Source organism: Pinus tabuliformis, chromosome 4_2 (genome assembly GCF_031772625.1).
Source record: "Pinus tabuliformis cultivar Carrire ecotype Pingquan chromosome 4_2, CPIR1, whole genome shotgun sequence".
Taxonomy (NCBI): Eukaryota; Viridiplantae; Streptophyta; class Pinopsida; order Pinales; family Pinaceae; genus Pinus; species Pinus tabuliformis.
This window is the reverse complement of record NC_142304.1, coordinates 713615053-713739470: the sequence shown is the minus strand read 5'-3', so window position 1 is coordinate 713739470 and position 124418 is coordinate 713615053. Positions and strand designations below refer to the sequence as shown.

The window sequence follows — 124418 nt, the reverse complement described above, 5'->3', positions numbered from 1 at the left end:
AATGTGCAAAAACTGGGAACAGAAGCGCAGGAGCAACAACAGAGATATGATGAGGTTAAAGCGACGACACGCACCATCACCATTACACAAAGATCAATGATGCTACAGGAAGCAAAGGCACTTAAAGAACAAGTGGACACAGCTCAGCACAAGGAGGCAATACTGAAGGCTAGATTGGGGCCTTGGCTAGAGGAAGCTTATGTACTCACTGCCTCCATTGAAGGGAAATTGGCCAGTCTGTAGGCGACAAAACAGAAAATACAAGCAGACAGCGCAAAGGTAGTGACGGAGCAACTGGTAGAGTAGATGAAGCAGGTGGAAACACAATGCACCGTCGAAGTCGCAGTAGTACAGGTGGAGCTGGGATGTCTTCGTGACAATATCTTCGCACCAGCAAAGTGACTCAAGGGCGAGTCACCAGATTTGTGTTGGGGGCCTGTTGGGAACGGGTCCCCTGGGGTCAATTTTGGGGTTAAAAGCCCAAGTTTTAGGGCTAAAGGCCCAAGTTTTGTGTAAAGAATGTAAAGTCTCCGCATTTTGTGGTCGCGGAGCGTGAAGATGTAAACAGTCAAAAAGGGTTTCCACCCTTAGTTTATATAGTTTGTGTCGGCTTGATGAGATCCGCCCTTGGTCCGTGGGCCATGGGAATGTATAAAAAGGAGAGTCTTAGAGATTCTAAGGCAGTTCATAAGTTTTGGTAGAGTTCTAAGTAAGTTTTTGGGTCTGACAGAGCTAAGAGCGAAGAGTCTTAGTGTAGGAAGAGGCTCTGCAACTGAGTGCGCAGAGGCCTAGGGTAGAAGTCCATAGCTGAGTGCGTGGACCCCTGTAGCTGTGTGCACAGGGAAGTCAGAGTCTGTACTGGAAATTTGGATTATCAATAAAGAGAAGTATTCTGGAATTACCTCTGTATTTTAATTTTGTTAATTTCATGTGATTATGTTATGTTGAACACTGGGTTATGTGATTATGTTATGTTTCTCTTTGTTATATGAACGTAAGTAAGAATATCTATTTACGCACAATAATCATAATTACCTATTAAGACTATACGAAACTAAGAGAATTTGAGTAAATACAGAAGTAAGAGTAATTACAGAGGCACATAAATGCTTAATTTATCTATTTAGGGTCCGTGAAGGATGATTGGAGACTTTCGCAGAGGCTTCAAGGATGAATAAGAGAAGTACATTGATAAGCCCTAAAGGGCTTATCAATTTCCACGAAGGAAGAGTGAGGGTATAGAGGGTATAAAAATGACATGACAACCATCTAAGGGTGTAGAAACTTGGTTCCTGCATCCCCCCATACTGCTTCGGGTGAGACTTCAGTTTGCACTACGTAGATTAATGTCGAAAGGGCTAGTAGTGTAGGGATTTTCTTCGCTGCTCACCATTGAACTTGGTTCAAGGCCCATCAAGCCAACAACTGCAAAATTAGAAAGATGAGGGATCAAAATCATAGATAAATATGTTCCTTTGCATGAAGAATAGAAGCCAGAGGAATTATATTAACCAATAACTTCCACATTAGCATCACTTTTAAATAACAAGGAACTAGACACTCCAACAATGACACTTCCATGAAACATCAATAATCACTAGCACATTTTTCTTGTTATTTTGTTCAAAGTTTTGTATGTAATGTTCTAAATCTCTCATTCTTCCAGACAAATAAGGAATTTAGGTTAGGGGAGAAGTTGGAAGGGGTAGTCAACTAGACCCAACAAGTTTTTATAGATTACTCTATAGTTGATATGTAAGTGAGGTCAACCTTCTAGTCTGAATGTCAACCCTCTAGTCGATTTAAACTCCTTATCGAGTCTACCAATGAAGTTAGTTAGATAGTTAAACTAATGTAACTATCAAATTCTAGTATAAATATGCATATATCAGATGAAGAACTAATGTGGACTAATATAAGGGTGTTTTTGTTGGTCTATCATTACTTCTTTTTATCTTTCCTTCTCTTCTCCATAAGTGTTGAATTAATATCTTTATATAGTACATACTTGGTGTATGGATTTCTTACTAAACAACATATATAATTCAATAGATTACAAAAGTCCCCTTATCAGTTTGTTTTCTTCATGTTGTGTTTTGATTTTTCTATTGTTTAAATCTTTCTGAAAGTTATCCCAAGTTGGATCCTCCAAAATGGGGGACCATTTCTCTTTGGTGTATCAGGATTACCATTGTGAGTTTTCTAGATACACATTTAGTATTGGGAGAGCAAGGTATGACCTTTGAGGATCATTTATTCTTTGAATTCCAATTATTGTCAATGTGTAAAAATATTGCCATTTAATAAGTTTTCATAATATATTCAAATCATTCATATTATTTAAAATATAAATATTTTTAAGTTTTAGATAAAATAAAATTAAATGAATACTTGTGTATAAATTAAATTTAAAATGACACTTTGCACCGAGAGAAACTATATTAAAAATGGTTCCCTTACCTGTGCACACATAAGCGGATCAAACCCACCTCCATGTCCTTCTTCAAAATTCATCCCCATGTTGGGTGGGAATTGAGTATGTATCATGAATGAGGGAACCTCGGACAAGTGGTAGACACCACTATTGATTGGAGATTGAGTGGTATTATACATTTATGGCTCTGATGTTATGTCAGATGATAACATGGTGTGGTACTTATATCAAATTGGTTGTCAAATGGTTCAAGCAAACGATGCAAGAACAATATAGTATTTGTTGTGATAACTTTACCAATATGTGCAATGATGTTATGGTTATGGTGGCTCACCATCGACAAAGGAGACATCATGTTGAGAGGAGGCTACTTGGGGTTAAATGTAGAAACTCTAAGTCTTCTTTGTTCTTTTACTCTAGGGAAGTGGGGAAAGTTTCCAAGTGGCGTTGAGCATCACCTAGGAAACTTCCCTTGGCTTGTTAGTTTCATATTATGGCTATTGGACCATAGGAATAGTAATTACTTTGTTATCTTGAAGTTTCCATTTGCAAATGTTGTTCATAGTTACTATTCAACTTCTATGTAGGGTGGTTTTTCTAGGAATAAGAAAAACTTTGGACAATTTGTGTGGTTCAAGCCTTGGGCTACCTCTGAGCTTCCCTTCCCAACTTTCATGGCTCTCTATGGAGGTGGTAATAGGTAGGTGTGGGCTGAACCTTGTTGGTTAACAAAGGTCGGGGGTGGTGGTTTCAGCGCTTGTGTGAAACAAGTTGATTGGCTTGTTTATGGTTTATATCCAATGGCACATTTTTGGCAGAGTAGCTCAAATGCTAGCAAAGGTGGTTGGAAGGGCCATGGATGACACCATTAATCACAAGCACCAACCTCTTGTGTGCAAGTAGCAACAGAGGAGGCCGCTATTAAATTCCTCGCCACTACTTTGTCTGTAATACATGTGGAATTTTCTCTAGTAGAGGATGCCATATTGTTGCAAAGGAGGAGCATGTCATACATTGAATTATTGCTGGAGTTGGGAGATTGGGTGATTGATCCGGGTTGCATCCATATCTGAAAAATTCAATACTTCTAGGCAATGGATGTTTACTGATAGATGAAATCAATTGTGGGTAAGGTCTTGTAAGAGAAAGGTGAAGTGTAGATGAGGACTGAGATCCAACTAGAGGGCATTCAAAGGCAACTCAACCTTCTAGAACAAAAGCTCAAAATCCTTGTTGAACTTGATTCTAATATTGTCTTCATAAAAATGAAGACCACTATTGTTGACCAAGAGCCCATCTAAGTGGAATCATGCAACAACTAAATTTTCTTATGTGGAATCTACTAACTTTTCTTTACGAGTATTACGTTTTTAGTTATGTAAATTTCCTTGTCACACATGGGATAGAAATAAGAAAATAAGAAGACAGTAAGAAGTGTAATCCAATTTTATAATGTAAATTTATTTTGATCAATCAAACATGATTCATCCATGTTGAAAGAAGTGGAATCACCCATCGGCTAATTTTTTTATGTAGAATCTACTTACCTTTCTTTATGAGTACTATGTTTTTAATTATAGCCCAATTTTATATCGTAAATCTATTTTGATCAAATCAAATTTGAAAGAAACCGCTATTGTAATTTTTGAATTTAAGAAGTAATAGAAAACAACTTAACTTTATATATATATATAAAATAATCCTCCAAACCATATTGAAATTTATTGTTATATGAATTGTAATCATTTGTTTTCAACAGGAGGTTCTGCGAAGAAATTTGAATGTGTTAGATACTATTCAATAATTTTCAAATTCTAGAGTCTTTGTGATGTTATTGTAACATTTGCGAAACACTCGAACATAGGCCTTTTATATGACTTAAGGAGAAATTGAATTTACCAAAGGTACGACTTATCAAACTGTCTCTGGAAACAAGGCGTTATGTATGTCTCGTGGACAATATAGTCGGGCAAGAAACCGCATACAGTTATCAGTTAATTATGATGTGTGGTTATATAGGCACGGGTTCGAGGACTGTTATCATGACCAAATTCTTCATTTCATTGGTGGTGACGCTGTAACCGTCTCGGTATTTGTAGCCATGATCGATAGCTCTGGTGATGTCAAAGGCATATTTCTTGGAAGAGATGGGAACATTGCTATATGGTTTGAGAAGCTCCCAATTTAATTCTTTGATTAACTCATTCACCATGCCATGGATATGATTGACAGCCTCTTCCTCTGTTAATCCAGGATTCTCTTTCATATAACATGATATACACGAAGCTGCTTCTCCACGGGCATTTTCCGCCTGCCAATTTCAGAATCATCAATTGTATGATATTTTAATCAACACTAGCTAAAATTCAATCACGCAATGTAACACAAAACCTCTTCCATTTGCGTTCGGATGGATATAGGTCGTACCTTGTAACCACGAGTGTCACTTTTCAGTCGAAGGATGGCAGATGCCAAGCTATTGAACCTCGATGGAAAGTCAATTTCCTGGAGGATGTGGTGAGGAAGGGGAATGTCCAGTGTGAGAGTGGGTTGCAATTGGATTATACGATAACGAATACTAACTTTTCCGTTCTCGTAGTACTCCTCGAATGTTGGAAGATAACCAGTGGAGATCCACTCTGCTTCTTTCATAAATGAATCAAGAAAGGCCTCCCACTGCACATACACAATCAAACAAAATTAACTGATCAGCAATCAGCCCAGCGAAATCCTATCGAAGAATAATACTTGTTTTCATAAATATGCGTATTGTCCATACAGCGTGTCGAGCATAGTTGATCGTGTCTCGGCCTTGAGACTTATCTGCCTCTCGTGCCATTTCATTTACGGTTTCGTAAAGCACCAAATACACTACTTTCATATATTCTGGAAGCCACTCTGTTGCGGATGGATCCCATCTATCATTTACAATAATAACCACAAATTTTGATTAAATCGGTTGGTTGCAGGAGAGGTATAATAAAAGCAAGAAAATATTGCTCTGGAGTTTGTTCACCATACCTCTTAACTGCCGCTGAGAAAAGTTGGAGCTCGTCCATGGTTCCAAAGGTGTCATAGATATCGTCGAGAACCGTGACAAGATGACACATTTTGGCAAAGCCGATTCGAAATGCAGAATGTTGAGGATGAGTGGCAAAGCAAGATGCCAAAGTGTAGAATTCCACGTGACGATGCCGAGCAAATGTCAATTCAGAAACCAGAATCTTTCCACCATCTACTCATGAATTCGTAGCTCTTTACGTTATTTTGAATATTTTGAATACCTCACTTGCATCCAAAACTGTTTCCTAAAAAAAATGTATAATACGATAACAAAATTCATATAACCTGGATATATCTTTCAACTCCCTTTGTTGTATGGATTGAAATATATTGAAGTCCAATTTTTCAAGTTCTAAAAGTTTGTCGGCGTTCATAAATGGCATCCTGAAAACAGAAATTCCAACTAGCGACAATTGAAATACTATCCGGAAACTAAAATATTCAAAAACAGATTTCTAAGGCTAATAACAATGTCCCATTGGGTAAGTGGGAACTAAAATATTCAAAAGCAGATTTCTAAGGCTAATAGCAATGTCCTATTGGGTAAGTGGGAAGCAAAATCACTTCCCAAGAAACCTTTTAAATATAAATATTTACAAAAAATAGTAGTAATTAATATATGGGTATAGGGTAGAAATGGTATATGATATAATTATTAGGAGGGATTCATGTTTTTAAAGTTAATTTAATAATATTTTTTAATTTATTATTTAATATTTATTAAATTTTAATATATTTTTGGGAAGTAAATATTATGAGAACTTAAACATTGTATTTTACAGTTTACAAAATGCTTTATAATAGGGTGATTACTAATTAAACTATTTTTATAACGAATTTTTAATATATTTTTTAAAATAATATATTTCCAAATATAATATAATTTATAAAATTTGAATCTAAAAATATTATATATGACAAATATTTTATCAATTTATGATATATTTAATTGAACTAAATACATATACAAGATGAGCAATAATATTGTGATAGATGTAATGAATCAACATTCCAAGAATTTATTAGATAAATTTGTGTAATACATCATTAATAATAATTTAATATTTAGTATTAGATATTTAATATTTAGTGTCAATTATCTAACATTTGGTAAAACTCTGGCCTATTCATGAAGCCATGGAACCCATCATTCGATCTCTCAACAATAGGGAAAATTTTAAGAACGCCCCCTAAATTTATAAATATAATAAATGGGCGAATCTCCATGGTATAAAGGAAAAATGGAAGGCGATTTTATCAATAATATAATATGTATATATAATTTTTTGGCAAATCTCTCACCAGGCATGGCGAATATTTTACTCAATTATAAAATCTTGTAAGATCTTGGCGAGTCTTTCACTAAATAATAAAACTTTGTAAAGTCCTAGTGAATCTTAGCATAGGCTACATGCTGTTTTAATTCCCCCGTTTAAATAGGCTACATTCCAGGTGAATACCATGGGTCAATACCATGTGCCATTTTGGTGAATACCATGGGTCAATACCATGTGCCATTTTTATTTTTATTAATTCTAATATTAGGATTAATAATGGTTTTTTGCATGGTATTAATAACAATCTAGTCCATGGTATTTGTCCCATAGTATTTTGGCCATAGGTTTCACCTAAATATAACCCATTTTTTTAGTGTTCGTAAATATAAGGTGACTTATGGAGTAAATATAAAAAAATGTTTTATTTGTTTACCATACCTCTCGTTTATTTATATTTTTATTAATTTACCATACCTCTTTTACAAATATGGTATTTGGCCCATAGGATTCACTTAAATAAAACCTCTTTCTTGAGCCTTCAAGAATAGAACGAGGGTTATGGACTAAATATAAAAAGAGGTTTTATTTATTTACGATACGTCTAGTTTATTTATATTTTTATTTATTTACCATACCTTTTGAGTAAGTATAAAAAAAACGTTTTATTTATTTACCATACCTCCACTTTACTTATATTTTTATTTGTTTACACCCTTACATGTATATAAGGTGACTTATGGAGTAAATATAAAAAATGTTTTATTTATTTACCATACCTCTCATTTATTTATATTTTTATTAATTTACCATACCTCTTTTATAAATATGGTATTTGGCCCATAGGATTCACTTAAATAAAACCTATTTTTTAAAATGGGCGAATGGATTCACTTAAATAAAACCTATTCTTGAAAATGGGCGAATGGAAGCTTGTAAGTCCTAATTTCAAGGGCTAAATTTACCTTTCTTACCCTCTCCCTTAAAATAAGGTGGGCTATTTGAGGTGATTTGTAAAAATGTACTATGATACAAAATATTCTCCCACTAAAAATTTAAAACCCCTTAATTTCGCCAAAGGGCGAACATTCGCCCCTAAAATTATCCTTGCTCAACAACAGTCATAACCTCAGCACCAATTTGGGTGAGATTGCCAAACCTACCCTTGCATCTTTAGCATTTCTCCTCGCTAAAAGCCATTGGAAATGCAATTGGGAAATTTTACTGCAGGTGCCCAGAAACAGAGGAATATGTCATAACCAGTGTGGAAATGGACTTCAACACCCCCAGCTGAAATAAACCTAACAAGTAAAGACTATGTGTGGAACCAGAAACTCGATTATAAAAGTGTCCTCTTCAGATGTCAATCATGCTTTGAGACAGACCATCTAGCCAAAAATTGCCATGCTTTGAGACATGCCATCTAGCCAAAAATTGCCCAAAAGTCTCACAGAAAAATTCTGCTAGAAAGAATCACCACAGATCTACATGGTGGGAAGGAGCACAAAAAGAACATTACTCTGTCATCAAGGAAGAATACTCTCCAGAAAACTCTGAATCACAAGAAATTGAGCAAGAAAGAAACAACTCTCAAGAGAAGCAGGGGAAAGCCCCGCCCAATAGCAAAAAGTAAACTCGACAAGCCCTCAAGCATCAACAGTTATGAGGATTCGAATACCACGCAAAATAAATCTTCATTTAATAGCAAAGCAGATCTCCCTAACCAAACTTCTTCTCTTACTATCTTCAAAAGGATGAACACAACAGATCGTGAAGCTAAGACACCAATGTCCCAAGAACTAGAGGAGATGAAGGAGATACAAGATAAAGGAAGTTGGAAGACCGTAGAGAAAAAAAAGAAAGCTACAATCTAGCCAAGAGAGACCGGAAGCTAAACAATTAAGAACTAAGAAAATTATAGGCGTGATAGACCAATTTGGTCTCAGTGGACGTTAACCACCACCACCATCATCATCATCGGAAATTTTATAATTTTATCAATATGTAATAAATTTAAAAATCAATTATTTTTAACAAAAAATTATTAAAAATATATAATATAGTATTTATCAAAAACATATAATAAGTTAATTTGGATTAAAATTTTATCACCCATAAAAATGGAATTGTAAAAAATGAACTAAATAATAAACAATAAGATAGCAATATTTATAAGAAGTAAAAAATTGAATGATTTAAATATTACATTAAAAATATTTTAAAATTTTAAATATTTGTTGATTTATAGTTTGGTATAGAAAAGATGTTGTAATAAAATATTATCTAAATAAAGTATTAAATTAAAAATTAAAAAAATAATAATAAAAAATAAAAACAAATTACCAAATAACAAATATTAAATGAAATAATTAAAAATGTAAAATTAATTATAAAGATAAATAATAAAACTAATAATTTTGTTCAATATTATAATTTCATTTTATTAATAAAATTATAAATAACTTTTTTCAAAAAAATTATAATATCTATATAGAAATCCATAAACCTTTTCGTAAAACCCCCGTGACGAATCAATCAGAAATTTGCTACCGAATTTTGTTCATCTGTTTTACAACTCTTTGCTCACCTCTCGTGAAAGACCTGATATCGGAATCCAGAAACCTTTTCGGAAAACCCCGTGACGAATAGGTGGAGAATCAATCAGAAATTTGCTACCGAATTTTGTTCATCTGTTTTACATGCTCATTATAAACTCTTTGCTCACCTCTCGTGAAAGACTTGATATCGGAATGTTTTGCAGAGATTCTTTTAAATATCTTCTACAGAAGGTTTCAGCGTTTTCCATAATTTTCTCATTTGGAAACGCAACGAGAGATGCCTGAAATAAATTGAAAATACTCCTTATCTCTCCTTCCGTTTGAACGGAAGAAGTGACAAACCGCCCCTTCTCGCCTTCAAAGTGTTCCAACACACCTGGCAGTAATGCATAATGTATTATCAAATCTATGCTATCAAAAAAATAACTTGATAACATGACTTAGGTGCTATCATATGTACTTGAAGACACTGGATATCCGTGTAGCCGAAGAGTTCGAAGCCCCAGTGCAGCTAAGTTGAGATTGTTAAAATTGTAATTTTACGCCGCGTGGTGGTTTTTGAAAACAACCCCGGTCTCCCCGCACCGCCTTTGGCAAAAGGCTGTACCCGCAGAGGAGGACCCAACACAATGAAACTCCGCCACGCGTCCCCAGTACGAACGACGAAACCGCTTTCCCCGGACGCTAAAGGTCGTTTGGTTTGCCCGAGGAGGGTGTGCGAACCATGTCGGATCAGCTGGGCGCGCGATCTCAGTCGTCAATTTTCCGAAGGTGCTGTCCGCCCACGACACATCAAATTTTGTCGTTTTTCCCGTTGACCGCCGTAGGTGATGAATTTATGGTCTTAATGCTTTTACGTAGTTTTTGGTGGCGGCCTTTAATATTGTGATGGGCATACGTCCCATACATTTAATATAGTTATGGGCACGTTTTGATATAAGTTTTTTTTATATGTTTTATATATATTTTTCATACACGTTGTCATATGTTAAAAATATAGTCTACGTGCGACAGTAGTGTGTTGTTGTTCCTTTTGTATTGTGAGTGGTGGCTACGCACATTAGTGCGATTTTTTTTGTAAATGCACAGCAGTGCGATATAGAAATCAGAATGTAGTGTTTTCCTCTTCCCATTGAAGAACAGAGGAACACCATGATGTTTTTGTAATATCCACAGCAGTGGAAAATCTGTGAGAGCAGCAGAGTTTTTTTTGTGATTCCCTCTTTGCACAGAGGAAGAAATATGTAACAGAATGTTTGTTTTAATTAATAGAAATGCTTTGTGACTGTGTTGTCTTCTGAGTCAATTTGTTTTAAAAGCTTCCCTGTGTAAAGATCCTGGACAGAGGAAACAGAGCATTGTCTCTGTGGTGAATATTTTGTTGGTTTTGGTATTTTTTTTCCCATCAAAAATACCCAACAGTGGTATCAGAGCTGGTCGAGGCTCTTTAAAGAAGTTAAAGAAGCTGAAGGGAGAAGGTTGTTGCTGCAGCAAAACTTCTCAGGCAGACAGAAGGCTCAGACAACAAAGGATTCAGGTATTCTTCATAGCTATCTTGTTTGTTATTTAAGAGACAGTCAGTTTTTTTTTAAATACACAGTCAAGGAATGGCTAGCACAAGCACTGGTATGGGTTTGTTTAACACCCAGCTCCCACAGTTTAATGGGAAGAACTATGACTACTGGTCAATAACTATGACAGCCCTGTTTGCCTCCCAAGACTTATGGGAAATAGTTGATGAAGGTTTTGAACAACCAGCAGATGAAACTGAGTTTAATAGATTAACTCCAGCAGAGAGAGATCTGCTGAAGAGCAATAGGAAGAAGGATTCAAAAGCCCGTATGTTGTTGTATCTAGCAGTAGACCAGAGTGTGTTTCCAAGGTTAGCAGCAGCTAAGACATCTAATGAAGCATGGGAAACCCTTAAGACAGCCTATCAAGGCATGGAGAGAGTGAAGACAACAAAACTACAATTGCTGAGAAAGGATTTTGAGAATCTGAGCATGAAGGAGTCAGATAACATTGACTCATTCTTCACTCATGTGATTGGTGTAATCACACAAATGAGAACTCATGGAGAAACCATTAAAGATAGAAGGATTGTGGAGAAAATATTGAGGGTCTTACCCTCAAGGTTTGATGCCATAGTCACCACCATTGAAGAGACAAAGGATCTCTCAAACTATTCAGTTGATGAGCTACATGCATCACTGATAACTCATGAGCAGAGGTTGAGTAGGAATGAAAACTCATCTCTTGAGCAAGCCTTCAAGACCTAGATGTCCTTTGGAAGAGGAAGAGGTCAAGGAAGAGGAAACCGAAGAGGAAGAGGCAGAAGCCAGAACAGAGGTGGAAGGAACAGCCCATCAAATGCACAAGGAAGAGGCAGCAATCCAAATCAGAACCAAGGTCAAGGCAGCAGCCAACAAAGAGAACAGTATCATGCTCAAGGACAAAGGTATGATAAATCTAATGTTCAATGCTATTATTGCAAAAGGTATGGACATTATGCTAGTGATTGTAGAAAGAAACAACATGATATGAACAGCAGACAAAATGCAAATGTTACAAGAGAAAACAACAGTCAAGAAAATGTCATGTTAGCTTGTAACATGGCTGAAACACATAGTGAGGACATATGGTTTTTAGACTCAGGTTGCAGCAACCATATGACAGGGAACATAGCCCTCTTTTCAGCCCTAAATCAGAATTTGAAATCAGAGGTCACACTAGGAACTAATAGTAAAGTGTCTGTTATGGGAAAAGGGGAGGTAAAAATATTTACAAAACAAGGAGAAAGGAAAACCATAGCAGATGTATACTATGTCCCCGGAATGAGATGTAACCTCTTGAGTATTGGACAGCTTGTCCAAAAGGGTTACAATGTTTACTTTGTAAATGATGTGTGCACCATCATGGACATACCACCCAGCAAAAGATGCATTGCTGAAGTGAAGATGACAAGGAACAGGATGTTCCCTCTCCGGATCAGGGCAGACATGAAGAACAAAAGGGAAATGGCAACAGTCACCCAAGAGGCCTTCCAAAGCGTGCCAAAGGATGAGAACTGGTTATGGCACTTGAGATTCGGGCATCTAAATTTTGGAGGTCTAAACTTGTTGAGCAGAAAAGGAATGGTAAGGGGATTACCATTGATAGAGAAACCAGACAGCCTTTGTGAAGGTTGCATATTGGGAAAACAACATAGAGAAAGTTTTCCATCAGGTAAGAGCATAAGGGCAAAGGCACCCTTAGAGATTATCCACTCAGATTTGTGTGGACCAATGCAAGCTCCATCATTAGCAGGCAGCCTATATTTCTTAACATTCATTGATGATTTTACAAGAAAGACTTGGATATATTTCCTTAAAAACAAAAGTGAAGTGTTTGAGAAATTCCGAAATTTCAAAGCACTTGTGGAGAACCAAAGCGAGCTGCACATTAAAGTTTTGAGAACTGATAGAGGAGGTGAGTATATCTCCAATGAATTCCTAAAGTTTTGTAGAGAAAATGGAATTCATAAACAGTTTACAACTCGGTACACCCCACAGCAAAATGGAGTTGCTGAAAGGAAGAACAGGACCATCATGGATATGGCGAGGAGCATGCTAAAGGCAAAGCATTTGCCAAATGAGTATTGGGCTGAAGCTGTACATTGTGCAGTTTATATTTTGAACAGGTGTCCTACAAAAGCAGTCATGAACAAAGTGCTAGAAGAGGCATGGAGTGGGAGAAAGCAAGGAGTCACCCACATGAGAGTTTTTGGATGTGTGGCCTATGCACACATTCCGGATCAGCTAAGGAGGAAGTTGGACAGCAAAGGGGAGAAATGCATCTTCATTGGATACAGTGATGAATCCAAAGCCTACAGGCTGTACATCCCATCTACCAAGAAATTCTTTGTTAGCAGGGATGTTCAATTCATTGAAGAAGAAGCTTGGGATGGAAGCATAGTGAAAACAGTGAATGTAAAAAATTGTTTGCCTCATGATGAAGATGAAGAGGAGGTGGCTGAAATGCATCCCCAAACAACAGCGCCAACACAAGGACAGCAAGGGACACCATTGAGGACAACACAAGGACAGCAAGGTACACCATTGAGGATCAATGAGAGTGCTTCTCCAAGCACACCACAAGGAGGAAATTCAAGTGCATCTTCAAGCACTTGCACACCAAATGAAAGAGGTAAGAAGTTTAGAAATTTAAGTGAGATTTATGAAGAAGGAATGAATTCCTTATTTGCCTTGTTTTGTCATGTTGATGATCCTATTCATTTTGAAGAAGCTATTAAAGATAGAAAATGGATAGAAGCTATGGATGAGGAAATGAATGCCATAGAGAGAAACAAAACATGGGATTTGGTTGAGTTACCAAAAGGCAAAGAAGTCATTGGTGTGAAATGGGTCTACAAGACCAAAAGCAATGTTGAAGGCAAGATTGAAAGACATAAAGCAAGGCTGGTTGTCAAAGGCTACAAGCAACAGTATGGGAGAGATTATGAGGAGACTTTTGCACCGGTTGCAAGAATGGAAACCGTGAGAGCAGTGCTGTCCATAGCAGCTCAAAACAAATGGAAAGTCTACCAAATGGACGTGAAGTCAGCATTCCTAAACGGAGTGTTAAAGGAAGAGGTTTATGTTGAACAGCCTCTCGGCTATGAGAAGAAAGGTGAAGAGCACAAAGTGTGCAAATTGAAGAAAGCTCTTTATGGGCTGAAGCAAGCGCCAAGAGCATGGTACAGCCGGATAGATTCATATCTATTGGATAATGAATTTGACAAATGTGAAGGAGAACCCACAGTCTACATCAAGGAAAAGGATGGTAAAATTTTAATTGTTGTCTTGTATGTAGATGATGTTATTTTCACTGGAAATGATATTTATCTTATTGAGAATTTTAAATCAGTCATGAAGGATGAATTTGAAATGACTGACATGGGTTTGTTGAGATACTTCTTAGGCATAGAAGTAGATCAAAATGAAAAAGGAATTTTTATATCTCAAGCAAGATATGTAAATCAAGTTTTGGGCAGATTTAAGATGGAAGAATGCAAGGCAGCAATCACTCCCACAGTGATGGGATTAAAGCTCAGCAGAGAGGACAACAGCAAGGATTTTGATCCTAGTTTGTATAAAAGCATTGTGGGCAGCCTTATGTATTTAACAGCAACTAGGCCTGATTTAATGTATGCTGTTAGTTTAATTTCCAGGTTCATGGAGAGGCCGAAGGAGGCACATTGGCAGGCAGCAAAGAGAATTTTGAGGTATGTCAAAGGCACCAAAATGTTTGGAATTTTATATCATGCCTCAGAACATTCAGATTTGGTTGGGTACACAGATAGCGATTGGGCTGGAAGTGTAGATGATCGGAAGAGCACTTCCGGTTATGTTTTTAATATGGGTTCAGGAGCCATCTCATGGGCTTCTAAGAAGCAGTCCATAGTAGCATTGTCTACAGCAGAGGCGGAATATGTGGCAGCGACAGCAGCAGCATGTCAGGCAGTTTGGATGAGAAGGATGTTGAGAAGCTTAGGCCAAGTGCAGGCAAAAGCGACAGTGGTCTTTTGTGACAATAGCTCAGCTATTGCTTTGTCAAAGAATTCAGTGTTTCATAAGAGAACAAAACACATCGATACAAGGTTTCACTACATCAGAGAATTGGTGAACAATGGCGAAATTGTCCTAGAACATTGCAGGACCCAGGAACAAGTTGCAGACATCTTGATAAAGCCACTGGTTCAGAAGAGTTTCGAATTTTTGAGAAAGTGTTTGGGAATGACCGAACGCGCGGTAGTTAAAATTAAAGGGGAGTGTTAAAATTGTAATTTTACGCCGCGCGGTGGTTTTTGAAAACAACCCCGGTCTCCCCGCACCACCTTTGGCAAAAGGCTGTACCCACAGAGGAGGACCCGACACAATGAAACTCCGCCACGCGTCCCCAGTACGAACGACGAAACCGCTTTCCCCGGACGCTAAAGGTCGTTTGGTTTGCCCGAGGAGGGTGTGCGAACCACGTCGGATCAGCTGGGCGCGCGATCTCAGCCATCAATTTTCCGAAGGTGCTGTCCGCCCACGACACATCAAATTTTGTCGTTTTTCCCGTTGACCGCCGTAGGTGATGAATTTATGGTCTTAATGCTTTTACGTAGTTTTTGGTGGCGGCCTTTAATATTGTGATGGGCATACGTCCCATACATTTAATATAGTTATGGGCACGTTTTGATATAAGTTTTTTTTATATGTTTTATATATATTTTTCGTACACGTTGTCATATGTTAAAAATATAGTCTACGTGCGACAGTAGTGTGTTGTTGTTCCTTTTGTATTGTGAGTGGTGGCTACACACATTAGTGCGATTTTTTTTGCAAATGCACAGCAGTGCGATATAGAAATCAGAATGTAGTGTTTTCCTCTTCCCATTGAAGAACAGAGGAACACCATGATGTTTTTGTAATATCCAAAGCAGTGGAAAATCTGTGAGAGCAGCAGAGTTTTTTTTGTGATTCCCTCTTTGCACAGAGGAAGAAATATGTAACAGAATGTTTGTTTTAATTAATAGAAATGCTTTGTGACTGTGTTGTCTTCTGAGTCAATTTGTTTTAAAAGCTTCCCTGTGTAAATATCCTAGACAGAGGAAATAGAGCATTGTCTCTGTGTTGAATATTTTGTTGGTTTTGGTATTTTTTTTCCCATCAAAATACCCAACAGAGATCACTAACACCACTTTCTCTGCCACATCCGATGCCTTTCTCGCTCCAGTAACTGTACGTGAAATTAATTAATTAATTTCTCCTATTAATAATCCCATAACACTACTACATGTAATAATCCCATAATACTATTACATGTAGGGGGTTTTAAGACAATATTTGAGTCAATGGTCTTAACTTAAGACAAAAAGAAACTTGTGTATTGTCTTAAATATTGTCTCTAAGCGGGTGTCTCAAAATATAATGTCTCAAAAATTTGTCTCTATAAAGACAATATAGAACACATATTATTATTGTCTGTATAAAGACAAGAATTATTGTCTATTAAGAGACAATTTGATTTGTCTCTCTACTGACAATTTCATTTGTCTCTCTAGAGACAACTTCATTTGTGTCTCTTTAGAGACAATTACATTTTTGTCTTTTTAGAGACAATAGCTGAGATTAAAAACATATTGTCTCTATAGAGACTATATGTCCATAATTCAAACTATTGTCTCTCTAGAGACAATATAAAAAGTTATTTAAAAAAAAAAAAAAAAAATCATAATTCAAACTATTGCCTCTCTAGAGACAATATAAAAAATTATTTAAAAAAAAATAAAATAAAATCATTTTGAATGTTCTTTCAAAGTAGTTTCACGTTCAAAGTTCACAAATAGTACGCATGTATGAGATTCCTGTCTGGTAGAAACCAGTGCATATGGGTTATTAATATTATCTTTGTTTAGCAAGAGGGGATTCAATTCATTACTAAATTTACACCCAAGTTTTACTACTTCAAATGGGGTGCATATGGGTTATTAATATTACCTTTGTTTAGCAAGAGGGGATTCAATTCATTACTAAATTTACACCCAAGTTTTACTACTTCAAATGGGAGTTAGAAGTTTGGATTTAAGATGCTACCTTAGCTTTGATAAGTGTTCCATCTCCCAGTTTTACTATAGTTAAAGAAGAATCTGTAGACTGTTGAATGGAAACGACTTTATGCAGAAATCAATCGAGAGCCCAATTAATGAAATGGCGGTACCTTTATGTGTTCGACAGACAACGTACCCACAAGAATGCCCAGGTAGGCTTGATAGCCATAGTTATCAACTATACAAGATTGTAGGAATTTTGTTGGTGGCAGGTATGGGTTAGTTTTATGGTTCAATCATGTTATCAAAAATATAGCTTCATCGCTCAACTGGATTACGCAGTATTATAGAGTGAGTATGATATCTAGAACTGGATTACACAGTATTATAGAGTGAGTATTCTTTCACTTGAATAGCCTGTAATGGAATGTTTTTATGCCCGCACAGTCATTTTAACTTCTTTTTCAAAATATTTTTGATCATTGTTGAAAATTAATACTCTGAACAGACTCATCACAAATATTCTTTTACTGATCACTTAGCAAAAGCTTGTGAGGTTTCTTATGTATCCCGTGAATTATTTTGATTTTAACCAAGGAAGACTCACTTATTATGTTTGATAACAAAGGCATTAGTAATGGGTTCTACAACAACCCACTTCCCTTTTCTAAGTACTTGCAAACCGCTAACATCGCCTTGCATTAGAACAGTGATACCACTTGCATCTGAATGGCTTCTTAAAGCAAGGGTAACATCTGGGTTTGGGCATGGTGCATAGTAATTTACAAGTAACAGTTGTTTGTGTTCCCCCAAAATATTATTCACGTAATCAGAATGGAATCCTAGAGCTTCAGAAATTGCAGCCAGCAGCCTTAAACACAGTGCCCTCACCTCCATAGCGTACTTGCCTGCAATTTCCCTGTAACAAAAGCTTCAATATTATATTAAGCCAAATGAGTTATGATTGCTAATTTAATGGTTGACATAATGTTTAATGGCTACCTATAGGCTGTAGGTTTTTTAGGCCAAGAGTCGATGACTTCGTGTAATGGAAAACAAGGGTGTCTCAGATAGTCCCTCCAGTTAAGGACTTCATCTTTGTGAATATTGACTTGGATCCTCCGAATAGAGGCATGCACGATCTTCCATCGCCATTTTGAAGAATTCTTTGGCGATTCCCATCATGTTTTTCATCACCGTCTCTAGTTCCCCGTGGTTCACTATCTGATCATATCATGCAGCTTCAACCATATTAATATTGAATTTGAACAGAAATTTTTTTAAGAATTAATGTTCATAATTGAGATTTTGGAAGTTTATTGAGAGATATTATGAGATTCAAAATTCAAATCTTCAAAACAGTTTATATCACAATATCATGAGATTCAAAATTCAAAGCCTCATGAATCTGATGCAGGAGCATACAACACCCTTGTACAAAGGGAGGAATCCAAAGCAAGCGAACGTGGGCCACGGGAGAAAAACAGAGGAAAGTCTATTTTAAAGCAGAAAAACAGATTTAAAGTGGGAAAAGATGGATAAGTCTCTCGAGGAGACTTACTATTGTTGTCTGCCATGCATGCATCATGGAGAGTTCATTGGAGAAAAATAAGGAGAGGATCTGATCGATTTTTCCCTTCTAACGCTTCTTATGTATATAAGACAGAGATCGAGAGGGCGTGAGATATCTGATTTGGGAGGAAATTGTGAGTGAGCAAGATGTAATCGAATTTGAGCTTGTTTCTAAGGCTGAAACGCCTTAGCCTGTAACCGTTTTGTATAATATATGAAAACTGGGTTTAGTATATGTTGTGTACGTTTATGTGTGTTTTATAATTGGGTTAATTTCGTGTCGTGAGCTTGTCAATCAACATTGATCATTTCAGGGTCGATGGCGATCTATATATTGTTTAACTGTTATATGTGATTGTTCTGTGAAGGCGAAGTTTATATGAACAGCCTAGGGAAATTGTAATAGCGTATTGTATAGAGACCGACTGTGTATTATGAATACCATCGTATGGAGTGGCAGAGATTGTTGAATAGCGTTGAGTGTCAATGAAGAGGCGATGTGGATGCTATCTAATGATGGCCTGGGTGCAGGCGATAAGGATAACCTTCCAAATTTGGCAGCAATTTCTTCAATATCAGGCTCAACTCCTCTCTCTCCTTCTTTATGCATATCAGTCATTAAACTGATAGCTTCATGGATTTTCCTCCGACCCTACAACCCTTGTAATTGACAAACAGGCTCTACTCCTATCGGAGCAGTAATTCTAAAAGAATTACTTCATAACACTATCGGCGGCTTTAAGGAGGAATAATACACTATCAGCGGCTTTATGCTTTTCCCTTTCCCTTTTCCCCGATGCGATAATCGGCAATCGCTATCGGCGAATTCTAAAGCGCCAATACTTGTGATGCGATCACCCCCGCGGACCCGACGCCTCTTCACACTCCTTCCTATAGTGATTTCGGGTATAGAATATCGACGGGTTCGTTATCGCTCCGATTTGTGATGTAATGGGTTCTGCGGACCCGATGCCTCATTTATGCTCTTCTTTATAATGTTTTGGCTCCAGGATGTCGGAGCTCGTAGTTAGCAATGCTAAAGGCCCTCTCGAACCCGATGCCCTTTTATGCTGCTCTTTATAATACTTCGGCTCCGGGATGTCGGAGCTCGCTCTTAATAGTTCTAAAGGCTCCCACTTCTCCGATGCAATATTTGGAATATGTTTGAAGACCTTTTCCCTCTGAGTCACATGCTCCTGCATCAGACTCCTGAGGACAAAATTCTTCATGGACTCCTGTCCATGAGCTCGTCTACAGATTTGCCCAGTTTATGTAGGACGTCTTCTGTAACCCAAGTAGCTTCAGCGGTTGGCTGTCCCTTCCATTTTATCTTTATACTTGCCCACTTGAAATTCCACATCACACTGTTCATTGATGCAGGAGCATCCAGCACCCTTGTACAAAGGGAGGAATAGAAAGCAAGCGAACGTGGGCCACGGGAGAAAAACATAGGAAAGTCTGTTTTAAAGCTGAAAAACAGATTTAAAGTGGGAAAAGATGGATAAGTCTCTCGAGGAGACTTACTATTGTTATTTGCCATGCATGCATCATGGAGAGTTCGTTGGAGAAAAATAAGGAGAGGATCTGATCGATTCTTCCTTTCTAACGCTTCTTATGTATATAAGACAGAGATCGAGAGGGCGTGAGATATCTGATTTGGGAGGAAATTGTGAGTGAGCAAGATGTAATCGAATTTGAGCTTGTTTCTAAGGCTGAAACGCCTTAGCCTGTAACCATTTTGTATAACATATGAAACCTGGGTTTAGTGTATGTTGTGTACGTTTATGTGTGTTTTATAATTGGGTTAATTTAGTGTCATGAGCTATCTCATTTTCATCATTTGGTATCAGAGCAGGGAAAGTTTCCTGCGAGGAGAAGGATTCTAAGAGAGAGTGGCAGAACCTGAAGATTCAACAGAGGTTGAATAAAGTTGCAGATGAGTGAAGCCTGAAGGAGCAGTGAAGAAATGCTCAAAGGGTTCCAGCAGAGGACCGATGATTACCAAAAGACCAGATCCGGACGAAGGGATTGGTGAGGTAAGTGGCAGCAGGAGAGTTTGCTGTTGTAGAGGCTTGGTGCAACTCATGGGTGAGAAACTCATGGCGAAGAAGATGACTACTGAAAGTCATAAAGGAGAGAGCAGAGGTTCAGAAAGAAGCCACAACAAAACGAAGGAGAAGGAGGTACAGTTTGTGGTCTTACTGTCGTACAGATAGCGGCAGCAGAAGGTGAGAAGATTTGCAGCAACCTAGAGCAAGGTGTGCTCAATTGGTTCCAGAGAAGAGAACCAGAAGGATGCCAAAAGACTGAGTGAGGAGGGCTTGGTGAGGTATCGTGTAACAGAGGAGACTGTTACTGCAGAGGTTGGTTGCAGCTCACAAAGATCATAAAAGCAGTTCCACTGAAGATATGCAGTGGGTAGAATTGCTAAGGACAAGGAGAAGCATATGACCAGGAGGTCATAAATTTTTGTGCCTCGGGAGTCTGATGCAGGAGCATCCAGCACCCTTGTACAAAGGGAGGAATCTAAAGCAAGAAAACGTGGGCCATGGGAGAAAAACAGAGGAAAGTTTGTTTTAAAGCAGAAAAATAGATTTAAAGTGGGAAAAGATGGATAAGTCTCTCGAGGAGACTTACTATTGTTATCTACCATGCATGCATCATGGAGAGTTCGTTGGAGAAAAATAAGGAGAGGATCTAATCAATTCTTCCTTTCTAACGCTTCTTATGTATATAAGACAAAGATCGAGAGGGCGTGAGATATCTAATTTGTGAGGAAATTGTGAGTGAGCAAGATGTAATCGAATTTGAGCTTGTTTCTAAGGCTGAAACGCCTTAGCCTGTAACCGTTTTGTATAATATATGAAAACTGGGTTTAGTGTATGTTGTGTACGTTTATGTGTGTTTTATAATTGGGTTAATTTCGTGTCGTGAGCTTGTCAATCGACATCGATCATTTCAGGGTTGATGGTGATCTATATATTGTTTAACTGTTATATGTGATTGTTCTGTGAAGGCGAAGTTTATATGAACAACCTAGGGAAATTGTAATAGCGTATTGTATAGAGACCGACTGCGTATTATGAATACCATCGTATGGAGTGGCAAAGATTGTTGAATAGCGTTGAGTGTCAATGAAGAGGCGATGTGGATGCGTGGAGCTGGTAAACGTCCAACGTCGATGAAGGGAAGATCAATTGCGGATTGCAGGTAGATAAAATGTAGTGCACAGGATCCGTTGGATCACTGTGAGAAATGGAGTATATAGAATCAAATCGGAGTAGGAGAGATGGTTACATCACATCGTAATTCAACAAAACCGGATGCGAAGTGTTATCAATAAAATTTGTAAAGAATCGGGTCCGAAGTCAGTATCGGCGCTGTAGAATCGACCATTCAATCCTGTCAAGTTCCGATCTCCAATCAGCCAGATTGGAACTTTGGTATTGTAATATTGTGGTGTTTATTTTAAAAAGCATTCAAACGCTGTTTTATGTATAAAGGGATGGTTCGATATTTAATGAAGATCTATGTTTAAAAGTTTTAGAACGCTTCCGTCGAGACTTGTGGGCCCATAACCCACAGGCCCAGGTTCGAGATTTTTACGTGAAAAGGGATTTTGGCCAATACCCAAGATCTCATTTTCATCAGAATCCAATCCCTTCCACAAAAAAAATCATAACTTGGGACATTGGAGATTGAAGGTTGTACCTGGAAAAAGCCATCCTCCTAACATGCACGTTGGATTTGTTGTATGACAGTGATTCTACTAGGGTCATCTAGGTGTTTTAGAACCACCACTGGAATGCTCTCACAGAAAGATACCTGAGACATGTTGGGTTGCTCCTGGGGAGGCAAAAAATATTTGTTTTGCACCTCAACATTGTTTATTCCATTGCACAGTAGTTTCTCAACACCATTAGCATTGGTCTCAGTGTGAAGATCCATTCTAGAGGACATGCATCTTTCTTTCCTCTTGATGTTATTGTGAATACAATGTTTTTTCCATACGGATGTTGCACAACTTCTAATCGAAGTTAGAAATTGCAAGTTCGCATTGCAGAAATTGCAATCTATAGAGCCTCGAACGGAAACAGAGGCTATACATAGGGTCAACCAATACTTTTTACCACGGAAACATTGACAGTTGCAACAAAAAGTGTCCCGGATGAAAACAATATTGCAAAGGGAGGATTTGGCTCGTATACAAAGTATTAGCGCTTACTTTATAATATCATTTATTCTGATAGTCTAGCAGGTAAACTGTTCATTGTACAAGCTTTATGTAAACCAATTTCAGAGTTAAAATAAATCCTGAGATATAGCTAGAATTTTGAGAGAAAGTTTTAACAAGCCATAATATATTACAAGCAACAATCATCGCGACTAGCATTTCCCCCAACAGTACACAACGAAAGGCACTTGAGCATTCTTGAAATATTTGAAGAGTACAAAAAGTTCTTGTGCAAAATGTGCAAGAGTATATAATGGAAAAAACTATCTTAGCATATAAAAATAGCTCTATAATGGAGTTGAACTAAGATAGCTTAGCCAACTCCACCGATGAAAACATCTGCACAGTACCCAAATCACATATAGAGAGATGAGATAATGTATTCTAAGCCCCAAATACAAATCAGAATTAAATGTCAGAACTCAAGAGCAAACTCCAATGATACAAAACTAATTGAATCCACCAATCCCTAAATATGCAAAAGCATCTTAACAAAGCTATTCAAAAGCATCATCATCGTCATCTGGAAGGGGTTGGGCCGCAACTGCTACAAGTTCTGCCTCATACCTAACAACATAAAATATTGTAAGCCAAAGTTTCAATCTTTTAGAAATGGAACAAATTATTTCAATAAAAGTTATCAAAAAATAATAAGAAAATAGCATTCTACTTACTGCTGCTGGGTTGCAAGGTCTATTTGAACCTCAAGAGTAGCAAGAGCAGGTGACTCCACAAAATGAAGGTTTGGATCCCTATAAAAATAACCCATTATAGAATCAATGCAAATTTTTAAATATAACATTCATATTAAGGAGCATCAGAAACTAGATTAAAAGCTCACCCTGAGAGCTTCCATGCCAAGTACAGGAATGGCTTCTCAAATTTGTAGTTACCTTTTGCAGATATCTCATAGTACTGAAGATTCTTCTTTCTATGAAAAGTAACTTGCTTAGCTTTCACTTGCCTATTCTTCACATCAACCTTGTTTCCACAAAGAAAAATAGGAATGTTCTCACACACCCTGAAATTCACAAAGATATTTAGCTAATCGGTTCAGGCAGTTGTGCCACCACACAATTAAGGAACCTTCATTTCTACTTAGAGATCCAACCCCTCTGCAAAAGAGATACTTGCAAAGATCTCTGTGCCACATTGGGACATTCTTGTAAGTCAATCGTGCAGTAACATCAAACATGATAACTTCACATTGCCCATGAATACTGCAACAAACAAAATCCCAATCAGTAAATAAGAAGGAAACAAATAAATAGAAGTGGAAAAACATGGAACCCTTGCCAATTCAATCAGGAAAATGCCAATAGAAACAGGAAAAGCAAACCAGTATTGATCAAAACAACCAATAACAGAGTCTGTCTATAAATTCAAAATTAAACTAAATTAAAATTCAAATAAATATAAGTGGAAAAATATAGAACCCTCGCCAATTCAACGAGGAAAATGCCAACAGAAGCAGGAAAAGCAAACCAGTATTGATCAAAACAACCAATAACACAGTCTATCTATAAATTCAAAATTAAATTAAATTAAAATTCAAAATAAAGAGACATAAACGAGTAAAACAGAGTGCTGATAAAAAGGAACCAAAAAAGGGCTCATAGTTGCTCCATTGTCATTGATATTGAGGTTAAAAGGTGTTGCTACTGAGCCCACACTACATACATATCAACACGGGAAAATAGAATTGATAAGTCAAAAGTTCTCTTGGGATCGATCCAAGTTTAAATCCATGTAGGACCTTTTTAAACAAAAAGTTGAAAAGGCACCCGAAAAGCTTAAATGTACAGTGCTCCAATCAACAGGTGTCTACTACACCTGTAGAGGATGACAAAAAACACTACTTTTGTAAAGTCCCAAGAGACCTGATTTCAAGTGAAAATCAAAATAAGTTTGGCAAAATACAGAAATGGGAAAATAATCAAACTAATTATAGACGTACCTTAACCACTTTTTGTCATTAAACCTTACCTGACTGAGCTATAAAGTTGGGTCAACATTTCATCCTTGGCTTTCTCAACTTGACAAAGCACCACAACCTGCAAATCCTCAAATCATCAATTCAAGTATCATGGACTGAATAAACACTGAGATTCTATATGGTTGTATTGTGTGCTCATCCACATGGATGTCTTACATTGGGAACATTTGCAGCAAGACTATTCAGAACAGCTTCCACATAACCACAGACTTCTTGAGCCATCATTCTGAGCTCCTCCTCTAGATCTACAGGCCTTCTTACCATGGTTTCCTGGATTATAAACAAGAAAATCAAACTGAGGTTGAATATTAAGTTGGGAAATAATTTTTCTATTCTCATCATTGTATATGGTCATGGTCTCCTAGTCTAGAATGTGTATTGATTCTTAAATTATTTAATAGCAAACATTTTGATTATGTACATGTGCAACTTACGATGGAACTTTATGTGCTTCATTGCCTATATGCAAGTGTTTCAATACAAGCTATAGTTGTTCACGATTATACTTTGGGTTACATAAAGTAGTCTTGGCCTCTGGCTAGCTAAATATTGCCTACCCTCTACCTTATATCTATTTAAGTTTTAACAGTGGAAATAATTTGTCTTGAAGATCGAAGAAAACTCACAGGATGTTAGTCGTAGCTGAAAGCAAAGACTAGCAATCTATTTTCATTTTCTACTAAATAGTTCTCTACCAGAGAAACCAAATTTTTTGGTTACCTGTAATTGTTCATAAGTTGAACAATTGTCCAGCAGCACAATGCCTACTTATCTGCAATATAATTGTCCAATAAAAAATAATGTGACTAGCATGCATTTGAATGTAGTTTACTAATTTTTTAACCTTAAATAGACATGTGAGTACTTGATAGTAAATCAAGACAATTCCATATAACATAATGTAATTTAGTTAATGAAGGCTTCTCACCAGATCATGCCATCATTATGTCAGTGGCTATAATATATACAATGTATAGTTGAGGAGGAACTTCTATTTATGGATATATAACAGTGAACTCAACTCAGCTTGCATTTTATTTGTCTCAAACAACCTATGAAAAGTTTGTTGTAGTATAAAGGGTGCATCTTTATCCAATGCTTTAATTGTCTTTGTAGGTTGACATTGTAATGGGCCAAAGGTTAATGACTCTATCTTCCAGCAAGAATTGGCAAGCAAATGAATTTCACCAATGGCTCCAACATAGAACCAAATTTTAGGAATGGTAGACTAGTTCCTTTCTTGCTGGGAATATACTAAGAATGGTCCCTTCATGTAGGGGATGCCTTAGCGACATCCAATGAGCCGTTCCCACAAAACTGGAGATGCATCAAATGATATTTGTGACATTCTTGTTCTCATCCCCATTCCATAGAAAACAGGTAAAAAACATAGGAGAACAGGGATGCCTCAAATATCAATTAAGAATCAAAGTCTATAGAAGGATGTCTCTAGAGGGGCTCAACACTCTGTTACATTGTTACATTCCAAGGATATGTAATTATTCAGCTTCAGCTTCAGAAGGGTTATTGTAGTGTAACTACCAGTTAATTTGTCAGAATTACGCCCAAGTTTTACTACTTCAAATGGGAGTCAGAAGTTTGGATTTAAGATGCTACCTTAGCTTTGATAAGTGTTTCATCTCCCAGTTTTACTATAGTTAAAGAAGAATATGTAGACTATTGAATGGAAACAACTTTAGCATTGAATCTGATCGTTCCTGGAGCCAATTCTTTTGCAAGGGTATCCAGAAGCATACTCCTTTGCACGCATCGAACTTCATGATTTCCGCTGATAGACATGAAAATTACTTAGTATTACAAAGCATGCAAAAAAAAAAGATGACCAAAATAGTTAATGGGATAGAAAGTACATCATGTCACAAATCATAGCATATCTATTTCATGCCCTGCAAAAACTTGTAAACTCAACCACTGCGATAAAATAATGAAATTAAACAGCATTTTGAACTATTAAAAATAGAAGGAATGAAGGCCAAGTGCTATGTAATCCACACAGTCCACCAAGTGAAAAGGCTAGCTGGCCTTGATCTGCATCTGTGGCTCCAGGAATATCAATCACTATCCTAAGTGAGATCACCAATACAAAAACAAAAATTATTATTTATTCAACTTATTGACCATTATCTTAAAACAACTGTAAATAACCTAGTAGAATCCAACATAGTTCCATTTAATCTAACATAAGAATGTATAAATCTATCTAATCCGTAAGAATATCAGTTCCATTTAATCTAACCTAAAGATAGTATAAATCTATCTAAACCTCGAAAAGATCACACCTCAATGCTTAAAAGTCAGTATTTAAAAAAACTGACAAAAAAATCTCGGTTCAAGAGTTTATCACCTTAGGTAAAAACAACTAAAAAAGTAAAACAATTAAAAAAAGTAAAAAAGTAAAACAAAAAAAATTAACCTCACAAGCTAGAAGAGACTAATCTTAACTAAACCTAAAACCAAAAAAGTTTAGACCTAAAATGATTCATCTTAACTTCATGTTATCTTTAAGATGATGAGAACAAAAAAATTACTAAAACAAAAAATATTAACCTAGTAAACTAGAATACATTAATCTTCATCAAACCTATTAAAAAAGCATCTTAATCTCAAAGAATATATCAACTTAAGAAAAAGACAGGAGAAAATAAATAAATAAACCATCTTAACCTAATACACTATGATAGAATTTTCTTAACCATTAAAGTCCACAAAAATCCATGATGTATTAAAGCCATCCATGATGTATTAAAGCCAGATGAAAATTAGAGTAGATCCAACTGAACTACGATCTATCCATCAACCAGCTGCAAACCTCAAAGAGATACCAAATTATAAGAAAAACTATGAATAAACTCCCATTACCAATACCAACCAGCATTATATCCATCTTTATCAATCTATTTTTAAGCTGGGTGCAAAGTTCACTGAGATACCAAATTTAAAGAACTACCATAAATAATAGATCCATTTTCACCAGATCTATTTTGGCTAACTAGAATAAAATAATAACTATGTGCAAACCTCATATTCAAAAATTTGAATCTATTATTCTCTAGCACCAATTATATGGTATTTTGACAAGACAAAAACTATTATTTTAATGTTTTAAAAGTGAATATATGATTGCTAGGTTTTTGAAAATACTCAAAATATTTATTAAATAATACTTGATTGTCCAAAGACTATTATTTCAAACTAAATATTTATTAGATAGTGTTTCCCAGGCAAAAAAAGAAGAAGATGTCTTAACCTTGAAGATGGATCTATTAAGTTATTAACTCTAGTTGCAGACCTGAATGTTTTAACCTTGAATCTATTAGCTCTTGCTGAAAGGAAACTCTTCATTAGATAATATTGATTTTAACTTTGAATCAACAGACTCAATGAGAAAACAAAATGTTTCTTAGATAGTGTTATAGTCCACAAGCAAACAACCTTGAATCTATTAGGGTTGGCCACAAATATCAATGTTTTACTCTTGAACCTATGAACTCCATGTGCAAACCTGAATATTTATTACATAGTGTTTGACATGCAAAGACATTAAGGTCTTAGCATCCTACTTTACTTTTAATCCTTTCTAGTAGCATAACTTCTTATGCCTATGTTAGTGTTACAACGGTACAACTGTGCATTATACAGCTGGGATGACTAGGACAATGTATTGGCCCATATAAAAATACTAAATAGTATGGTGTGGCCAATATGCAATGAAGTGGTGATAGTACAAATGAAAAAGGAGGAAGAGGAAGTGCTGGGAACTCTATGTGAGGATGGTAATGACTCAGCTTCTATGTATGTGCCATTTTGTGGCAACACTAAGTACATTGAATATGGACAAAGGCAGTGAGTTCATTGAATATGGACAATGGCACAACATGATCTAAACCGGTGCCATTGTTTAGACACCATCAAGTTATAATTGAATGTGAGCACTACCAAATAAAATAAGACCTATCTAGTCTAATATGCACTAGAAACTTTGATAAGATTGCAGAGGCTGTGAAGCTCAAGCATGCATATTAGAATACTAAAACTGAAGATATGAACTCTGCAACCTTGATGTGCATATCAGACCCAGTAATAATAACAAAATATTATTACCATTAGAGTGTCTCTCTTTCAATTTTTTTTAGTGTATTGTTTGTATAAATTGAAGAGAGCAGACGAGTAGGAATTTATTATACCAGTGAAGCCATTCCTGCATGTTTGTATAAATTGAAGAAAGGAGAAGGGAAGGAATTTATTATACCAGTGAACCCATTCCCACATGTTGGGTTCGCTTGGACTAGGAGCATCTGGCTCTATCATTACCTGATCAAATGTAAATGCATGCATTCATAGAAGACCCATAACAAATTTATATGTAAATATTCATTCTATGAAACCAGAGGTGCCATTTTCTTATTACACCATGGGATAGAGTTTTTTAAACTAACTGTTAGGACCAGGTAATCTACATACAACACAAATATAAGCATATAAAATTTATCATAATCAAACAAATAATAAAATTTAGGACCTACAATGGTCTTAGTGATGCCCATAATCTGTAAGTACTCATAAATCCATGAGTACCAAGCACAAGAGGCTACTTTAGCCCAGAAAGGGACTTCTTCAACTTGCACACATGGATATCCCATCCTAACAAAGATATTATATTTGAACCCAAGCTGAAACAAAACCATGAATCATTCTTCCTGCCACCTACATCTCTGGCCCTGTCAAAATCCACTAAAGCATGCAACAGCTCAAAGCACTGTGCTAGTGTGCCCTTCAAGTACCTCGCATACCTCAGACCATGGAGCATATTTGCAGCAACCTCAGCTCAACCGTATATTAGCAGCCAAGCTGGACACTAAATTGGTGTCTGAGCCCCCCTTGTTTATGAGACAAGGGATCTCATGCACATAACAATTTGACTGGTAAATTCTACCAGATATGTTAGGGAACCTATATACTTTTTGTACGCTAACGAATCAACCAAATTTGAATCTTAATCTACTGATAACTTCAAAATATGTATCATAAAAGTAGCCTATGGTTTATTGTCCATTATCCGAAACTTATTCAGAATCTCAATTACTTACTTACCCCTATTCGAGGACCACCTCACCTCAACTCAGCGAAACCTCCAAGACCAAGAAATAACACATGAGGTGTATGTCCTTCATGTCTGTTGGGACTCAGAATTGACCTATTTTTGACCTTATCTTTTGCCGTTTATTATCCTTTTGTAGTCATAAGTTGAAAGCTTTTATTCTATAATGACATAATGACCCCAAGGTATGAAGTAACCTCCCGCATATCTATGTTTAATTGTTTATTTCATATTCATGAATATCTTTATACTTATCCTTGGAAACGCTGACTAAATTGTCAAGTAATTGCCTTAAGCTTGCAGGAATTATAATGTATAGTTGCTGTAACACCAGAAACAGAAACTACGCAGTTGCCGTAACACCAGAAACAACAACTACACAGTTGCTGCAACACCAGAAGCAGCAACTCCGTAGTTGCTACAGTCAGCAACAGCAATCACCTAAAGCAAGCTATTTTGTAACAGTCGCGAATAACAGATGGCAACTATTTAAAGAACCCTGACGTGGCATAATCAAGCGGAGGTCTAAAGCAAGAAGAACACAGTCAGCATGGCCTAAATCAGGAACAACATGGGGAAATGGCAAAGGAATATGAAGATCCTGAGAAGACGGTCAAAGTCAGTTACCCGCTGTGTAACAGCCAGAGCTCAAGAAAGAACGTATTATCATACTGTTGTAACAGCGTTCTGAATTGCTTATTTTTGATAAGATGGGTTAACTGAATGGGCTGTAATACTTTATTGTAATAGATGTCTCCTCTATAAAGAGGAGACATCTACATGAAAAGGGGATTAGTCGGTGTCTATGGTCAGTCTGTAAGAAGAGATTCTGAGAACATCAGCAAGTCTGAACTCTATTGTATTTAAATCTTTTTGGGAGATGAATATAAAACTGTTTTGAGCACTTAATCCAGTCTTCGTTTTCCTGGGGAATCTTGTGAGAGGGACTGGGCCCACCTTCCTCACAAGATTCACCCATTTACTTTCTTGTCAAGTGTGTAAGTGTGCAATAGTTTCTTTCTGGTACTCTGCTTGGATTTGATAGAATTACCTCTAGTATTCTCTGTTTTGCTAGTACTCTGTTTCATTAATCATTTGAGTTTGTTTCTCACCGGTGAATGAGAGTGCAATGTGCATTAGTAATATGATTACAGAGGCAGGTGTTGAACGTCCCCACCTGGAGGATAGGGTCCTGATCCTCTGCCAACAGAGCATCCATCATTTCGTTTTCCAGATTTGTAGTTTTAATTATTTGCTTTTAACAAGTACTGTAATGACATAGCATAAGAATCACGTATACTACAGCTTTTCAATGCTTTTAGATTTTGAGTACATACAGTACGCAGTAGCCTTTGGAATAAAAAGACTTTCCCTGGTTGACAATTAATGTGGTACTTGAATGTTTAATTCATAAACAATTCAAATAGCCAACATTTTGGCGCCGTTGCCAGGGAAGGCAACTAAAGAATTCTAAAAGCATTAATGGTTTCTTTGTGAAAATAACAGGTGTATGAGAGGACGCAAGAAACCTAATTTTACAGGCGGCAAAGGAGGAAGGAAGACTTACATCGACGAAATCATCTCTAAGGCCGAAGCATCACAGAGGACGAGTTCCCGGAGACCTCAAATCCAATACTCCTCACAAACAGACCAACAGACGGAGGAAGTAATAGGACCTGAAAGGAAGCTGGAAGCACCAGAGTACACTGAGGAACCGGTAGAAGAACCTGAAGAAACAGAAGACACAGAAGATAAAGCAAGTGATTCAGGGAAAAGACCAATGGAGGATAACAGAACAGAAGGGAGAGGGGAAAACTCGCTCTCCACCCTGGAATTCCCTATTGGGGAGCTCCCGAGAGGAACAACCCCCATGAAAAATATTCCACTCTCGGCACTACCCAATTTTCATGGGTTATCCTCCGAAGACCCGGACGAATTCCTCTTTGAATTCGACATACTGTGTAGAAGCTATGATTACATAAGTCCTAATCAGAAGCTGAAATTGTTTCCAGCAACACTAAAAGGGAACGCATTGAGGTGGTTTATGAGCTTAGGAGCTCAGGCAATCACCACCTGGGACCAGATGAAAGAGGGATTTCTGGCCAAGTATCAAGACTACTGCCGGACAAGAGAAAGAAAGGAAGAATTGTTTAAAATGGTCCAGAAAGAGGACGAAAATTTGGAAGATTTCGTGGAAAGATTACAGTATAATCTGCAGCGGTCTGATCATCCTAATATGAGCAAAGACATTTTGAAGACCATACTGCTGAAAGGGGTAAGAGATGATTGCCTGGACATGTTGAACATGCTTGGGAAAGGGGACATTTCCAAAGAACCCTTTGATGAAATTATTAAGCTCTGCATGCGGTGTTCAAGGGGAGCGGCAGGCAGATCAAAAAGCAGAGATAATGTGTATTCAAGGGTTCAGAAGTCAGCCAGTGGAGGAGCAACAAGAGCTGAGATAGGTAACTTATTAGAAGAATTTAAAACTGAAATGCTAAGTTCTTTTGCTTCACAAATTGATGCTCTGCAGGTCAAGAAGAAACAGGCAGAAGCAGAAGCTGCTCTGGCAATTTTCTGTTCAAAATGCAGAGAAAAACATCCACTCAGAGAATGCCCACTAGATAGGATACCTATATGCACAATCTGCGAGAAGGATCATGAAACACAGCAATGCCCCTCTCTGCCTGGAATCAAAGCAGCACTGCAGACAACTGAAGAAGAAGCTGAAGCAGTGTACCTAATGACACAGAGGAGGCAATGGCCGCAAAGACAAGGTACGAGCTCTAATACAACATTCAATCATTGGAATAATAATTCTCCTTTTTACCCACCCATGAATCAAATGCAATACCCACCCTTCAACACAATGAACTTTCCACTTATGCAGCAACCAAATATTCCTTTTCCTGACCCTACTATGTGGAATCCTTGGGCTCCCCAGCAACCATATTTTAATCAATGGAACCCAAACTGGGCAGCCCAACAGATACCTTTTCCTCAACAACAACAATCTCTTTCCTTACCATCTAATAATCCTCTGAATAATTAGGCAATGAGACCACAGCTGCCTGTGCAACCTAACCCCAATCCAAATAATAATAAAGCCCTGCAAGTTATTGACATTCAAAATCAGCCTATCTCTCCCCTGCAATGTAATGATATTCACCTTCGCTCCGGGAGAATAGTCGAACCCATTATAGATGATATTACGGACTCTGACAAAGAAGAGGTTAGAAAAGAGAAACCAGCTAACCATAGTGCTGAAACAACAGAATCAGCGCCTAACAATAGTGACCAAACAGTAGATCCACCATTCCCTGAAAGGCTGACTCTCACTAAAACACCTGAACAACCTACCTTCAATCTTTTAGGAGAGCTACAGAACTTGTATGTCAAAATCCCATTATTGCAAGCACTAAGGGATGTTCCTATATATGCTAGAACTATTAGAGACATTTGTGTGAAAAAACCTGGAAGGAAGGCTAAAGACCCCCTCACAGTTCATGTGATGGGGGAATTAACTGCCTTAATGACTGAAAAAGATTATCCTGTGAAGTATGGTGACCCTGGTCACCCTACAGTAACAGTCCAGGTCGGAAAAACCTTTATCTCTAAAGTCTTAGTAGACTTAGGAGCTGCAATAAATATCATGACACTCGAAACAGCTCAATTGCTCCAGCTAAAAAACTTTATCAGGGAAACTCCAACTATCTTAGAATTAGCTGACCGTTCTACGATCAAACCTGAAGGGGTCATTGAAGACCTTATAATCTCTGTAGAATCATGGAATTACCCGATCGACTTTGTGGTATTACAAACTAAAACAAAGTTGGGGGGTCATCCGTTGATTCTAGGGAGACCTTGGTTGGCTACAGCTGATGCTTTCATCAGCTGTAGATCTGGATCAATGACCATCTCCAATGGACAAGAAACTAAACAGCTGACCCTCTATCCTCATGCCACTCCCATGATTAACAGTGACAATTCCATATGGGTAGACTATGAGGATGAGGAAACCCAACCGATATTAACTATTGGGCAAGCTTTGACTTTTAAAGACTCCACCGAAGATGAACTAATTAGCAGTTTTATTTCTGAACCCTCTTCGGTTAATCCAGAAACATTTAACCACTTCACTGCAATCCTAGAACCTGAATCCCAGCAGAATATGAAAGATGAAAACTTATGCCAGACAGCATTAGGCAACCCTTCCAAGAGCACAACAGTTGAAATTGAACCTGGTAAAACGCTGAATATAAATCCTGATTTGACTGATGATGAAAAACATAAATTAATAAAGTTACTCCAAGCAAACAAAGAGGCATTTGCATGGGACTACACAGACATGAAAGGGATCTCCCCTGAATTATGTACTCACCGTATATATATTAAGGAGGGATCCCGGCCAGTCTGTCAACCCCAACAAAGAATGAACCCTAACCTTAGAGAAATTGTGAAGGAGGAACTCCAAAAACTTTTAAATGCAGGATTCATATATCCAATATCTGACAGTGAGTGGGTTTCTCCACTCGTAATTGTACTAAAGAAGAATGGGAAATGGCGAGTATGTGTAGACTATAGATCATTAAATAAAGCAACCCAGAAAGATCATTTCCCTTTACCTTTTATTGATCAAGTATTGGATAATTTAGCAGGTAAGAAATTCTTCTCATTCTTGGATGGGTTTAGTGGATACAACCAAATTAGGATTGCACCCCAGGATCAGGACAAAACCACATTTACCAGCCCATGGGGAACTTTTGCTTATAGAGTACTTCCATTTGGGTTGTGTAACGCTCCAGCGACATTTCAAAGGGCGGTGATAGGAATCTTTTCTGATATGTTAAACGATTCATTAGAAATATTCATGGACGACTTTACTCCTTATGGAGTGACCTTCGAAGATGCTCTGCAAAACCTGGAAAAAGTACTTAAGCGGTGCATAGAAGCACACCTCGCTTTAAGCACTGAAAAGTGCCACATGATGATGAATCAGGGTATTGTACTAGGTCATTTCATTTCATTTTTAGGAATTCAAGTCGATCCAGCTAAGATTCAGGTGATTCAGAACCTTCCTATCCCCAAAACACAAACTGAGGTGAGAAGCTTTTTAGGGCATGCCGGATATTACAGAAGATTCATTAAGGATTTTTCTAAAATAGCTTCTCCTTTGTTTGTGTTATTAATGAAAAATGCTGAATTCAAGTGGACTGATGACTGTGAGAATGCATTCAATAAACTTAAGCATCAGTTGTTCGCAGCTCTTATTTTGAGAGGACCTGACTGGGCATTACCCTTTCATATTTCCTCTGATGCCTTAGACACGGCAATTGGAGCTGTCCTGGGTCAGGAAGAAAACAATCTCCCCTATGCTATCTATTTCATCAGCAAAAACATGACACCAGCTGAGTTAAATTATACAGTAACTGAGAAAGAATTTTTAGCAGTTATTTATGCTATTAATAAATTTCGGCATTATATTACTGGCTATACTACCTTTGTGCATACTGACCACTCGGCCATCAAGTATTTAATGAATAAATCAATTACCAATGCTCGAGTCACCAGGTGGTTATTACTATTACAGGAATTTGATATCACAATTGTAGATAGGCCAGGAAAAGAAAATGTAGTTGCTGATTTTCTTTCTCATTTAAAAACTGATGAAAATGTTCCAGTAGATGATTCTTTTCCTGATTAGTATCTATTTGCAGTATCTGCTCACTCACCTTGGTATGCAGACATTGCCAATTATCTAGTTGCAGGAAAATTACCATCACACCTATCACACAGGGAAAGAAGGAAGATCATCCAGCAAAGTGCTAGGTACAGCTGGATAAGCGGGTGTCTATTCCACACAGGAATAGATCAAGAAATCAGGAGATGCATTGAGGAAGACGAGATTTATGACATACTGAAAGCTTGTCACGATGGTCCTTGTGGAGGACATTTTGCAGATAAAAGAACAGCTCACAAGGTACTTAGAATGGGTTATTACTGGCCATCACTTTTTAAAGATGCTAGAAAATATGTGAAGGCTTGTGACAGCTGTCAGAGAATGGGCCAGCCCAACCATAGGGATGAAATGCCACTCAACCCCCAGGTAACTCTCGAACCCTTTGAGAAATGGGCATTAGATTTCGTAGGTCCCATTAATCCTCCATCTAATCAAAGAGTTTACATTTTAGTATGCACAGATTACATGACTAAATGGGTAGAGGCCAAAGCACTCATTAAAGCTAATGAAGAAGCAGTACTAACATTCTTATTTGAAGAAATATTTGTTAGATTTGGACTACCCAGAGAATTAGTCACTGATGGAGGACCTCCTTTCAATTCTCATGGTTTCAAAGATACGCTCCAAAAATATCATATCAAGCATAAGATGACCACACCATACCACCCCCAAGCAAATGGGCAGGTGGAAAGCACCAACAAGGTCATAGAAGCTATCTTAACAAAAACGATAAAGGAGAATAGAAGGGACTGGTTTCAGCGCTTGCTCGAGGCTCTTTGGGCCTACAGAACCACTTGGAGAAACACAACATGATTTTCACCCTATGAATTGGTTTTTGGAAAGAATGCTATTTTTCCTGTAGAGTTTGAGATTAAAACCTTAAGAACTGCCTTAGCTGTTAACCTTGATTTAACTTATGCACAGACAGCCAGGTTGCAGCAGTTGCAGGAATTGGATGAGAAAAGACTGGATGCCGTCCATCAAACAACTATGATACAGCAACAAAGGAGTAGATGGCATGACAGAACCATTAAGCAAAAGCAGTTCCAGAAAGGTAACTGGGCCCTACTTTATGATTCACATTTTGAGAACTTTCAAGGGAAACTGAGAACAAGATGGCTAGGGCCGTATGAAGTGGATACTGTTTTCCCAAATGGAACGGTTAGATTATTAACAATTGATGGAAGCAGAACACCACTGTTAGTGAATGGCTACCGACTTCGGTTATATCAGCGGCCGGTTTCCAAAGAGGACTTTAAAGCCACTTGCATGGCAATAAAACAGTATTCTTTTCCAGGGGAACTTGCTGTCCCTCAAAGCACTTGAATTTCTATTATTTATGTAATTTTTAGGATTAGACATTTTTTTAGAAACTAATAAATCCTGCCAAGGATTGCAACATTACATTTCGGTATTTTGCAGATGTTAGCGTGGGGAAGTAACTGAGAACAAGAGCCTCGAAAAGAATTACTATGTGGACTCCGAATTCTTGTTGCTGCAACACCAATTCCTGTTGCTGCAACACCAATTCCTGTTGCTGCAACACCACTTCCCGTTGCTGCAACACCACTTCCCGTTGCTGCAACACCAATTCCTGTTGCTGCAACACCACTTCCCGTTGCTGCAACACCACTTCCAGTTGTTGCAGCATCATTTCCCGTTGCCGCAACACCATCCTTGTTGCTGCAACACCATTCCTGTTGCTGCAACACTAGTTCCATTACTCCAGCACATTCCCCGTTTTCACAAACGTTTTCCCCCAATCCCTGTTGCCCCAACGGTAATTTTCTGTTGCTGCAACACCAGTCCCGGTGCCACGATATTGCTTCCCGATCACGAAATATCCTTCCCAGCAAAATTCCCTCACGAACAAACCCTGATAAAATCTACCACCTCTCGTGATGATTACAGCACCTTACTATCACTTCCCGTCATTATCATTACAAATCACCCATATTCCCGTGCTTTCAGATCCGCGGTAATTATTATAATTTGACAGCAGACAAGAAAAGACTTTTTGACGCAACGATCAAAAAGGTAAAGTACGAAGGTACGCACGTTTATGAATGAGCATTAAATAATAGATAAGCGGAAAAAGGTTGATAGGTCCATCAAATGATTGCATTCCCAATCATATCATTTACACGTAGGAAGGGGGGGATTACCAAAGCAATTCCCATAATGACAAACCACGCCAACCACCGCCACCCTTAATTCTCCCGGTTGTATGTAAAAACTACGGCATGTTACCATTTGTGATGTATACTCTGAGTTGAAATCGGTAGCTTGGCTCTGAATTCTGAAGATTTACCGAGACAACAGCCATGGGAGGAACCCTCATTACTCATGAACCAGCCACGACAGTAGTCCTGGATCTCTTTCCGGAAATTTACCAAATTTTCTTGCAAGCTGGATGGATAGAATATTTCAGGAGACTTCCGGACTTTGACGAGCAGCAAGTCCTGGAATTCACATGCAATTTGACAGAAGGATTCTCGGTCGTCCAAGGAATTCAAGTTCCGGTCACGGAAGAAATCATAGCTGAAGTCACCGGACTCCCAGCCACTGGTACACGGTGGTTCAGCAGAAAGCACCTGATTCTGAATGCAACGCAAGACTTTCTCTGACCAGGCGAGGAAGTAGAAACTAAGGGTAGAGGTGTAGCACTGCGGTCGTTACCTCAACCATGGCCAAAAGTCGTTGAATTCGTCAAACAATATCTGACGTGCGAAGGTCGTTACCAGGAAATCTACCAGCACGACTTCGTCCTGTTAAATCACTTAAGAAATGGTCAATTATTGAACATGCCATATTATTTGCTGGGTTGTCTCAAAAATATGGCACGATATGCTATGAAAGCGAAGCATCCAGTTCTCTCCCTAAAACACCATCGCTTAATCCAATTGCTGATTAACAGAGCTCTCGCTCTAAACATCCCTCCACCCCCCATTAATCCCCATCTGGAGGAAGGAATTCCACAGCCTAAGCATCAAGGTCCTCATCAAGAAGAGGAAACTCTTCGTCAAGCTGAGGACACACCTCAGCAAGACCAAGAGCTTCCTCAACAAACGAACGACATGCCTGAACAAATCCCTTTGGAAAACCCTCAGCAAACAGAGCATATTCCCGAACAACCCCAGCAAATACCCCTGCATGTTACTGAGAATGAACAAGCAGCAGCGGAATTAACCACATCTCCCAAAAGAACCAATCCCTCCGCTCCCATACTCAGTATTTCTACTGATGATTCCGACGATAATATCCCAATTACTCAGCTTAAACGAAAAATGCAGCAGGTAAAGAAGACCCCAGCAAAAAGAAGAAGAACTAGGGTTTCAACCAAAGCACCTACTACCCCGACTACTGTCCCTACCTTAAAGGCCAGCAGAAAGAGAAAAACACCTCAATTCCCTGCTTCCCTACCAAAACGAAAATCGGTAGTAGTTGAATCCCCTAATTCCTCCAGTTCACCACCCATCGCTTTAAAAACCCGCACCCCAGCCACTCCTCGAAATCCCTCTCCCTCACCCACAGAGGCTGAGATGCAGAGCGTTCATAGCTTCGTGGCATCATATCTTAAGACAGCTGATACACAAGAACCAGCTGCCGACACCCAGAGTGATAGTGACCAAGTGGCTGCAACACAAGAAACAGCCACTACCCCAGGTGACACACAAGAACCACCTGTGGGGAATACTGATCAAATTGACGAAGCAGAACCTCTGCCTCCACTGGAATCTACTGTCCCACAGGATCAGCCTACTATACCCGCCCTGCAAGAAGAAATTGAGTTTCTGAAATCTCAGATTCAGGACTACCAGGAAGAGATAATAAGGGTCAGGGAAGCATATCAGAAAGAATTCAGCCTGCATGTTTTAGCAAGAGTAGCATCTGCAGCAGAGAAAAGTAAAGATAACGAATATATGTGTACAAATTGTGGTGAAATATATACTCAGGCAGGATATAAGGTAGTACAAGAACCAATAAAGGAAGCCGCCGATGCTGAAAATGAAACAAAGGAGTCTGTTGATGCAGAAGTAGAAATCCCACAATTCTCTGCTGAGATAGAAAGACCTGTTGCTACACAAGAACCAACAGGATCTGCAGAAGAAATGCAGGTGGAAAGACCTGTTGCTACACAAGAACCAACAGGATCTGCAGAAGAAATGCAGGCAGAAAGACCTGTTGCTACACAACAGGATCTGCAGAAGAAATGCAGGCAGAAAGACCTGTTGCTACACAAGAACCAACAGGATCTTCAGAAGAAATGCAGGCAGAAAGACCTGTTGCTACACAAGAACCAACAGGATCTTCAGAGGAAGTGCAGACAGAGAGACCTGTTGTTACACAAGAACCAACAGGATCTTCAGAAGAAGTGCAGTCAGAGAGACCTGTTGCTACACAAGAACCAACAGGTCATCCAGAGAACACGCAGGACCAAGATCAAGAACTTACTGACACACAAGAACCAGTAAGTTCACCTGAAATTGCACAAGATCAAGGACTTACTGACACACAAGAACCAATAAGTTCATATGAAACTGCATAAGACCAGGAGCTTACTGACACACAAGAACCAGTAAGTTCTTCAAAGACTGCACAGGAACAAACAGAGGAGCTTCCCGACACTATGCAGGAAGAAAGGAAAGAGGAAAACAAGGATTTACCCCGGCCTACCCAATCTGCTATGCAAGAACAAGCTACACAAGAACCAGGAAATGAAGAAAGAAACACTGAAAGTGTTATGGAGCAAGAAGAAGATATAGAAGAAAATGAGGAAAAAGATACAGACTCACCCCGGCATACCCAGATTATGGAAGAAGAAATAATTTCAGGAGAAAATGAAGAAAAACTGGACTCACCTAGCCCTATTCAAGTTGCCAAGGAGCTAGAAAAAGATACAGACTCATCACGGCCTACCCAGATTATTATGGAGGAAGAACAAATAGTTTTAGAAGGCAATAAAGAAGAATTGAATTCGCCCAGCAAGAAGCAAGGAGAAGTGGAAGAAAAAGAGACAGATTCACCCCGGTCCACCAAAATTACTTTGGAGCAAAATGAATTAGTCCAACAGGAGGAAGAAACTCTGGTCAGAAATGGAGAGAGAGATGCTAGATCATCCCAGCCCACTTCAACAGAGCAGATGACCCTGATTGATGCCTGTATGCAAACAGAGCTTCCCACTGTTAGTGATGCATGTATAGAAACACAAAGTTTTCAGGAATTAAAAGGTAGATGGTGGAGAGAATATCAGCAGTCTCAAGGCAAAGCATTCGAACAACAAAAGGGGACCTGGTTTGATCATGCTTATAAGAACTAGGAAGCACTGGAACAGTGTAGGGCCCAGTATAAAGAAATCAAGGAACTGAAACACAGAATGTCCCAGATGTTTGAGTTATGTCAAAGAATGCTTGCCACAAGGAAACCCTCTTTTAACTATGCTACATTTTTGAGGGAAAGACTTGCATTCATTCAGCTGAAGGCTATCAAAGAGGGGAGGCCTCATCAAGTGGTCACAGCAGAGCAGTTTATGCAGACCTTTGCAGAGGCACCCAAAAGCGATCAAAACTTGCTATGTGAATTATACCTCCATAATGAGGCCGTGTCTGAAGAAACGAACATGAACATGATACCTGTAGTTGGTGACATACAATTGAGAGCCTTCATCTCCTTTTTGGCTAATCAACTTACCTGGCAGAATGCCTATGTCTCAGGCCACCAAAATGAACAAAATTGTCTTCTGTGGATTCGAGCTGAACCACAGAATGCTGCCACTTTCATCTCACAACACTTAAAAATGGTAAGCGATTCTGACATGAAGGATCATGTCATGAGACTGCAAACAGAGGTCCTAACAGACTGTTAGCAGTATGTAAAGACCAAAGCATCCTTGGCTGTTAAAGCAAATAAACTGTTTTGGGATAACTGCCCCGCAGAAAGGCAGGAATATCACCCGTATAACCCATCAAATCTGCAAGTAGCACTTTCAAGGGTACCTCAGTATGTTAAATGCATGCAGCGTTGTGCTGAAAATCGGATGGGTTATAAATTTAAATTCCCACTTTTATGGTTGTCTGGTGATCAGTATAAGGGCCAGTTCGGACTTTCTAACAGAGAAGAAGCAGCAACATGGAAGCATATACAAACTGTTTATGGTTTCAGAAACAATTTTGATGTTACTCCCTACAGCTATTGTCTTAGTAATCTGCATTGTTCGTCCCAGTTCTCCGACTCAGACTCAGGGTAGCCATTGCATGGGGACATGCAATCTCTTCAGTTGGGGGGGATGTTGGGACTCAGAATTGACCTATTTTTGACCTTATCTTTTGCCGTATTATTATCCTTTTGTAGTCATAAGTTGAAAGCTTTTATTCTATAATGACATAATGACCCCAAGGTATGAAGTAACCTCCCGCATATCTATGTTTAATTGTTTATTTCATATTCGTGAATATCTTTATACTTATCCTTGGAAACGCTGACTAAATTGTCAAGTAATTGCCTTAAGCTTGCAGGAATTATAATGTATAGTTGCTGTAACACCAGAAACAGCAACTACGCAGTTGCCGTAACACCAGAAACAGCAACTACACAGTTGCTGCAACACTAGAAGCAGCAACTCCGTAGTTGCTACAGTCAGCAACAGCAATCACCTAAAGCAAGCTATTTTGTAACAGCCGCGAATAACAAATGACAACTATTTAAAGAACCCTGACGTGGCATAATCAAGCGGAGGTCTAAAGCAAGAAGAACACAGTCAACATGGCCTAAATCAGGAACGGCATGGGGAAATGGCAAAGGAATATGAAGATCCCAAGAAGACGGTCGAAGTCAGTTACCCGCTGTGTAACAGCCAGAGCTCAAGAAAGAACGTATTATCATACTGTTGTAACAGCGTTCTGAATTGCTTATTTTTGATAAGATGGGTTAACTGAATGGGCTGTAATACTTTATTGTAATACATGTCTCCTCTATAAAGAGGAGACATCTACATGAAAAGGGGATTAGTCGGTGTCTATGGTCAGTCTGTAAGAAGAGATTCTGAGAACATCAGCAAGTCTGAACTCTATTGTATTTAAATCTTTTTGGCAGATGAATATAAAACTGTTTTGAGCACTTAATCCAGTCTTCGTTTTCCTGGGGAATCTTGTGAGAGGGACTGGGCCCACCTTCTTCACAAGATTCACCCATTTACTTTCTTGTCAAGTGTGTAAGTGTGCAATAGTTTCTTTCTGGTACTCTGCTTGGATTTGATAGCATTACCTCTGGTATTCTCTGTTTTGCTAGTACTCTGTTTCATTAATCATTTGAGTTTGTTTCTCACCGGTGAATGAGAGTGCAGTGTGCATTAGTAATCTGATTACAGAGGCAGGTGCTGAACGTCCCCACCTGGAGGATAGGGTCCTGATCCTCTGCCAACAGAGCATCCATCATTTCGTTTTCCAGATTTGTAGTTTTAATTAATTGCTTTTAACAAGTACTGTAATGACATAGCGTAAGAATCACGTATACTACAGCTTTTCAATGCTTTTAGATTTTGAGTACATACAGTACGCAGTAGCCTTTGGAATAAAAAGACTTTCCCTGGTTGACAATTAATGTGGTACTTGAATGTTTAATTCATAAACAATTCAACTAGCCAACAATGTCAACTTCACTTGCCAGTTTCTTCTTGCACCATGGGATAGAGTTTTTTTAACTAACTTTTAGGACCAGGTCATCTACATACAACTCAAATATAAGCATATCAAATTGATCATAATCAAACAAATAATACAAGTTAGGACCTGCAGCAGTCTTAGTGATGTCCATAATATATAAGTACTCATCAAAAAAACAAAGTATCTTCAAAATTTGTTTTTTTGCACACATAATTAGTTTATGTTTGGACCCTCACAACCTAGTGTGCTTCTTAGAAGCTAGAGCGATGCACGTTCAAGTTATTAAAATTTAACACATATCAATCCTTTTTGTCCTCTTTTTGGGAGGTGCTACATTAATTGTGGGTGTGGAATGCTCATCACATTGAACACCCTCCTCATTATTTCTGTCTCCCATTCACTGAAATTCAACAATGGTTTCCTGCCAAGGTTCAAGAATGACTATTGGATGATTTTGTGCAACAAGAAAATCATCATGTGCTTGTATCTCCTCCCCATGCTCACTCCCAGATGTTTCACCTAATTCCTATACACAACACACTTTAACTTGTTATAATAACATTAAAACCTCCAATTGATTTATTGCATTATTCATATAATATTATAAACAACTAACCTTGGATCCATAACCAGTAATTAATTTTTCCCCTCGATTTATCATGTGTTGGCGAAGACCTTTGGAACCATGTAATAAAGCATATTTTAGGTCTTCCTCTGAAGCTTCCTTTTGAAACTGGTGAACGTACATTAACAAAGATAATCATATCTATAAGGTAAAATAATTAATAAGATACAATTAACTCAACGTGACCATGGTTACTTTTCCTAAAATAGAAAATATAATATATGGAAATATCACTTACCATACCAACACGAATACTATTATATCCACCAGAGCCTAATTTGTGAGATCCAATTTTTGACACCCTAGCTAGGGTTGCTTTTCTTGTATCTCGTAGGCATCTCTTAGCTCCTCCTTGTGCAGATGGCATATAGTTTGGATTTCTGAGGACTTTCCTCTTAAACATGGCATCTTTCATAAGTTCATCCCACGTCACTTGGTCTATGATCCAAGCTGGACATGGATACATCAAGTTTTTTGTCAACTTTGTCCTTAAATTGGACCTCTTTGAGTGCATGTATTTACTTGCAATCTGTAAAATAAGTTCCTTATCAAATCCAGGAAATGCTATTACTACATCTTTAAATAGTTCCTCTTTTTTGGCATTGGCTTGTTTCCTCCAGTCCATTTGGATGGTATTCCAAATAATTGTTCTGCACGACGAAAAATAAAGTGATAAAATTTCAGCCCTATTTCATCCTTCAAGAAATTTCTTTCTGAAGTGAGCAAGATTGTAACTTCTTGTATTCCTTTTGTGGTCACCGATGATATTGTTGTAGTCTTGGGGATTGAGGAAGGTTCCCTTATAGACACATTAGGAACTGTGTCACTTACTTCCTGCATTTACAATGAAATTGTGGAACTATTAAGAATCCAACCAAAATATGAAACTATTTTTAATTTCTAAAATAATGATCCTACACATAACAAATGAAATTATAAAAAAAATAAAATAATTTTACCCATTGATCTCTTGCAGGAGCTACACTCTCCAACAATGACATTTCCCATAACTGAATTTGTTCAATTATTTCTTGTCTGATTTGAACATTTGTAGGAATATCTGGTAGGATCCTTAACATTCTTGTTTGTGAGTCTATAAGACTCCTCAAAGAAACTTGTTCTGGTCCTGGTGGGAGAATGCTGACTAGACCCACATTTGATGTAGAGGTCATGTTATGGGGTTCTGGTCTAGGTGTAGAAGGCATAACATGACCCTCTATACCAACAGATTGTGTAAAGGGCATGTTATGGTGTTCTGGTCTAGGTATAGATGGCATAACATGACCCTCTATACCAACAGATTGTATACTTGTTGGAGTCACCCTAGAAACATCCTGCAAGGCACAAATATAAATAATAAGATGGAATAACAGATGAATAATGTTGAAATATGTAACTAGGTTCGGTCTTCATAATGACATATCTAATCACAATTCTATGTAATTTATGTAAAAAAAGGAAAAAGAAGATTATTTTTGTTATGACTGAGGCATGGGTTTCATGAACACATGAAGAAGCAAGTCCCATTATAGAATGACAATATATCAAAAGAATAATTAAAATAAGGTCATGAAGGTGGGAAATGATCGATGAAATGTATAGTAAAGTTGCAAATAATCATGGCAACCAAAATACTAATCAGTACAGATAGGTGTCCATGAGGTACGTATAATAATTTTCTTTTAAAGGGTCCATCATAAGATGTAGTAGGGTTGAATTTATGGGTTTATATTTTAAGAAATAGCCTAGTATTTAGAAACCTTAATCTTAAGGTATTTGTTCCCTATGATTTGATTTCTAGGGCATGGGATAAACTCTAGAATGACATAAAGGGAAAAGAGTATGATCTAAGGTTTGAATTTAAGAAACCCTAAAAAGGCCACTTGATTACATAAAAACCCTAAAAAAGTAACTTGACATCATGTTTTGGAATAATATATTGCTTGGGTTACTTATTAAAATAGTATTGTATGTACAAGAAGAAAAAAACGGATGGGGTGATCCATTTGAAGGCATGATATAGCTCTTCGTAACACCTTATAAATCATGGAGTTGTTGTGCAAAATCTTTACTAAATATATGCCCTAGATTTCTCAACAAATAACATAATCAAACTCACATAAATAAATGGTTGAATCTTACATCTTGCATAACATTGCATGTATATGGGGGCATTAATGATCCCTACATGCCAACATTGGTTGTATTGAGGGGCATAAATGAATCCTGCATGCCAACAAAATGCATACTTAGTAAAAGCACAAATATTAATAAATATATATAGTGAAATAAGTTAACTAAATGCACAAAAATATTGATCAAGTTTTACCACTATCATTACCTTAGATGTTTTATAAGGTGTTATAGGGGTTGGAATGACTTTAGTGATTTCCTGCATTCCACAAACATAAATTAGCATAATATAATAAGGAATATAAGATAATTGAACATATAAAATACAATATTCAAGCTTACGTCTTGCATCATCATAGCAGCGTCTTTCCCTCGTGCATTTGTTAACATTTCCATAAAAGTAGTGAATATCATTGAATCCCCCATAGTAGCATTGGTAACACCCATGGGTACATTCTTAAAAAAACACATAATAACATAAAAATAAGAAAACCTTGATAAAAAAACTGATAAGAAAATAGAATCGGTAACACCAAATATGTGTTGAGTGAGCATTGAAGATCTGTCCAACACTTTGAGACAAGCTTATCAGAGTGTTCCAACAAGCATTTAACTAGCCACAAACAAACTTTTGAAGTATCATTTAAAAGTTATTTCTAAAAACAAATCCAATCTCTAATTAAATCAACAACATAAATAATACAAATACCAAAAGCAACATAAATACCTGCTCTGCCATTTTGTATAGAATAATGTAATAGAAATCTACGAAGAAAAGTTTGTGGACACTAGTTAGGATCATTACATAAATAAATGTTGAAATATATGACAACGTGTAAAACCATAAAATTATTTTAAAATATGTTGGTTTAAGCTTCTATGCATGTAAGACTAATTTCATTGAGGAGTTCTCTGGATTATATTATAAAGGGTAATGCACTATCTTAAATTGTTGTTGCATAATGCAAAGTAATCTCTGTAGAATATCTCCTTGCTACCTATAAAAATTACTTCACTATCTCATTGCAGCTACAATCAACTCCAAACCAGACCTTTCTTGCCTCAAAACCCCAAACCATACCTCAAGATGACTTGCTGCCACATAAAAACCTTAGAAGTGATTCGTTGCCACAAACAATGCCTTATAGGTGGTTTGCTGCCACAATTGATACCTCACGGATGATCTATTGTCATCAACACTTCCTCAGAGGTATCTTTCTATCTCAGAATTGCTTCATAGACATATTGCTGCCATAGTGAAGCCTCAGATTTAATGTGATGCTATAGATAATGCCTTAGAGATAGGCCAATGCCTCAGATAATGTCTCAGGGATGATTTGCTGCCCAGATAATGCCTCAAGATAGTTTGATGCGACATTTAGTGTCTGTTCGATCATTTATATAACAACATTCAAAGTGAGAGATTTTAGAAAATTAAATGAAAGTCTGGTTGGTTGACTCTCTGCAATTATGGATTGAAACCAACGAGGTTCCATATATCATGCTCAAAAAATAAACAGTGTTCATAGCAAACAAGCATCATTTGGTATATAAAATATTTAAATAAATTATCACCAGTTTATATTAAACTGTGAAATCAACATTTGAAAAGCAATGCATATGAAGCATATTAAGCATGCATGGAAATTACTAATCAGAGTCCAAAGAATTATTATGGTAGATGAAGTGATATGGTGTGCTGCCTTAGAAGAGAACCAATATGCAATAAAGAACCTTGAAATATGCTTGGAAAATGAAAAGACATAAAATAATGTAGAACACTGGCGGCAGAGAGGGTATAAAAACTCAGAATTATGTTTAACCCTCCAATATAGTTAACCACACATGGAATAAGTGAATTCAAATGAATGACAATGCAGTGAATGCCCATGAGCTCTGGTTTCATTAATTCATGAGTAAATGTTGGTGTGGGATTAAACCAAATAATGCCAATTTCATGCCTCATACTTCTCAAAGACCCAAGCTACAAATATCATGGCTTGGTATTATACCTATGCGCAGATTTGTGGAGATTTGAGATGTTTAGAGGAGAATCAATCATATTTCCATAACACCCCTCTAGAACCTATTTCATGCTAATGAATTAGAGTCTAGTGCCAAACACATGATCACATATCCAAGCAAAAGATCATCCCAGTGCATCTCCTAGAATGGTGGATATCAAGTGACTCAATGTGGCCATTTATTGCACAGAAGTTGAAATATATAACAATGAGCCAACTGGGCATGCATTTTCATAAAAGGATGACCTCATTTCTCAAAACACACCCAAAGGAACTAGGATTGTTACAATGTTGTATGTTGGGTTAGGGTGCAACACTATCATGTTATAAGACACAATTGCATATAAAAGGTTATACTCCATGGGATACATAAAGAAAATTCCTTTTCTTGTCTTAATTAGAAAGGAGACAATTTTTCATTGACAAGAAAGAATTGTTATTTAGAAAGGAGGCATCATCCAATGAAGTTCGAGATGGTGAAGAATGCACCATACAATACATTTCAACTACTTCTGTTAAGGAAAATCCCATCTCACTTGTTAATAATGAAACTCACGAGTATGAGTTTAAGAATTCAGATGCAATTGAAAGATATCAAGATCATGTAGTTGCAAAAGAAGAGCAAATTGAATAGGTTTACAAAAGTGAAACTCACGATGATGAAGAACGAAAATCACATAAGAATTATAACAGTATCCAAAATTATGGTTGTCCCATGTTGTCTAATGCAGTTTCTTTGAAGTTTGGAGATCATCAATTGATTCATTCATCATACGATGAACCTCAAGAAGCTTATGAGAATATTTGAGTTTCATATGTTGGTCTGCGACCACATAACTTAGCTATTGAGGATGAAGTTCATGAAGACAAATTTCATTATTCAGAGTCCAGACAATGACAAACAATTCTATGGCCTTGATGAATTGTATGGTTCGAATGTGGACAATGTCTCTAGTATGTATGACCCAATGCCTAGTGTTTCCTAGCATGCAGGTGAGTCATCTCATTACAAGGTTGATTGGATTCATGTCTACACACAAATAGAGAGCGATACTTCAAAGCAGAAATTAAGTTGTTCATGTAATTATAAAGAAACAGAACCAGACACAGCTCAAGAAATTGCTGATAATAATCCCCAATGCCTACATCTATACCATGAAAATGATCCCAATTCCTACAGCTATACCAATGAATACAGCTACACAAGGAAAATAATACCAATGCCAACACCTTTGCAAGGCAAATACATCAAATTGAAAGGAAAATACGTGTGGAAAATAAACCCTTTGCTGTCTTCCTTGAAACTTCTAGCTCAGCTTTGAGTTCCTTTGCAAAATAACAGTGAAAGCCCCAGCATATAAAAACTAAAACAATTTAGCACCAAAAAGATTTTCGACCTCTACACCAAAAAAGTTTCGGTGGTTTCAGCTATCTCGTTTCCATTTTAAGATAGCCTAGCCCGTTGTTTCCTGTTGTTTCTTGCCCATGTCTCCCACTTTTCATAAGAATGAAGGTCTTAATATCTATCTCCCAGCACCCATGAATAAATGAGTATGTACTTTACTGCCGTTGGACCTCATGCCTCTAATGCCCATCACAGAAACCCTAGTCTCGTGGCTCTCAAACATTGGTGTTTGTTTGTCTCTCCATTTTCTCGACAAACCCTCCATTGCAATGGGGCAAAGAAGGAGGAAGGTTCGGTTGATGATGAGGAGGAAGGTTTGGTTGTAGAAGCAAAGGTGTTGGCTAATTGTAGTGTGGAGGAAGGCTTGGTAGATGAAGATGTAGCACCATTTTCTAGTGGATTCGTAATGGAAAGTCGTGGGAGAAATCAGGCAGGGATTGGAATAGTTCCGCCATGCCCACCGCTGGACTCCATTCCATCAATTCCTCCCAAAAGCCCTATTTCTCATGCCATCTGGAGAATCCCTCTGGAACAAATCGAGGTGATTCTCTAGCCATATCTTAGCACAACAGAAACAAAGTGACATTGGTGTGGCACTGTCACCATCTTCGTGAATCTGTAAACATTTCTCAATCTTTTTCATTCCTCTGTTCCTTGCAGAAACCATCTCTATTCCTTGCAGAAACCCTCTCTGTTCCTTGAAACCCTCTATGTTCCTGAAATTGTTAGGCCATAACTAGTATACGAGGTGCCAAAAAAGATCTAACAAATTTAGAATCATACCACGCACCAGGCAAAACAGAAAGGGAAAGGCCATACGCCAGACTAAAGATGGCCACACACAGCTACAAGGATAAAAACTGAGATCCACTCGTCTAGACAGGAGACATTAATGGTAGACTAAGACCAAAATGATGTTATGAATCATGAAGACATCTTACTTGAAAAACAAAAGACACATGTAGGGTAGCTGGATATAGGGAATGCCACGCGCAGAGACTTGGGTCGTAGCCATAAATCAAATGCAGAGAGATATTCCGCATTCAAAGCCATGCGCCGAGAGATGGTTCAAGGCATAAGGCCTCGCACAGAGCAGCAGAGTTCTCATGTTGTGCTTCAACTTCCATTTTCACTCAAACAACTTTATCCATCGCTGCGAGCCACTGAAATCCTACAATTTGGCTGTGTACACATGTTCTCTAAGATAGCATTAACTGAGTTAATAATTTAACTAGCATTGGAAAACTAAGTCAATACTACCTAATTTAACTAGCATTTATTTTCAAATAATCAAGTATCAAAACCAACGAGTTATGATGATATCTATGTGAATCGTAAAAGTAAGTCAATACTACCCAATTTAGCTAGCACTATAAATATTATTCAAAGACACAATGATAAGCACTAAAATTGTGTTGAATACATCTAGTTACTCGTCATGTCTTCACTTCTAATTTTTGGTACAATTATAGAGTATCACATTGTGATGTAAATGTAGTCTAAATTAAAATTTTTAAATTACACCATTTATTACTATATCTACTAAACATAATACAATGACCACAAGGTACCACTACTCATACCGACATGACAAATAGTTGAGCTACCACTATAAAAAATAGATTTTCACTAACATGGAAAGTAAATTAGGATTACTTTTTCACATGTATAAAAAAATGTATTGATATAGTTTCCCATTGTTACTTATATCACACTACTTATGACAACACTTACTTTAAGACAATCTCCCCTTAACAATAAGGACATGATTATTGAAGCAACCTAATTTAATAATATAAAAGAGAAACACATTTATTATATTGGGACAAATATACTAACCTTGGATCTATCAAGGGAGGAATGGGGTCATATTACTATAAGTGAAAAGCTCTTTTACAATGTGAACTTTTGAGTAAATTTTTGCATCATATTTATCATCTCAGCACTTATAGATCTATGTGAGTTCTCTTAAACAATTTTATCTTAATTGTTTTAAAACTAACATCAGACATTAAGTCAAGCTGACTATTCACTTTCCAAGGCAGAGAATATGTCAACTTGGCAGTTACCTGCATTATAACTTAATATTAAATACTATTCTTATTTTTTATATTAATATGAATGCTTCTAATATTTAATATATTGTTAAGTAGATTACCCATTGAATAATTAGTGAAGTATCTAATATTGGATGAGAGAGTTGTAAGGCTAAAATTTTGGCTACCACGGGTTAAATTTGTTGTTTGTATCATGTCTGCAAAATTAGATTTCACACCTCTCCAGTAATCAATCAAAAATGATTTACACATACCAATCAAAGGCATTCAATAGATGGTTAAAGTAGTGGTTGGGGGGAGTTCATTGTCAAAAACATCCAAGGGTTTCCAAACTAGAGAAACAAGGGCATGTGTTTGATTTATGGGCTAACGTTTGAAAATTTTCTACGAGAAGAGGAGTTGGTGGGAGTCCTTATGGCAAGGGCTTGCACCTCTTCCTTTATTTCTTAAAGTAGGCTTTAAATAAGTGATTATAAATATATGATACATATAATATGCAAAGCTCTCACAACACAATAATATTGAACATTTGCATGAGACATAACTTAATTTATTTTCAATATATTTTTGCTTTAAAAAAGGCAATATATGTTGCCATGATGCAATATAATGATTCACCAACATTGGGCACCAAACAAATGAATTGGACCATGGATGTTACGTACGATCACAATCATCCACGATAAACTATGATTATTAACCACTCTGCAATCAAAGGCATAATGCAGGGACAACATGTATCCATCTTGGAGGATAGTGGGGAAACCCAAAATTTTATTGATGCACAGTTGGTGGAGTGTAGAGGCATTCATAGATTGATATATATGCTGAAAAACGTGGGCGAGAGAGGATGCCCATGCTTCACCTCAGTTGTCTTCTTGATTGTTGGTTAGATATGTTGAGGATATGGTTGATGGGACAAATGTTGAGGATATGGTTGATGGGTCAATATTGAAGTCAAAATCTTCCCTTAACCCTTTAGCCAAAAATATGTCTCCTCAAGTATCTCCAATAATATCATATGAAGAGTCATAATATTTAACTTGGAATTATGGCCCACCATGATCATCTAATAATTAATTGAAATAGCAGTAGACCCCAATTTAGGGATTGGGTGGATCATATGGTGGGACTATGCTAGTGGCAACCCTAAATAAATGACTTGAAACCCCCTTGATTTTCTACCTTGATGGCATTCATCTCCCAAATTTCTTGTTGGATACACAAGTCCTGAAAACATGACAAGGAAGATGAGAGGAAGTTGAAAAGGACATTAGGTTGTCGTAGAACATCATAAAGTGCATCCACATGGATGAACATGGAATAGGAATTAAGGTCATAAAGTCATAAAGGTCACAAAGGTGCATCAAAATATTTTTGGAGTGTCCCAAAGGTAAATATAAAATTCTTGTCTTGTATAAAATAAAATATACATTTATTGTGGTGATAGTATCCACAAGATTCTTAGAACTAGTGGTATAGTGTTTGGCAATGAATGAATAAGCAAGAAAAGGGGGAAAGTATCTAACACCTGTACACTCAAGGCTAGTATACAATTGATGTTACATTGCCTTGGAATCTCCACCATATTTGGGTAACTTGAATTCTCCATGCACTAGATATTTTGGGTTGATTGATCAATTAACTGGATGATCACTGAGTTTGACTAAAGTCCCACTGCACAGTTGTTCTTCCACTAGTATGTGCTCTGAAATGTTCCATGATAAGTGCTTATTCTTGGGTCTTGGTTTTCAAGGCAAATTCCAATGTTCACTCTAGACTAAGTATGATCATCAATAACCACTTGGTGAATGCTAATAGTCAACCAGTAAACCAACCACACAAGAATTTGAAACTGAATAGGTCAAAATGAAAATTAAGTATGTTAACGCAAGAGTTCAATAAGAACTTGAATTTAGTTACTCGTGCCTACTAGGGAGATATTTCCATTAAAGGAAATCATAACACAAGAAACAACACAACAAAGTATAAGTGATCTAAATGATGATGTTACCAAATATATAAGTGAAGGACTCAGAAATTTATAGTGATCATGGGAATGATAGATCTAGAACAGAGCATGATGATGTTGTTAGGGAGGGATATATCATTGTGGAGGGATGGATTTAGTTTCTAAAAGGGTCTGAACTCAATCTACACAGTTGGATGGATTGTTTATCTTAGATACATTGAGATTGGTTAAATTCAGCTTATCGGGTTCATGAGGGTAGGAGAGGGAGGCAAAATAGATATGGGAAGCTTAACAGTCATCCAGAAGGAAAATATATGCCTGCATTTAAAGGTAAAGGGAATGCTAAGGGGGTAATTTGATTCAAACAAAGGGTGAATTATGCTTCTCTGAATGGACATCATGAGACTGTGTTTAAGATTCACCATTCTGAAGCTACGAGAAGACTAGAGTGTAAGCACAAGAGAGAAGCTAAACATATTGTGGGTTGTGAAGAGGGCCAAGAAGGCCCTTTCTGGTTCTTCCTCTTTTATATTGGAGACACAAGATTCAAGAGTGTTCATAAGGTAGCAGTAAAGATGAGATGGATTTTCAAGCATATGCTGGCAGGGGTGTTGTTGAACTATCACAGTGGAAGAAATGATCTAATGGATAAAATGAATGTCTACTAAAAAAGAAAATTTCAATGCTGAGGTGCAACTTGGGAGGGGTAGCTGATGGTTCCCTATGCTAGCTCAAGTGCTTGCAATGGATTAAATATCAACCTCTGCTATAAAGTCTCACGAGGAATATGGTTATGCAATAACTACACCTGAAGAATTGGAAGTCAAAGTCTAGGACTCATTATAAAGAAGCAGTTCAAACAATAACCACTAAGTTTTGAATGGGATCTAAAATTTGACTTTCTCAAAATTGAATGAAGTTGGAACCACTCTGAAACAACTCGAAACAATTAATGTTAATATTAAAAATTGAAGTAAAATATGACATTATCCTTATCTTTCCTTTTCAAAAAGGAAAGATAAGGAGAATGTCAACTTTTACTTTAACTTTAAAAATTAAATATTACCATTAATTACTAGGGATAGGTTTTGTAGGGTCCTCGAGTTAATAATTTTTTTTTTTTTCCTTTTCAATATTTTTTATTAAAAAATTATTATTTGGTGGTCATTAGCTATGTTGCACTACATTCTTTAGAGTTGGTCAGTTTATTAGAGAACTAGTGAATTTGGTGTTTTAAGGTCAGTTCAATACAAGACCGACCTTAGCCAATCTGAACCACCAAACTAGACTAGTACAACTCTAAAACCATTGGGACCAACCAATTCCACTAGTTCTAGGCTAGTTCCAATAAGAGTTTTCCCTTCTCATCTTCCTCTAAAGTCGTTTTGTTGGATCCTTTTAGGAATGGTGATTTGGAAAGTGCCATAAACTATCGAATTGTTGTGAGCACCTAAGATCATAAGTAGTTAAGCCTTGGAAAACAGAAATTTACAAGGACCTAGTATAGACATCCCAAAAGATATTTAGTGAGGATGTGCATGCAAGGAACTATTACAGACCTCCCAAGATACTTAGTGAGGACGTGCATGACCAAAAAGCATAAAAAAAAATATCCACCCTTAAAAACCTTGCCCAAAACATTGAAGTGTGGTGAAAAACAAATTGCTGGTAGGCTATTAATGCTACCAACAATCATTCGCTCTCTAATTTCACAAGAAGCTCCTAATCAAGCTACCTCCTCCACTATGGTTATAGCAAGTTCTTGCAACTCTTTGAGCTACAAGAAATTAAAACTACCTTCGAATCTCCACCAATTTTAGGGGACTTGACTTCTATTCATGCCCCAACTATTTTGGGTTGATTGATCAGTTAACTAGATGATCATCGAGTTTGACTGAAGTTCCACTGCTTAAATGACCTTCCACTAGTTCCTCCAAAAGTTAGAACTATTTTAACTGACAACAACCTGAGATAATTGACCTTTATTACCACAAGTTAGCAATCGCATATGTAGAATTGAACTCTAACTCCTCCAACTTGAATTTATTGAGTAAACTAGGTGACACAAGCCATGTCACACAAGTTAACATCATCCAAGTTGTCTATTGATGTGGAAATTTGAATTTTTTCAATTTAATCAAGGAAAAATCAAATTGAGAATTTCTTGCTGCATTTTTCAACACATAGTTCATTGGAATGTATTACTTTCACTATGAACTTGGCATAGTTCACATGTTAAGTTCATAATGTTTTGGGCTGATGTGGTTCTATGTGTTGTGTATGTAAATAATAGGTGTCCAACTCTTGCTATTAGAAACAAGACTCCCTATGAAATGTGGTATCGCCACATTCCTTTGGTGAGGCATCTTAGGGATTTTGGTTCCTCATATTATGCCTTCATACCTAAGGAAAAGATAAAAAAACTCAGTGCAAGGAGTCACAAATGTATCTTCTTTAGGTATTCATACCTCCAAAGCATACCATCTTTATGATGAAGTGAATAAGAAGTTTATAATATCTAGAGATGTGATCTTTCTTGAGTCTTCCAAGATTGACAATGTTGTTGAGTGGTAGCTTAATTGTTTGGATATATTCGAACATGCAAAGTATTTTCAAGAGTTTGATAGTGAGATTCAACATCTCCTTCTCTTAGCTCTATAATTTCTATGAAGAGCCTTGAAGAAATCAGGTTGAAGGAAATTCCTTCACCTGCTTTGTCAGGAAAGAGTTAAGAGACTATTGGTAGCAGGTAGCCAAATCTGACAAGCGGTGAGGGTACATGCAAGATACAAAGCAAGGATTAATGTAAAGGAGTAATGTAGAGGAGTGTATTGACTACATACATATCATCAAACATCTTTCATCCCACCTAGGATGCCTTTCATCGTGCCTGGTTAGTCATAAGATCATGTTGGACACAAACTCAATAGCTTAAATAAACAAGTGGTAATACTCCTCATCTTCTAAGCTATGTAATAAACAAGTGAAAGGGAGAAAGACACGTAGATCAAACACATGGAATGACTTTTAGTTCCTGCAACCATGAATGCCATTGAAGACGAAATGATACGACAATGATAAGCAAACTTTTAAGCTACATTAAGAGGTGTATTTCAAAAGACGTGCTTTGTCTTCCATACCTAGCCTCCAAAGGGTTATGCATCAGATGGAGTCTTCATGTGGTCCTAATATTCTTTCATACCATGGGTTTCTTGGTCTGCTTATTTTTCTCCTCAGCTCCTTGAGAGTCATCTATCATGTCACCTTTCTTCGTTGCCCTACTTAGGATGAGGCCCTGGGAGGACACATCTATGTAATTTCAGGCTGCAAGGCAGACTAGGTAGTCAAGGGACAAAACTGCACAGTTTTTGGAGATAGTGGGTTCCGGCTGAGGGAAGGACATTGGAGGAAACCACTGCGCATTTTTGAATGGTAAGGGAGGTTGGGATTTATGCGCATTACACGGTTTGAACAAGAAATGGAAAAGCTTGAGGGTTACATATGTGAAGTGTGTAGTTCAGGAAAGTTGGATGAGGCTAGGTTGCTAAGGAAACTCCAAAATTTAGCTAAGTGTGGGATCAGTGGAACTTATGTGAATAGTGATAAAACTTCACTACAATCACACACTTGAAAACTTATCGATACAACATAGACCATCCAGAACATATAACACATACTTCACTTAATGCAACAACCTTTGTGGCATCTTACGGTAAGTGCGGCTTCGATTATAGAATTTGGGAGGATAAAGGCGACATTTGTGTAAGAGTGTGTGAAATGAGTGTTAAACATGTCTCATTCTCATAAATATTTCCCCTTGAAGCAAAACAAACCTCCCTTTGCATGACAAGCGATTACCCCCATGCCCAAAGATGACACATTCTATGTAAAGATAAAAGCATAAATGACTCTTAAGATCGAAAAGGGGAGCTTGTGATCATCAACTTACCAATAAGTGACTAAGGAATGATCGATCACAATATCCATAGTAGGCTCTGAAATTTAAGTGCAGGCCAAAATTTTGGAGGGTGTTGTAACCTCTACAACAAAGCCTTCACCTTCTTGCTAGCTTCGCTTTCAACTAGTGTCTTGAATTCTACGAACTCAGAGAATGTCTCATCTTTATTCCATGTGAAGAAGATCCAACACTTCCGTGACAAGTCATCAATAAAAGTGACAAAATATTTGTGTCTAATAGTGTAGGTTGTCGAGAAAGGTCCATAAACATCATAGTGGATCCTTTCTAGGACTGCATGTGCTTTGTTGTCCTGATCATGGAATGTGGATTTTATGTACTTTTGTAATGTACATCCTTTGCATATATACTATTGCTTAAGTGCTCCTTTAGAGAGGCGAGTGGTTATTTGTTCTATAATATTCAAGGTACCATGATACAAAATTTTGTGCCAAAGTTCATCAACATCGTGACCTTCACTTTCTCTGCCTTTGTGCTTGATGTAGCACATTCCTCCGCATCTAGCTTATACAGGTTCTTCACACGAACCCCAATCTGCTTCACCTGCCCTATGGCTATGTGTCTCATGAATGCTTTTCCTTTGTTGAATATCACTTCACAACCATGGTAAACCAACCACTCAATGAATGCCAGTAGACAGACCCCTAATCTTTTACCTTTACATTTTTTTACTATTGCCTCATAATTGCTGGTTTTGAAGGGCATCTTTGATGTAACGTCCAAGACCTTCCACCATAATAACAAATAGAAAGGGTGAGAGAGGGTCCCCTTGTCGGATACCTCTGGACGGGTGAAAGGTGGTGGAGGGGGTCCCGTTGACAAGAATTGAGAAAAAGGTAGAAGTGATGAGACTCATAATCCATCTTACCCAGGGGGGTAAAGCCAAAGGCTAGCAGTATTTTTTGAATATATTTCCAGCTCAAAGTATCGAAAGCTTTTGAGAGGACAATTTTTAGGAGCATACCTGCCTTTTTGGTTTTCTTTAAGGAGTGAATGATTTCATGAGTGAGAATTATGCCATCGGTGATCTGCCTTCCTTCCACGTAACCTGATTGCTCCGGTGATATAAGAATAGGAAGCAGTGGCTTGAGGTGTGTGGCGATCACTTTGGAGACAATTTTATACAATACATTGCATAGTGCAATAGTTCAGAATTTGTCTGGAGTCAGGCTGTTCTCCTCCTTAGGGATGAGGGTGATGAAGGTGACATTCAAGGATGGAAGCATCCATATATTAACTCTGGATTCCTTGACTACTTGCCAGACTTCCTCCTTGATTAGATCCCAGAAGTTGTGAAAGAAGTCCGAAGTGAAGCCATCTAGTCTGGGTGCTTTCCCAACTTTGAGCTCTCACATAACTGTCTCCACTTCCTGTAAAGAAATAGGCTTGAGGAGTATTTGATTGTGTTACTCAATTACGATCTTAGGAATAATCTTGATGATCTTCTCTATAGCTGGCAGATGATTAGTCTCCGTTTCCTAATGCATCCTTCGAAAGTGGGCAAGGAGTTCCTGTTCTATATCTTCATGCTTCTCTAGATGTTCCCCTTGTCGATTTTGGAGGAGAGTAATGCTGTTGTGCATTCTCCGTTAGATAGTGGTATGGTGGAAGAACTTTGTATTGCGTTCGCCCTCTTTAAGCCATCAGATCCTCGATTTTTGTCTCCAAAGAATCTCTGCCTGTCTTGCTCTTTCTGAGATCTGCGTTTGTAGTTGATGTTCCTGTTCTGCTATGGTTTTGGATCTGCCTTCAGATATGATTCTCTGCTATAATTTTTTCATTTCTTGTTCAAGAGTGTTTTGAGCCTGAAAGATATTGCAGAAGGTAAAGCGATTCCATTGTTTTATTTTTCCTTGATATGTTTTAGCTTTTGTTGGAGCTTGTACATTTTTGCGCCTTTTGGTGGTGTGAAATTTCTCCATGTCTCTGTTATCAGGTTATGAAAATCAGGGTGATTCAGCCAAAACGCTTCAAAGCGAAAGGGCCTGCGAACATTGTCTCCTAGTCTTTGCCAGTGAAGCCTAATAGGCCAATGGTCCGAGCCAGAGAGTGGCAATATAGAGGCCAAGAGATCCTCGCCAAGATGTATTGCATTATCAAAGATCAAGAATCTGTCTAACCGAGATGCAATTTGGTGGGCATCTACACACTTGTTGTTCCAAGTATAAACACCATTGTTGAATTCCATATCTATAAGCTTGTTGTTATGAATGTAGTTTTTGAAGTGTGTGCTTTCACAGTCCAGCTTGATCCGTCCTCCTCTTTTTTCCTCCAATCTTGTAATCATGTTGAAGTCCCCTCCTATGATCCAAAGTGGGTGGGATCTTTCTAAGTTGATCTAAGATAGGGTGTTCAGTGTGTCTACTTTATTTGTTGCCTCTTGGGGGAAGTAGACATTAGTCAAGTGTCTATGAACATTTGTCCCTGTTAAATGAAACTTGGCCTAAATAAAGTGCTTACTGGCATGTATGTTGGTAAGTGTTATAGCTCTATCATCCCAAATGATGACTAGCCCTCCTAAGGCTCCCATGGCTTCCAGTGCCACTTCTTTGCTTCCTGGCCACACTTTGGCAAGGATCTGATCCAACGTTGTGGAATTACACTTGGTCTCCTGCAAGAAGAGAATTTGAGGCTTTTCCTGTTGTAGCATGTTATTTATTAATCATCCCTTCCCTGGGCTGTTGAGCCCTCTGATGTTCCATGAGATGAGCTTCATGATTCATGATTGGGAAGGGGATTATAGTATTTGGTGAGCTTGGAGTATCTTCTAGATTCCACCAGCATCTCCCCTATGCGAATGGTTCTCTAAAGATCAGTTTTCCGTCCTTGTTTCTTGTTGTATTTGAAGATATTTCTTCCATCCCACTGACTACCAGTTTGGTCACCTAATGATATTTGCTTTTGTGCTCTTGAGAGAATTACTTCTAAGTTCTCTAGTTGTCGCTCAGGAATTTTGTCATATTCCATTTTCTTACAAGCCTGTTCAAGTCCCAGTATATCTAGATCTCCGATGTTGAAGCTCTCTAGTTCCTCTTCCATGTGCTATACTATTTCCTGCTCTGCCTCTGTATCATCTACAATCGTGAGCTGCATCTGAGTGCTATCTACCTCCATACCTTGAGCAGTCCTTTCTGCATGTTACTGGGAGAGGGCGTTTTGGTGCCCACAGGTTGCTTAGAAGTGAGGGCTTTCTTTGAGATTGATGGAGCGGAATGGGTGGAAGTCTTAGGAATGGCTTCAGGTTGTTTTTGATTATCTAAAATATGAACCTCCGACTGGAGCAGGATTTCAAAGCTGTTTCTTGTTGAAGGCAAGGAGGTGCTGGTGACAGTTTTTTGACTGAGGTAGAGGGCTTTTTATGGGTGTTTTTGCGAATGGGAACTTTTGTGAACCCATCCAAGTCAGATTTTTCCATTGAATGGGTGGTCGTGGATTTCATATTGGAGGGACAGTCTCAGAATAAATGGCCCAAGGCATGGCATTTTCGACAATGAAATGGTACATGCTCATAATTTATTGTTTGTAACCATTCATAATCATCATGGTAGAGGCTTACCGCATCCAGGAGAGCTTTGCTGAGGTGCATGTATACACAGATCCATGCATAGGAGGTGTATCGCTTCAGCTTTGTCTCCTCTGCCACTTTGATGAATTTGCCTAAACCATTCCCAATGTCTCGCAAAGAGTCTTCGTCCCAATACTCCAGAGGGAGAGAATAAAGGCGCAACCACACCGGGGCCCAGCTCATATCTTCTTTGTTCGGTTTAAAGCGCTTGATCCATCCTCTTAGGTATAGCCCTGCTGCGTTGAAGAAATATGGTCCTCCATCCAATACCCTGTTTCGGTCCTCCAAACAATTGAAAATGGTAGTAAAGAAGCCTAGGCTCTAACTGCAGTGTTATGTGCCCTTTTGGCTTCCATTTGGCTACGATCTAGTCATGCAAAGCTTTCTCCGTTGGCCAAAGGCCTATGAAATTTCCTATCAAAGCATGATCCCTCATAAACTAGATCTGAGTGTTGATGCACTGACTTAGGAGCTCGATTTTGGGTCTGTCAACTGCTACCGGCTTGCATGTGTTTGATGTCACTCGTGGTTCTTCATTTGTGTTGTTATTCGTTGGCGTATTTTCATTCTCTGTTGTTGTATCTTCTGGATGGTCCATCCTAACATTTTCAGTCTATCACAGGTCGTTTTCTATATCAGCGAGGGGAGGCATCATGTCCTCCCCCTGAGGGGATTCCATTGCACGATAGTTGTTCCTTATTGTGTTGTAGCTGCCTTATGGCTGAAGGTTAATGGCAGAACGACGCAGTCTATGAAGGTCTGCCAGTTGCAGAGCAGCATCAAACCCTAAGTGCTCCGCTCTCCATTTTCTTTTTTTTTGACATAAACGGTTAGTTTTTATTTAAAATTCGGCAAATTAGCTACCGAGGACTTTAACACTGAAACCCTGTATTTCCTTGTTACAGTCAGCAGGGAAAGAAGATTTTGCTTTTGAATAGCCCGCTGAATGAGTTACACTATTAATGTAGATAGAGGCTTGAAAAAGAACTTGATTTGGTTTTAGAATGATGCCTTGAAATTTCGCTGCTTTTGCTTTTAGTGATGTAGCTCTGCTTCTTAGCTTGCAGAGAGGAGATCCAACACACTGGAGTGCCAGATCATCCGAAGAATCACTGCGTTTTCTTTTTGAAATGTCTGGCGGAGTGTTATATAGTGTTCAAGAATGCCAAAAGCGGTAAATTGTCCTTGAAGAGGCACTCATGAACTCCCTAGCACCTACCCAGATGCAGCAGTGAGTTCCAACGACGAACAGAGATAAAAATGCCACGGTTGCATTCTAAATTTTCCCTTGTGGATGAGTTCGTGTTTCCTAACAGCAGCCAGCTCAAAATGGTTCAGTCCTAAAGCCTGGAGAATTCGAATTAGCGAAATGCTCAAAGGAACAGAGGCCCAAACAAATCCAAAATTAAGGAATGTTGTAGTCCGATTCAACATCATTTACTAACAGAGATCTCCTGCTCCTGAGAGAGCCTAGGTTGGCTGCCAAGTCTGCCTATGAGTTTAACTTCCTCAGAACATGATAGAAGGAGATTTTGTGGAACTTGGGCAATAGTAGTCTGATTTTTTTGAGGATGGGGGCTAATTGCACCTAAGAAGGGATCTTTTGAGAGTTCATAACCTGTATAATTAGTCTGGAGTCTCCAAAGACTGAGATGGAGAGGAGATTCCTCTTGATAGCCAGATTTAGACCCTGCCACAGAGAAAGAACCTCTGCTCTGTTGTTTTTTTCATGCCCCAGACCCCAAGCAAAGCGCAACTCAGTTGAGCCACCTGGGCTTAAGATAACTCCCCCGCCACCCGCCTTTCCTGGGTTACCTCTAGAGGCCCCATCAAAGAATATGTAGTGATCATCCAAAGCATATCTCCATTTGATGAATTCCTATTCTTCCAGATGAATTTCCCAATGAGAAGGGGCTCTAGCAAGAGGAATGGATCTATTCCGATGATTTGGAACAAGCTCTTTTAATCGTTGATCTTCCTCGCAGTCCAGAATCATTCCATTTCTTATGGTAGATTTGGTTTCTAAGGCCTTCCCCAACGGAGCTTTGATCTTAGTGATAATTCTGATCGGGTTACAACTCTCCTCCCTAAATATTATGTTGCTCCTCTCCAACCACAGTTTCCAGCATGTGAATTTGGGGATCCACATCCAGCCAGTCTTGAGACGGCTTTTTTTGGAGAGACAGAATGGGGATAACTTGGCCTAGTTTCTTAGTAGGTCCTGAATATTTCCTGGAAGCTCTATTTTGTCAGGTCATAACATCAGGACACCCTTCCAAACTTCTTGAGCAAAGGGGCACAATAAGAACAGGTGGTTAGCTGTTTCTTCATCCGATGCACAAAGAGGGCACCTGGAGGGACCTTCCATTCCACGCTTCCTCAGGTTATCTCTAGTGAGGATACTTTTATGCGCTAGAGTCCAGCAAAAAAAGTAAACTTTGGGGAGAGCAGGAAAATACCAAATAAACTTCCATTGAGTTGGCTCTAGGGGGACGCTAGGGATAGCCATCATACTTTTGTAACCTTCTACTGCTGAGTAAGGGCCTGAAAGAGAACCCCACCCTCTTTTATCCTTAGAAGAGGCCTTTAAGGGAGATTTTCCTTGCAGCAAATCCAACAATAAATTGGCTTCACCATCCAGCCAATGAGGTACCTCCCCCAAATTCCAACCATCCCATAGACTTTCTGCATCATTTGTCCAATTGGATATGTCCCAAAGGGTTTCCAGATTGCTAGCCTAAAGCCAAGCTCTAATATTTTCCAGTTTTGCCATCTGATTCAAGGGTTGATCTCCAAGAATCGAATCTTCCCAAATTTTTATTTTTTTCTCATTACCTGGGATCCAATAAAGCTTATGACTAAAAATTTTCAAAGCTATGAGAGAGAGTTTGAAAACTGGTGATCCTTTGGAAATTCTAGGAGGCTGGTCCAAGCACCTCAAACGCTGCCCATGAAAATATTTTTTCCATAGAACTCTCTTGCTCCAACTAGGATTCCCAGAAACAATGTTCCAAAGGAGCTTGGAGCCCAGAGCAAGATTTTGGGCTACCATGTCTCGCATTTGGAGACCTCCTTCCAAGAATGGCTTCTTAATAGTATCCCAATTAACTAAATGGAGCCTTATTTCATTATTTTTCCCTCCCTCCCACAAAAATTTTCTCAGGAGACCATCCACTTTACTAATAAAGGTTTTAGGGGCTAGTAGAATGGAGTTCTGATAAACTGGGAGACTTATGAGAACATATTTCATAAGGATTTCCTTCCCAACATTATTCAACCATGAGGCTCCCCAAGCTTGTATTTTGAGTTTTAGCTTGTCTAGTAGGGGCATCCAGTGAGCTACCTTAGGATTTGATTTGAAGATTGGGATCCCAAGATACTTAAATGACTCCCAGGTCAGGGTTCTTTTCATTTCTAATAGCCTTGCTATGTCTGTCAAATCTTTGATCGAGCAATCCCAGCCATAGATCGTGCTTTTTGGATAGTTAATCTTGCTGCCCGAAACCTCCCTATAAATGTTGAGCTCCTTCTTGAAGGTTCTAGCAGAATTTATGCTAGCTCCTCCAAGAAATAATGTATCATCAGAAAACTGGGCATGATTTATGTCTTTAACATTGTGATCCATTCTCAGGCCTGGCAGAGTTTGGATCTATTGACAGTGGTCTAGCTGGAAGCTGAGCACCGAAGCTTGAATAGCGTAAAGAAGCGTGGACAAAGGGCAACCTTGTCTTAGCCCCCTCGAGGCCTGGAAAAATTCCGTTGAACGACCATTAACCAGGGGCGCTATCCAAGGGGAGGCAATGCAGGCTTTCACCCAAGTTATGAGAACTTTTGAGAAACCAAATTTCTCCATCACAAAAAACAGGAAATCATGTCTCACCCTGTCAAAGGCATTTGTCAAATCTAGCTTAATCACCATGCCTTTCTCTTTTCGATGACAACTTGAATGAATTGCTTCTTGCACTAGCACAATATTGTCAAGAATCTTTCTCCCTTTTATGAATCCTCCTTGGTTTTCAGGGATGATGACTGGCAGAAGTTTCTTAATACGGTTGGCTATTATTTTTGTAATCAGCTTATAACTTGTATTACACAAAGAGATGGGCCTGAATCTACTGAAATCGGTGGCGCCTTTGTCTTTCGGAATCAAGGCAAGGAAGGCCAAGTTGGTACTGCCTCCAATCTTGGTGTAGGTTTGAGATTTACAGATCATTCTTAGAAGGTATTTTTTAATTGTAGGCGAGCAAGTCAGGTAGAACCTTGCAGTGAACCCATTAGGGCCCAGGGCTTTATCCAGATCCATGCAATCCAAAGCTTCCTTAATCTCATTCATACTGATCGGAGCAGTCAGCATAATATTGTTAGAATCTTGAACACACTGAGGAATAAGATCAATCGGATAGGCTTGAGAATCGATAGGATGGTCTTCTGGGGCAGAGTAAAGATCTTTGAAGAAGGAGTGGGCTGCTCGCTTTATGCCTTCAGAATCTTTAACCACAGTGTTTTGATAGTGAATTTCATTTACTGTTTTGAAGTGCTTGTGTGCTTCAGCTTGCTTATGGAAGTAGCTTGTATTTTTGTCTCCGGCCTGTAACCAAAGATTTCTGGACTTCTGTCTCCAGAACTCTTCTTCATCCCTACTTGCTCTATGGAGATCCTTTTGCAGCTCTACTTCTTTTTGAAGAAGGATTTGAGTTACATCGGAATTCTCCATTGTTAATTGATGGCCTGCTAAACTGTCATGCATCTCCTTTCTTTTGGCGGTGGGCGTTTTCAACCTTTTAGCCCACTCCTTGAGCTCCCTTTTAAGTCTCCTCATTTTTTCTTCCCACACAAAGAAAGGGGATCCTTGAACTTGCTAGTTCCAGGCCTCAGAGACCACCTCCTGGAATCCTTCTTGATGAATCCATAGAGAACTAAATCTAAAGGGAATGGGGCCAAGATTTCCATCCAAGGAGAGCTCAAGAAAAATGGGTTTATGGTCAGAGGTGTAGTTCGGCAGAATTTTAGAGGTGGCCATTAGACCACAAGTCAAGAAGGAGGATTGGACTAGAAATCTATCCAGACGAGCAGCAATGTGGCTGGGGCCTATCCTTTTGTTTGACCAGGTGAATTTCCCAGACGTGGGCTTGATATCCTCCAATTCCCAATCTAAAATGAGGTCTTCAACCCATTCTCTAGTTGGGTCCCTAACTAGCGAGCCCCCCTTTTTCTCTTCTGCAGCTAGTGTAACATTCAGATCACCTGCAATAATAATATTTTCTGGGTTGTGCAAGAAAAGATAGGACTAGAGCGAGTCCCAACAAAAATTTTTCTCAGATGGTAAGACCAGAGCATAAAGATTGAACATACTTACTTGGTGGCCAGATTCTTTATGGAGGAGCTTAGTGAGTAGCCAATGGGGGCAACATTCTTCGTGAATCAGATCATATTTGGAGCTGTCCCAAAAGGAGGCAATCCCTCTAGAGGCACCTTTGGCGCTGACTGCTCTCCCTTGGCCTTTATGACAAAATGCTTTGCTTGTTTGGAGGAGTAGAAGGTCCTCCAGTTTTGTCTCCTGGATGAGGAGGATTTCAGGTGAGTACATCCTTACAATGTCTTTTAGAGCTTCTTCTTTCAACCTGCTGCCTAACCCTCTGCAATTCCAGCAAATGTATTTCATTATTTACGGGCTTGGAAGGTTGTGGCTCCTTTTGGAGCCTGGCCATGCTTGTGCCTAGATCTGGTATTAATCATTCCTTTGAGATTTTTCTGAGAGCCTTAGAGAACATCCAGATAAATTTGTTCCTCTCTTTGTTTCTTCTTGGACTTTCGACCCCTGGCCAACTTGATAGGAGTGACTTGTGAGTTGTTTGAATCTGAGACTCCATCTTTTGGATCTCCCTCAGAATCGGAGCCCAGACTGATGCGCTCCTCGTTTTATTCTTTTTCCCCTTGTTCATCCTCTAATGGAGGAAGAGTTGACATTGCCTCTGCTTCTTTCACTTTCTTTGACGGGTCTTCTAGTTCCTCTTGGGTTCCAATGGCATCTGTCTTTACCCCAGAGGAAGAACCCTCTTTTGGAACTTATTTGGCATTTGGTTTAGGCCACGGCTTCACCAATGGCCCTGAATTTTTCTTCTTAGTTTGTTTTGGGACTGCCTTGACCTTTTTGATTTATTTCCATCCTTGTTCATCCACTTTGTCCCCAGTTGGAGCTTTTGGGAAATTTTGTTGGAAGTGTCCACGTTTGTGACAGGTTCTACATTTGAAAGGCAGTTGCTCGTAATCCAATTTTTAATAGTGATGCCATTCTCCCACTGTAAGTTTTACCACTTTGGGAAGTCCAGCTTCCAAATCGAATTCCACATAGATTCTTGCATAGGTATATTGGTCCGTGTTATCTGCTTTGTCAATGAAACGGCCTAGGCCATTTCCAATCTTCTACAAGGTGTGATAGCTCCAGCAATGGATCGAAAGATTGGGAAGCTGGACCCAGTCTGGGACCTCTTTAGGGGTATCGATTGAGGGATCGAAGTTGGGGGTCCACTTATTAATATACAGACCCTGGTTTCCCATAAAATACGGACCATTTCTGAAAACCAAATCTTGATCTTCTTTGGAGGTGAACTGGAAAATGAAATACCCTCTTCCGACAACATAGTAGATCACATTGTTTTCTAGCTAGGGCCTCCAGTTGTGTTGGATCTAGTCATCTGTTGTTTTTGTAGAGGGCCAGCGTCCCATAAATTGTCCTACCAACCCTCTGTCAGCCAGGGCTAGGGCGATTTTTATCGCTTGGTCTTCTGGCAGGGCGATCTCAGGAATTTCCTCCAGTTTTTTGATGAATTTCAAGACTTATGGAATCAAAAGTTTCTTCCCTTTCTGAGAGAGAAATCTTCTGAATGCTTCTTCTGAAGAGATTAGTGGGGTGGGAGAAGGCTCCCCACCCCCAAGCGCACTCATGGCGGCGGCTACGCTCCTCTGTGATTGTAAAACCCGGACGCGAACACTATGCCAACAACAGCACTGGCCGGAGGAGGGAGGCATAGCCCAATTGCGAGGATTCTGGGAAGGATTGAGAGCCCAGCAGTAGGGGCTACTAGGCAGGGGGGCCTGCGAAGGGCCACAGGGGCTAAGGAAGTAGGGGCGCGGGAGCTCCAGTTCAGAACGCGCGCACAAATCACCCTAAAACTCAGCGTTGCCCCCCATTTTCATTCGAAGTGAAATATTGTATTAAACATAGGTTTGATCTAAAGTGGTCATTGTATTAAATATAAAGTTTTTTCTTAAAATATTTTTGTCTCAAAATGCTTTTGTCTTAAATATAAAGTTTTGTCTTAAAATAATTTTGTCTTAAATTGTTTTTGTCTTAAAATAATTTTGTCTTAAACTATTTTTGTCTTAAATATAAAGTTTTGTCTTTAAATTTTTGTCTCAAACTACTTTTGTCTTAAATATAAAGTTTTGTCTAAAAATATTTTCTTCTTAAATTATTTTTGTCTTAAGTATAAAGTTTTGTCTTAAAATATTTTTGTCTCAAACTACTTTTGTCTTAAAATATTTTTTTCTTAAACTATTTTTGTCTTAAATATAAAGTTTTGTCTTAAAATATTTTTGTCTCAACCTATTTTTGTCTTAAATTTTATATTTAAGACAAATCAATTGATATTAATTTTTAATTTAAAATAACTAAAATAAAAAATGAGTTTTTGAGACAAAAGATTTCTTTTGTTTTAAAAAAATGCCTCAAAAGTGCCCTTGGTGTAGTAGTGTAATATATAAAGCAGAAATAAATCATGATGATAAGGTTGTGATGACTGACCTGTGAACATAATCCAACACTAATTTGATCTCCATGTTGAAATGCTTATCGATTCCCAAACGTTCGATGCTATTGACCATGGAAAGCTGTGAAAGCAGATCATTGAGGGGAGTGATTGATACCCCATCTTCAATTTCAGTGAACATCTCTCTCACTTCCTTAATAAGTCTCTCTGCACGTTCACGGTATGAAGGTGCCTGACCCATATACAATATTCAATACACATAGTAAGTAAAAAGGAAAAACAAATTTATTTCATTAGTTTGGAAAGAAAGGAAAATGCATCTAGGAATAAGTTGAAATTAGATGAAAAAATACGTGGTAAGGTGTGGAGAGAGAGTGTATGAAATCATGGTCCTAGAGGTTGGCATGATGATTCGTTGTGCGTCTCTTTACACCATCATTTGATACAGCGGTTGTGGAACACATGGTGATGGAAGGTGTCATAGTTTTCTGTCACATACACACTCCAAAAGTTGGGATTGTTGTCCAAAAAATCAAGCCCCCAACATTTGATGGGGAAGTTAAAGAAACAACGAAAGCTTGGATCATTGACATGAATAAATACTTTCAAATTTGTCAATATGAAAATAACCTCAAAGCTAGACAGAGTATATATCAGCTTCAAGGGAAGACCACCTTATGGTGGGAAGAAGTGAAAACTGTATAAGGGATCGCGGAGCAAGAGGTGACTTGGGATGAATTTCATAAGAATTTCAATAATAAATCTCTTATTGAACGATTTTACAATGAGAAGGCTAAGGAATTTCATGATCTAAAATTGAGACAACTTACTATGGAAGAGTTCGTGACCAAATTTACATTTCCCTTGAAATATGTTATGTATATAAGTGAGGAGAATGCCAAGGTTCAACGCTTTATTAATAGCTTTCCTTCATTTGTGAAGGAGAAATCGGAATTTGATAATCGTAATACTATGGATGAGATCTAGAAGGCTTGAATTTGCTACCAACAATCGAAACAAAAGGCTGAAGGTAGTAAGATTTGGCCCAACAAAAAGGAACAATTTTTTTCAAAGTACCAAAAGTACGAAATCCACTAATGTTAGGGATTCATACAAGGGGAAACAAAATACACAATTTGGAAGAAATCAGCAGAGAACGAAAACGCAAGGGGAACTTAGGAAAACTAAGGCATCAAGCAAACTAAAAACCGTCAAGCATCAAAACCACCTTTTCAATGTTGGGGTCACGGAGAACCACACTACTACAAAAACTTCCCCCATCATGTTAGCCTTAAACAAGATGCTAATGTCCAAGAAACTTGTACAATTGGTGAGGTGGCGAGAAGTATGACAAGGATCAACGTCGCATTAGAAGATCATCAAGAAGATTACCAGGCTACATGATATAGCTAGAAGGTAAGCTATTTAACCAGATTGTGTCTATTTTAGTAGATCTTGATGCAAGTTTAAGTTATGTCATCCCCAAAGTAGTGGAAAAATGTCAATTGCACGTTCACAAATTTAAGAACCCTTGGCTGGTACAACTAGCTACTGGGGCCAAGAGAAGAGTGAGGGCTAGGGTACTAAATTTCTCTACTGAAATAGGGAGTCAATAGATTAAATTCGATTTGAATATATTGCAATTAGGATGTTATGATATGTTGATTGGAATGCACTGGCTGGAAGGAAATTGGTCCATAGTAAATTGTAAGGAAACGTCGATTAGTTACATTGTTGAAAATGGTGGCAAGAAAGAAATCTGGGGGGCTAAAAAGCTAGTGAGGTTATGCCCCATTACTGCCTCTTAATTAGGTAAATGTATTAGGAAAGGTTTCATGATATATGTTGTTCAAGTTGGATTTTCCAATACTAAGGATAAGACCGCCACCTAAGAGAACATACCAATATTCCAAGATTTCACTGATGTGTTCACTGAGGATATACTAGGGATGCCCCCAAAATGGGATATTGACTTTACAATCGAGTTAATTCCTAGAGCAACACCAGTGTCCAAGGCCCCATACTGTATGATTGTATCTGAGTTATCCAAGCTCAAGATGAATTTACATGAAGTACTCGATAAAGGATACATCTATCCAAGCGTGTCACCATGCGAGCTCCGTTTTATTTGTAAGGAAAAAGTACGACAGCTTGAGAATTTCCATTGATTATAGGTAGCTTAATAAGTTAAAAATCAAGAAAAAATACTTGTTTCCCTGAGTTGCTGATCTATTTGATCAGTTCAAGGGCACGACAATTTTATTTAAGATTTATTTACAGTTAGGGTATCATCATATTCGAGTACAGCAGGAGGACATTTGTAAAACAATGTTTAGAACCCGTTATGGTCATTACGAATTTGTGCTCTTACCTTTTTGTTTGACCAATGAACCAACAAAATGCATGAGTCTAATGCATAGTATTTTCCATCATTTTCTAGATACGTTTGTTTTGACATTTATAAATGACATTCTAATCTATTCCAAAACTTCAAAGGAACATAAGGAATACTTACGAATGGTGCTACAAGTCTTATGGGAGCATCAATCATATGCTAAATTTAGTAAATGTGATTTTTATAAAAACCAAATTCAATATCTCAGACATTTCATTTCAGTTGAAGGTATAGTTATTAATCTTGAAAAGATTAGAGCTATTATGGACTAGCCTCTTAGAAATGTAGTAGATATACGATATTTCATGGGTCTGGAAGGGTAATACTGCCATTTTATTAATGGATTCTCTCAAATTGCTTACCCCATCACCTCCTTGCAAAAGAAAAGGAGAGATTTTAAGTGGACCAACGAGTGTCAGCAAAGTTTCGAGTAGTTAAAACAACTACTAACCATTGCCCCTGTGTTAAAGATTGCTGACTTGAACAAGGAATTCGTCGTCTGCACAGATCTCTGTCAAGAAGGGGTAGGGGAAGCGTTGATGCAAGATGGGAAGGGGATAGCATATGAGTCATGAAAGTTAAAGGAACATGAGTAGTGATATTTTTCTTATGATTTAGAATTAACTATTGTGGTCCATGCATTGAATGTTTGGAGGCACTATCTTCTAGGAAAAATCATTTTACTAATGACCGACCATAATAGTCTAGTGATTTATTTCAAACAACCTAGTTTAAATGCCTGCCAAGCAACATGGAATGCTTTTCTTAGAAAGTTTGAATTTGACATTAAGAATCTAAAAGGAAAGGAAAATCATGTTGCAGATGCCCTAAGGAGGAGAGCGCATTGTGTATATGAAGTTCATTATAATAGTATAGAGTTTAAATTTCTGGAGCAAATTAAAGAAGTTTCCCAAACATATCAGGAATATAAATTTTTATGGTAGAAAACTCATCAGACCAACAACCCAGAAAAACGACTTGGATATAGCATAAATATGGGCCAATTGCTAGCTTTTAAGGGGAGAATATATATCCCCAATCAGATTTCAATTAGACAACTGATTTTGCACAAATTTCATAAGAATCCTTATACCAGAAATTGTTTTCAACAATAAAAAATATTATTTTTGGCTAGGAATGCGAAGGGACATTGCAGAATATTTAGCGAGATCACCACCACATCTTCGAGCTCTCACTTGACCTCCATTTAAAACTTAACCGCCTTTGACAATCGTTGATGAATATTGCAAGATCAACAATATGGACACCTCGGCTCGTCGAGGCTTCCACGATAAGAATTGTCAAGTAATGAACCATCCTATGGACCAATCACCATCTGTCAGATATTTCTCATTCTACTATCTGTCAGTTGCTAGGATGGAGGTCTAGACACTGAATATGTTCAAAAGTTGATCAAACAACTTGACTTTACTAACACACAAGAATTGATGTTTCGGACACCAAAGTTTCGAGTTTAAGAACCATCAACCCTTTTTATAACCAATGAAAATACACAAGAATTGATGTTTTGGACATGAGGCTTCCACTTTAAAAACCACCAACCATTCTTACAGCTAATATAAACACACAAAATCTTCTAGTTTAAAAACCACCAATACTTTTTATAACCAATAAAATCACAAACACCAACAAAATCTCTCACATTTTATTTATTTACTTTTAATACTACTCCATTATAACATATAAAAAATAATAATAACCTTGCATTATTTATATACAAATATATCCTCTACCCATCGACAAAGCGATAAAAAAACATGAGAGTCGTTGGGATTTGAGTAATGGCTTCCTCCTTGCAAGGGTGCTCCGAAGATGGCAAGAGCTAACGTGCATACCATAGGGCATTAAATGCCTGCTTATCTGCATGCTCCATAACGCGATAACACACCGTCATTATTTTTTATTTATCTACTCACCACGCGCGTGTGTTATCGCGTTATAGAACATGCAGCTAAGCAGGCATTTAATGCCCTATGGTATGCCCGTTAGCTCTTGCCCTCAGAAGATGGCCTGATATTCTCTAATGTTCGTTGGGATTTGAGTAGTGGGCAGAATGTGAGGATGGAACCCGTCAATGGGCCGAAAATTCTTCTGACAATTGCAATTAGCGGACCTCAGACAATCTCAGATGCATGCAGTCACCTCATACCTAATTAATGGAAAGTAAACAACCTTAGGATATGTGACTTTGCTGATGGTGGAACCCTGTGATCTCGAATCCCATGCAGATTTTGGTCTTCTTTTATGTCAGGGTGACGACTTTAAGGACACAAATCTGTTGAAATTATAATTTCAACTGCAGTGAACAGAACAGCAGTAGCTACTTTATTCATTTGTCGTGATCCGGTGCCCCACATTTTTTCCCGATCTTTTAAGTCACCGCTATTACCATCTTTTCACTCTTTAATTATTTTTGAGTTCCCGAAGGATGAAGATCAGATACAGCACTACATCATTACTTCTCAACAACCATATTAATGAGCAGAACGACTGAAAGAGAAAAGAACCAGCCTCGAGCCGATGTAGCATTTATCAGTCATAGATTTCATCACCACCGACTCAAGAAATACAACAAAAGATCAAATCTGTTAATCATGAGTAGCAGAGACTTCATCAGCAAGTTAAAGCGGTGAAGACCCTTTCCCGCACTATAAAATGCAGACACAGCAGTGTAGAAAAATATAGATTGAAAGTCCTTTTGTAACACACAGCAGTGTAGAACAAGAGAGTTTTTTTTGTATTGCACAGCAGTGCTGAAATTTTCTGAGATAGTTGTTTTGTGGAACTGAAGCGTTCCTGTTGTAATCCCTCTGTCAAGAGGAAGATGCTCTTTAGCATAATATTTTGTGAAGATCCCTCTACGTGAGGAAGACTTATTTTATCAGTTAGTTTATCATTCATAAATAGAAGTTTCTTTTTCCCTGTTGCTGTTACACCGTAAGTCGAAAAATACTTCACGACAAAAATCCCTGTTGTTGTTACACCGTAACTCAAAAATACTTGACGTCAAAAATTTACGTTGCTGCAACACCACGAACAGCGTTGCTGCAACACAAGTTACAGCAACTGAAAAAAACTGTGTTGCTGCAACACCGTTTCCAGAGAACGAATTTTTATGTTTTTCTGAGTTAAAAACAGAGTATTTTTCTGTGTCAAAAACAGAGTATTATTTTGATCAGTTTTTGATCCTGAGGCAAAGTAGAGTATTATTTTATGCTCTGTTCTTGTGTTTTTGAATTATCAGAAAACAGAGTATTGCTCTCTGTTCATATTTTTGTTGTTTCGGAATTTATCAGAAAATTCTCAACAGTGGAAACAGAGGATTTTTCCACTGTATTTTGTTTGAAATAACCAGAAATTCCCGACATGGTATCAGAGCTTGTCCAGGCTCTTTGAAGACATCAAAGAAGCTGAAAGAAGATTTGTTGCTGCAGCAAATTATCTAGCAGAGCGAAAACGCTGTCAAGGTATTTTTCATATTAGTTTTTTGTGTAGCTACTGAAGAAAATTTAGTGATTTTTTTTAGTCAAGTATTGTAAGAATGGCCAACACCAGCGTGGGTATGTTTAATACCCAGCTCCCACAGTTCAATGGGAAAAATTATGACTACTGGGCAATAACCATGAGAGCCGTGTTTGCCTCACAAGATTTATGGGAACTTGTTGAATATGGATTCGAAGAACCAGCAAATGAAGAAGAGTTTATTGGATTAACTCAGGCAAAGAAAGAGATGTTGAAGAGCAATAAGAAGAAGGACTCAAAAGCCTTTGTACTTTTATATCAAGCAGTGCATGAGAGTGTGTTTCCGAGGATAGCAGCAGCCAAGACATCCAGAGAAGCATGGCAAACTCTCAAGACAGCCTATCAAGGCATGGAGAAAGTGAAGACAGCAAAATTACAGTTGCTGAGGAAAGATTTTGAGAACCTGTGTATGAAGGAGTCAGACAATATTGACTCATTCTTCACACAAGCAATTGGTTTGGTCACACAGATAAGGTCTCATGGAGAAACTCTTGAAGAAAGAAGGATTGTGGAGAAACTATTGAGGTGCCTACCCTCAAAGTTTGATGTGATTGTCACCACCATAGAAGAGACAAAGGATCTCTCAAATTTTTCAGTTGATGAACTTCATGCATCACTGATAACACATGAGCAGAGGTTGAGTAGAAATGAAAATTCATCTCTAGAGCAAGCATTCAAGACCCAGATGTCATTTGGAAGAGGAAGAGGTCAAGGCAGAGGAAACAAGAGAGGAAGAGGCAGAAGCCAATACAGAAGCGGAAGAAACAGTCCAGCAAACATTCAAGGAAGAGGCAGCAATCCAAATCAGAACCAAGGCCAAGGCAGCAGCCAGCAAAGTGGACATCATCATGCTCAAGGACAAAGGTATGAAAAATCCAATGTCCAATGTTATTATTGTAAAAAATATGGGCACTATGCAAATGAATGTAGGAAGAAGCAGCATGATATGAGTAATAGATCTAGTGCAAATATCACTAGAGAAAATATCAGTGAAGATAATGTGTTGTTAGTTTGTAATGTGGCTGAAACAAACAGTGAGGATATATGGTTTCTAGATTCTGGTTGCAGCAACCATATGACAGGAAACATAGCCCTGTTTTCTGCTTTAGATCAGAGTGTGTAGTCACAAGTCACACTTGGGACTGATAGTAAGATTTCTGTTATGGGAAAATGAGAAGTTAAAATATTTACAAAGAAATGTGAAAAGAAAACCATAGCAGATGTTTATTATGTTCCTGGAATGAAGTGTAATCTCTTGAGTATTGGACAGCTTGTTCAGAAGGGTTACAATGTTTTCTTTAAGAATGATGTATGCACCATCATGGACAGATTACCCAACAAATGTTGTATTGCTGAAGTGAAGATGACAAGGAACAGGATGTTCCCTCTCAGAATAAGAGCAGATTTGAAAAATAAAGAAGTAGTTGCAGCAATGACACAAGAGGCTCTCCAAAGCGTACCAAAGGATGAAAATTGGTTGTGGCATTTGAGATTTGGACATCTCAACTTTGGAGGTCTTAATTTGTTGAGTAGAAGAGGAATGGTAAGAGGATTACCATTGATAGAAAAGCCAGACAGCCTTTGTGAAGGTTGTATATTGGGGAAACAACACAGAGAAAGTTTTCCAACCGGAAAAATCATAAGGGAAAAAGCACCCTTAGAAATTATCCACTCAGATTTATGTGGACCGATGCAAGCTCCATCACTTGCAGGCAACCAATATTTTCTAACATTTATTGATGACTTTACCAGAAAGACTTGGGTTTATTTTTTGAAGAATAAGAGTGAAGTGTTTGAAAAATTTCAAAATTTCAAAGCACTTGTAGAAAATCAAAGTGGGCTGCGTATCAAGGTTTTGAGAACTGACAGAGGAGGTGAGTATATCTCCAAATAATTTTTACGTTTTTGCAGAGAAAATGAAATTCATAAGCAATTTACAGCAAGGTACACCCCGCAGCAAAATGGAGTTGCTGAAAGGAAAAACAGAACAATCATGGATATGGCGAGGAGCATGTTGAAGGCAAAGCATTTGCCAAATGATTATTGGGCTGAAGCTGTACACTGTGCAGTATATATTTTGAATAGATGTCCTACAAAAGTAGTGATAAACAAAGTGCCAGAAGAAGCATGGAGTAGGAGAAAGCAAGGAGTCACCCATATGAAAGTTTTTGGTTGTGTGGCTTATGCACACATTCCAGATCAGCTAAGGAAGAAATTGGACAGCAAAGGGGAGAAATGTATTTTCATTGGATACAGTGAAGAATCCAAAGCTTACAGATTATATATCCCATCCACCAAGAAGTTTTTTGTGAGCAGAGATGTTCAATTTATTGAAGAGGAAGCTTGGGATGGAAGCATAGAGAAAACAGTTAATGTTAAAAACTGTTTGTCTCATGATGATGATGATGAGGAGTTGGCTGAAACACATCCCCAAACAGCAGCGCCAACAACAGAACAACAAGAGACACCCTTGAGGAGAAATGAGAGTGCTTCTCCAAGCACACCACAAGGAGGAAATTCAAGTGCATCTACAAGCACTTGCACACTGAATGAAAGAGGTAAGAAATTCGGAAATATAAGTGATATTTATGATGAAGGAATAAATTCTTTGTTTGCTTTGTATTGTCACGTTGATGACCCTGTTCATTTCGAAGATGCAATTAAAGATAAGAAATGGATAGAAGCTATGGATGAGGAGATGAATGCCATAGAAAGAAATAAGACATGGGATTTAGTTGAGCTACCAAAAGGTAAAGAAGTCATTGGAGTTAAATGGGTCTACAAGACCAAGAGTAATGCTGAAGGAAAGATATAAAGGCATAAGGCAAGACTTGTTGTCAAGGGATACAAGCAGCAATATGGGAGAGATTATGAGGAGACTTTCGCACCGGTTGCAAGAATGGAAACAGTAATAACAGTGTTGTCCATAGCAGCACAAAACAAATGGAAAGTTTACCAAATGGACGTGAAGTCAGCATTCTTGAATGGAGTATTAATGGAAGAGGTTTACATTGAGCAACCTCTAGGCTATGAAAAGAAAGACCAAGAGCACAAAGTCTGCAGATTGAAGAAAGCTCTTTATGCACTGAAGCAAGCGCCAAGAGCATGGTACAGTAGGATAGATTCCTATCTTCTGGAAAACGGATTTGAGAAGTGTGAGGGAGAACCCACTGTTTACATCAAAGAAAAGGACTGTAAAATTTTAATTGTTGTGTTATATGTTGATGATGTGATTTTTACAGGTAATGATGACTACCTCATTGAAAATTTCAAATCAGTCATGAAAGAAGAATTTGAGATGACTGACATGGGTTTGCTGAGATACTTCTTAGGAATAGAAGTAGATTAAAGTGAAAATGGAATTTTTATTTCACAGGCAAAATATGTAAATGAAGTGTTGAGCAGATTTAACATGCAGGACAGCAAGGCAGCAATCACTCCCGCAGTGATGGGATTAAAACTCAGCAAAGAAGACAGCAGCAAAGATTTTGACCCTAGTGTGTACAAGAGCATAGTTGGCAGCCTTATGTATTTAACTGCAACTAGGCCAGACATAATGTATGTTGTTAGTTTAATTTCCAGATTCATGGAGAAGCCAAAAGAAACACATTGGCAGGCAGCAAAGAGAATTCTGAGGTATGTTAAAGGTACAAAAAGGTATGGCATATTTTATACTGTTTCAGAATGTTCAGATTTATTTGGATACACAGATAGTGATTGGGCTGGAAGTGTAGATGACCGGAAAAGCACATCTGGTTACATTTTTCACATAGGTTTAGGAGCCATTTCATGGGCTTCTAAGAAACAGCCAATTGTGGCATTGTCTACAGCAGAAGCAGAGTATGTGGCAGCTACAGCAGCAGCGTGTCAAGCGGTTTGGATGAGGAGAATGTTGAGAAGTCTATGCCAGGAGCAGGCAACAGCAATAGTTATTTTTTGTGACAATAGCTCAGCTATTGCATTATCCAAGAACTCTGTATTTCACAAGAGAACGAAACACATAGACACAAAGTTTCACTACATCAGAGAATTGGTGAACAATGGAGAAATCATTTTACAACATTGTAGGACTCAGGAACAGGTTGCAGATATTCTGACAAAGCCATTGTATCAGAAAAGTTTTGAGTTTTTAAGGAAACTTCTGGGTATGACTGATAACCCGGCAGTTGAAATTAAAGGGGAGTGTTGAAATTATAATTTCAACTGCAGTGAACAGAACAGCAGGAGCTACTTTATTCATTTGTCGTGATCCAGTGCCCCACATTTTTTCCCGATCTTTTAAGTCACCGCTATTACCATCTTTTCACTCTTTAATTATTTTTGAGTTCCCTAAGAATGAAGATCAGATACAGCACTACATCATTACTTCTCAACAACCATATTAATTAGCAGAACGGCTGAAAGAGAAAAGAACCAGCCTCGAGCCAACGTAGCATTTATCAGTCATGGATTTCATCACCACCGACTCAAGAAATACAACAAAAGATCAAATCTGTTAATCATGAGCAACAGAGACTTCATCCGCAAGTTAAAGCGGTGAAGACCCTTTCCCGCACTATAAAATGCAGACACAGCAGTGTAGAAAAATATAGATTGAAAGTCCTTTTGTAACACACAGCAGTGTAGAACAAGAGAGTTTTTTTTGTATTGCACAACAGTGCTGAAATTTTCTGAGATAGTTGTTTTGTGGAACTGAAGCGTTCATGTTGTAATCCCTCTGTCAAGAGGAAGATGCTCTTTAGCATAATATTTTGTGAAGATCCCTCTACGTGAGGAAGACTTATTTTATCAGTTAGTTTATTGTTCATAAATAGAAGTTTCTTTTTGCCTGTTGCTGTTACACCGTAAGTCGAAAAATACTTCACGTCAAAAATCCCTGTTGTTGTTACACCGTAACTCAAAAATACTTGACGTCAAAAATTTACGTTGCTGCAACACAAGTTACAGCAACTGAAAAAAACTGTGTTGCTGCAACACCGTTTCCAGAGAACAAATTTTTCTGTTTTTCTGATTTAAAAACAGAGTATTTTTCTGTGTCAAAAACAGAGTATTATTTTGCTCAGTTTTTGATCCTGAGGCAAAGTAGACTACTATTTTATGCTCTGTTCTTGTGTTTTTGAATTATCAGAAAACAAAGTATTGCTCTCTATTCATATTTTTGTTGTTTCGGAATTTATCAGAAAATTCTCAACAGTGGAAACAGAGGATTTTTCCACTATATTTTGTTTGGAATAACCAAAAATTCCCGACAAAATCTTTCCACGGCTGATGGTGGAACCGTGGGATGTCAAATCCCACGCAGATCTTGGTGTTCTCTTATGTCACCGTGACGACTTTAAACACACAAAGCTTTCCACGGTAGCTTAGACGAGGCACTTCAGCCGATCTCAATTCTTCTTCACGCTAAGACAACAATCTATATATTTTCTTGTCTCCCTCCGGAACCAGCAACGCCATGTGCTGTGGTGTTGGCGTCAACATTTGAAATTTGGCAGAGTTGGCTATGAAAGCATCGACATCAATTCATGTCTCAAGCTACAGTTTTGGATTTTTTTATTTATTTTTTAATTACTGCATCGTACGGCTTGAAGATGTAGGGACCTAAGATTCAACGTCCAACAAACAGCCACACATAGATCTAATTGCAGATCCGACGGATCTCATCCACAGATATCGCACTTCTCTTTGATCTATTCAGATCCTGATTAAGGAAATGTTGGCTGTGAAGATTCTAGCTATAACATTATATCGTTTCTGATAGATCCAGATCTGTGCACCATGCAATGTCTTTAAAACGAATAGCTCTCACAATACCAGATTGCAGGAGCTTTAACAATCTAGATCTAGCCTTACGGCTCTGATATTATGTTATAAAAAAATTGGAGGAGATTGTAAAAGCTATTGCACATATAAGATAAATCACACTCACATATTTTATTTTAATGGTTACATATTTATGGTATATAGATCACTGACTAAGGCACATTTAAATCACAATTACAATTTATACATTAAAAAAATAACACCTTTTGGAATTGGAATAAAGCTGAAAATCTCATATTTAAAATAAAACTAGAATTCATAATAACAATTTACAACCACACATAAAAACATTACTTCAACCAAACCCTGTAAAAAACTTTCAATTGTTACATATATCTCATCGCTAATGGTTACATATATCTCATCGTTAATATAATGAGGCAAAACCACACTTTAGATATTTTATGTGTGGTTACAGAGGCACGGGCTGCATGACGGTTTTGACGACCAAATTCTTCATTTCATTGGTGGCGACACCGATTCCATCTCGATATTTATAGCCGTGAAGGAAAGTTCTGGTTATGTTAAATGCATGTTTCTTGGAAGAGATAGGAACTTTAGTGTCTGGTTTGAGAAACTCCCAATTTAATTCTCTGATTAACTCATTGGCCATGGCATTGATACAATTGACAGCATCTTCCTCCGTTAATCCGGGATTCTCTTTCAGGTAACATGATATACATGAAGCCTCTTCTCCACGGGCCCTGTCTGCCTGCATTCGCCAGGCCAAAGTCAGCATTATCAATTGTATTGTAATAAAATACTGTTAAAATTCAATGGCTCAATGGATTGCAAAACTTCTTCAAATTTCATTTGGTTTGATATTGGTCGTACCTGGTAACAGCGAGTGTCACCATTAAGTCGAAGGATGCCAGATGCCAAGCCATAGAATTTCGATGGGAAATCAATTTCCTGCAGGATGTGCTTAGGAAGGGGAATGTCCAATGTGAGGATGGGTTGCAATGTGGCTATGCGATAACCAAAACTAACTTTTCCATTTTCGTAGTACTCCTCAAACGTTGGCAGACAACCATTGGAGATCCACTCTGCTTCTCTCATATATGCATCAAGATAGGCCTCCAACTGCACATGCACATGCACAGGCAAAGCAAATTAAGTTATTACCCACCAGTCAAGTGAAATACCTGGCCATACCTAGCCCACAAATAAATAAATATATATATATATATATATATATATAATCTTTCTTGTCCATACAGCCTGTCGAACATAGTTGATTGTATCTCGGCCTTGAGACTTCTCTGCCTCTCGTGCCAGTTCATTTACGGTTTCATAAAACACCATGTACACTCGTTTCATGTATTCTGGAAGCCGCTCTCTCGCTGAAGGATCCCATCTGATCATAATGCAATTGTAAGCACAGAATTTAGTCAAATCAATTGGACGTTGCTGTAGAGGGAATATAGAGGGAAGATGTTGAAAATGTAATTTCAACGCCCTACGTTCGCAGTCCAAAACCGCCAGCATGAAACCACAAACCGGCTAGGGCATATCGCACCGCTATCAAACGAAAAGCTGTTTCCGTACTCTTTGCTCCGATGCAATTTGGTGAAGGCACGTGGCTCTCGCCTGACGTAAGCAAGTTTGACCCATCGGGAGATATCGTTCACTCAAGTAAGGGCTTCCGATATCCTCTCCATCGTCCGATCTAGTTCCGTGTTCTCCGTCGTTGATCACCTGGAGCTGCATACGAACCCACATCAATTCAATGTTTTGCGTGAAGTGAAAGATTCATGGTTGACCGCGGTAGATGAATGAGTTAATGATTGGTACAAGTTTTTGGTGGGCCCTTTTAATGTGAATATGGGCACGTTACAATATACATATATATTTTTTATAGCACGTAAGTTTTTTTTGTGAAAGGTATGTAGCATTTAAAGATGGGTATGGTCGTTTTTAATGCAATGTAATAAAAAAAAGAAGCTCGTATATATGTTTTGAGTGTGTTGAATTTTATATTGGATGAATCGCACATGGGAGAGAACAGAGTGTTTTCTACAGCAGCGTAAGAAGAACGATGGCGCAGTAAAAGAAATACACACAGCAGTGTGTAAAATGAGAAGAACCAGGTGATGTAATTTCTGGAATAGCAAAAACCATGTGTGGTTTTGCACAGCAATGCATAAAGAAAATGGTGGAGCCTAAGTTGTTTTTACACCAGTGAATGTAAATTTTGTTTTACAGCAGTAAGATCATGTAAACTTTTGTTACAGCAGTAAGTTGTTTTTCACAGCAGTGAATATGAAAATGATTTTACAGTGGTAAATCTTTGTATCAGGTTTTAATGAATAGAATGTTTTTATGGTGGTGAAATACTTTGTCTCTCAGTGAAATTTTTTTTAGTCTTCCTGTGCACAAAAAGATCCTGGAGTAAAGTAAAACAGAGCATTGTCTCTGTGTGTGTGTTTGAAAATTGGTTTTGGTATTTCCCCAGCAAAAATTCCCAACAGTGGTATCAGAGCAGGCTCGGGCTCTTTAAAGAAGTCAAAGAAGCTGAAGGGAGAAGGTTGTTGCTGCAGCAAAACCTCTCAGGCAGTTAGAAGACTCAGACAGCTCAGGATTCAGGTATTCTTCAAAAGCATTTCTTTTGTTATTGCAGAAGACAGTTAGTTGTTTTAAAAAAAAAAAATACACAGTCAAGGAATGGCTAGCACAAGCATGGGTATGTTCAACACCCAGCTCCCACAGTTTAATGGGAAGAATTATGACTACTGGTCTATAACTATGAGAGCCTTGTTTGCTTCTCAAGATTTATGGGAAATAGTTGAAGATGGTTTTGAAGAATCAGCAAATGAAACTGAGTTCAATGCATTAACTCAGGGAGAGAGAGATCTCCTGAAGAGCAATAGGAAGAAGGATGCAAAGGCCATTTTATTGTTGCATCTAGCAGTAGACCAGAGTATATTTCCAAGGATAGCAGCAGCTAAAACATCACACAATGCATGGGAAACCCTCAAGACAGTCTATCAAGGCATGGAGAGAGTGAAGACAACAAAACTACAATTGCTGAGAAAGGATTTTGAGAACTTGAAAATGAAGGAGTCAGACAACATTGAATCATTCTTCACTCATGTGATTGGTGTAATCACACAAATGAGAACTCATGGAGAAACAATTGAAGATAGAAGAATAGTGGAGAAAATATTGAGGGTCTTACCCTCAAGGTTTGATGCCATAGTCACCACCATTGAAGAGACAAAGGATCTCTCAAACTATTCAGTTGATGAGCTACATGCATCACTGATAACTCATGAGCAGAGGTTGAGTAGGAATGAAAACTCATCCCTTGAGCAAGCCTTCAAGACCCAGATGTCCTTTGGAAGAGGAAGAGGTCAAGGCAGAGGAAACAAAAGAGGAAGAGGTAGAAGCCAAAACAGAGGTGGAAGGAACAGCCCATCAAATGCACAAGGAAGAGGCAGCAATCCAAATCAGAACCAAGGCCAAGGCAACAGCCAACAAGGAGGACAACATCATGCTCAAGGACAAAGGTATGATAAATCTAATGTTCAATGCTATTATTGCAAAAAGTATGGACATTATGCTAGTGATTGTAGAAAGAAACAGCATGATATGAACAATAGACAAAATGCAAATGTTACAAGAGGAAACAGCAGTCAAAATAATGTCCTGTTAGCTTGTAACATGGCTGAAACACATAGTGAGGACATATGGTTTTTAGACTCGGGTTGCAGCAACCATATGACAGGAAACATTGCCCTCTTCTCAGCCTTAAATCAAAACTTGAAGTCAGAGGTCACACTAGGAACTGATAGCAAAGTCTCTGTTATGGGAAAAGGAGAAGTAAAAATATTTTCAAAACAAGGAGAAAGGAAAACCATAGCAGATGTCTACTATGTCCCCGGAATGAGATGTAACCTATTGAGTGTTGGACAGCTTATCCAAAAGGGTTACAATGTTTACTTTGTAAATGATGTGTGCACCATCATGGACATACCACCCAGCAAAAGATGCATTGCTGAAGTGAAGATGACAAGGAACAGGATGTTCCCTCTCCGGATCAGGGCAGACATGAAAAACAAAGGTGAAATTGCAGCAGTCACCCAAGAGGCCTTCCAAAGCGTGCCAAAGGATGAAAATTGGTTGTGGCACTTGAGATTCGGGCATCTAAATTTTGGAGGTCTAAACTTATTGAGCAGAAAAGGAATGGTAAGAGGATTACCATTGATAGAGAAACCGGACAGCCTATGTGAAGGCTGCATTCTGGGAAAACAACATAGAGAAAGTTTTCCATCAGGGAAAAACATAAGGGCAAAGGCACCCTTAGAGATTATCCACTCAGATTTGTGTGGACCAATGCAAGCTCCATCATTAGCTGGCAGCCTATATTTCTTGACATTCATTGATGATTTTACAAGAAAGACTTGGATATATTTCCTCAAGAACAAAAGTGAAGTCTTTGAGAAATTCCAAAACTTCAAAGCACTTGTGGAGAACCAAAGCGGGCTGCACATAAAAGTATTGAGAACTGATAGAGGAGGTGAGTATATCTCCAATGAATTCCTTAAGTTTTGTAGAGAAAATGGAATACATAAACAGTTCACAACTCGGTACACCCCACAGCAAAATGGAGTTGCTGAAAGGAAGAACAGAACCATCATGGAGATGGCAAGGAGCATGTTGAAGGCAAAGCATTTGCCAAATGAGTATTGGGCTGAAGCTGTACATTGTGCAGTTTATATACTGAACAGGTGTCCTACAAAAGCAGTCATGAACAAAGTGCCAGAAGAGGCATGGAGTGGGAGAAAGCAAGGAGTTACCCACATGAGAGTTTTTGGGTGTGTGGCCTATGCACACATACCAGATCAGCTAAGGAGGAAGTTGGACAGCAAAGGGGAGAAATGCATCTTCATTGGATACAGTGAGGAATCCAAAGCCTACAGGCTGTACATTCCATCTACCAAGAAGTTCTTTGTCAGCAGGGATGTTCAATTCATTGAAGAGGAAGCTTGGGATGGAAGCATAGAGAAAACGGTGAATGTCAAGAGCTGTTTGTCTCATGATGAAGATGAAGAGGAAGTGGCTGAGATACATCCCCAAACAGCAGCGCCAACACAAGGACAACAAGGGACACCATTGAGGACAACACAAGGACAACAAGGTACACCATTGAGGATAAATGAGGGTGCTTCTCCAAGCACACCACAAGGAGGAAATTCAAGTGCATCTTCAAGCACCTGCACACCAAGTGAACGAGGTAAGAAGTTTAGAAATCTAAGTGACATTTATAATGAAGGAATGAATTCCTTATTTGCCTTGTATTGTCATGTTGATGATCCTATTCATTTCGAAGATGCAATTAAAGATAGGAAATGGATAGAAGCTATGGATGAGGAGATGAATGTCATAGAGAGAAACAAAACATGGGATTTGGTTGAGTTACCAAAAGGCAAAGAAGTCATTGGTGTGAAATGGGTCTACAAGACCAAGAACAATGCTGAAGGCAAGATAGAAAGGCACAAGGCAAGGCTGGTTGTCAAAGGGTACAAGCAGCAGTATGGGAGAGATTATGAGGAGACTTTCGCACCGGTTGCAAGGATGGAAACCGTGAGAGCAGTGCTGTCCATAGCAGCACAAAACAAATGGAAAGTCTACCAAATGGACGTGAAATCAGCATTCCTAAATGGAGTGTTAATGGAAGAGGTCTATGTAGAACAACCTCTCGGATATGAGAAGAAAGGTGAAGAGCACAAAGTGTGCAAATTGAAGAAAGCTCTTTATGGGCTGAAGCAAGCGCCAAGAGCATGGTACAGCAGGATAGATTCTTATCTATTGGATAATGAATTCGACAAATGTGAAGGAGAACCCACAGTCTACATCAAGGAAAAGGATGGTAAAATTTTAATTGTTGTCTTGTATGTAGATGATGTTATTTTCACTGGAAATGATATTTACCTTATTGAGAATTTTAAATCAGTCATGAAGGATGAATTTGAAATGACTGATATGGGTTTCTTGAGATACTTCTTAGGCATAGAAGTAGAGCAAAATGAAAAAGGAATTTTCATATCTCAAGCAAAATATGTAAATCAAGTTTTGGGCAGATTTAAGATGGAAGAATGCAAGGCAGCCATCACTCCCACAGTGATGGGATTAAAACTCAGCAGAGAGGACAGCAGCAAGGATTTTGATCCTAGCTTGTATAAAAGCATTGTGGGCAGCCTTATGTATTTAACAGCTACTAGGCCTGACATTATGTATGCTGTTAGTTTAATTTCCAGGTTCATGGAGAGGCCGAAGGAGGCACATTGGCAGGCAGCAAAGAGAATTTTGAGGTATGTCAAAGGTACCAAAAGATTTGGAATTTTGTATCATGCCTCAGAACATTCAGATTTGGTTGGATACACTGACAGTGATTGGGCTGGAAGTGTAGATGATCGGAAGAGCACTTCCGGTTATGTTTTTCATATGGGTTCAGGAGCCATTTCATGGGCTTCTAAGAAGCAGTCCATTGTAGCATTGTCTACAGCAGAGGCTGAATATGTGGCAGCTACAGCAGCAGCGTGTCAAGCAGTGTGGATGAGAAGAATGTTGAGAAGCTTAGGCCAAGCGCAGGCAAAAGCGACAGTGATATTTTGTGACAATAGCTCAGCTATTGCATTGTCAAAGAATTCAGTGTTTCACAAGAGAACGAAGCACATTGATACAAGGTTTCACTACATCAGAGAATTGGTGAACAATGGAGAAATTGTCCTAGAACACTGCAAGACTCAAGAACAGGTTGCGGACATCTTGACAAAGCCGCTGGATCAAAAAAGCTTTGAATTTTTGAGAAAGTGTCTGGGTATGACTGAATGCCCAGCTGTTGAAATTAAAGGGGAGTGTTGAAAATGTAATTTCAACGCCCTACGTTCGCAGTCCAAAACCGCCAGCATGAAACCACAAACCGGCTAGGGCATATCGCACCGCTATCAAACGAAAAGTTGTTTCCGTACTCTTTGCTCCGATGCAATTTGGTGAAGGCACGTGGCTCTCGCCTGACGTAAGCAAGTTTGACCCATCGGGAGATATCGTTCACTCAAGTAAGGGCTTCCGATATCCTCTCCATCGTCCGATCTAGTTCCGTGTTCTCCGTCGTTGATCACCTGGAGCTGCATACGAACCCACATCAATTCAATGTTTTGCGTGAAGTGAAAGATTCATGGTTGACCGCGGTAGATGAATGAGTTAATGATTGGTACAAGTTTTTGGTGGGCCCTTTTAATGTGAATATGGGCACGTTACAATATACATATATATTTTTTATAGCACGTAAGTTTTTTTTGTAAAAGGTATGTAGCATTTAAAGATGGGTATGGTCGTTTTTAATGCAATGTAATAAAAAAAAGAAGCTCGTATATATGTTTTGAGTGTGTTGACTTTTATATTGTATGAATCGCACATGGGAGAGAACAGAGTGTTTTCTACAGCAGCGTAAGAAGAACGATGGCGCAGTAAAAGAAATACACACAGCAGTGTGTAAAATGAGAAGAACCAGGTGATGTAATTTCTGGAATAGCAAAAACCATGTGTGGTTTTGCACAAGCAGTGCATAAAGAAAATGGTGGAGCCTAAGTTGTTTTTACACCAGTGAATGTAAATTTTGTTTTACAGCAGTAAGATCATGTAAACTTTTGTTACAGCAGTAAGTTGTTTTTCACAGCAGTGAATATGAAAATGATTTTACAGTGGTAAATCTTTGTATCAGGTTTTAATGAATAGAATGTTTTTATGGTGGTGAAATACTTTGTCTCTCAGTGAAATTTTTTTTAGTCTTCCTGTGCACAAAAAGATCCTGGAGTAAAGTAAAACAGAGCATTGTCTCTATGTGTGTGTTTGAAAATTGGTTTCGGTATTTCCCCAGCAAAAATTCCCAACAGAAGAAAATATTGTTTTAAAATTTGTTCACCACTGGTTACCACCTCTTAATCGCCGCTGTCAAGAGTTCGAGCTCTTCCATGGTTCCAAACGTGTCATAGATATCGTCCAGAACAGTGCCAACATGACATATTTTGGCATAGCCGAGTCGGAATGCAGAATGGTTAGGATCAATTGCAAAGCAAGAGGCGAAAGTGTAATATTCCACGTGGCGATGCCGCGCAAAATTCAATTGAGAGAAACCCGAATCCTCCCACCATCTAATCTCAAACAATATATTTCACGTTATTGAATATTGGAAATCATTAGACTATTCACATCCAGATTTGTGAGCAAAGAAGGAGAAAATATAATTCAAAGACAGAGTTCATCACCTGGAGATATGTTTCAACTCTCTCTGTTGTATCGAGTGAAATATATTGAACTCTAATTTTGCAAGTTCTAAAAGCTTTTCGGTTTTCATATATGGCATCCATGGCATCCTGTAAACAAAAATTCAACTAGTGTCAACTAAACCATTGTGACACTAAATCATTCGAAAACAGAGTTAAAAATACTATAGGGAAACTAAACCATTCAAAAATAGAGTTCTATGTAAGTTAGAGACCAATGTCTCACTACGTAACATGAATACCAAAAACATTATTTTTATCCATACGAAATAACTAAAGTCTGATACTGGGAAAATATGTGCGTGCAACGATGAGGATACCGAATAGAAAAATCTCAAAATAGATTCCTCTACCTCAATAACATATAAAACATTTGGTCTTCGTGGTTTGAAAGTAAATTTACTAAATGTTAGCGTTGTATATGCAATTTAACAAGCTTAATCCACATGGATGGCAGGATTCTTTCCGAATGGTGGTGGTATGCTAATAATAATTTATAAATTTCGCATTCCATACATGTGTGAATTTAATATCTTTCTAGATTTTTGTTAAGTTGTAATTTTATTTTATTTTTAACCATATAGTTTATCAAATTTGGCGTGATATGTTAATAATTTACAAAGTTTGGCATTTCATACGCATGTGAACTTAATATTTGTATAGTTTATTTGGTAAGTTGTAATTTTCTTTTATTTCTAAAATTTTAAAATAATATAGAGAAATTTAATTTTTTTATAAATAAAATTTATTTATAAAATTATTTTATGAATTATTTTAAAAGTATTTATAAATAATATCAAGGAAGCTATATAAATTAAAGGGCTAGTAAATATGAATTGGCAGCCAAAAATTTATTTCATAATACATTTCACAACATCTAAACATATATATATATTCAAATAAACTTGTAAGAAGATTTTTATCCATGGAGAATCACTCCCACTTTATCATAGAGATGCTTAACTTGTAAATAGTTTTTGGCTAATATCATAGCTTAGTAATACCAAATTCTCAAATACCCAAAACTCATTTTCATATGACATTCCTTTTGATTAATCAATTTAATTAAAAGGGAAAAAAAAAGGCATAACTACTTTTGAAATAAAGTTTAATCTTTAATTTGTGACTATTGCTAAGAATATTTACAATATTCTATGGTAATTAAATCCCTACCATCCATGTTATATTTATTCATAATTAAATTAAAATTCTAGAATATGTATTAAAAAATAGACACATGTATCGATGCAAACAATAAAACCAATATACTGATATAAATAAAATTTATTTGTATGTCTTAAGATGTGGTGGTCATTTGGGAAGTGCAACTAGGAGAGAGGGGGAGGCCACACTTATTTGTGTTGGACCAGCTAGACTTGCTCATTGTCCCTCATAATATGTTAGCATGTGGTACAAAATGTAGACACTATCTCTTGGAGTTATAATCCATATTATTTTTTGACAATCAACTACTCTAGTTCATGATGGGACTTTAATTCATGGCGCTCTAATTCTTTTTTCCTCAATCCTTATCAACATTCTCCTTTGAACTTGGTAAATATTTGTCTTTGAACTTCTTTGAGTTAGATTGGGGGAACATTCCTTTCTATTTGTTATCTATTTACCATGTTAATTTTTCTTTTCTTATTGGCTTTTTGCGTTTAGATCTACCCCTTGCGACCTCATACCTCTTCCCTATCTCTTCTTTCAAGCCTGTGGGTTCTTTCTCTAACATCACTCCTTATTTCCTCTCATTTTGGAGCCCAATATGAAAAGGAAACCATCTTGATGTAGACAAGGTGGTGGAAGTTGGGGTTCTTCTAGTAGCTTGCAAGCTCATGCATGGGCCCAATCAATGACATTGCTATACCATCTACAAAAACTACTCAAGGTGCACCAAGAACTGAGGAGGAAATTATGAATTAGAGGGATTATCATTCAAACTTTGACTTTTTGGTTGTTGCAGTGAACTAACTACTAAGGATGGGTAATACCCATGGTCATCTAAATCAATATTTCTACACTACCATTCAAACTTTGACTTTTCGGTTGTTGTGGTAAAATAACTACTAAATATGGGTAATACCCATGGTCATCTAAATCAATATTTCTACACTATTGATCTACATTGGCAACTAAAATCATTGTTGAAAAAATTCTTGCAAAGGAATGACACCAAGGCCAAAGCCCTATTGATGTTAGATGAACTTCAATTATGATTCAAGGTCATGAACACTAATTCGTTGTTGTGGCTTGCGATTACACCAAATCTCATAGAAATTAGTAAACTTTCAAACCCATAACATTACTGTAAGTGTGAGGTGAGTCCCATGATCCCAGGGTGGCAATTAGTCCATGTGATAGATTTTGAGGGGTGGGGTGGTTTCTCCAAAGTCCCCTCTCTAATGTAACATAGGGGAATCAAACCTATGGCACCATGTTGAGGTTTGACATTACACTAAAACCTGTAGGAATTAGTAAACTTCCAAACTCATAACATTACCTTGAATGTGTGCGTAGTCCCATCTTCCTAGGGTGGTGGTTAGTCCATGTGATTGATTCTAAGAGGTGAGACAATTAGTGCAACATTAGCATGCATGTGGAAAATTTAGCTTGTTGGAAAGGTTTAGGACTAGATAGCCTAGTCAAGTTGGTGGTGGATGCCTTGAATTCTTCATAGTCCTTTGCATGTTATGATTTCCTATTCTTTTCTAGTTTCCTCATTTTCATTGGCTTCTTAAGGCTATAAATTTTTTTCTAGCTATAGCTACTTAAAATTTTGTTTACAAGCCTTCACCTTATCAAATTTCTTTATGGTATAGACATAACAAATTCTATGGAGGTAGAACCTTTAGTTTTGCCAATAATCTCCTTTCCCATTAGCAAACAAAGACTAATAAAGATCAAGACCATATATAATTTATATTTTAAATAATGCTTTTTACTAATCTTTAAAAATAATATGCTTTTGTGTTGATTTTTAAAAACCATATTTAAATATATTTTTATTATTTTTAATTATATATATATTAATTATTTCATTAAATTAAATATTATACGAAAAAAAATTGGTTTATCAAGATTTTATTTTTTCTTTATAAAAAAATATCTTTTAAATTTAATATTTTTTTTTAAATATGACTATCAACAAATTATTGTAAAATTAATAAAAAAAATATAAATATTATAAATATATTTGTTATAATATGTATTCAAGAATTTAAACTCAAAATAAATTATTCAATCAACCATTCAAACTAAAATATTTTAATATTAAAATAATATTATAAAAAATAAATAAATTAAAAAACAGCCAACATTATTTAATATCTAACACTTCACCATCCAATTTATAAACCTGCATAAAGAATTTCAAAAAAAGTAGAATAACAAAACTCAAACCATCTTAACCATATAAATTTAACATACAACTAAAATTTTATGAAAATTTTTTCTAAATAAAATTCTAACTTTTTATTATAATTTTTTTAATACTTATTCCTTTAATAAAAATATTACAAAAGTATTCCTCTCAACATATCCATTTTTACCTGAAATCTATTAAAAACCTTTACTTCTATCAAAATAAATAAAGTCTATATACAAGTAAAATATTTACTTGTGCATATAAAGTTTAATGTACTAAAATATTTACTTCGACATATAGAGTTGAAGGCACGGAAATTAAATGGGCGGTGAAGTAATTGGCTTACTCATCATATCCAAATGCGTCCATGTAGTGCCTTGCTTCCAGTCGTGGAAGATTTGTATGCCAACCATACTCCATAACGTATTCTATCTGCAACCACAAAATTCAAATTATTGTAAACAGCTCAATACACGGATGTAAACGTTTCAGATGTAAACGAATTGCTCCCTGGGCACTGGAAAGACCTAATTTTTTGAAAAATTCTGTCAGGAATCCGTCCAAAAGATTGACTCCCAAAGAAATTTATTACCGAATTTTAATTGCTGGTTATCAATCTGCCTGCCTCACCTGTCGGGAAAGACTGGATACCGGAATCCTTTGTAGAGACTCTTTTAAATATATCGTACAGAAGATCTCAGCGTCTTCCATAACTTTCTCATTTGGAAACGCAACGAGGGAGGCACGAAATAGATTGAGTATACTTCTCATCTCTCCTTCTGTTTGAATGGACAGATGAGAAGCATACTCAATCTATTTTGTTGTCGACACTTTTTTTCTCTCTTTGCAGGTTGCTATCTCGATTCACGTGATTCACGTGCTGTCACTCAGATTGCCAAAGTTAAATACCTGACATATCAGCCAGTATTTGCATTTACTTTTCTATGGTCTATGAAATAGGAATTTCCACTCTGACCCACAACTGTACGTGAAAACAAATTCTAATTAGAATCACGTGCATGCAATATATCATAAATAATGATGATAACTGACCTGTGTACTACGTAATCCAGCGCTGATTTTATCTCAGTTTTGAAATGCCTATCGATTCCCAAACGTTCGATGCTATCGACCATGGAAAGGCGTGAAAGCAGATCATTGAGGGGAGTGATTGATACCCTGTCTTCAATTTCAGTGAACATCTCTTCCACTTCCTTGATAAGTCTCTCTGCACGTTCGCGGTGTGAAGGCTCCTGACCCATGTACATTCTAACACGGTAAATATAAAGGAAAGAAGTAGTCATTTTATTCGCTTCAAAAGGAGAAATATGCATTGAAGAATAAGTTGAAAATTACCTCATAATGTGTGGAGAGAGCCTCTATGAAGTCGTCGCCCCACAGGTTGGAATGATGATTCACTATGCGTCTCTTTACACCAGCATCCGATACAGCGGTTGTGGAACACATGGTGAAGGAAGGTGTCACGGCTTTCCGTCGCGCACACACCCCAAAAGTTGGGATTGGTGTTGAGAAAGGCTTGAGGCCATGAGTAGAACTGGTCAGCGGTTTGTGAAGGGAGGATTTGGAAGGCAACGGTAAGATAGAAAGTATAGCCATTGGAATCGAATTAAGGAACCAAAAGTTTAAGTGACAGGTTTCGGTTTATGGTGCCATTCGAATTAACGAAATTTATAGGATGCAACTCCATCCAATTATTTAAAATTAAAAATTAGATCAGGAAAAGTTGCGGTGCATATTTAGCGCAATAAAGGGTCACAGTATCACCGATTTACACCCTTTCGGATTTGAAAGTACTGTATTCATTTCAATCTTCTATGGTTTGGAAGTATGTATTTTGGAAGTTTTGGAAGTATTCCTGATATATGGGACTCTAATACACGTTTTTTGGGTTTTTGGAAGTATTTTAATGGTTATTTTCCCATGTTTTTAGGTTTTTGTAAGTATTATTCTTGGATGTTGAGGTGAAGTGGCACTGTATTCATTTCAATTTTCTATGGTTTGGAAGTATGTGTTTTGGAAGTATTCCAGATATATGGGACTTTAATATACTTTTTTTGGGTTTTTGGAAGTATTTTAATGGTTATTTTCCCATGTTTTTTAGGTTTTTGTAAGTATTATTCTTGGATGGTGAGGTGAAGTGGACATTTTTTGGGTTTTTGAAGTATTCTAATTGTTATTCTTCAAGATTTTTTAGGTTTTCGGAAGTATTCTAATCGACAACTTATTCTTGGATGTTGAGGTTAAGGGAATATTTTTTGGGTTTTTGGAAATATTCTAATGGTTATTTTCCATGTTATTAATGTTTTTGTAAGTATTCTATTGGGCAGCTTATTCTTAGATGTTGAGGTTAAGGGGATTCTTTTTGGGTTTTTGGAAATATTCTAATGGTTATTCTTAGATGTTTGTTAGGTTTTTGGACCTATTCTAATGGTTATTCTATGATGTTTGTTAGGTTTTTGTAAGTATTCAATATACAACTTATTCTTGGATGTTGAGGTTAAGGGAATATTTTTTGGGTTTTTGGAAATATTCTAATGGTTATTTTCCATGTTATTAATGTTTTTGTAAGTATTCTATTGGACAGCTTATTCTTAGATGTTGAGGTTAAGGGGATTCTTTTTCGGTTTTTGGAAATATTCTAATGGTTATTCTTAGATGTTTGTTAGGTTTTTGGATCTATTCTAATGGTTATTCTATGATGTTTGTTAGGTTTTTGTAAGTATTCAATGTACAACTTATTCTTCGATGTTGAGGTTAGGTGGATGTTTTTTTGGGTTTTTGGAGGTATTCTAATGGTTATTCTTCCATATTTTTTAGGTTTTTGGAAGTATTGTAATGGATAGCTTATTCTTCAATGTTGAGGTTAAGGGGATTTTTTTGGGGTTTTTGGAAGTATTATAATGGTTATTCTTGTATGTTTTTTAGGTTTTTGGAAGTATTCTAATGGACAAACTTATTCTTCGATGTTTAGATTAAGGGGATGTTAATTTTTCAGATGATGAGATGCGAAGATGCTAATTTTTCATGATGAGATCCACGGAACGTCAAGGGGATTCTAAATTTTCGGATGATCAGATTAAGGGGATGAGATTGGCACTTTTTAATGCATATATATGTGTTTATTTTTATTTTTTTGGGAAAGGATTGACTGCAAGGATTCTAATTTAAGGGGATGGGATTAGCACTTTTTAATGAATATATATGTGTTTATTTTTTATTTTTTTCCGAAAGGATTGATGAGCTGGGGTTCTAATTTCCCTAATTCTCACCAAAGGATTGATGAGCAGGGATTCTAATTTCCCTAATTCTAAGGATGATGAGATTAAGGGGATAAGATTAACACTTATTATTGCATATATAATATATATTTTTCGTTTTTGAAGTATTTTGATGGGTAGATTTTTTTTTGTGATTTTGAGGTTAAGGAGATTTTAAAATTTTAAAATGGGATTTTAATATGCAATTTTTTTAGCATAGCTTAAGTAATAAATGAAATGGTTTTTTTAAAGCATTTTTTCTGTTCAAAATCTAGTACATATTTTTAGGGTTGTTTGATTTATAAAAATGGAGTTCCTAATGCGTTTTGTTAAGGGTGATAAATCTATTTATACATTCAAAAGTGTATTTGAAACAACACGAAATCACAATCTCACTGGAAATTGTGTTATCTGATTCAAGTTAAAAATTAAAAATCATTTTGTTTAATAGTTAAACTACACCATTTTTTTAATTGGAGATAATATTAACATAGTTGTAATGTACATAGGGTATATACATTTAAAAAATATAATTTTATAAATACTTTTTAATTAAAGATTTATTGAATAAAAATTAGTTGGAAGTCAAAAGTTTATGTATTTTAAAGAAATTTTGTTTGAGGGATTTTAAAATATTTTTAATAGATGGAGGCTAAAAATTGAAATGACGAGGATTGAATTTTTAAGGTGGTTAGGGTAAATTTCACTAGGCTGGCATTTTATAGGATCTAGGTTTTGGTAACTCATAGTTTTGCCTATGGTATTTTCATGTAATTAATGGCAGAAGTGTCCTCATACACACAATTTTATTAATCAAGAAAATAAATTACATAATAATTTTGCAAGAGTTTACACACACTCCAACACACTTGCAATCAGGAGAATGAATTATATATAAGCTTAATTTCCTAACCTATTCTAGTTATGAACTACTTATTAAATTAACAAGTGTCCGTTTACAATAAATGCAATTCTAATCAATCTACTAACTCTACACCTAAATTGGAGCCTAAGATACGACATTATTCTAGATGTCATATCTTTTACAACAATATTCTATTTCTAAGTGTCACAAATATTTAATTAAATATTCTAAATAAATATATTTTCTATCGTAACTTTGTGAACTATGAATTTTGTATTTTGGATCATCTAACATTCCCCCCTATGATCCAAAGATACATTACAACAGATACCAAGTTCATCTCTGAACTTAGTAAATTTGATCCTCCTAAGTGGTTTTGTGAAAATATCGGAGACCTGATCTTCTGAAGAACAATAAACTGGCTTGATGACGTCCTTGGAAATGAGCGATCTAATGTGATGATACTTGGTGTCCACATGTTTTGTTTTGGAATGAAAAACTGGATTCTTGGCAAGCTTTATGGTTGACTCGTTGTTGATGAATAATGATGTAGCTTCTGCTTGTGGAATGTCCAAATACTAGGCATGAGATTATGTACAGGGATCGAATGACTGGGCTCGATATGAACATGGATAGGATGATTTGCTTTGATACTTGTTTCCTCCTTGGCTGGATGATGATCTTCAGCAGCATTTAAAGGCTGTTGTTCTAATGTGCAAGGAGGGCTTTCCTCAACATTTTCAAAAGGCAAATCATAAAAATCAAATTTAAAATCGTGTTTAAAATACAATATACACAACAAAATTTTATGGAAGAGAAAGAACATGACCTCTTGGATGATAATCCAGGTCAAAAGCCTGATCTGCTCATATATTTCTTTTGGGTTCATTTCTCCAGCGGAGTCTTTATTATGAGGATTATGTGGAGTCGCCAGGTGGATAAATTAACTTTGAAGGGTCTGATCTCTGTCCACCAACACAGACCAGAGCTAAATATGAAATAAACTTGAAGAAAAAGGGGATTTTCTTCAGGAAACAAAATATTTTGAGATTTTTTGAGATTTTTTGATTTTTTGGGATTTTTCAAAACAAGTTTAAGACTTATTCGAAAGGCAAACTGATCAAAAATGGGGATTTATAGCAATAAACAAATGATTGTCCCCAGCGGAGTCGCCATTATGTTATCACTCAGGTTGTTCCCTTTGACTCCTAAGGGAATACGGCCGAGGTAACCACAAACCAATCTTTGGACTGCAGGTCCTAGCCTACCAGCAGTCAGAGAGGGCTCTCTCTTTAGGATTTAGCTTTGTTTAAGGGATGATTTTAGGCTAGATATGATGCACATGGGTTTTGTTTGAGTTTGGTGGGATGGTTGATCTATTCAAGCAGAGTTGGCATGCAAAGTGTAAGAAGTTCAAACCATTGGGCATGGAGTCAATGAATGTGAACTGAAGGATGTGTTTTCCTTGGCAGAAGAGGGGAATATGGAGCAGGATAGCTACGCATGGCACAATGATTAATGCTGGAACAAGGATGAAATGGAGGTCAGGGGATGAGAGGCAATTAAGGATCTCTCATCCAGCCAAAGAGGGAAAGTGGATGAAGGCTAAATAGGAGCAATGAAGAATTCCTAGACAGCATTCATATGAGAAATAGCTTAAACATGATCAATTAAGTATGCATATTCATCACTAATTCAGAGGAAAACATAGAAAGTTACAAGAATTGAGCACAAAGGGCATGAAAACCATTTATGAACTATTCCTTCTTCCTGCAACTTAGATTATGATATATAGATGATACAGATACATATAATCTAATAAACAGAGGGAGGAAAGACTTATTGGACCATGAGCAAGCACGAGAATTCCATATCAAGCTCTTCAGCCATTGAAAGCACAACCAGCCAGTTTAGATGCAAATATTCTAGCAATCTTTGATTACAGAAGTTCTTAAGCTTACAACACAAGTCTAGAATGAGAAATACAACCAACCAACCCTTTTCACAATGCATAGGGTGGTATAAATAGAGAAAATATCTAAAAAAATATCTACAACAGCAGATCTGAGACAGATCTGAAGAAATAAATGCTTCTAACCTAACATCTGTTGAAAATAAATGTAAAAAATATCTACTTGAGCTGCGCAGGAAGCAACAGCCATAAGAATGAATAAATATTGGTCCTTGCTGCAATGTGCTGGCAATTTTGCCATAACTGCGCCTTGAATACTGAAGCGCTGCCCATATGTGTCTTCATACACTGCTTCTGCAAAATTGGGCCTGGAAACACTTGAACTGCCTCTTTTAGGCGGTTATGTTGCTGCTAAGTGGCTTTAATGCCCATAACTGTGATCTGGCGGGCTTTGATGGCTCTGAGCTGCTTTTTTTGACTTTGTTTGGGGCCTTTACTGCCATCTGCCTCGCATTTAAAGTCCTCCGCTGATATTTTTCACCTGATACACTTTGCCGCTTCACTGATACTCTTTTAATTGAATCTGGGCTTTATCTTTCCTCTGATACTCTTGAAACTGTCAAATCGCCCCTTTTTTGCCCTTTCAAGGCAAAAATAACTGCTGCAATGATTTCCGTGGCCTTTGGAATGCTATCGGTGCTTGGCCAATCAAATATCAATCATCCATGAAGAAATCCTGCAAAAAATGGCAGAGGAAGGCTTGCTGATAACTGTGCTGGGCCGTGCTGGCTTCATGGAGCAATACCGGGCTTTGGAGTGATCCAAAATGGCTTAAGAATGCATCATTTCCTTTGACTGGGCGCGTACAGGCATACGCATGAAACAATGAAGAAATGGGCCTTTTTTCCTTTACAAAGGAAAAGACCAAATTGTATGCAAAAACCGTGAAAAACGCAGGCGGGAGTGGCACTGTAGATTAGATTAAATCCTGGCCGTTGGATCTAGCGCGGGCAGATCCAACGGTCAGGATTAAATCGCAATATCGCATATCGGCGGAGGACTTTATATATATGCGAAATGCCGATAGCGAAATGGATGGAGCGATGAATTCTGGACCGTTGATCTGGGATGTGATCGGACGGCTGCGGTGCAGTCGGCATATCGGCGATCGGCGGGGACGGGGTGCGCGCCATATTTTATTGCGATGCGATAAGCGATCGCCGATATCGCATCGGAGAGGTTGGGGGTATGTATTGGGGGCCCAAACTTTGCGATATGCCGATCGCCGAAATCGCATCGGCGGTTTTGTAATCGGGACCCAATATATATTGCTTTTAACACATGACTGCCCCCTCCCGACTGCGATATCGCATCGGAGGGGGTCCAAAAGGGAGATTTTGTATTTGGAGCAAGGCTTTAACACTAAAGGGAGGCTTTGTGAAATCGGAGGGGCCTTTTTAATGTTTTGAAGGGATTCTAAGGCATCGGAAGGGGTCCGATAGCCTAAAAGATGGGTTTTAATGCTTGGAAGGAGTCCAAAAGCATTTAAGAGGAATTTTATATGTTGTGAGAAGGGTTTTGAGCCTTTAAAAAGGTTAAAACATGGTTAATGATGGTTTTTATACATTTGGAAGGGATTTTATGCATAGGAATGAGTCCTAATGCATTTGGAATATGGTTAAGGAGGAAAAAGAGGGTTCTTGCTAAGTTTCGGGCAAACTTAGCAATTCCCAAGCATAATTATGGTTATTTTTCAACTAGGGGGAGGGGATATGTATATAGGGGAGTTATTAACATTGTTATAGTAAGGGGAGGGGAGATAGATAGGGAGTTACATAATAAAGTTAGTAGTTAACATGATAATGATAAGAAAAAGCGCTAAGTATGTAAATCTTAGGCTATCAAGGAGAAATGAGACTTGTAGAGGAAGTATGGACATTCCTTAAGTAAAGCAGATCTTTACCAAGGCAATTGATATGAAAATGATGAGACTAAGAGATATCAAGCAGATCTTGACCTCTTTTAGGGAAGTTAGTGAGTGATTTGGGGAAGAGGAAGAAGGGGGAGTTAAACATGCCTTGCTTGTGCTGCTCCAAATGGAAAACTGCCTCATACTTGTGATCTGGATAGATATAACACTTGAAAATATGAAATGGATCACAAATGATCATTCAGCCACCACAAAACTACCTACCCGGCCTACTTACCTAGCATTTTATCTTCTTTTTGGTTTGGGTGCACTTGAACTTGCAAACCCAGCTTTTCAACTTTTTTTTTTGCTGTCCTCCTATCTAAAACGACCCTTATTTCTTCCAGGGGCTCAGATTAAGCTGATGAGCGCCCTTGCTTCTCTACCTATCTACAAATCTGCCAAGATTAAACAGTTTGGACAGATATTCATCTCTATATTCTAAAACATGAAATTTAAACCTAGGGAAGCCAAGATTAAACTGTTTGGCCTTCCCTTAACTGAAACAAAAATGGCATGCCACATCAAATATGGAACTTTTACAGCATGGAAAAGATGAACATATTTGGCACTTCCACTATCAATCACGAAATGTGAAAACCTATTGCAATAGGAGGCTAACAGCATGTATGGTGGAAAACCCTTCCCACTGCTCAAAATTGTATTATATGCTGAAAAAATTATACACGGATAAGATTACACCTATAATTTGTAAGAATCAACTTTTTCCATAGTATTTTGACATCTATCAGACAGGGAACTGTTTCTCTCTTAGATCTATGACTACCATTCACTGAAGGCTCCCATGATTAGAGATCCTCACCCATATCCCATTGGACTATCCAACTCCTATTGGATGGAGACTTTATCAAATTAATGTATATGTTGAAGCCTCTATTCCTTCACTTCGTCCACGTGAGCCTCGTTTCATATATTTTCATACCGGACTCATAAACTTGCTCAACATGCCCATGATTAGAGATCCTCACCCATATCCCATTGGACTATCCAACTCCTATTGGATGGATACTTTATCAAATTAATGTATATGTTGAAGCCTATATGCCTTCACTTCCTCCATGTGAGCCTCGTTTCATATATTTTCATACTGGACTCATAAACTTGCTCAACATGAGCACTGCTACAACATAGCATCAAATCTCAAACAAATAAAAAATTTGCAGCACTAGATGCCATCAAAACTACACACAAAATCTCCACACAAGCTGCAAAACAACCCCTCAAAAATCTACTACAATCCACACATCAACTCCTCACTCACTACATAAATATGATGGTTGAAACATACTTTAGCTCACTGCTGCTACAACTGCAAACTAATTCAGAAATTCTACACTAGACAACACATGCAACTTGCACACAATTCTTTAATCTCACACTCACTTCACACGCACAACTCAATCAACCTTACTAACAATGAGATTTTTCCAATATGTAGATGAACTCAAGTGCTTAACTCAACAATTAAACAAAACTACTCGGCATCACAACTATGTTCATATGCTTGATTTGATCCAGATTTAGCTCATTGACTCAATCAACCACTAACTCCAGTAGCTCTTTTTAATATTTTCAACTTTAATCAACTTTTAGAGGTCCCATGAAATTTTGCGATCATAAACCGAAAAGTTCCAATCAAGGATGTTGCCTCAACACAAAAATTAGCTAAGCAGAGTGAGAAATATGAAGGAAAACTTGTGAAAATCCTTTAGTCACTCCCATAACACTGTATCCATGTGACTGGGCCTATAACCACTCCCATAGGTTGCTCTTCCAGTGACTGGAGCCTTCCAGCCGCTCCCACAGGGTTTCCTCCATGCGACTAAGGCTAATCTAAGGTAAAATATCAATCCTTCAACCCTGAAACTATGCCAACTAATGGAACATCTTCCTCATCTCTTGAACACTCCTCCAAGCCAATGCATCAAGTTTGTAACTAATGAAATAGTCTAAGAACAAGTTAATGACATGCAAGAACTATTCTTCCAACCTTAGTACTAAGACCAACAACTCCAGCTCCTCAAGCAGCAACCATAACATGTGAAAACACCTCCAGGACCTGTAGCAACATATTTGATCCTTGTAACAACATATGCAATTCCTGTAGCAGTAACATCATGTCATACAACTCCCTCCAACACTGATATAGGCACCTCCAACACATACAACCTCCTCTCATCACATGTAGCAACAATCCAATGTCTCCAAGACATGTAGAGACATATGCAACATCTAGAGCAGTACTCCAACCACTTGCAGCAACAACATCTCCAATCAACACAACATGTCAACCTCAAACCAACATCACATCACCTCCACTAGGTCTAGTCATAGGTATGTTGAAATCAATGCCAACTAACAAGACAATCAATCCAATCATCCATCACAAAGCACTCATCACATATGCATATGACCCAAAACACCAAGAGCTTGTTTACATCAATGCCAACATTACAACTCCAACTCTTCCATCACCAGGTAACCATTGTTTGCACTAATTATTTATTCCAACCTCCATTTTTCCCTCCAACCATTTCCAATCATTTTGGATAAAAACATTATGTTTTAACAGATACCCAAGTACTTGAAACCATCACTAAAACTGACTTTTCTAAAAAGAAAAAGCTTACAAGATTTACCTTCATCCTCGTCTCTTCCCCCTTTTACATCAATTAGAGTTATGGTTCCATTTGTTTAACTTGGATTATTTTTTATCTTCATTCAATAGATGTTGTCTTAGGAAACCTCTATTACAACGTGGATAAACATATAGAATAAGTTAAAAGGTGTATAAACTCATTTCTTTTTACAAACTTCTTGTTATAAAAAGAGAGATAAATAAAAACATAAGAACATTGTGATGCAGGTCCAAATTAAACTTGCTGACCCATAGTTCCCAGTTCTCTGTCCGAACCCAAAAAGGAACTTCCTTCAACCCTATATAATCAACAAATCATAGTGGGAGGAATTGAAAGGGTTATACCCTTTCAAACCAAATCAACGCGATCCCTTTCTTATATACTTGGACCATATGCAAGGCACACACTTAAAAAAAAATGCCCTAATATTAGACTCAACCCCTTTTCTTCTTTCTACCAGCTCCAAAGGTTCTCTTTTAAACTTATTGTGATCATGCCTTGGATCAAGGCTTGTAAAGGCCTAGTTAAACTTATTGTGACCATGCCTTGGATCAAGGCTTGTAAAGGCCTAGTTTCTAAAGACTGACCTTTCTTTAATTGCTTGATCTTCGATCCTCTAGCTAAAGCCTTTGTGGGCTAGCCCACTTACTCTCACCACTTCTGTTGTTCCTATGCCATTTGAGTCCAGTTAAATAAGCCTGATACAATGTTAAAAGGGACAAAACAAGCCCGCTGGTTAAAGACATCTGGGTGGGACCTACTCGATCCTCCGCTTTAGCCCGCTCTCGTTATCCCGGTGCAATAGGAAAAAGGTTTTAGGAAATCCTTCGGGTAGAAATTCCCAGGAAGTACCCACTCAAGTCCCACTCAATGACTTTGACCTGCTTACGATAGCTTGACGCTACACATAGGCGAGTCAAAAAAGCCTCCGGCCATGAAACCTCTAGACGGGGTCCACTATGTCACGGGACCTAAGATTCAACGTCCCACAAACAGCCACACATAGATCTAATTGCAGATCCGACGGATCTCATACACAAATATCGCACTTCTCTTTGATCTATTCAGATCCTGATTAAAGAAATGTTGGCTGTGAAGATTCTAGCTACAACATTATATCGTTTCTGATGGATCCTGATCTGTGCACCATGCAATGCCCTTAAAACGAATAGTTCTCACAATACCAGATTGCAGGAGCTTTAACAATCTAGATCTAGCCTTACGGCTCTGATATTATGTTATAAAAAAATTGGAGGAGATTGTAAAAGCTATTGCACATATAAGATAAATCACACTCACAATATTTTATTTTAATGGTTACATATTTATGGTATATAGATCACTGACTAAGGCACATTTAAATCACAATTACAATTTATACATTAAAAAAATAACACCTTTTGGAATTGGAATAAAGCTGAAAATCTCATATTTAAAATAAAACTAGAATTCATAATAACAATTTACAACCACACATAAAAACATTACTTCAACCAAACCCTGTAAAAAACTTTCAATTGTTACATATATCTCATCGCTAATGGTTACATATATCTCATCGTTAATATAATGAGGCAAAACCACACTTTAGATATTTTATGTGTGGTTACAGAGGCACGGGCTGCATGACGGTTTTGATGACCAAATTCTTCATTTCATTGGTGGCGACACCGATTCCATCTCGATATTTATAGCCGTGAAGGAAAGTTCTGGTTATGTTAAATGCATGTTTCTTGGAAGAGATAGGAACTTTAGTGTCTGGTTTGAGAAACTCCCAATTTAATTCTCTGATTAACTCATCGGCCATGGCATTGATACAATTGACAGCATCTTCCTCTGTTAATCCGGGATTCTCTTTCAGGTAACATGATATACATGAAGCCTCTTCTCCACGGGCCCTGTCTGCCTGCATTCGCCATGCCAAAGTCAGCATTATCAATTGTATTGTAATAAAATACTGTTAAAATTCAATGGCTCAATGGATTGCAAAACTTCTTCAAATTTCATTTGGTTTGATATTGGTCGTACCTGGTAACAGCGAGTGTCACCATTAAGTCGAAGGATGCCAGATGCCAAGCCATAGAATTTCGATGGGAAATCAATTTCCTGCAGGATGTGCTCAGGAAGGGGAATGTCCAATGTGAGGATGGGTTGCAATGTGGCTATGCGATAACCAAAACTAACTTTTCCATTTTCGTAGTACTCCTCAAACGTTGGCAGACAACCATTGGAGATCCACTCTGCTTCTCTCATATACGCATCAATATAGGCCTCCAACTGCACATGCACAGGCAAAGCAAATTAAGTTATTACCCACCAGTCAAGTGAAATACCTGGCCATACCTAGCCCACAAATAAATATATATATATATATATATAATCTTTCTTGTCCATACAGCCTGTCGAACATAGTTGATTGTATCTCGGCCTTGAGACTTCTCTGCCTCTCGTGCCAGTTCATTTACGGTTTCATAAAACACCATGTACACTCGTTTCATGTATTCTGGAAGCCGCTCTGTCGCTGACGGATCCCATCTGATCATAATGCAATTGTAAGCACAAAATTTAGTCAAATCAATTGGACGTTGCTAAAGAGGGAATATAGAGGGAAGAAAATATTGTTTTAAAATTTGTTCACCACTGGTTGCCACCTCTTAATCGCCGCTGTCAAGAGTTCGAGCTCTTCCATGGTTCCAAAGGTGTCATAGATATCATCCAGAACAGTAGCAACATGACATATTTTGGCAAAGCCGAGTCGGAATGCAGAATGGTTAGGATCAATTGCAAAGCAAGAGGCGAAAGTGTAATATTCCACGTGGCGATGCCGCGCAAAATTCAATTGAGAGAAACCCGAATTCACGTTATTGAATATTTGAAATCATTAGACTATTCGCATCCAGATTTGTGAGCAAAGAAGGAGAAAATATAATTCAAGGACAGAGTTCATCACCTGGAGATATGTTTCAACTCTCTCTGTTGTATCGAGTGAAATATATTGAACTCTAATTTTGCAAGTTCTAAAAGCTTTTCGGTATTCATATATGGCATCCATGGCATCCTGTAAACAAAAATTCAACTAGTGTCAACTAAACCATTGTGACACTAAACCATTCGAAAACAGAGTTAAAAATACTATAGGGAAACTAAACCATTCAAAAAAAAAGTTCTATGTAAGTTAGAGACCAATGTCTCACTACGTAACAAGAATACGAAAAGCATTATTTTTATTCATGCGAAATAACTAAAGTCTGATACTGGAAAAATAAGTGCGTGCAACGATGAGGATACCGAATAGGAAAATCTCAAAATAGATTCCTCTACCTCAATAAGATATAAAACATTTGGTCTTCGTGGTTTGAAAGTAAATTTGCTAAATGTTAGCGTTGTATAAGCAATTTAAATATAAAAGACAGGCTTAATCCACATGGATGGCAGAATTCTTTCCGAATGGTGGTGGTATGCTAATAATTTATAAATTTCGCATTCCATACATGTGTGAATTTAATATCTTTCTATGTTTTTGTTAAGTTGTAATTTTATTTTATTTTTAACCCTATAGTTTATCAAATTTGGCGTCATATGTTAATAATTTACAAAGTTTGGCATTTCATACGCATGTGAACTTAATATTTGTATAGTTTATTTGGTAAGTTGTAATTTTCTTTTATTTCTAAAATTTTAAAATAACATAGAGAAATTTAATTTTTTTATAAATAAAATTTATTTATAAAATTGTTTTATGAATTATTTTAAAAGTATTTATAAATAATATCAAGGAAGTTATATAAATTAAAGGGTTAGTAAATATGAATTGGAAACCAAAAATTTATTTCATAATACATTTCACAACATCTAAACATATATACATTCAAATAAACTTGTAAGAAGACTTTTATCCATGGAGAATCACTCCCACTTTATCATAGAGATGCTTAACTTGTAAATAGTTTTTGGCTAATATCATAGCTTAGTAATACCAAATTCTCAAATACCCAAAACTCATTTTCATATGACATTCCTTTTGATTAATCAATTTAACTAAAAGGGAAAAAAAAAAAAGGCATAACTACTTTTGAAATAAAGTTCAACCTTTAACTTGTGACTATTGCTAAGAATATTTAAAATATTCTATGGATATTAAATCCCTACCATCCATGTTATATTTATTCATAATTAAATTAAAATTCTAGAATCTGTATTAAAAAATAGACACATGTATCGATGCAAACAATAAAATCAATATACTGATATAAATAAAATTTATTTGTATGTCTTAAGATGTGGTGATCATTTGGGAAGTGCAACTAGGAGAGAGGGGGAGGCCACACTTATTTGTGTTGGACCAGCTAGATTTGCTCATTGTCCCTCATAATATGTTAGCATGTGGTACAAAATGTAGACTCTATCTCTTGGAGTTATAATCTATATTAATTTTTGACAATCAACTACTCTAGTTCATGATGGGACTTTAATTCATGGCACTCTAATTATTTTTTCCTCAATCCTTATCAACATTCTCCTTTGAACGTGGCAAATATATGTCTTTGAACTTCTTTGAGTTAGATTGGGGGAACATTCCTTTCTATTTGTTATCTATTTACCATGTTAATTTTTTCTTTTCTTATGGGTTTTTTGCGTTTAGATCTACCCCTTGCGACCTCATACCTCTTCCCCTATCTCTTCTTTCAAGCCTGCGGGTTCTTTCTCTAACATCACTCCTTATTTCCTCTCATTTTGGAGCCCAATATGAAAAGGGAACCATCCCGATGTAGACAAGGTTGTGGAAGTTGGGGTTCTTCTAGTAGCTTGCAAGCTGTTATGAAACCAGCTCAAGAAAAGATAGAAAAGAAAGATCAACGCCTTAGAATTCAGCCTCTTCGAGGGGGCAACCTCCTTTACATTACATAAATGAACAATTCTTGGATGATACAAATGAACATACCTCCTTTCTATATATAGGAGTCTAAGTGGTCCCAATACAATCAAAGCCTACATAACAATAAGGTCGTGGGTTCGTCTCCCACTGTGGTCACCATTTTTTAAGTGCATGTAGTATTGCCAACATTTCCTTCTCATAAATAGCTTGCTTTAGATTTAGCAATAAAAATACTCGGTCGCCTACATCAAATTTTTTTTCACTATGATGTTGATATACCCCTTGTTTCATTTGATTTTGCACCGAAGTGGCGTTATCCTTTAAAAGTTGGAGAACTTGTTGTTGATGCTCGATGTGATCTTTCACTACTTGAACCTTTTTCCTCTTGATATGTCCTTCTATCTTTAGAGTTTGAGGAGTGGTAATTTCTTCCAATCCTTTACAAGATATGGTCGGATTCATTTCTTGACGCTCGATGTGATCTTTCACTTCTTGAACATTTTTCTTCTTGATATGTCCTTCTATCTTGATAGTTTGAGGAGTGGTAATTCCAACCAGTGAATTACAAGATATGGTTGGATTCATTTCTTCTTTCTTGATTTGATCTTTCACTTCTTGCACCTTTTTCTTCTTGATATGTCCTTCTATCTTGAGAGTTTGAGGAGTGGTCATTCTTGCCAATAGTTTACAAGATATGTTCTGATTCATTTCTTCTTTCTCTGGGGTCAGGTCCTGGCATATATCCTCTTCTTTTGATGTTTCTTGATCATTTTCTTCCTCCTCTTCATACTCTATGTAAAATAATTTCTTCTCAGCACACTTATGACCTTTAGTGCATTTGCTGTCACAATTGTAACAAAGCCCCTTTCTCTTTTTTCTTCCAATTGTTGTGGTGTAACCCTTGTAGGTTGTGGAAGGCTAGGAGAAACAACACGTCCATCTTTAAAGTTGTGAGGGGTAGACTTCCTTGTTGCCATAAATATGTCAGAAATCCCTTTTACTCTTTCCAATTGTTGTGGTGTTGCTCTAAGGAAGGTGTTGCTCTTTGTATCCTCATAATGTGTTATCATTTCCTCCGTGAAAATTGACCACGTAACAAGTTTTTTACGAGAACAAAGCCCTTTGTACCATAAAAATTGATCTGGTTCTAAATATGAAGATGCAATATATACCTTTTGTAACAGTTGTACACCATGTATATCAAAATATTGCTCCATCTGAAGTATCCAATTTACCGGATCCTTGCCATCAAACTTCCTCATCTTGCTTTTTCTTGGTTTTAGGAGCTCTACCTTGAAACGACTGTAACTCTGTCCTTTCAGATCTTTAAGTTCTGAACTTGTGACCTGTAGTAGCTCCATGTGTCCTCTTTCCAATGCCACAAGTCTGATCCAAATTGGATTCTCCAAGAAAACGTTATGCACAATCTCCCGCAGTGACCTAATTATAGACTAGTTCAGTAGAGCGAACTTGTATGAAGTGCCACGTGTCACTGTTTCAATCTTTGACTCTGAAAAATATATAAACCGAAGCTACAGTCCGTCCTCTTTCTGTACCTTCTTACGAAATTTCAATCCGATGCTCAGAAAGACAGTTATGACGATTTTCCCCAGGTCACCTGTTTTGAGTGTAATTCAGGAGTCTGCAAAAAGACCAACTTCCGCAGATCATATCTCTGACAATATTGCGCGAAAAGCTCTGAAATTCGGACCCAAGGTTCAGCGCCAATTCTTCTCAAATGGGTTTTGTTTGCGACTTCTGAAACGTCACAGAAAAAAAGTTATAGCGAAAATTCCACGATGACCTGTTTGGAGCAGCGAAACCCTAGAATCCGAAGCTCTGATACCAAATGTTATGAAACCAGCTCAAGAAAAGATAGAAAAGAAAGATCAACGCCTTAGAATTCAGCTTCTTCAAGGGGGCAACCTCCTTTACATTACATAAATGAACAATTCTTGGATGATACAAATGAACATACCTCCTTTCTATATATAGGAGTCTAAGTGGTCCCAATACAATCAAAGCCTACATAACAATAATATTGTAGGGCACAACAGTAACAATGGTGGGCTTCTATGTGGCATAATAGTAACAATATGGGCACTACATGGGTACATCAATATAATAAGTGGGTTATACTAATAACAATAAGGGGTTACACTAGTAGTATAGGGGCCTAACACAAGCTCATGGATGGGCCTAATCACTGACATTGCTATACCATCTACAAAAACTACTCGAGGTGCACTAAGAACTGGCGAGGAAATTATGAATTAGAGGGATTATCATTCAAACTTTGACTTTTTGGTTGTTGTGGTGAACTAACTACTAAAGATTGGTAATACCCATGGTCATCTAAATCAATATTTCTACACTAACATTCAAACTTTGACTTTTTGGTTGTTGTTGTAAACTAACTACTAAATATGGTTAATACCCATGGTCATCTAAATCAATATTTCTACACTATTGATCTACATTGGCAACTAAAATCATTGTTGGAAAAATTCTTGCAAAGGAATGACACCAAGGCCAAAACCTTGTTGATGTTAGATGAACTTCAATTACGATTCAAGGTCATGAACACTAATTGGTTGTTGTGGCTTGCGATTACACCAAATCCCGTAGAAATTAGTAAACTTCCAAACCCATAACATTACTGTAAGTGTGAGGTGAGTCCCATGATCCCAGGGTGGCAATTAGTCCATGTGATAGATTTTGAGGGGTGGGGTGGTTTGTCCAAAGTCCCCTCTCTAATGTAACTTAGGGGAATCAAACCTATGGCACCATGTTGAGGTTTGACATTACACTAAAACCCGTAGGAATTAGTAAACTTCCAAATCATAACATTACCTTGAATGTGTGCTTAGTCCCATCTTCCTAGGGTGGTGGTTAGTCCATGTGATTGATTCTAAGAGGTGAGACAATTAGTGCAACGGAAAATTTAGCTTGTTGGAAAGGTTTAGGCTAGATAGCCTAGCCAAGTTGGTGGTGGACGCCTTGAATTCTTCATAGTCCTTTGCATGTTATGATTTCCTATTCTTTTCTAGTTTCCTCATTTTAATTGGCCTCTTAAAGCTGTAAATTTTTTTCTAGCTATTCCTACTTAAAATTTTGTTTACAAGCCTTCACCTTATCAAATTTCTTTATGGTATAGACATAACAAATTCTATGGAGGTAGAACCTTTAGTTTTGCCAATAATCTCTTTTCCCATTAGCAAACCAAAGACTAATAAAGATCAAGACCATATATAATTTATATTTTAAGTAATGCTTTTTATTAATCTTTAAAAATAATATGCTTTTGTGTTGATTTTAAAAACCATATTTAAATATATTTTTATTATTTTTAATTATATATATATATATATATATATATTATTTCAATAAATTAAATATTATATGAAAAAAAGATATTGGTTTATCAAGTTTTTATTCTTTTTCTTATAAAAATATGTCTTTTAAATTTAATGATGTTTTTTTTTAAATATGACTATCAACAAAATATTGTGAAATTAATAAGAAAAAAATATAAATATTATAAATATATTTGTTATAATATGTGTTTAAGAATTTAAACTCAAAATAAATTATTCACCAAACCATTCAAACTAAAATATTTTAATATTAAAATAATATTATAAAAAATAAATAAATTAAAAAACAACAAACATTATTTAATATCTAACACTTCACCATCCAATTTATAAACCTGCATAAAGAATTTCAAAAAAATAAAATAACAAAACTCAAACGATCTTAACCATATAAATTTAACATACAACTAAAGGTTTATGAAATGAAATAAAATAAAATAAAAATTCCATAGATTAAAAAAAATCGATATGTAATTTTCTAAATAAAAGTCTAACTTTTTATTATCATTTTTTTAATACTTATTTTTTTAATAAAAATACTACAACATATCCATCTTCAAAAAATAGAATAACAAAACTCAAACCATCTTAACCATATAAATTTAACATACAACTAAAAGTTTATGGAAAAAAAAAAAAAAAAATTCGATAGATTAAAAAAAAATCGATATGTAATTTTCTGAATAAAATTCGAACTTTTTATCATAATTTTTTTAATACTTATTTCTTTAATAAAAATATTACAACATATCAATTTTCACCTGAAATCTATTAAAAACCTCTACTTCTATCAAAATAAATAAAGTCTATATACAGGTAAAATATTTACTTGTGCATATAAGTTTAATGCACTAAAATATTTACTTCGACCTATAGAGTTGAAGGCACGGAAATTAAATGGGCGGCGAAGTAATTGGCTTACTCATCATATCCAAATGCGTCCATGTAGTGCCTTGCTTCCAGTCGTGGAAGATTTGTATGCCAACCATACTCCATAACGTATTCTATCTGCAACCACAAAATTCAAATTATTGTAAATAGCTCAATGCACGGATGTCAACGTTTCAGATGTAAACGAATTGCTCCCTGGGCACTGGAAAGACCTAATTTTTTGAAAAATTCTGTCAGGAATCCGTCAAAAAGATTGACTCCCAAAGAAATTTATTACCGAATTTTAATTGCTGGTTATCAGTCTCCCTGCCTCACCTGTCGGGAAAGACTGGATACCGGAATCCTTTGTAGAGACTCTTTTAAATATATCGTACAGATCTCAGCGTCTTCCAGAATTTTCTCATTTGGAAACGCAACGAGGGAGGCACGAAATAGATTGAGTATACTTCTCATCTCTCCTTCTGTTTGAATGGAAGAACTCGGAAGCTGCCCCTTCTCGTCTTTAAAGTGTTCTAGCACACCTGACATTAATGGATTATGTATTATCAAATTCATGTCTACACGTAGATGCCAGCTGGCTGCTATCATAAAACAACTTGATAGCTACTGCTTTAACCTAAATGTGTTAGAGTCATCACTGCGGTTACACCAAAATTTGAATCCACAGGTGTTAGTAAAGGCACATAGGTAGTAACGATTGCTGTTAAATCAAAACTCGTAAGTGTTAGTAAAGACACATCGCTAGATTTAAGCACATGCTGTTGCGATTAACGGGGAGCACAACAATCTCCCCTTCAAAGTGAGCCAGGTGCGTTTCAAACTCAACACCTTTGGCTCTGATACCACTTGTTGGAGTCACAATTGCCGTTACACCAAAAACCGCAGGTGTTAGTAAATAGACACATTACTAAATTTAAACACATGCCACAAAACACACGGGAGCGTTGAATCAACATTGCCATTAAAAAAGAGCACAACAAAAGAAACAATATACTCCTAAAATGCGGGGATTTAACTACCTGAAGAGACAGGGTATCCATGTAGTAAAAGAGTTCGAAGACCCAACGCTGTTGAGTTGAGGTCGCTGTTGACACTCTCTCTCCCACAGCCGATGCCTTTTTCGCTCCAATAACTGTACGTGAAAACAAATTCTAATTAGAATCACGTGCATGCAATATATTATAAATAATGATGATAACTGACCTGTGTACATAATCCAGCGCTGATTTTATCTCAGTTTTGAAATGCCTATCGATTCTTAAACGTTCGATGCTATCGACCATCGAAAGGCGTGAAAGCAGATCATTGAGGGGAGTGATTGATACCCCATCTTCAATTTCAGTGAACATGTCTTCCACTTCGCTAATAAGTACGTCTCTTCCACTTCGCTAATAAGTTTCTCTGCACGTTCATGGTATGAAGCGCCTGACCCATATACAATATTCAACACACACACTAAATATAAAGGAAAAGCGAATTTATTTCATTAGTTTGGAAAGAAAGGAAAATGCATCTAGGAGTCCAAAGAAGAAAATAACCTCACAAGGCGTGGAGAGAGAGTGTATGAAATCGTGGTCCCAGAGGTTGGAATGATGATTCGCTATGCGTCTCTTTACACCATCATCAGATACAGGGTTTGTCAAACACATGGTGATGGAAGCTGTGAAGGTTTTCCGTCGTGTGCACACTGGTAGAGTTGGGATTGTTGTAGGGAAAGGCTTAAGGTGATGAGCAGAACTGATCAACGTTTCGTGAAGGCGCGATTTGGAAGCCAAGGGCGCGACAGAAAGTAGAGCCATTGGAATGGAATTAAGGAACTAAAACTGTAGACGATAGGTTTGGGATATGGAGCAATTCGAAGTAGCAAACTTAAATTTATGGGGGACAACTCGATCCTGGTAACCACCCAATTATTTAAAGATAAATAGATGAAAAATTTAACCATAAATGTCACTGTGATGAACAGTTAGCCTAATCTGTTGGAAATGGTAATTTCAAACTGCAGATCTTTTTTCTGCGATGCGATCGCAGATCGCATATCGCACTTTCCCTCGTCACCCTTCGCTGCATTGTTGTATTGTCTGCAATGCGTTATTTGCGATGCGATCGCATATCGCAAATCACATGATTTAAATGTTATAGAGGCGGTGGCACATCCTCTCTCTTCTTGCGATGCGATGGTGTGATAAGCCATGCATTAAATTCCAGCAAGATATTTTCAACCGTGTAATAAATGATATTTACTAGGGTTGGTAAATGTAGGTGAAATCTTAAATTTTACTATTTTTTATTTTTACGGAAGTATGCAAAAGCAACACGTATTGTAAAAGATATTTTTGTGTTGTTCGATATAAAAAAGAATGCAAGAGCAGAGACGTGTGGAGAATATTAGCAAGAAGAGCTCTTTCTTCTCTGCAACGCACAGCAGTGCTGAACTATTTAAGTTTTCTGAGATATTGGACTCAGGTTCTGGAACTGAAGTTCCTGTTGTAAATCCCTCTGAGTTGAGGAAGACAAATTCTGTAACAGTTTTTATTATTGTTTTATAATAAAGATCCTGTAGAAAACCAGAGCGTTGTTCTCTGTGTTATTTTTTTTTGTGTGTTTGAAATGAACAGAAATTTCCATCATGGTATCAGAGCTAGTCTAGGCACTCAGTGAGTCAAAAAAAAAAAAAACAGAGTTTTGTTTTTTCACTATAGGAGCTGTAAGAAGCTTGTTGAGCAGATTTTTCCCAACAGAGAAAGTCTTTTTCTTACAGTCAGTATCTCTTCTTTATTTTTTCACAAGTTAAGATGGCAGATGCTGGAACTGGTTTGACGAATCCCCAACTGCCACAGTTTAATGGGAAAAACTATAGTTATTGGTCCATAACCATGAAAGCATTGTTTGCTTCTCAAGGAATATGGGAGCTGGTTGAAATTGGTTATGCTGAACCGGCAGATGCAACAGCGTTGGATGCTTTGACAACAGCAGAAAGAGACCAGTTGAAGAGTGACAAGAAGAAGGATGCCAAAGCCCTCTTTTTCCTCTTCCAATCAGTGCATGAAAGCATTTTTCCGCGGATTGCAGCAGCAACAAAATCTAAGGAGGCATGGGATATTCTCAAAACTGCCTATCAAGGCATGGAGAAGGTGAAGACTGCAAAGTTGCAGATGTTGAGGAAAGACTTTGAAAATCTCAGCATGAAGGAATCTGAAACAATAGATTCATTCTTCACTCAGGTCATTGGCTTAATAACCGAGATAAGATCTCATGGTGAGATTCTTGAAGAAAGAAGGTTTGTAGAGAAAATCTTGAGATGTTTACCCTCAAGGTTTGAATCTATTGTGGTAGCAATAGAAGAAACAAAAGATATCTCACAGTTCATAGTAGATGAGTTGAGTGCTTCTCTTTTGTCTCATGAACACAGACTGAGTAGAGGAACAGATTCCTCTTTTGAGCAAGCATTCAAGACTCAGATGTCTTTTGGCCAAGGAAAAGGTCGAGGCAGAGCAAATAACAGAGGTCGTGGAAGAAGCCAAAACAGAGGCAGAAATTATCCTGCAAGCACAAGCGGAAGGAACAGCAATCAGAACCAAGATGAAGGTTCAAGCAAACAGCGAGCTCATGGACAAAGGTATGACAAATCCCAAGTCCAATGTCATTATTGTAAGAAATATGGGCACTATGCCAATGAATGTAGGAAAAAGCAAAATGACATGAATAATAGGCAAAATGCTAATTTTGCAAATGAAGAAGATAAGAACCCAAAGAACGTGCTGTTAACATGTAACATAGCACAAGACAAACAAGAAAATTTTTGGTTCTTAGACTTAGGTTGTAGTAATCACATGACTGGAAATATTGCAATGTTTGCCAATCTGGATAAAAATGTGAAATCTGAGGTAACAACAGGGACTGATGATACGATATCTGTCAAGGGTAAGGGCAGAGTTAGTATTCGAGCAAAAAATGGAGAACAGATGATTGTGCCAGAGGTATACTATGTACCTCGTCTGAAATGTAATCTTTTGAGCATTGGACAGCTCATAAACAAAGGTTACAACGTGTTCTTCAAAGATGATTTGTGTACAATCAGAGACATACCTCCAAGTAAGAAGATCATTGCACAGGTGCAGATGACCAGCAATAGAATGTTTCCTCTCAAACTCAGGGCAGATTTGAAGGAAGGAAGAACTATTGCAGCTGTAACACAAGAAGTCTTTCAGGAACAAGTGAAAGATGTGAATTGGTTGTGGCATTTGAGATTTGGACATCTCAATTTCGGAGGCCTGAATCTGTTGCACAGAAAGGGAATGGTAAAGGGATTACCATTGATCGAGAAACCAGACAGTCTTTTTGAAGGCTGCATCTTGGGCAAGCAACACAGAGAAAGTTTTCAAAGCGGGAAGAGTATAAGGGCAAAAGCACCATTGGAAATTGTTCACTCCGATGTGTGTGGACCGATGCAAACACCATCATTTTCCAGAAATAAATATGTTTTAACTTTCATTGATGATTACACCAGAAAGACATGGGTGTATATGCTGAAACAGAAGAGTGAAGTGTTTGAGAAATTCCGTCACTTCAAAACTCTTGTTGAGAAGCAGTGTGGGCATTATATCAAAGTGCTCAGAACAGATAGAGGAGGAGAGTACATCTCCCAAGACTTCCTGCGTTTTTGCAGAGAGAATGGCATACAAAAGCAGTTCACCGCAAGGTATACACTTCAGCAAAACGGTGTTGCTGAAAGAAAGAATAGGACCATTCTTGACATGGTCAGAAGTATGCTGAAGGCAAAACACTTGCCGCATGAGTATTGGGCAGAAGCTGTCACTTGCGCAGTTTACATCTTGAATCGATGCGCAACTAAAGTTGTTATGAACAGAATACCAGAAGAAGCATGGAGTGGTCAAAAGCAAACTGTCACTCACATGAGATTATTCGGTTGTGTGGCATATGCACATGTACCGGATCAGCTAAGAAAAAAGCTTGACAGTAAGGGGGAGAAGTGTGTCTTTATTGGCTATTGTGTTGAGTCAAAAGCATACAAACTCTATAATCCATCCACCAAGAAATTGATAGTAAGCAAAGATGTGCAGTTCATTGAAGATGAAGCTTGGGATGGAAGCTTAGAGAAGATAGTGAATGTGAAGACAGTTGTGTCTCACGAAGAAGAAGAGGAAGGGACAGCAGCAAATAATCCTTCCTTAATGGCTCCTCCTACACCACAGCAAGTACAACAAACCACACCACAAACTGGAATCCGAACAGCCTTAAGAAGTCAAGGAAGTGCTTCTCCAAGCACACCACCGGGATCAGATATACCCTCAAGTTCGGATGGAACTCCAAGTACACCAAGAAGACCAAGATTCAGAAATCTGAATGAGATTTATGAACAAGGAGAGGTAAGTAACAATACCGTTTTGAATTCATTATTCGCTTTATATTGTCATGTTGATGATCCAATTCATTTTGAAGATGCTGTAAATGAAGATAAATGGATTGAAGCAATGAATGAAGAAATTGGTGCAATTGAGAAAAGTAAAACATGGGAGTTAGTGAATCTCCCTGAAGGCAAAGATGCCATTGGAGTTAAGTGGGTCTATAAGACCAAAAGCAATGCTGAAGGCAAGATTGACAGGCACAAAGCTAGACTTGTTGTGAAAGGCTACAAGCAGCAACAAGGCAAAGACTATGATGAAACCTTTGCACCAGTAGCAAGGATGGAAACAGTCAGAACAGTGTTGTCTATTGCAGCACAACACAAATGGAAGATTTATCAGATGGATGTTAAATTTGCATTCATGAATGGTGTATTAAAAGAAGAGGTTTATGTTGAACAACCTCCGGGCTATGAAGTTGAAGGCCAAGAGCATAGAGTCTGTAAACTCAAGAAGGCTCTTTATGGGCTGAAGCAAGCTCCAAGAGCATGGTACATCAGAATAGATGCTTATTTGATTGAGAATGGGTTTGATAAGTGTGATGGTGAACCCACACTCTACATAAAGGATAATGACGGTAAGATTATTATTGTTGTTTTATATGTAGATAATCTGATTCTTACAAGCAATGATGCTTCTCTCATTGCTGATTTTAAAGCAGTCATGAAAAGTGAATTTGAAATGAATGACTTGGGCTTCTTAAGATATTTTCTTGGAATTGAAGTAGACCAAAGAAAAAATGGCATTTTCATTTCTCAAGATAAATATGTAGAAGCAGTGTTGAAGAGATTCAACATGCAGAACAACAAAGCAGTTGTGACTCCAACTGTAGTGGGGTTGAAATTGACCAAAGAAGACAACAGTAAGGATTTTGATCCAAAATTGTACAAGAGCATAGTTGGCAGCCTTATGTACTTGACTACAACTAGGCCGGACATTATGCACGCTGTGAGCTTAATCTCCAGATTTATGGAAAGACCGAAAGAGACTCATTGGCAGGCATCGAAGAAGATTCTAAGGTATGTCAATGGAACGAAGGGGTTTGGTATTTTATACTCCTCTTCTGAAAGTTTCATGTTGACAGGTTACACTGACAATGATTGGGCTGGAAGTGTTGATGATAGGAAAAGCACATCGGGATATGTGTTTCATATGGGATCGGGAGCCATCTCATGGGCTTCCAAGAAGCAACCAGTTGTAGCTTTGTCAACAACAGAGGCAGAGTACGTGGCAGCAACAGCAGCAGCATGCCAAGAGGTATGGCTGAGAAGAGTTCTCAGAGATTTGTGTCATAAACAAGAAAACGGCACACCCATTTACTGTGACAATAGCTCAGCAATAGCATTGTCTAAAAATTCTGTTTTTCATAAAAGGACAAAGCATATAGACACCAAATTTCACTTCATACGTGAATTGGTTAACAATGGTGAGATTGTTTTGCAGCACTGCAGAACAGAGGATCAGCTAGCTGACATCTTGACAAAACCATTGGCAAAGAAAAGCTTTGATAATTTCAGGAAATGCCTAGGTATGCAAAAAAAACCCAGCAGTTAAAATTAAAGGGGAGTGTTGGAAATGGTAATTTCAAACTGCAGATCTTTTTTCTGCGATGCGATCGCAGATCGCATATCACACTTTCCCTCGTCACCCTTCGCTGCATTGTTGTATTGTCTGCGATGCGATATTTGCGATGCGATCGCATATCGCAAATCGCATGATTTAAAGGTTATAGAGGCGGTGGCACATCCTCTCTCTTCTTGCGATGCGATGGTGTGATAAGCCATGCATTAAATTCCAGCAAGATATTTTCAACCGTGTAATAAATGATATTTACTAGGGTTGGTAAATGTAGGTGAAATCTTAAATTTTACTATTTTTTTATTTTTACGGAAGTATGCAAAAGCAACACGTATTGTAAAAGATATTTGTTTGTTGTTCGATATAAAAAAGAATGCAAGAGCAGAGACGTGTGGAGAATATTAGCAAGGAGAGCTCTTTCTTCTCTGCAACGCACAACAGTGCTGAACTATTTAGTTTTCTGAGATATTGGACTCAGGTTCTGGAACTGAAGTTCCTGTTGTAAATCCCTCTGAGTTGAGGAAGACAAATTCTGTAACAGTTTTTATTATTGTTTTATAATAAAGATCCTGTAGAAAACCAGAGCGTTGTTCTCTGTGTTATTTTTTTTTGTGTGTTTGAAATGAACAAAAATTTCCATCATAATCATGTAGAATAGCGAAGAATTTAGCGCAATGAAGGGTCAATGTCGCTGTGATGAGCACGTGGTCGTTTGGCCTGGTGGTTGGGACGGTTTGCTTGTGGCTTTCCCACCCAGGTTCAATTCACCTTGGGTTGCTCTGCAGCTTATTGTAACATTTTGTTTCACCACTCGGTTGGTTTGATGTGTTGCCTGCGTGCAACAGATGTTGGTTTCAAATCTGATGTACAAAGCATATAAATATTGTATATGATGTAAATATTATATATGTTGTTTCTTAACACCTTTTCAAGTATATGTCAGGTATATTTGTCATTCATATATATGATGTACAGAGCATGTAAATATTGTATATGATGTAAATATTATATATGCTCTTTCTTAACACCTTTTCAAGTATATGTCAGGTATATTTTTCATTCATATATATGTTTATTTATTTGGAAATATTGATGGGTAGGGTATTTATTATTATTATTATAATTTTTTTGTTTGGGGTGAGAGTAAAGTTAAGGGGATTTCAATATGTAATTTTTTATATTGGGAATGATATTGAATATTTTTTTAATGTACATAGAGTATATATTATAGAAAATATAAATTTTAAAAATTTAGTAAAAGAGAAAAATTATTTGGTTAAAAAATTATTAAAAAAGGAAAATTAATATGTATTTTTTTTTATTGGAGATGATATTACTAGCAATTGTCTCTAAACAAAAGAATTGAACATGTCTATGATATTATTGCGAAAAGGTTGTAGCAAAGGAAAAATAACAATAAAAAAGGTGGAGGATGGAGGGGAGGAAATGTGAACATGTCTATGATGTTACTGCAAAAATGTTGTAGCAAAAGAAAGATAACAGCTTAAAGGGTGGAGGATGGAGGGGAGGTAATGTGTTCACGCTTGCAATAGTCTCACACTTGTGCTAATGCCTGTGTGACAAATGTTGCTCGAACCACCTTGATAAATTATTATTTTCCAATCATACCACTATGTCAAAATCTTATATACATATTATATCCAAGCTATAACATGCAAGGTAATGAGGAGAAACAATACCATAGGTCCTCGTGGGTCTAAAGAAGTCAGTGTGTGTTAATAATGAGATTAAATAAAGAGCATCTTTCATTGGAGTGACCTTCACATTCCATGATATTTTGTAATCAACATAAAAAAGGGGGTTTGTTCTAGAATTTTAGCTATCTCATTTTAAAAAATTTAAATTAATTTGTAGTCATTTTCCTAGAGCCATTAATTCTAGTTTTAAATTTAAATTTAAACCTTCTCTAGCAAATATTTGTTGGAATTACAAATTTATGTGGTGTAGTTTACACAATCCAAGTGTCCAAGTAAACTTTCAAGGCTTTGTATCCATTTATAAATTCAAAAATACAGTTTAAAAAATGAAAAGTTACACATGTTATATGCATATATAGAACCAATATAGATCCATTTTGAAGAGGATTAAATCTCTTGAGGTGCATACTTTTTTTCAAGTTTTGCACTCTAAAAGACCCCCATAGGCTATCTTTAGCTTTGTGGACGTTAAATTTTCTTTCTCTCTCTCATTTGAAGAAGTAATTACGATTGCTTTTGCACATCTGGTGCGGTCCCCAAATAGAAAATGACCATGTAAGTTAATGGTAGTTAAAAAGTTTTTATGTCAAGGATGGCCATTCCTAAACGAAATTTAATATTTTCTTTCTCTCTCATCGTTGCAGAAGTAATTAGGGTTCAAATAGCAAATGACCATGTAAGTTAATGTTAGTTAAAAAGTTTTTATGTCAAGGATGGCCATTCCTAAACGAAAGTTAAAATTTTCTTTCTCTCTCATCATTGTAGAAGTAATTATGGTTGCTCATTCCTAAACCAAAAAATACCCAATAACGTAGGTTGAACATGGTTTAAGGTGGGACTTTATCATAATTTGTTAAAGCAATTTTGTGTGGGAGTTATCTTAAGAATTCCCAAAGCTGGAATTTCTATAAGAACTTGACCAAAAATTTAGATATTTTCAACTATACAAAAAAAATTGGTTAGGTTATTAATTTTGATTGATTGAAAAAAAATCAAAATAAAGCCCATTTAATTTTTCAATTAAACATTTTATATCATTCTACCTAAAAATCCCTTAAACAACTCAATGAAATCTTTAAAAATACATAATTTAATGTAAATATTATCATATTTATTAATATGCTATCATGGATTTTGAACATGAAGCTCCATAACCACATCCTAAAAATGAATATATTTAGTTTTTATTTGTGATATATAAATAAATATTCGACTGCATATTACACGTATCAGAATTAACCTATGTAAAACCCTTGCACCTTTCCTAGTTCTAGGATGAAGATAATTCATTATTTTAATAAAATAAAAACTCTTTTCTTGTAAATTGTTTTATGACTTTTGTAATTGATATCTTGCGTGAGCCTACTTATTTATATTTTATTTTCAATGTCATATTATAGTGATGCATATTTATTTCTTATTTCTTAGTAATTTAAATATGTAATATAATTGTAAAAAGTAAGGTTATCAAGTTTTTATTAATATAAAGATTTAAATATAAAAATTTGTCAACTAATATTAATTAAAAGTGAATTTGATTAATTAGAAACCTTTAAATAACCTAAAAAATAATTATATTTAAAAAATAAAATATTATATATATATATATATATTAAATGGAAATATTTAGTTTAAATGAAAGTGAGTTATTTAATTGATGTGATAATTTTTCCATCACTTGAATGTTAACATTGTTAATAATTTTGTTATTATGCTTTACTTTTCTTTAATAATGAGTGAGTAAACATTTTCCCCATTTTTAATTTGAAACAATAAGTAAATACTTCTCACTTTTGATTTGAAGGAGTACCTACTAAGTATATGATATGCATTTATAATTTGGAACATTTTCACATTATTGAATTGTTTATTTTACATATATTTGTTTTGTATGTGGAATGGAGAAATTATAAATCTCAATTTCATATTAACAAAGTATATATATAAAGGAGAGAAATTATATATATATATATATATATATATATATATATATATATATATATATATATATATATATATATATAACAATGGTTAAGAGTATGTGTTTTCTTGGTAAAATTTTATAGGTTCAAATTGAAAGAGGATTAAAATATATATACCTTTATAAATTTTAAATGAAAAAATCTCATATATCAATTTAATATCTAATTTATCCATAATATTAAAATTAAATTATCATTATCATTATTATTCTTTTTCAAAAACATTAAAAATAAATAAATAACAAACTTAATTTTAATTTAGATATTAAAAATTAATTAAATATATTTATCCCTACTTTATCATGGAGATTCTTAATTTGTAAATAGGTTTTGTTATAATATCATGGGTCATTACTATGGCTTATCAATACTACATGCCCAAAAAACCATAACTCATTTCATATGCAATTGTTCATATAACATTTTTTAATTAATTAATTTAATTAAAGGGATAAAAATGAAATAACTACTTTGGAGATAAATATCAATCATTGATTTGTTTATACTAATATGAAAATTATAGAATATTTCATGGAGGTTAAATCCTTATCATCCACCTAATAATTATTTATAAGAATTCATAACTAGTTAATGTGGACTTTCAAGCCACTGTGAGAACATGGGTGCCTTGACCAAGGGGTGCCTTAATCTTCGTCGGCACAATATTAAAACCAAGAAATATCCAACTATTTCATTTATGATTTTGGAGTTGATTTCTTCTGATTTTTTTTTTTTGCCACTTTTAGGTGGGAGTGTGTATCTTGTATGTTGATTGGTGTTCATATCTTATGTGTTATTTACCTTATATATGCAAATGGATATGAATTCTTATTTCTGCATAAGCATATATACATATGCACGTATTTCTATATGTAAACTTATGCATTCATTAGTGACATGGTGAAATGTTTATGAACTCTTGTAGTGTATTACAAAGTTTGTTAGGTTGCATTGACTTCTAATAAATTTAAAAAATTGGATTTGTTCCACTCAGCTCCCATGCTAGGTTGCATTGACTTTTAATAAATTTAGAAAATTAGGTTTGTGCCACTTGGCTTCTCCACCCACCAATTTCTTAGGGATTTGAGATTATTCCAATTCTAATAATTTCCTCCATGATAAGTGTCTCATTATTATTTATAACATTAATTTATATATAAGCAAATTTTATTTAACAAAATGTCCATTACTTTTAATAAATTAAAAAAAAATAGATCCCACCCACCAATTTCCTTGGGATTTGAGATTATTCCAATTCTAAAAAGTTCCTCATTATTATTTATAACATTCATTTATATATAAAAAAATTATATTTAGCAAACTGGTTCATTTTACAATAAGATTTGTAATTTTTTTTTTTTCTAAAGTTAAAGCTGACCCATGTCAAAAAATAGGACAAATGTCAAATGGAGATGAAAAAGGTAGGCAATGCCTAGCCTAACCATTTTCAAAAGGGTCAATATTAAAACCAAGAAATATCCAACTATTGCATTTATGAATTTGGGGTTGATTTCGTATTTTTTTTCTCAGTTTTAGGTGGTGTGTTTATCTTTGTATTTTGATTGTTGTTGAGATCTTATGTGTTATTTAGCTCATATATGAAAATGGATATATGCATTCCTGTTTTAGCATAAGAATATATACATATGAACTTATTTATGTATGTAAATGTATGCCTATATAGTGATGTGGTTAGTTTATCAATGGAGTTTGTTAGGTT

At 37.1% G+C, this 124418-nt stretch overlaps 2 protein-coding genes and 1 pseudogene across 2 annotated transcripts; all 3 read right to left on the bottom strand.

The window, feature by feature from the left end:
* Positions 1 to 4445: 4445 nt before the first annotated feature.
* On the bottom strand, positions 4446 to 69343 carry LOC149171507 (alpha terpineol synthase, chloroplastic-like; annotated as a pseudogene).
* Positions 69344 to 80857: 11514 nt separating this feature from the next.
* LOC149171506 (alpha terpineol synthase, chloroplastic-like) lies at positions 80858 to 92942 on the bottom strand. The gene is made up of 7 exons (XM_089427480.1): positions 92797 to 92942; positions 92513 to 92598; positions 88782 to 88889; positions 88452 to 88667; positions 81730 to 81868; positions 81346 to 81594; positions 80858 to 81223 (listed from the first exon to the last, which is right to left on the bottom strand). Exons 1-7 carry the CDS (start codon positions 92935 to 92937, stop codon positions 80924 to 80926), a joined length of 1239 nt encoding a protein of 412 aa, XP_089283606.1. The 5' UTR covers positions 92938 to 92942; the 3' UTR covers positions 80858 to 80923.
* An 11409-nt stretch (positions 92943 to 104351) lies between these two features.
* LOC149171505 (alpha terpineol synthase, chloroplastic-like) lies at positions 104352 to 113863 on the bottom strand. Its single transcript, XM_089427479.1, has 10 exons — positions 113533 to 113863; positions 113198 to 113382; positions 113014 to 113126; positions 112310 to 112515; positions 112026 to 112111; positions 105798 to 105908; positions 105502 to 105708; positions 105247 to 105385; positions 104879 to 105127; positions 104352 to 104756 (listed from the first exon to the last, which is right to left on the bottom strand). The coding sequence occupies exons 1-10, from the start codon at positions 113791 to 113793 to the stop codon at positions 104457 to 104459; spliced, it is 1857 nt and encodes a 618-aa protein (XP_089283605.1). The 5' UTR covers positions 113794 to 113863; the 3' UTR covers positions 104352 to 104456.
* Between the last annotated feature and the right edge of the window lie 10555 nt (positions 113864 to 124418).

Excerpts from the sequence above, each read along its gene's own strand:
- LOC149171506 (XM_089427480.1), bottom strand. The coding sequence starts at position 92,937 with ATGAGAAGTATACTCAATCTATTTCGTGCCTCCCTCGTTGCGTTTCCA. Across the intron at positions 92,599-92,796 it reads TATCCAGTCTTTCCCGACAG|ATAGAATACGTTATGGAGTA; the intron begins GTGAGGCAGGCA and ends TTGTGGTTGCAG. Across the intron at positions 88,668-88,781 it reads GAGTTGAAACATATCTCCAG|ATGGTGGGAGGATTCGGGTT; the intron begins GTGATGAACTCT and ends GTTTGAGATTAG.
- LOC149171505 (XM_089427479.1), bottom strand. The coding sequence starts at position 113,793 with ATGGCTCTACTTTCTGTCGCGCCCTTGGCTTCCAAATCGCGCCTTCAC. Across the intron at positions 112,516-113,013 it reads TGGATACCCTGTCTCTTCAG|GTGTGCTAGAACACTTTAAA; the intron begins GTAGTTAAATCC and ends CATTAATGTCAG. Across the intron at positions 104,757-104,878 it reads GTGACACTCGCTGTTACCAG|GCAGACAGGGCCCGTGGAGA; the intron begins GTACGACCAATA and ends TGGCGAATGCAG.